The 143,527-nt window shown below is 30.5% G+C and overlaps 17 protein-coding genes, 1 long non-coding RNA gene and 3 other non-coding genes across 22 annotated transcripts; 6 read left to right on the top strand and 15 right to left on the bottom strand.

Moving 5' to 3' along the window:
• The first annotated feature begins 8,601 nt into the window (after window positions 1-8,601).
• Window positions 8,602-13,082, top strand: LOC114166007 (BAG family molecular chaperone regulator 6). The gene is made up of 3 exons (XM_028050664.1): window positions 8,602-8,815; window positions 9,090-11,070; window positions 11,516-13,082. The coding sequence occupies exons 2-3, from the start codon at window positions 9,166-9,168 to the stop codon at window positions 12,857-12,859; spliced, it is 3,249 nt and encodes a 1,082-aa protein (XP_027906465.1). The 5' UTR covers window positions 8,602-8,815; window positions 9,090-9,165; the 3' UTR covers window positions 12,860-13,082.
• Window positions 13,083-36,742: 23,660 nt separating this feature from the next.
• On the bottom strand, window positions 36,743-43,082 carry LOC114166716. Its single transcript, XM_028051495.1, has 14 exons — window positions 42,187-43,082; window positions 41,866-41,952; window positions 41,322-41,431; window positions 41,067-41,117; window positions 40,775-40,946; window positions 40,371-40,691; window positions 40,094-40,297; window positions 39,360-39,845; window positions 38,897-39,106; window positions 38,444-38,632; window positions 38,074-38,237; window positions 37,791-37,943; window positions 37,619-37,697; window positions 36,743-37,524 (listed from the first exon to the last, which is right to left on the bottom strand). Exons 1-14 carry the CDS (start codon window positions 42,622-42,624, stop codon window positions 37,081-37,083), a joined length of 3,108 nt encoding a protein of 1,035 aa, XP_027907296.1. The 5' UTR covers window positions 42,625-43,082; the 3' UTR covers window positions 36,743-37,080.
• Window positions 43,083-52,150: 9,068 nt separating this feature from the next.
• On the top strand, window positions 52,151-52,222 carry TRNAG-UCC. Its single transcript has one exon. It is a non-coding gene; the product is annotated as a tRNA-Gly (tRNA).
• A 1,038-nt stretch (window positions 52,223-53,260) lies between these two features.
• Window positions 53,261-58,856, bottom strand: LOC114165103 (protein ABIL1). The gene is made up of 9 exons (XM_028049759.1): window positions 58,518-58,856; window positions 56,549-56,631; window positions 55,649-55,799; window positions 55,298-55,397; window positions 55,094-55,186; window positions 54,887-54,971; window positions 54,734-54,786; window positions 54,512-54,618; window positions 53,261-53,782 (listed from the first exon to the last, which is right to left on the bottom strand). Exons 1-9 carry the CDS (start codon window positions 58,614-58,616, stop codon window positions 53,624-53,626), a joined length of 930 nt encoding a protein of 309 aa, XP_027905560.1. The 5' UTR covers window positions 58,617-58,856; the 3' UTR covers window positions 53,261-53,623.
• A 2,466-nt stretch (window positions 58,857-61,322) lies between these two features.
• On the bottom strand, window positions 61,323-69,088 carry LOC114165621. Its single transcript, XM_028050201.1, has 13 exons — window positions 69,008-69,088; window positions 68,495-68,860; window positions 68,134-68,374; window positions 67,239-67,331; window positions 67,081-67,137; window positions 66,390-66,446; window positions 66,125-66,301; window positions 65,979-66,035; window positions 65,462-65,900; window positions 64,444-65,372; window positions 63,643-64,354; window positions 63,054-63,559; window positions 61,323-62,983 (listed from the first exon to the last, which is right to left on the bottom strand). Exons 1-13 carry the CDS (start codon window positions 69,086-69,088, stop codon window positions 61,323-61,325), a joined length of 5,376 nt encoding a protein of 1,791 aa, XP_027906002.1.
• A 1,531-nt stretch (window positions 69,089-70,619) lies between these two features.
• Window positions 70,620-72,658, bottom strand: LOC114165619 (replication factor A protein 1-like; the record flags this gene model as incomplete). The annotated part of the gene is made up of 9 exons (XM_028050200.1): window positions 72,494-72,658; window positions 72,134-72,401; window positions 71,939-72,035; window positions 71,735-71,856; window positions 71,563-71,647; window positions 71,343-71,475; window positions 71,108-71,262; window positions 70,896-71,016; window positions 70,620-70,799 (listed from the first exon to the last, which is right to left on the bottom strand). Coding segments are annotated over exons 1-9 (1,326 nt in total), but the record flags the coding sequence as incomplete, so codon positions are not given.
• A 4,131-nt stretch (window positions 72,659-76,789) lies between these two features.
• On the bottom strand, window positions 76,790-77,676 carry LOC114165618. The gene is made up of 3 exons (XM_028050199.1): window positions 77,632-77,676; window positions 77,161-77,526; window positions 76,790-77,081 (listed from the first exon to the last, which is right to left on the bottom strand). The coding sequence occupies exons 1-3, from the start codon at window positions 77,674-77,676 to the stop codon at window positions 76,830-76,832; spliced, it is 663 nt and encodes a 220-aa protein (XP_027906000.1). The 3' UTR covers window positions 76,790-76,829.
• A 5,736-nt stretch (window positions 77,677-83,412) lies between these two features.
• LOC114167538 lies at window positions 83,413-86,262 on the top strand. The gene is made up of 2 exons (XM_028052641.1): window positions 83,413-83,991; window positions 85,556-86,262. The coding sequence occupies exons 1-2, from the start codon at window positions 83,630-83,632 to the stop codon at window positions 85,956-85,958; spliced, it is 765 nt and encodes a 254-aa protein (XP_027908442.1). The 5' UTR covers window positions 83,413-83,629; the 3' UTR covers window positions 85,959-86,262.
• A 740-nt stretch (window positions 86,263-87,002) lies between these two features.
• Window positions 87,003-88,578, top strand: LOC114165759 (sufE-like protein 1, chloroplastic/mitochondrial). Its single transcript, XM_028050329.1, has one exon. The coding sequence runs from the start codon at window positions 87,176-87,178 to the stop codon at window positions 88,244-88,246; it is 1,071 nt and encodes a 356-aa protein (XP_027906130.1). The 5' UTR covers window positions 87,003-87,175; the 3' UTR covers window positions 88,247-88,578.
• A 1,551-nt stretch (window positions 88,579-90,129) lies between these two features.
• LOC114167426 lies at window positions 90,130-90,810 on the bottom strand. The gene is made up of 2 exons (XR_003600224.1): window positions 90,594-90,810; window positions 90,130-90,351 (listed from the first exon to the last, which is right to left on the bottom strand). It is a non-coding gene; the product is annotated as an uncharacterized LOC114167426 (long non-coding RNA).
• On the bottom strand, window positions 90,193-90,343 carry LOC114168002. The gene has a single exon (XR_003600600.1). It is a non-coding gene; the product is annotated as a small nucleolar RNA snoR145 (small nucleolar RNA).
• Window positions 90,811-92,255: 1,445 nt separating the features above from the next.
• LOC114167146 (golgin candidate 3-like) lies at window positions 92,256-103,714 on the top strand. Of its 2 annotated transcripts, none has more exons than XM_028052122.1 (15): window positions 92,256-92,685; window positions 94,165-94,263; window positions 95,728-95,856; window positions 96,954-97,109; window positions 97,281-97,401; window positions 97,504-97,568; window positions 98,377-98,541; window positions 98,669-98,782; window positions 98,896-99,042; window positions 100,010-100,306; window positions 100,480-100,545; window positions 101,437-101,639; window positions 101,875-101,929; window positions 102,483-102,668; window positions 102,910-103,714. In XM_028052122.1, the coding sequence occupies exons 1-15, from the start codon at window positions 92,461-92,463 to the stop codon at window positions 103,333-103,335; spliced, it is 2,454 nt and encodes an 817-aa protein (XP_027907923.1). In that variant the 5' UTR covers window positions 92,256-92,460; the 3' UTR covers window positions 103,336-103,714. The 2 variants fall into 2 exon arrangements, with proteins under 2 accessions (XP_027907923.1, XP_027907924.1); XM_028052123.1 differs by lacking the exon at window positions 92,256-92,685 and adding an exon at window positions 93,777-93,929.
• A 1,526-nt stretch (window positions 103,715-105,240) lies between these two features.
• LOC114167606 (reticulon-like protein B1) lies at window positions 105,241-107,553 on the bottom strand. The gene is made up of 5 exons (XM_028052712.1): window positions 107,223-107,553; window positions 106,297-106,477; window positions 106,047-106,188; window positions 105,798-105,867; window positions 105,241-105,706 (listed from the first exon to the last, which is right to left on the bottom strand). The coding sequence occupies exons 1-5, from the start codon at window positions 107,449-107,451 to the stop codon at window positions 105,537-105,539; spliced, it is 792 nt and encodes a 263-aa protein (XP_027908513.1). The 5' UTR covers window positions 107,452-107,553; the 3' UTR covers window positions 105,241-105,536.
• A 7,942-nt stretch (window positions 107,554-115,495) lies between these two features.
• On the bottom strand, window positions 115,496-117,046 carry LOC114166839. The gene is made up of 2 exons (XM_028051702.1): window positions 116,964-117,046; window positions 115,496-116,871 (listed from the first exon to the last, which is right to left on the bottom strand). Exon 2 carries the CDS (start codon window positions 116,854-116,856, stop codon window positions 115,672-115,674), a length of 1,185 nt encoding a protein of 394 aa, XP_027907503.1. The 5' UTR covers window positions 116,857-116,871; window positions 116,964-117,046; the 3' UTR covers window positions 115,496-115,671.
• Window positions 117,047-117,144: 98 nt separating this feature from the next.
• LOC114166842 (RING-H2 finger protein ATL67) lies at window positions 117,145-119,196 on the bottom strand. The gene has a single exon (XM_028051704.1). It carries the CDS (start codon window positions 119,107-119,109, stop codon window positions 118,543-118,545), a length of 567 nt encoding a protein of 188 aa, XP_027907505.1. The 5' UTR covers window positions 119,110-119,196; the 3' UTR covers window positions 117,145-118,542.
• A 1,748-nt stretch (window positions 119,197-120,944) lies between these two features.
• LOC114166840 (late embryogenesis abundant protein At1g64065) lies at window positions 120,945-121,884 on the bottom strand. The gene has a single exon (XM_028051703.1). The coding sequence runs from the start codon at window positions 121,696-121,698 to the stop codon at window positions 121,039-121,041; it is 660 nt and encodes a 219-aa protein (XP_027907504.1). The 5' UTR covers window positions 121,699-121,884; the 3' UTR covers window positions 120,945-121,038.
• Window positions 121,885-125,375: 3,491 nt separating this feature from the next.
• LOC114166582 lies at window positions 125,376-127,572 on the top strand. Its single transcript, XM_028051330.1, has 5 exons — window positions 125,376-125,738; window positions 126,602-126,756; window positions 126,957-127,023; window positions 127,110-127,161; window positions 127,256-127,572. The coding sequence occupies exons 1-5, from the start codon at window positions 125,408-125,410 to the stop codon at window positions 127,377-127,379; spliced, it is 729 nt and encodes a 242-aa protein (XP_027907131.1). The 5' UTR covers window positions 125,376-125,407; the 3' UTR covers window positions 127,380-127,572.
• Window positions 127,573-128,325: 753 nt separating this feature from the next.
• Window positions 128,326-132,073, bottom strand: LOC114166123 (3-methyl-2-oxobutanoate hydroxymethyltransferase 1, mitochondrial-like). The gene is made up of 5 exons (XM_028050794.1): window positions 131,458-132,073; window positions 131,181-131,387; window positions 130,955-131,101; window positions 128,839-128,892; window positions 128,326-128,754 (listed from the first exon to the last, which is right to left on the bottom strand). The coding sequence occupies exons 1-5, from the start codon at window positions 131,860-131,862 to the stop codon at window positions 128,524-128,526; spliced, it is 1,044 nt and encodes a 347-aa protein (XP_027906595.1). The 5' UTR covers window positions 131,863-132,073; the 3' UTR covers window positions 128,326-128,523.
• A 237-nt stretch (window positions 132,074-132,310) lies between these two features.
• On the bottom strand, window positions 132,311-132,383 carry TRNAA-AGC. The gene has a single exon. It is a non-coding gene; the product is annotated as a tRNA-Ala (tRNA).
• A 118-nt stretch (window positions 132,384-132,501) lies between these two features.
• LOC114166634 (desiccation protectant protein Lea14 homolog) lies at window positions 132,502-134,555 on the bottom strand. The gene is made up of 2 exons (XM_028051387.1): window positions 134,297-134,555; window positions 132,502-132,881 (listed from the first exon to the last, which is right to left on the bottom strand). The coding sequence occupies exons 1-2, from the start codon at window positions 134,500-134,502 to the stop codon at window positions 132,629-132,631; spliced, it is 459 nt and encodes a 152-aa protein (XP_027907188.1). The 5' UTR covers window positions 134,503-134,555; the 3' UTR covers window positions 132,502-132,628.
• A 2,091-nt stretch (window positions 134,556-136,646) lies between these two features.
• Window positions 136,647-139,282, bottom strand: LOC114167397 (probable WRKY transcription factor 24). The gene is made up of 2 exons (XM_028052487.1): window positions 138,776-139,282; window positions 136,647-137,045 (listed from the first exon to the last, which is right to left on the bottom strand). The coding sequence occupies exons 1-2, from the start codon at window positions 139,183-139,185 to the stop codon at window positions 136,832-136,834; spliced, it is 624 nt and encodes a 207-aa protein (XP_027908288.1). The 5' UTR covers window positions 139,186-139,282; the 3' UTR covers window positions 136,647-136,831.
• Between the last annotated feature and the right edge of the window lie 4,245 nt (window positions 139,283-143,527).

Genomic DNA, 143,527 nt, shown 5'->3' with positions numbered 1-143,527 from the left:
ATTATTTAACTTTCTTATTTGTACTTTGATATTTCAATTCATAATTAAATTTCTAACAATTTTTCATACAAAATTAAGTATTATATTGAATAAAAATAAAAAGGTAAATATTAGATGAGAAAAAATATATATTTTATGTTTTTAAATTAAGGATAGATCATTTATATAAATTAAACTTATATCTTATTAATAAATTAATCTCAAAAGTCCTACCAGCAGGGCGACTTAATTAAATAATTGAAATATTAATAAATGATTATAATATTTGAAGGATAAAAAAAGAGAAACAGGGAGGGAAGGAGGAGGTGTTAACGTAAGGCGAAGGGTAGGGACGTAGGCTACCCTGTCTCTCTCTGAGACACACACCCCCACGGTGTTGCGTCACAGATGAAATCACCATGCATGTCCACGTGTCATCTTCTCATTCGCCTAAGACCTTGCTTTTAGATTTTCACATCATTTCAATCACATCCAATACACAATTTCACCGTTCCAGTTAAATCTCACACCACCATACCGTCAAATCACACTTCAATTTTTGTTCCCTATAATTTTACAATTAAGTAATAATAATTTTGAATCTGAACCTGTGGATGTGGTAGTTGGGTGGGAAGAAGAAGTAGGTACGTTTTTGACACTGTTTTAAAAACATATTAATTTTAATATAATATTGATATAATAAAAATGTCTTTAATATATTTTTAAAAATATTAAAAAAAATGAAAATTGGAAGAATAAATGTTGGCATTCCCGTAAAAGTGTGGGGCAAAATCCTTGTGCCCCTCAAAAGGTTACCAGTTTTGGTATTTGCGATTGTAGTGGAAGCCCAAATGGGTATGTTTGGGTTCCCACGAACCACACCATGCATGTTCTGTGGTATTCGAGCCATGGGTTATGACATGTGACCATCAACTACCATCAACTACGCATTCTGTCATCATCAAACAGGGTGAAGAGGTTGTTTTCCATGCAGTTTTCTTAATAGTAACATGATGTTATGTTACCATTCGATTACTACATATGCTTCTGTTGTGTTCTTGGTCTGGGTTCAAGTGTACAAAAATCTTTATTTCTAAAAGAGTTATTATTTTGGAGCAAGGTTTGAGGCAGAGGAACCTCGAATTCTTGCCTACTCTAAGGTTATGGCTGTGGGCTAAGGAAGATTTCATTGGGCCTTCACTTTCGCACTGTTATAAATAAATCCTGCTGTGAAAACCCGCTCGCAGCTTCGTAGAAACAACTTCTGACAAATAAATTCACTGGGAATCAAGATCCTTCCATAATAATTCAGTGGCTCAACGTTAGGTCAAGTACTAATGAATATTTTATATTATTTTCATAAACTTTATGTTAAAATATTTAGGGTGAATCAATTAGAAAAGTATAAAATATACCTTTTTTGATTGGTATTGGGAGGGTGTAGAAAAATGAAGGGAGGTGCATGAAAAACTTTCATTTCTGAAAGAAACAGGAATTAGAGTCCAAATGGTGTAACTGATAAGTCCAAACCTCCTACAAGGCTTGCATCTAGGCCCTTTTCAAATATAGAAAAAAAAAAGTAATTGAAGAAAAATATCAACACTAATATAAGGAGATTCTCTTTCTTTTTTTACACATTTATTTATTTATTTTTCTTTCGAATTTATATCAAAGAGATTTTGTCTACATTTTTTTAAACTTTATTCTTTCACAAATTGTTTTTTAATCAAAATAATTATTTGACCAATTTTATTCTTTAAGTGTTTTACTTTTAAATTTAGTACTTTTTTATTGAATATTTTTTAAAATTTAACCATTTTTATCTATGGTAATTAAGTTTCTCACAAAATAAATAATAAAAATTATTTATATTTATGTTTATAATTATAATAATAATTTTATTATTTTTTATATTATAAAAAAAATAAAGACACATATATGTAATATATATATATATATATAATTTTTTTTTCATTATTAGAAATGAATAACAAATGTTTTTCACAAAAAAGAAAGAGTGATATTAGAAATAATATATTGTAACCAAATATTTCAAAAAGTTTTCTACTTAATTTCCTTTCCAAACACTTCAACTTACTTGCATTTCATTCCACCAAATTTCTTACCTACCAACCACAAAGAAGCCAAATATAAATATTCCAAAAAAAGAAAAACACAAAGAAGATGAAAATATTTGGGCCATTATTTTTTAGTTATATAATTCTTGCATTAATTTTTTAAAACTCCTCTCATAAAAATAAAAACTAAAAAAAAAATAAAAAATAACAACTTTTAAATTTTTTCCTTCCATTATTTTAAAAAACGAAAACTAAAAAAAAAATTCCAGCTTAGAATTTGGTTCACATAGCTGATTTTCAGGCCAACTTAAATGTATTTGAAGGTAAAAATTTGGTTTTCAGGAAACTGAATTCTGACCTATTTTTAAAATCATACTAGTTTCGTATATAATATGAATAGTGTGCTATATGAGTAGTATTTGTTGGAATGTGTGTCATTGGTGACAAAAAATAGTTAGTCTGGTCCCCTAGTTCTGACACTAATTAAAATATTAATTACTGTCAAAGTTCTTTTCAAACAAGTAATCTCGCTTTACAACAGAGTGACCTCACTGTTCTTTTGTTGAAGAATACGAATGTGAAATTTAATATAATATTTTATTGAAATAGACAACTGTAAAAACCAATCACTTTGGAAATATGAGTTGTTTGTATAAGAGATTGTCTAACCTTTTAATGATATTATCTTATCATAATATTAAAGCATGTGATAAAACTTTATTAAAGGGGATAGTCTGGTCCCTAGATTTGACACTATTAATACATTAATTAATGTCAAAGTTCTTTTACAACATGTAACATGACTTTACAACAAGGTAACCTTACTATTCTTTCATTGAAAAATTCCAATGTGAGATTTAATATAAGGGTTAAATATGTTTTTGGTCCCTCAAGTTTGAGCGAAATTTGGGTTTAGTCCCTCATCAAAACTTTTGACCAATTTAGTCCTTCATCTTCCAAAATGCGTGAATTTAGTCATTTTAACCAAATTTTGTTAAGTTTATCTGACATTTCAAGCGCATTTCATGATAGTATTTAAATTATTTATACTGTTTGACACATTTTTGCTTCAATGTTAACTTAAATACTATCATGAAATGCACTCGAAACGTCAGATAAACTTAACAAAATTTGGTTAAAAGGACTAAATTCACGCATTTTGAAAGATGAAGGACTAAATTGGTCAAAAGTTTTGATGAGGGACTAATTCCAAATTTCGCTCAAACTTGAGGGACCAAAAACATATTTAACCCTTAATATAATTTTGTATTGAAATAGGCTGAAAAAAATCAATCACTTCTGAGATATGTTAACTTAAATACTATCATGAAATGCACTCGAAACGTCAGATAAACTTAACAAAATTTGGTTAAAAGGACTAAATTCACGCATTTTGAAAGATGAAGGACTAAATTGGTCAAAAGTTTTGATGAGGGACTAATTCCAATTTTCGCTCAAACTTGAGGGACCAAAAACATATTTAACCCTTAATATAATTTTGTATTGAAATAGGCTGAAAAAAATCAATCACTTCTGAGATATGAGTTGTTTGTATAAGAAATTATCTGATTTCTTTAATGATATTATAATATTATCTAATTACTGTTAAAGTTCCTTTACAACAAGTAAGCTCATTTTACAACCAGATAATCTCACTGTTCTTTTATTAAAAAATCTCATGTGAGATTTAGTATAATTTTTTATTGAAATAGATCATGTGAACTATAAATTCTAAACCATAAACCTAAGAAACTTAAAACTTATACCATGTTTGCTTATAAAGATTGAATGTAGAAGATGATGGATCAACATTGTTTGACTTAAGGGATTAGAGCTTATTTGTATAGATGAATTTCAGGAAGAATGAAATATTATTTTATCATTGAATGGAGAGATAAGAAGAAAATACAGCTCAACAACAATAATAATAATAATAATAATATAATAAAATAGTAATAATAATAATAATAATAATAATAATAATAATATAATAGTAATATTAAAACTAATAATATCAATAATAATAATAAAATTAATAATGATAATAATAATACTAAAACTAATAATAATAATACTATTTTATTTTATATTAATTTTAATGATGAGATAAAACTATATTTTAACAATTTTATCTATTAAAATATTATTTTATATTTATGATGGCATACATTAAATCATTTAAAATTTTTTATAAATCTTATTTTCAAATCTTTTCACTTTCACCTCTTTGTATTTCCTCAAATGAATTCTCTCATAAATCCATCTTTAAAAGCAAACTTATAATTTATAACAATAATAAAGGGGATTCCCTCATTTGTGTCTACATTTTTTAATTTCTATTCTACCCTTTCTAATATAATAAATTATTTATTATTTTAAAAATAATTTAACATACAACCGTTATTTTACCGTTTGTTTTTTCTCTGCAACAAAATCATTTCATTATTATTCCTTTCATGTGAAGTTGTCTTGCCTTGCTTGCTGATGCTATTTATCTTCATTGGATTAAACAAAAAGGTATTTTTTATTGTTCTTTTTCATTTATGATTATCCGGTGTGTATGCTTATTATTGAATAATGCCTAATTATTCAATTTATGATTACTCGATTTTTATGTTTTTTTATTGTTTCTTATGTTTCAAATTTTTGTTCATGTCAACGATGAAAAATGAAATTTAAATCTTTTATAATCTCACCATTAATTTTGTGTGCACATCTTCTTTACGATTGTTTTATGATAGATTTCGTTTAAGGAGGTGGAGAATTTTGTTGTGAGATGAGAGTTTTTTTATTGTTAGGATTTGCTTATTGTTAGGATATCGAAGATTAATGTGCAATTTGCACAGTGTTCACACAGTTTGGACGCAGCAGACGGTAGCAAGGAAAGTCACAGTACGCGAAAAGCAATAGAATTCAAAGAGAAAGAGTGTGTTCTTCTGTCTTTGCGATTTGATTATTTTAATCTTCAATATCTATATATACGCAAAGTTTAAATTTGTAATCTTTCACGTAATGGTTTCTAAATATCTTTCGCATATTGGTTTACGACATATTTATTTCACCAATGGCACGAACAAAGCAAACTGCAAGCAAATCCACCAGAGGGCTCCTAGGAAGCAACTGGCCACAAAGACTGCCATAAAATCTGTTCCAGCAACAGGCGGGATGAAGAAGTTTCATTATAAGTTTTTTTAATTTTTTATTCTTTTTTAAGTTTACAACATAAATAATTTTCATTATAAATATTTTTTATTTTTAATAACTTTATAAGTTTACTATTTATAATTTTTAATTATACATCGATGTTTATAATTTTTAATCATTTTATAAGTTTACTTGATAAGTATTTCTATTTTTTTAATAATATTAAAAGTTTATTACATAAATATTTTTTATTATAAATTTTTTAAATTTAACTTTACTTTTTAAGTTTACAGTGTAATATTTTTCATTAGTATTTGTAATTTTTAATCACTTTATAAATTTATAACATTAATATTTTTAATTTTTAATTATACATCAATATTTTTAATTTTTAATCATTTTTTAAGTTTACCCGATAAGTATTTCTAATTTCTAATTAATTTATAAATTTACAACATAAATATTTTTTATTATAAGTGTCTCAAATTTTTCATTATTTTTATAGGTTTACCTGATAAGTATTTTAAATTTTTAATAATTTTACAAGTTTACAACATAAATATATTTTAACATAAATATATTTTATTATAAGTGTTTCAAATTTCATTATTTTTTAAGTTTACAACATAAATATTTTTAATTTTTAATCACTTTATAAGTTTACGAGATTAATATTTATAACTTTTAATTATACATTAATGTTTTTAAGTTTAATCATTTTATAAGTTTACTTGATAAGTATTTCTATTTTTTTAAATATTTTTTATTATAAGTTTTTTAAATTTTACTTTAGTTTTTAAGTTTAAAGTGTAATATTTTTCATTATAAGTATTTGTAATTTTTAATCACTTTATAAATTTACAACATTAATATTTTTAATTTTTAATTATTTTATAAGTTTACCTGATAAGTATTTCTAATTTCTAATTTATTTATAAGTTTATAACATAAATATTTTTCACTGCAACTGTTTACAACTTTAAATTATTTAATAACTTTACAATAAAGATATTTTTTATTATAAGTTTCAAAGTTTATAACATGAATATTTTTCATTCATAATACTTTAAAATTTGTTTCTTAATTTACCAGTTTACATAAATTTTTTTCATAAATTTTTTTCATTATTACTATTTTTAATTTTTAAACACTTGATAAGTTTACAATTATACAACAATGTTTTTAATTTTTAATCATTTTACAAATTTATAACATTTATACACTACATCACTTTATTTTATCATTACAATTCAATGTTGTTTTTAGAACTTAGCAATTTTTTATTCAGTGTTTCTTTAGAACTTAGCAATTTTTTAACATGCTATATTATTTTAAAACTGACAAATTATTTTTTTTAATTACAAATCTTTTTTTTTTCTTCAATAACTTGCTAGCCAGCCTGTAGCCTATCATCATCTGTATTTGTTACTCTTCATTGTTACATCAAATCAAATTTTGTACTCTTTCTACTCACACATTTAGGTACTTCTTCCTATATCATTATCTTCTTTTAATTTTATTTGTTGTACATATTATGTACTACTTTCATTGTACTTCTTTTCATTCATTACTTTCTTCCAAGTAATACATTTTTAAATTTATATTAATTTTGGATTTATTATTTATTGTTTTTGGTTTAAATAGACAACATACCTAAATGGAAAATATTCCTTCTAACAAATCAACATCAGAACAACAAAGACAAAGATGGAGAATAAATGTTGCAAATAGAAGACGTAGAATGATCCCTCAACAAAAGACTTATTGAACAATCTAAAAGAAGGAAAAATAATCCTGAAAACACAACCAACATTGTCCAAATGCCAAACAGAGCTTCCCGATTGAGAATGACATATATTCGGCAAATGGCTCGATCAGTAACTATGCAGGTAACACCACATTTTTCCTCATCATTACTGTATGTCATTGGCCGAAAATGTCCTTTCGAGTATCCTCACATTCTTTTTTGTTATTTCCTGTAAACTATATATTTGATTTAAATAAAATTTAACTTATTTTTTAAATATTAGATTATGGTTTGGTCTCACAAAGATTTGCAGAACATAATGATAATAAAACAGGACCAAGTAATACATACATTACTGACACTCAACATGGTCAGTCAATTTTATTCATCAATATTTAATCCATGTTATTTACTTACCATTTTATGAAATATTTACATATTTTTATTTATTATGCTCCATGCTTTCACATAACAGGTTCTACTCATGCACCACAAAGGTTTGAAGAATATAATGTATATAAAGCATTGTCAAGTACTTCACCTATCAGTAACATAGATTATGGTCAGTACACTATATCCTTTGTATTATGTACAACAATAAAAAAACATACATAAACAATAATGTATTCTAACAATCTTAAAAATACTTCATAAATAATTACATTTACTTGCACTTAAACAAAAAACTTATATATAACTCTATACAAAAAAGTAGAATACAACTTCTTTGTTTAGGTTTAAACCCACCTCATAACTACTCTATGTCATTAGCCGAGAAAATCCTTCCGAGTATGGTTACATTCTTTTTAGTCCTTTCCTATAAAGTATATATTTGATTCAAATATAATTTATCTTATTTTTTAAATATTAGGTTATGGTTTTGCCCCACAAAGGTTTCCAGGACGTAATGACAATAAAGCATGACCAAGTAATACGCACGTTCATCAATAGTTAAATTGTCATCAATTATTCTTAACAACAAGCAATCTATGTATAATAGAAAATAATATAATAGAAATAAGTTACAAATTCCCTTTCTAAACGTCAGTTTCTGGTATATTTATGGAAAACTACCATTGACTTTATCACATATAGCTCATTAACCCAAAATTTTGATCAAATGTATTAAATATTATTTGATACACAATCTTACAAATTAGTAATTTACTGCTTTCTTTTTCAACCAATCTACATATATCCATCATAAATTGTCATAAATTATTCATAATATTATACATATAAATACATAAAAAAAGCGAATACACATGCGCGGCAGCCGCATGTGTTTTCACTAGTATTTATAATTTTTTTAATATTATTTAATTTTCTTATTTCTATTTAATTTGATATTTGACCGTTATTTTTGTGCAACACAGTTTCTTAACATATAAATGTCGTTTTGTTTATAAAAAAAAAATAGTGAATGATATTATTGTAAAATATCCAAAAAGTCCCCGAAGGTTCTGAGAGATAGAAGCGTGGCAGCTAATAATTGCATTTACACGTGGCTAGAATATGTGGGTCATACATTAACCGTTACGAAAAATCTAGAGAAGATTGTAGTTCGCAATAGACAACGCGCGAAACATCTCGAAGACAGAATTCTCAGTCTAAACACATCTATTCTAGACACGAGTGTCCTATAAGACCAACACTTTCTCTGGCACATTCCCATGAATTAACATTCTCACGGTAACACAACAATAACAGTAATCGCAACACACGCACTCAGAACAAAAAGAATCATTTTCCGCTTCAGGGTTGGTGGCTCGAATTTGTACTGATATCTCTCACTTGGATCGTGCGGAACCGTTTGGCTGCAACTTTATTACCTCTTTTCTTGTTTTGTTTTCCCAGGAAATTTAGTGTAAGTCATTCCTTGTCTCTTCTATATACTTTGTGGATATCACGACTTTCAACATGTTCATACTATGTTCATGTGGGTGTGGTAACTTTGTTGATAGATTTTAGTTGATGATCAAATCAAAAGTTGTTGAGTTAAAAGATTTTTTCTAGGAATGCCATGTTGTAGTTGTGTGATTTTCTGGTTTTCTTTGTTGGCATTTATTCTCCTGATAACTTTTTCCTTAAGTATACAAACGAAACCTGGTATTAATCCTGTACTGGATTGTGAAATGCAGAGTTTGCGCTTTAGAGTTACCAAGGACAGACACTTACCCATAAGAATCTTTGTTCTGTCTGGTAGCTTTACGAAACATGATTCCAATCAGAAGTATGGACTCATACCCATACCAGAGAAACCAAATGCCACTCCCTCATCATTATCATCCTGGCATTGAGGCTCTTCCCCCTCAAATGAAGTTTGATCCATCCAAACCACACCTTTCTTATGACCCACGTTGGCCCTATGCTGGAAATTATGGGCGCCCTATGCCCCCACATTTCTGCTGTGGCCACAACAACTTCCCTTGTAATTATGGTTACATGCCTTCATATCCTCATGCTCCTTCTCCTATGTATTATTCTGGTGGTTGTCCTGCGTACACCGACCCTTACTTTGTTCCTTATTCTCCACAACCACCTCAAACTATGGAGCTTCCTAGGTATGAATATGACAAATACATGCCCCGTGACCATCATTGTTGTGGTTGTCCTAATCATTCATGCAACCAAAAGGAGGGTAGAAGTGTGAAGATTGAAGAACATGAACCTGATGTTGGAAGGAAAGTCAATGATTCTTTGGTTCCTATTCAGCTCAAGAACTATCCGTACCCCTTTGTTTGGATTCCACAGGAGCACACAAGTAACAAACAGATGAATAATCCTGATACAATGGAGGTTGGTGAACAAAACAAGCCTTCTCGTATTGAGAATGCTAATGCTGTTGCACAGCCAGCACAAGAGCCTAGAGTATGGAATGGATGGTTACCCTTTGATGTAAAGGGTGTCCCTAGCATGATTCATGATGGAAATGGAATAAGAAACCAGAAACAGGATTCTGGGAACAACAGAGGGGAATCTGAAAATGGAGAAATGGGCCAGAAACGTCAAAGCGAACCGAAGAGGTCAGAATTCCCGTTCCCTATCTTCTGGTTGCCTTATTACAATAAGCTGGAGGAGAGTGGAGAGACTAACAACCAGGAGAACAACAATTCTTCACCAAAAATCGTTGAGGAGGTGCCTCATGCAGTCAAATCTGTCCCAGTGAAGTCTCATGTTGATGAAGGTGGTATGAACGGAACCAGATCAGATCAAGCTGCACGCACAGATACAAATGCTTCAGATGTTGCAGAGAAAGTGACTAATGCCAGAAGCATACCTGTGAAGCAGATAGGAAAAGATGTTTCTCTAGATCAAATGGAAGAGAATGTGACAAAAAAGGATTCCTCTGCTGATGACAAAAAGAGACAATCTGCATCTTTACCAAAAGCATCAAAGTTACCTCCTGTTTGTCTGAGAGTTGATCCACTACCAAGGAAGAAAAATGGCAATGGGAGTTCGAGATCGAGGTCCCTAAGTCCACCTTCCTCAAAAGGAAAGTCCCAAGTTACATCTGGTGAATCATTGAAGACTCCTGTGTCTGGCACAAGTGAGAAGACTCAGCCAAATTTGAATCATCAGAATGCTCCAAAGATCATTGAGAAAGTTGAACCAAAGGAGAAAACCATACAGGAGGAGTTTGAATGTAAAACTAATGAAAACAAGGGTGTTGACAAGACAGAAGAATGTCAGAGCGAGCTAAATGTAAACATTCCCAGTGAAGGTTCGAAAGGGACAAGAGATACATTCACAGATGGTGATGAATGCAAGATTGAAGATAAAGAGGCAGGGAAAGGAGCAGAAAATATGGAGGAAACTACTCAACTAAGGGAAGTGAAGGATTCAAGCACACCAACTGATGTTGGTAGTAAAGAGGGAAGGATCCTGTCAGATGCAGATGCTGCTGTTCTGATACAAGCTGCATATCGCGGTTATCAAGTTAGAAAATGGGAACCATTGAAGAAACTGAAGCAAATAGATGAAGTCAGAAAGGAGGTGACTAATGTCCAAGACCGTGTTCAAGCTTTTGAGAGATCTTCTGATCTTCAAAATGATGAGAAGCAAAAAATTGCAATTGGAGAGAACATAATGAGGCTCCTGCTGAAGTTGGATACTATACAGGTACATGTCGTTTACCCTATTTTGCTTACGAAGATTCACTAATGAATATTTTACATTCTTTGATTATTGACACTAAGCATTACATGGTACTTGTTTTGATTTCACACTTTGGAGTTAAACCTTCTCCCTTCGTATCTGTTACCTAATCTTAATTTCATTGAGATTTGTGGCTCCAGTAGTGTAGTTTTGGTATTTGCTAATCTTGGTTGGGATATAAATACCTTAATTCTATATTATTCTGAAGTTTCTTCGTTGATGAATGTGATAATGAATTTCGCATGCCTAATTACCTGTTATAGTGTGAGCGAAGATATTTTGATCTGCACATTTGAGTGTTGGTTGTGGTTTGCCTGAGCTATAGATGTTTATATAATTTATGATGTTTAGCATAGTTTTATTTCCTTGTTCTATGTTATGCTTACATATTTTTCAACATATATATCAGGGTTTGCATCCAAGTTTCAGGGAGATCAGAAAATCCTTGGCTAGAGAGCTCACAATCTTGCAAGAAAGGCTTGATTCTTTAATGGCTAATAAACCTCAGCAGCAGATGCAGGATATTCAACTTCAGAAAGACGTTGAAGTGACTCCAACGAACATGCAGAATGAAGAACATTTGCCAGGAGATTCATCCGAAGCCAACAGTGATGGTGGAAATGTATCTCAGTCACCAGTTGATCCTGTACCAAACGAGGGTACAGAGTCTGTTATTCTTCCAAATGGTTCGGGTAGTGAGGATACTATTCAAGTCGTTACAGCTGATACATTGAACTCTACAAGTGATGTTTCTGAGACTGCCAAAATGGCTGTGGAACCCGAAGACAAAGCAGAATCTAAAGACATTCCCATTGAGGTTGATGAATTGGATATGACTATTGAGAAAGAATTGCCAATGGGCGTTCTTGACGAAGATAGCAATGATGCTAGTATTGAGAAGGAAGAACACGATAATAGTGGTTCTGGAAGTGTATCAGCCATGGTGAATGATTCTGCAGGAGATGGACTAGATTCAGAGAACCATGCAATGATGGAACATCCAGTGGGACTACTTGATGAGGATGAAAGGGACAGTGAAATGAATATTTCTAGAGAAGAAACAAATGAGGAATTTATTGAGGAGCTGCCAGTGGGAATCCTTGATGAGAAAGAAGAAGAATCTGAAATAGAGAAGCATGATGAAGCAAAGCCTAAAGAGGTTCTACTAGCACAAGAAGGGGAATGTAATGCAGAAGAGAAAACAAGTTCTTCCACAGATGAGACTTCAAAGGAAACTCAATCAGAGCAACAGCAGCAGCCACTGGAAGATCAAAAAGATGAAATTGAGTTGCCACCTTTGACAACAAATGTCAATGATCATGAACAAGGAAATGAAGATGTAAACAACATCTCAGCCGAGCCAATGGAGTCTGTGCCTATGAATGACACACAGAAGGAAGAGGAACCAGAAGGAAAGATTGCAGTGAAGGAGACACAGAAGGATGGTGAAGTGATAGTGTGTGAAGCTTTGGCTGAAGAGAAAACAGAACCCTCTGCTGCATCATCTGCATCACAAGCTGACCATGATGGAGGGTTAAAGGGTGAGTGGAAGTTAGTGGAGGAAAATGAGAAGCTAAGAGAGATGATGAAGAAGTTGCTTGAGGCTGGTAATGAACAGTTGAATGTGATATCAGATTTAACTGGGAGAGTGAAGGAGTTGGAGAAGAGATTAGCCAAGAGCAGAAGCAAGAGAATGAAGACAAAAAAACGTTACAGACAAGCAAGTTCGAAAATTTCTGGCATGAATCCATGAATTTGATGTAATGCTTCTTTTGAATTTCCAGAAGTGTATGCATGCACTGTAGTTGAGGGGTGTGGCATGAGCTATGTTTCATTGTAAAAACTGTAACACCTGTACTTGTGTGCTATGAAAATACGAGGTTTAGTTGTTTTGTTTTCAGCGAATAAATCTTGCTTCTAAAATTTCAGTGGTTGGATATTGCAGTGAATTTTAGCAGTATCCAAGCTTTTTATGTTTACTCTGATTATCATACTTCTATCATACTTCTTTATTACTTTAATACACTATAAAGAAAGTTAAATTTTGTAGGGGTTTTTTTCTGGAGGTTAGAATAACCCTCGATAAGAGAAACACGTAAAGGGGGGTTTTACAAACCCCCGACAAGTGTCCATGGTTATTTAATGAATAAATTTTCTCATTACCACGTTTTCACTTTCTCTTTATTCTATTTTTCATATAATTTTCATTTTTACTCTTTTTTATTTATCATTCATTTCACTTTCCCTCTCTTCATATCTAAACCTAATAGCTTCACCTCTGAATCATAGAAAAATAATTTCACTCTTCGCTGAATCACAACTTCGAATTGGTAAAGAATTTCTTTCCTCCTTTTAGATTTCACAATTTCTCACATAAAAAATCTCTTATTTGTCTAATTTACTGCGACATGTTTGTTTTCAGGTGTGTTTTCTTCTATATATGTGGTGCGTTTTGGGGGTTCAATACCTGTGGTGTTTGTGTCGTGGATTCACGGTGGCTGCTTCGGTGGTTAGTGATTGCTTTACGTTTGCGGTTGCTTCGGAGCTTCGTGGTTGCTTTGGAGGTCAGCGACTACTTTGAGTATGTGTTTTCTACCTTTGTTTTAGTTTTGATAATTGTTGTGGTAAAATGGATTATTAGTTCTTAATTTATATGATTTAGATGAGTTATAGTTTTGTTGATTTAGATGATTAATGTTTTTTTTTCTCTGAACTCATATTAAACCTCACAATTACAGGCTCTCATCTCAACTTCCTTTAGAATGTTTCTCACCAAAGTGACCAAATAATACAGATTCGTAGCTTGAAATTATTCATAACAGTGAAACTTTTTGTATACTAGGCTCAAGGTTCACAGGAGGAAACTTCTATACATAGCTAAGCTGGAAAGAAATGTACAAACGTGTCTTCACAATGCAATATTCTACATGTTTGCAGAGTGACATTTTTTTTTAAAATGCAAGGAAATATTATGTAAGATAGTTTAAAGTTCTGATTTTGTTTCTTTTTATGTTCTCGTAGGCAGAAGGATCTGAAGTCTCAGCTGAGCTTGAGTTTCTTAATCAACATAATTTTATCCCGAGTATGGACAATAAATCAATCAAACAACGTTTAGAAAATATAGCACAAGAGCAGCTTATCAAATATTGTAAGTTTATATGATATGAACATTATACATTTTAAAGTAACACAAGTTTTTTATTTATTTTTTTAACTTGGAAATATCAATCTAAATAGTACGAATTTGGAGGAAGTTTTTTTATATATGCTTAAATGCCTCAACCGGTGAAATTTTTAAGGTAAAAGTATGAATTTTTAGTTTAAAGAATTGAAATCTTTTAACGTAAAAGGCTTAGTCAAATGAAAAATATTCTTAAATATCAATACGTAATGAATAAGATATTTTAAGTTTCCTATTAAATGTCCTTGGATTGAATACAAAATGCTAAATATTTTAAGATACTTTGGCCAAGGAGATGTCCTTGGATTGCCAGACACTGAAGGCCAGGTGTGAAAATCTCTTATTAAATGTTGAAACTAGAAAACAGTAATCAAAACTTTATTCTTGAATATTTGAATTAAATGCATCAATTATGGCAATTTTTTTCTTCTTGTGTAACATTACACTTTAACGCATAACTTTGATGAGCCTGGGGCTGTTCTTTTTCATGTAACAGATTCTTGATGTGAGGGCCTTAGAGGAGTAGCTACTCCATAAGATTGAGCTACAAGACCTTGATGTGAAGCCTTAGATTGTAGTGGTATGCCACTGAGTGCTAACAAATAACACAATAAAAACACTAAGCTTTAAAAGGCAAAAGCCATCACATTTAAAGGCTCTGAACTTATGTTCCATGCACAACTCTGAACTAAGCTAGTACATATTTTTTCCCAGTGATATGCAACTATTTTTCCATGACACTTTTTGTTTTGTTTATAGCTTGTACTATTTTCTATAATGGAAGCTTAACCTCTTTTTTTCCTTATGTTCAGGTTGCAATTGAAGTGTCATCCTTCTTAAAATTTGTTGGCTTCACAGGTGAAACTAGAGTACAATTTATATAATTAGATGAAATGTTCTATTATGTGAACTATTATCATTTTGTACTTATTTCTTGAACAAGGATTTGGGTGCTGGTGTTTTTGAACCAGGAGCTTATCAACTTTTGAAGTAGTGATGCTATGTTATAATGTTGATTTACTCATTGTAGATTTTAATAATGCTCTTCTAATAATGATCATTTTGACTCTGTTTACTACTTGGATCTCTTCTTTATAATACCATAATGTATTAAACTTACACGTGCTGCCACAAAATAACAGCCATCAAGCAATTTAGTTTTGATGGTATGATTGTACTAGTAGTGTTTTGCTTCGTGCAGGTACCATGTCACAAATTTTTGATAGACAAATCCCATGAACTAAGTGTTCTTGTACTGATGGATATTGTACACAGGTACTTATACATATTATTCTTTTCCTTATTTTGTCAATATCTTTATTTATTTCCTTTTAACATTATCCTCAATTATCATTACATCAATGATACTATTTTTAATGTTTTATTCCTACAACCTTATATCTGACTGTGAAAATAATATATTGTGAATGTAACATTTTCACTCATAAATTCAGTGGCTTAGTTATGATAATGTTTTCCATCATGACTCTTCTATACCTTTTGGACAATAGTAAGTGATTGACTTTAATTCTTATTATCAGGAATACTTGTTCAATATAACATATTCGTTTATCTCTACAGCACTTTATTTAAACTGAAACAATGATTGACTTTTTGGACTTCACTGTACACAACCACAATTTCAGCATCAGAATTCAAGTTTCTTACTTTTGGTACCAATAAATTGGATTCTGGTTACCCCAATATATTTTATATACACCTTTCGGCCTATTGATTATTTAAAAGGATCCTAAAGTCATTTTCTTAGCTTTCTAAGTTTACAATGTACTAATTGATTACAAGTTTATTGGAAATTCTACTAGATTGTTTATGCAAGTTATCTTGATAATTTGTTGCTAGCAGGGGCATGAACTATCTTCATGAATGCAAACCAGAATCGATTATTTACCATGATTTAAAGCTAAAGTAAGATCACTGTGCAATAGATCTTTATCCTGTAAGATCACTTGCAGAAGAGAGGTTAGAGACATTGGAACCAAATTAGATTAATTTGTATAAGTAATTTTGTTGTAATGTAAACAATTTATTTTTTTCTTGTTTTCCATTAGGGTTAAGTCTTCCCTCTTGATTGTAACATGTTTAATTTGTTGTTTTCCATTAGGGTTAAGTCTTCCCTCTTGATCGTAACATGTTTAATTTGTAACCGTAAGTGCTTTGATGGCATTGAAGTGTTTAGTACCCATTTTTAGAGAGTTATCTAATTATGTTTTAGTAATTTTTCTTTAAAAGTACTTTTTTTTTGTGATTGTTTCAACTTTTCAAAATAATTAAAAGCAGTAAGGATTACAAAATTAAAGTTATTGGTAATAACTTGTAAAATCAGCTTATTCTCTTAAAAGGGTTATTTGTATCACTAAAAACGTAAATTGTTTTTTTTTGTAAATAACTAGAAAATAACGGAGGTTTTCAAATCCCAGGTATTACTGAGGGTTTTTGAAACCTAAGCATTAGCGGGGGTTTTCCAAACCCCCGGTAAGTTGTGTTACTTCCAAAGGTTGTCTTGGTAATCTGTTAGTCCTTCTAGGAAAATGATAAACCCCTGGTAAAATTCTTAGTGGAGATTAAAATCTCTAGAAACGTCAAATATAATCCCACTAAAATAATTATTTTTGTAATGATATCGGGGTGAAATTTTACTTTTTGTTTTATTATACAAAATACATAAATAGTATGTTCTTTATTCACTTCATATAAATATTTCTCATATATTTAACTTCAGAGGAATTAATCTTAATTATTTAATGTGATAATTTTTCAATAATATTTTACTTTTCATTTTAAATAATCATTTAAGGATTAATATTGTAGTTCTAAAAAAATTGATCGTAGTAATATAATCTTTAGTCTGAGAGAAAATGTTTTCTATGACACTAAAATTTACTTTTATACATAACTAAAATGATGTTTGTATAAAAAATAGTTATTAAAATGGTTCTTTTATTATTGTTATAATGTTATAATTATATGAAAGGATATTTGTAATTTTTTATTATAGTATCTACCCACATAGTTAGTAATTTCTTATGTATCCTTAAATCAATAAATTAAACTAAATTAATAAGAGTGAAAATAGTCACAGAATATATACATGATGGGTAAAAAAGCACTCAACATTATTAATTGTTATAATAAATATAAAATGGTAAAAAATTAATTAAATAATTCACATTTCGAATTGTTACCTATGATAATAGACAAATACTCATATCTGTGTTACACAAAACGAAATACCTAGTACTTTCTCGTGAATGCTACTTAACAACAATTAACATAGTACTATTCCTGATGAGAATATGTATACAAACTGCAAGCTTTTCTCTAGTGAAAAAGCCCGCCCAACCTTTTCACGTTTTCAGGTACGTCCGGTCAATTCGGGTAGCACGATTTGTTTTGGTCTATTTTTGTCTGGCTCGTTTAAGTTGTCGATCTTGTCCATTCTATTTGGATTGTTGAGTCCATCAAAATTGTCTTGATTGTCGGGTCTGTTTAGACTATTTGGATCGTCGAGTTCGTCTGAATCATCAAGTCTCTCAGGTTCGTCTGGCCCACTTTGCATGTTTATGTCGTCGAATTAGGCAGGGTCGTATGTGTTGTTGGGCCTCCCTGCCCGTCCTGATTGTTGGGCTCGTCCGACTCGTTCAAGATGTTGGACCAGCCAGGTTGTCGGGTTGGGTAGTCCCATCTGGATGCTTGGCTTGTATGTGTCTTGGGCTTTGACCGGTCTATCTAGGTCGGTGGCCTAGGCTGACCCATTTGGGTTATTGGTTCATGTCCGACCCTCTGGGTCGTCGCGGTTGGTTGCGGGTCAGACTCGTATCGTGTCCGACTTTTGATCATGATTGATTCAATATGACTCAAGTTGATCTTTTACTCTGACTCAAAATATTATTTCTAGAGGAACTTTAGCCTTAACTCTAACCCACTTGAGAGGATGTTTGGAGAAAGACTTTCATTTGACCTTCTCATTTGGGAGCCTCCTAAAAAAGGACTTAATGAAGCATGATCAGGGATGACTCATGGACTAGAGACCAAATTGATACCTATGATTTTTTAACACTTTTTTTTCCTGCTTTTCAATTTCATATTCAGGTGTCCGTATCTGGTTTTTCCTTTCTACTAAAACCTGTTCAAACTCCTCAAGTTCTTTCATACACACTTAGGATCACCTTATCTAGACAATATTGTTTGCAAGAGTTACGAGGGGAAAACATCTTCAACGGAAAGAGTTTTAAGTTAATAAGTTGTAGCAAGGAAACACACAGAACAAGAGAGATGAAAATTGAAAAGAGCAAGATTTATTTTTGTATCTTGAATAATTGATTTACAAGGATAGGTCTTATTTTTTTAATAAAATTTTTTTGAATTTTTTTTTATAAAACACATGCGACAACACCTCAACGGATGAAAAACGAAAGTAAAAACTCCGTATGAAGGAGACACTGCATAAAGATAAAATGGAAAACTTAAAATTTAAGTTAAAATCTTGATAACTTTTTAAAAAATTATTTTAGTTATTAATAATTTTTAATTTATAAGTTGATATATTTGATCACTAAAGTAATTAATTATTTTTTAATTTTAAATTGATAGTTTCTTATAAAGGATGTCACGTGATGAGTAAATCAACAGATATTTTCCATGTTATTTACAACAGCCTAAATAGAAGAAGTATGATTGGAAACGTCTGACCAGAGATAAATCTTGAAATATTCCTTCTAGTAACAAAAACTTAATTATGCCTTGTGTAATTGATATATAGTAACTAAAAATTGTCTTTTCATACCACTTATAGAAATATTTTGGAAGTTATAAAAAATTAACTTTTATATACTTATAAAATAAAAGAGATTAAAGAGTAAAATAATATTATAAAGTTTGCGTTAAAATTTGTTGAATGTCAAAATAGTAGTGTCCATATATTAACTAATGTAAATTTGGACGACAAACTTAAACAACTCAGGGATCCTCCTTCTTTCTGGTGATTTTATAGTAAAATTTCATTTAACTTATTATTCCAATGCTGTCCACATAAAAAAAACAACTTCACGCATTTCCAACACTGACTAATACAAGACCAAGTGATAAAGAAATTAATTAAAAAGAAAATAATTTTTTAACAATTAAATCTTCACAACTTTCTTATAATTAAGAAGTGATATTTTTTAAGTAATTTTTTATTTTTATATTTTTTCATGTATTTATATTTCAAAATTACTTAAAAAGTATTACCTCATATTATAAAGGTTTTTAGAAAAACTGTTACAATTTAGTTATAAAAATATTATTATCTTAATTAAATTTCAGTAAAGTGATCAGTAAAACTGGACGCGCCACCCTCCTCATATTTTGACGCTGCACTCTTGTTTCCATGATGAAGTGGGTTTTGGTAGCATGGAACACATGGATGATGAACCATAGAATGCAAATAACGAAACCGAACCATTTCCAAGTGTCGTGTAGCAACAGCACCACCGAGCAAAGCAATGAGAGCAGTTGACGGATTTTGACATATAATATATGAGTGTCAGATTTTTTATTTTTGTTGAATTACTCTTTTAATTAATTTTTTTTTTTAAAAGTGTGAAGTTGGTTATCTAATTTTTTCAGTCTTAATTTAGTTTTTATTTTTAAAAATCGATGCAAGTTGATTCTTTTGATTAAATTTTTTGAAACGTTACAAATATTTTTTTTTATCAAAATTGACAATAAGATTATGTTAATTACATCAATAAAGCAAACAAACGTTATTTACAATTCAATTTTAATGAAAAAATCTTGATCTGATAAATAAATTTAACGAAAAAAAATCAAATTGCATAATTTTTGAAAAGAATCGGGATCAAATTGAGACTACAAAAATTAAGCGACCAACTTAATATCTTTGAACTAGATAATAAAAGAGTAATATCCAAATTTTTAATATACACGAGTAAAATCATTATATTTTCTTTTTTATAATTATAATTTTCTTTTTTTATAATAATAAAAAATAAAAATAAAAATTATAATTATTGTTATTGTTATTATTATATTTATAAAATTAAATAAAAATAGTTTTTCATTTTTATTTTTTAAGTTACACCCAAAAGCTCGATCCGCCATCAAGAAATAGAGAGATTAATATTGATATTGAGATGAGAGAGTGTCTATGAGGATCAAAGTTATGTTTGTTTTTATAAGTTTAGGGCTATTACTTTTAAAATCATTGTAATGTTGTGTATGATATACTAAAAAATTAGTACTAAATTTGAATATAGAAATGAGTGAAAGAGTGAATGAACATAAAATATTGGATTCATTATATATCAGTTCAAGATTAACTAAACAGTTGAGATTCTAAGGAACCGACCTTTTGGGGATTTGAGGAATCGCAGCACACATACAGAACGCAGACCAAAGACAAGCTTTGTTCTTTACCCATTTTCTGGTTCCCTTTGGTCAATATAATCTCCGGAAAAATATATTTTAAAGGAAAAATGTAGTTTGATTCGTTTGACTCCGTCTTTTATTCATAAAATATTATGTTTCAGGGGTAGGGTCAAAAATCTACTTTCAACATTTAAATTATTCTCAAAGTCTTTTTTTTTCTCACGCTCTTCTCAGCTAACTCGTTCAATTCTCGTCTGTTCAATCTTTTTCTTTTTCTCGCTCGATTGATCGGACGATCCGAGTACCAGTCTAAAAGGTTCCGATACTTAAGTCAGTTCAAGTCTGATCGGAAGATAACAATAAATGATGTAATAAATACGAGTCAAAAGTCCTTATCAACTTAACTTGAGCCTCCATTTATAGTTTTCGGTATGAGCTTAATTATGACGCAATTGTTTTTTAAACTTGATTGTTGACTTATATTATCTTAATTCACTTTTGACACTAATCTAGGTTCTGGTGTGGCCGCCGGATCGAAGGACCGTGCGTCTGGAGACAAAGTTCAACTGAAAATGAACGCAAGGGGTACTTGTCACGAGCCCCCTTAAAATACTCCGGAGAGATTACAATATCAACGTCCCAAAGGAAGGTCATCTTGTAGCAGGCGGCCTGCGACCGTTTGTCCTTGATTCACCCGACCGATGGTCTGACGGTGGACCATACAGTACATATTACATTTAATGTATAAAAATAAATATAAATGAAATTTTGAAATAAAATGATAATATTTATGAGTCTCAAATGATAGCATATTATTTATGAGGTTTACATATCTCGAAAAGTCACTAAATTTGGAGAGAGGTTAGTGTTTGTTAGATTCAATGAAGTCAAGGATGCTAGTGTTCTGGAAACCATCAGTATAATTTAGAAGAGTTTGTTGAAAACATCAGTATAATTTAAAAAAAATGTACAGTAATTTTATTATATATGGTTCCTAATATTTTTATGAATTATATATATATATATATATATGTAAAAAATTTGATGAAAACCTTTTTTTTAAATTATTTGTGTTATGGTCAATACATAGTTTTATTTGGTGTTGGGGGTTGATTCTGAATCTGAGGAGATTGGAAAGAAAGAAATGAATTGATGAATTAGTTAGGCAATAAAATGTGTGATAAAAAGAAATAGATTAAGGTTCGGAGCTAGGAACATGCAGAGCAGAAGCAAGGAAAACAACTTTTGTTTTATACATCCAAACGGCGTTTGCGTTAAACTATCTTCTGTGTTTTTTGGTTTATGCGATGTGAACACCACAATAAAACATTCCTACAACTTCCAACACTTTTTCCGACTGAAACTGACATCTCTTATTGCCCTCAACCTCTTGTCTTGTTTCCCAAGGTAAAATGCCTTTGAAACATTATAGTTTTGTTTTTGTTGTCGTAACTGAGTGAAACAATTAATTATAATTATAATTTTACCTCAGAAAAATATATAACTTACAAGTATCTTTTGTCATCACCACATCATCATCGTCATTGTAAGGCCCCATTTTATTCCTGCCCTAAAGTTAGTGGGCTGCCCCTAAGTGGGCCTAAGGGTTGGCCCAGTGTATATAAACCCTGCTACGTTGCCCTGATGGGAGGTCTGTGTTTTCCCTTTCTGAACCAGCCGTCGCTCCGCCCCTTCGTACCGCTAGAGCTCTGCTAGGGTTGCCCTGAGGTCCTCCTCGAGCTAGCTCAAAGCTCAAGTCCTACTTCCTGCACGACGTAAGTGACCCTAAAACATACCGTCTTCGCCTCCCTTCTTCGTATTCCACTGTTTAATGTTGGTTGATGACTCTGTTCTTCCTTTTGTGCCACTGTTCCACCAGTTCCTGATCCGTCTCCCGAACTGCTGTGCTTCGGGACCCAATGTCGAGGTCTGTGCGAACCCTTTTCCAGGTACGGGAAGTTAGGGTTCCAGTATTTTAGGTGTTGTCTTGGCTATTCTTGAGTGAGTTAATGATTTCATGAATGAATCCTTCGTTTTGGTGTGATTAAATGCTTGTTATGCCTGGTTGATTGGATATGCATGACTGTTACAGTGAAGAACAGTGACGAGACCTGTAAATCTCGCCCAAGCGAGTCAATCTCGTCTAGGCGAGATGAAACAGGGAGCTCGCCTAAGTTTTTGCGCGAAACGTCGCCCGGGCGGCTCGCTCAACTTTTGAGCGAGCAGGCAACTCGCCCAAGCGAGAGGGATCTCGCTTAAGCGAGATCCCGTGTTGCCCATGCCCTTGTTTTTGGCGCTCTCGCCTAGGCGAGGGGGAGGGTCGCCTGAGCGAGCACGTCTCGCCTGAGCGAGACCCCTCAGCCTGAGCGAGATGCTGGGCGAGACTGTGCTATAATTTGGACGTTTGATGTTTCCCGAGTGATCTGTTTTGATTGGGTATGATTGTGTGATGATGGACGTGTATATAATGGAGTATGAGATATATTTCTGGCATGATTCATGAATTGTGAATGAATGGGTTGGTATGAGACTTAACGTGTGAAATGAATGAATGCGTTGGAACTAAAGGGATACATGATTAATATGAGATGAGACCCCAGACTCATTGGGGTGGTGATGATCAGAGGTATGGACTTGAGAGGTGATGCATATGAGGATGTTAATTCCAAGGGTGGATATGGGATTGAAAAACATGATTTAATATTCTCTTATCGATGAATTATGAATGTTGGTCCGTGTCAGCGTGTAATTCCTTGGGGGTCTCTAGGTGAGACCTCCGGGGTCGCGCTTCAGTGGTCGGGACGTAATTCCATGGCCCCTGCTAGTAGGTGTTCATGGTGGTGCCCCATCTGTATAATTAGGTAAGGATTCAAGGTAAGGTTGCATCCTGACGCTCCGAGGAGTCAGTTAGTCTCACTTAGAGCGGACTGACTCTTGTGGTGGGAGTAGCAGGAGGCCTGAAACTCACTAAGGGCTAACCTTGTGGTGGGAGAGATTTGTTTCATTGCAACACTGGTAATACATGGCTCAGGATCGAGCAGCTCAGGTTCGAGCAGGGGTACCCACACAAGTGCAAGCATCCGCTGAATCCGACCAAGTTATACGTATCCGGATGAGTCGAGTCGAGTCGTAGTGTATTGAATGAAGAGTCATAACCTGTTTGGTTGCTATGTGGATGAGATAGTAAAAATACATTTGATTGCATGTTGAATATGTTGATTGGCTCTAGCTTACCCGTTTTGTTGCATGTTTGTGATGTATGTGGCTGTTCTTCTTGCGATGATCATCAACTTGGTTGATGGGAGCAGATGGGCGAGGTCCTCGTGGTCAGCAAGGGAGTGGTGATCCAGTAGCTTAGCCATCCGGGCTAGAATTCGAACGTCTTTCTTTCATGTTTCTTTAGGGCTATGGCCCCTGTATTTGTTGTTATCGGATTTGTAAACTCTTAGTCAAACTGTTTATCCTGCTTTTGTTGGCATCGTGGTGTGCCTGGTTTTGTAGGGGTGACGTTATGAACCCCAGGACTGCATTGTCGATTTATCTATGTGTGACGTGTCCTTTAATTTTACGTATTAAATTAAATGGGACGTTACAGTCATTTTAGTACTTTCTTTATAATGTAAATTTTTTTACTTAAACTTATATGCTTTCTTGTAGATTTTGATAAGAATAATCGAAAAAGAAAAAAGAAACAACATAAAAGTAATTAGTAAAGTTATATATATGATATAAAAAATATTAAAGTAGTTGAATAATATAACAAATTATAAAATATATTTGATTTAATTTTAATATAAATAGGTGTAATTTTATAAAATAATAAAATTATTTTTTTATTTCTATTTCTATCATAAACTATCTAATTAATTTATTATTGTTAAAACAATTAATGAAAAAATAAAAGTGTTTTTCATAATTAATTTTTAATATTTTAATTTCACTTTTGCAAATAATAATAATAATTTTTATGTTCACATACAAGAACATAACAATATTATATTATTTTTATTTTAATATAACAAATCATTATAAGATACAAAGTTTTGAAAGTGTTTTGAGTATATAGGTTAAATAGTCACACGTAACTTAATAATCATGCATTGGTTAAAAATCAAAATTAAGAATAATTAAAGTGCTTCACCGGTTTTGAATGTGTTTAATAAATATGAACATGATCATAAACAAGTAACTGTGTCTCCAATAACGTGTTTTGTTTTAAAAATTAAATTTGTAATTCAATCTTAATTTTGAGTTGATTATTATGCTTTGTGAGGTATCTAGAGAAGTGAGTTTTTAGTTTTGCTTTGAGATCCAGGAACTGCATGAACTGAGAAAGTTGGCGTAAAAACTATGCTTCCAACACCTATGATAAAGCCGCGTTAGCACGAACAAGATCGAGGATAATAAAATATTAATAATTTCTTCTCACCTCTGTAACTAATTTGTACTAAATAAAAATGAATTAACTTTACATAACTAATGACAGTGTAAATTTGGATGAGAAATTTATACAAACCGAGGGATAATTCTCCTTCTGTCATGTGATTTTACAGTAAAATTTTATGTAAATTACTATCCCTAAACCACACACATAAAAAAGAAGTAACAGCAAGCATTTCCAACACTCAAACAAAGCGAGACCAAGTGATGAAACAGTTAATTAAAATAAATCCATTGAAGTGATTGGTAACACTGGACGCACCACACTCATATTTTGACGTTGCACCCTTGTTTCCATGGAGTGTGTTCTGATAGCAGGGAGCACACAAGTGATGAACCATAAAACGTAAATAACGAAACCTAACCCTTCCCAAGAGTCTGGTAGCAACAGCACCACCAAGCAAAGCAATGAGAGTGAACCGAACACGTGCATGAGGGTTTCAAAATGATGAACCCTAGTACCAAACTTGAGGTTACCCAAGAAGGCGAAGCAGTAGAGAAGAAAGCTAAGAATGGAAATCCAAGTGGTGTTTGGATGAAGGTGAAATGGGGTAGGGTTTTCTGGATATCTGAGTTGGAGAAAAGCGAGAAGCACGAAGAAGATGAACGCAAGAAGAGCATGAACAGGATTGGTTTCTATTGCCATGTTACGTATTTGGATATTGCCGATGTTATAAGTTACTCGAGCTTCTCTCATTCCAAAAGCTCGATCACCCATCAAGAACTTCAAACGTGATTTTGAGGAAAGCTGAAAGAACACAGAGATTAAAGACTGAGATGAAGTATCTGTGAGGATCAAAGCTATGAGTTGTTTTATAAGAGCTCATCGTATTTCCGGCCATGATTTTTAATATCATGGTGACGTTGATGTTCATGATATAGTAAAAGATTACTATAAGGGATTTGATAGGTAAAACTTGAGAAGGAATTGAACATGTGTTTAGAAAAAAAAATGTAAGTTTCAAAATTATGCATAAAAAAGGAGAATATATCTAAATTATGAATTAATAAGCATTTAATAAATGGAGAGGATCGGGAACCAATGAAATTGATAAGGAATTCTAGCATAAATGGGTAGGTTCGGGTACATAAATGTGAAATGGGGAGTTATTTATTATTTATTTTTACTTTTTAAATGAGACTTGTTAAGGACTACATTGTTATATTATAAATAATATATTTGTAACACAAAACACTTCTGCAACAAGTATCCAAGTAAATGACAAAAAGAAATCATTTATTTTGATATATATATCTTCGATCCTTTTTCCTTGTTCTTCATCCTTTCACCATTAGATTTTCTTTATTTCTTTATTTATATTTCATGTTAAAATTCGTATTGCATAAAACTTTAAAGAAAATTAAGTTAGATTTGTTAAATATTCAAATAAATGGAAAATTAATTGATTTTTGTTAACATTAAAATAGTCATTATTTACATAAACTCAAATATTTATGTTTTGAAATTTATGTTTCAAAAATGTTAGACTATGTTATTATAATTAATAGTGAGTTAAAAACAAAATAAATTCTTGCTGGTCATTATCAAATAAACATCAATTTCAATATTTAAAAATGATGTCTCCATCATAATATAGTAGAAATCAAAAGTCTGTCGCAGATGTAACAATGAATCAAGAGAAGAAAAAAAAAAGAATATTTTTAATTAACACACAGAAACCGCGTTTCATTCCACGATTTTTGGGGACCTAGAGCTTCTCTTTGACTGATGGCCAGTAAATATTTTTTTTCTCTCTTCGGAATCACTTTTCATGTATGAGTTTACTTGAGACGTTGAACAAAAAAAAGTAATTTCAAATTATTGTTTTTGTATTTTTCAAAATGATAATAATAATATTTATTTATTATATATAATGTTTTAGTTTTTAGCTATAACGATAACATTAAATTACAACTCAAATTTCTGACTATAAAATTGATTGAAATTTAAACAAAATAAGAATTAAATTTGTTTAACTCTCTTTCCAACTTTTAATCTAAGGGTAGCAAATAACATTAAGTTTGGATTGGACATAAACTTTGAAAATAAAGAATTCTTACTAAGAATATAGAACTCTAACAAGAAGCCAGAGGAACATATATAACTTTTTTTAAACATGTTTTTATTCTTTAATTTTTAGTAAATTTTGAAATTAGTCAATTTCGAAATTTTGGACAAATTTAGTCTCTCATCTTTTAAAATATGTGGATTTAGTCATTCTCGTTAAATTTTGTTAGGTTTATTTGTTAGTCTATTTCGGGCCGGGTTGGGTTGAAATTTTTTTTACAAATTTCAATACAGGTTGATTTTCGACCCGACTCATCTAGAATCTGGCTCATGCGGGTTGGCTCACCAACCTGCAGATAAAAGGATCACACAAGTATTTTTTATTAAATCGAGCTTTACATTTTCGTCATGTTAGTTTTTTTTTAGCCAACACATAAATAATTTGTATTTTTTTTATTTTGGTTTGTAATTGGATTGTATTAAAATTTATTTAGATTTTAATTAGAAATATAATTTACTTTTGACTGAAAAGAAATGAAAAAATTATATTTTTTTAATTAAGTGAACCCGTGAGCCAACACATTTAACCCATCAATCCATGGTGGGCCGGACCGGGTTCAAATTTTTTTGGCTCGCTAAAAAGTGAGCCGGGTTGGGTTGGCTCACTAAATAATCAACTCGTGGTGGATTGAGCTGGGTCGGGCCGAATTACCCGTTTTGGCAGCTATATTAAAATGTCATATAAACTTAACAAAATTTTATTAAAAGGACTACAGACTACATTTATGTATTTCAAAAGATGAAGGACAAAATTGATCCAAAATTTCGAAATGGACTAATTCCAAAATTCTCTGAAAGTTAAGAAAAAAAACATATTTAACCCCTCAAATAAAAATGAAATTTTCTACATTAAAAATTGATAATCATACAAATGTTAGAGAAATCATTGACAAGGTTGTAGTTATGATAGGTGATATATGCATAGGTGATATATGCATAGTATTTCCTGAAAAGTTAAATGATGCTATGAATGTGGTGGCAGCTATTCCGGAAGGGTTGCCCCTGACTGTTACTTTGGCTTATTATAAGAAGAAAATGATGAGGGAAGATACCAAGGTTTGGAGAATAAAATTGGTTCTCTTACAATGAATGAGATGTAATGAAAGGTGTGAGAGGAAGGTTGATTCATATACACAAATATGTTTTGTTGGAGGAAATGTGAGATCAAGTTTTGTCCTCAGCTTCTTACAAAACGCATCTATATTTTATTTTATGTATAGAGTTACTTATAGTTGGACATACTCCTAATATAATATACACAAATATTTATTGATAAAAAAATGACCGAGGTGAAGGTGATATATGAAGAAGAAAATAAAGGTAATTACGTAAGGTAATTTCTCTTCAACTCACTATTTAAATTAAGATAATATGTTAACAATTGTTTATATAGTAATATTAAAACAATTTAATTTATATATAAAAACATTACAAGAAATCATTAAATAACAATTAATTTTAGAGATTAAAAATAATTAATATTTTTGTGTATAATTTAAATGCCAATTTATAAACAAAAAAATTGTTGAGATTAAAAATAATTTTATTATAAATAAAAAATTATATTTAATCTATGAATTAAAATTTAAATTGATCTGTAACATTATCATGCTTTTTTTAGCTATCAAGGATTAGTCTCTAAATCAGATCAAGAAAGATTAATTTAAACACTAATTCTTTAGTCATTAAAATATTAGTAGCTAATGTTAGTGATCAATTTAATTATCAAATTAATTTAAACACAATTAATTATAATTTAGTATTTATGATAGAGAATATTTTAATACCAATAAATTTTAGATAATTTAAATTGGTATCTAAATTAATTACCATAGTACTACGAGTTCTCTTTTAATCGCTATATAATAATGATTTTTTTTAGATAACTTTTATTAAAATTATTTTCTCGTAAACAAATATAGTACGGGAAATGTGGACAAAAGGTAGTGGATTATTAGTAAAACTCATGTTACCTTGTTTTTTATATGAAGTTAAGAGTTACACGTATCTCATCTAAAAAAGAATATTAGTACAACTCAATTTATTATATTTTCAATTTTCTATTGTTAGGATTTCTCTCAATATTAACTTTTTTTATTTTGTTCTAAATAGGGATGGCAACGGGGCGGGGCGGGGATGGGTTTCACTATCCCATACCCATCCCCGTAAAAAAAGTTCATCCCCATCCCCATCCCCAAACCCAACGGGTATCAAACTTTTATCCCATCTCCATCCCCACCGGGTAACGGGTATAATCTTGTACCCGTTTTCTTACTACTTTAATATTAATTTTAATTAATTTTTATAAAATAATAAAAAATTACTGTAAAAGAAACATAATATTATCAAATATTCAATATTAGGAGTATGTTTATTTTTTCGATATCAAATACTTTGAAATAAATTATAATTGTTTACATTTTATATTAGAATACCAAATAAAATTTAATGAGAACCAAAACATTTATTAAATTTGCAAACATTAATGAAACCTAGTTGATAAATTTTAAAAATATTTTTAAAAAAATATAAAAGGAAAAAAAATTCTTAAAAAAATATAAAAGGAAAAAATATTTAAATTAAAATATATTATAAATGTTTGTTTACTTCAGTTTTTTAAATTATAATGAATCTATTTTTTATACACTAATAAAAGTTATAATACATCACTTGATTAAAATAACGCAAAGAACAAATAATAAATATAATAATAAAATTTTAACATAAACCTTGTATCTTTTAAAACACATGTGGATGGTGGTAAAAAAATATTCATGGCAATTACATTAAATTTTTATATTGTAGTAAATAAAAATTATTTATACAATTATAGTGAAAAAAATTAAAGTATGATTGTAATGAGTTAGAAAATAAAAAATAATTAGATAAAATTTATCGACATAATATTCTATATGATGAAAATAAACAAAAAATAAAAATATAAAAAAAATTAACAAATGTGTGTCTTATAAATAATTTGGAGACTATTGGAAGGAATCACACAAATGAAAACAAATATATAATTAAAGGTATGATAAGATGAAAAATATCTTAGAGATCTAAGAAAACTTTTCAAATATCAACATATATACTCAATGTTTGATAAAAAAAATGATGCAAAGAACAAATAATAAACATAATAAAATTTTATCATAGATCGGGTATCTTTTAAACTCCAATATATGTTGGATGGTGATAAAAAAATATTCATGACAATTACATTAAATTTTTGTATTGTAGTAAATAAAAATTATTTATACAATTATATTGAAAATATTAATGTATGATTGTACTGAGTTAGAAAATAAAAAATAATTAGATAAAATTTATCGAAATAGTATTCTATATGATAAAAATAAACAAAAATAAAAATATTAAAAAAATTAACAAATGTGTGTCTTATAAATAATTTGGAGATTATTGGAAGGAATTGCACAAAGAAAAACAAATGTATAATTAAGGGTATGATAAGACGAAAAACATCTTAGAGATCTAAGAAAACTTTTCAAATATCAACATATATACTCAATGGTTGAGAAATAACAAAAATTGTTTTAGCGAAATAAAAGAGTTCTTCAAATGAAACAAAAATTAATAATAATAAGTAAATAATTTTTTTTTTATATTACCTAGTAAATGAAATGTTTATGCTATTAAACACTTAAATTGAGAGTATTAAATATTCTCATATGAAAGGAAAATATACAATAAAAAAAATATTAAAAAATAATAGAAATATTCAAATGTTAGACATAATTTTTTTTAATTGACATACATCATTTTAACATAATTACATAAATGTTGTGATAAAATAAAAAATATATTGGAGATGCGAAATGAGTTTCATGACAAACCAAATATTTAGAAGAAATAAAAAATAAAAATCATCCTCATTTAAATTATTAAAATATTTACAATTAATTAAGTGACCCTATATATATATATATATATATATATATATGGTTACTTAATTAATTATAAATATTTTAATAATTTAAATGAGGATGATGATATGGCGGGGACGGGTATTATGGCGGGGATATATTCATCCTCATCCCCATCCCCATACCCAATTGAAAAGATCGGGGATTCCCCATACCCATACCTATACCCAGTCAATGCGGGGATTCCCCGTCAAAACGGGGACGGGTTCGGATAATACTCACGGAGACGAGTTTGTTTGCCATCTCTAGTTCTAAATGACATCCAACTTCAATGTTCCATTATTCTGTTACCACTTTAATTTTAATATATCGAAAGACATTTTTTGAGTTCAACTTTGATTTAAAGATCGACTAACACCAAAATAGTATTCATATCATCAAATTTATTTTTGACTTGAAAATAACACACAAAAAAATGTGCAATGACATTTTTATAAATAAATAAACAATATTTATGTCTGACCTACATCAGTCATAAGTTAAAAAAGTTGGTTAAATTATTCTTTTGGTTCCTTTATTTGTCAAGTAATATCAGTTTGGTCTTCAAATTTTTTGTTGTCTCAATTTGGTCCTCATTTTCTTAAAAATGATTTAATTTAGTCCTTACCGTTAGTTTTACCCGACAGTGTTAACGTCAACGTCACGTGTCAATTTCTGGTTTTTTGAATTTTTTGAATTTTTTACACATATCACTTCATAGTTGTGTCACGTATCAAAATGATTCAATTTGGTTCCTATATTTATTTTTAGTTTCAATTTAGTCCCATTTTTTGTAAAAAATGTCTCTTCTTAAATTGACATTCAATTTACTCAGTGACGGATCTTGATTAAAAGTGTCGGAGGGGTCAAAGTAATATAATTTTGAGATCATTAATTTCGATCATTAGTATAATGCTTCAAAAAATGACTTCTCTAACCGAACATTTTTTATCATTAGTATAATGCTTTAAAATATGTGAAGAGGTAGAATCTATCTTGTTTTAGTCAATAATTTTATTTTCATCACTCTTAAAGGATTAATTTATTCTTTCATTCTTTATCAACATATACTTTTTTTAAAATAATACTAAAAAATAATTGATTATAATCTAATAAAAAATTGAGACATGTAATTATTAAAAGAAAAATATACTCATTATTCTTAATACATAATACACTATTATTTTTTCTATATTCATAAAAAAAATATACAAAAAGCTCATTAGATAAAAAAATTAATGTTTTCATTATAAAATAAGACAAAAGACATGAAAGGAAGAGGATAAATGAGAAATATAATGAGTTTATGTCTAACTTTTTTCTTCTTTAAAAACAAAAAGAAGACATATGAGAGTGGGAGATTATTACAATTTGTGAAAAACTAAAAAGACAATGAAAAGGAAAATAAAAATTAGGTTAATAAATATTTGGTTTAATTATTCTTTTGATTCATGCTTTCGTTTTAAAATATTAAGTTGGTTCTCCAATTTTTTTTTTAGTCTCAATTTGGTCCCAATTTTTGAAAAACTGATCGTCTTGTATGATAAATTTCGTTAAATTCCTTGAAACATATGAATGATCTTTCCATTAAAATTGAAACTGTTAATATGGATGATTTGCTTTGTTGATAAAAATTAACCTAATCCTACTGTTAATTTTTAAATAAAATTAGGGGTAAAAAGAATAATTAAACCTATATATTTTTATTTTTTATTATATTTAATTTTATGTTTTATTATGTATTTACATTAAATGTTATGTTTAAATAAAAGAAATAAAAAAATTTATTTTTATTAATTTCTAATATATATTGTCTATAATTTTAAAAAATTAATATATTTTAAATATATTTTTTAATTATATATATATATATATATGTAAAAAAAATAAAAAATAAAAATCTTGGGGTCGGGGCTCCTCCCTGTTCCCAAATAGCTTCGCCACTGAATTTATTTTTGTATGAATCTTATAGTGATATTCTTACTAAAATTAATGTTTTTATTAAATATTTTTATAAATATTTAAAGAAGTAATAGAAATAATAATTCTAGACATAAAAAAAGATATTATATATATATATATATATATTAAAAATTCAATAAATAAATATATTATAAAGGGTATAATAAAAATAATAATTGTGAACATAAAAGAGATATCACCTTTATATATAATCTTTGAAAAATCAATAAATAAATATATTATAAAGAGTATTATATGGACAGACATGTAGTTATAGATAATACTTTGCTTTTAAAACTTAAATGTATACAAACAAAATCATTTAAATTATTCCTTATTATCTATACAATCTAATACAATGTTCAAACACAGTTCAATTTAATATTCAATGATTGAAAATTAATTTCAAATATAGTATTTTGCAACTATACATATCCAAAAATCTGTACATATATCAAGTGTGATCATTGTATCTATTCTTTTATCAACAAAATGTATTATATCTATACTAGACTCCTTAAAATTAAACTTGAATGTATATATATATATATATACCAACAAATAAAAAGACACAAATACGTCCAAAGTAACAATACCACGTTTAGTTTAGCAGAAGTGCTTCGCATATTTCTTTTATAACTCCAATTTAGTACGAAAAGATATGATCTATAACACAAATAGAAAAAACTCAACATCTTGCAAAAGAAATCTAAATTTTGTTTTATTTTCTTATTAATATAGTATACGTATGCTGAAGCAGTTAATTCAAATTCATTGAAGTGATTGGCAACAGTGGATGTGTCACTCTGCGTTGACGTTGCAGCCATGTCTCTCTGAAGCGGCTTCCTCTGAACATGATGATGAAGACATGAATGATGAAGCACAATGTGTACAGAGCAAAACCTAGTGATTCCCAAGTGTGAGTGTGAGGTAGCAGGAGCAGAAGCATGGAAATCAAAGAGAGTGAACCAAAGACGTGCATGAGAGTGTGAAAGTGATGAACCCTAATGCCGAACTTGAGGGTTCCCAAGAAAGCCAAGCAATAAAGAAGAAAGGTAACAATGCAAAGCCAAATGGTCTTTGGATGAAGCTGAAAAGGGTTGGGATTTTGTGCGTATCTGATCTGGAGAAAACCAAGAAGTACAACGAAGATGAAAGCAACAAGTGCATGAACAGGATTGGTTTCTAGTGCAATGTTAAATACTGGGATGTATGCTATATTAAAGGTCACTTTAGTACATCTGAAAACAGGGGTAGAAGGAGCCATGAAAAAACTTCTGGTGTTGTTCAAGACACTCCAAAGAACCAAGCAATTTCAGACAGAAGAATTAAGGATATACACATTGAAAACATTGGAATATAATATATAAAGACAATTTCTGCATGTAAGTCAACAATGCACATGTTCTATCTTCATTTCCTTGAAAGTTCGTATTTTTTTATTTATTTAGGGATATTCAGGACTAAACTGTTATGTGTGGAATCAGCCGACTTGACCAACTCGCGGACTTGACCTACTCATGTAAGCAATAATGATATAAAAGTCTATATTTTTTAAAAGATAAAAATAAAAAACGATAATAAAACTAAGAGAAATAACAACAAAAGTTATAGAAAAAAATACAACATATAAAATACTTACACCAAAACAACCTCTATATATATATATATATGATTCCTATTTTTAGGGTTTATATTTTTCACTTTTATCTTCTAAATAATTATTTTATAAATTTGGCCATTTGAGTAATTTTTGAAAATTTAATTATTTTTTATTTTATATTTATTAATTTTAACATTTTTAAACAAAAATATTTATTTAAATAAATTTATAAAAAAATTATATTTATTTTATTATTACAATATAATAAATATTTACTGGTATATATAATTATAAAAAAATATTTACTTAACAGGTTTTTAATATACATATTCATGCCAAAATAGCATACCTCTTACACATTTCTCATCTCATCTCCCAACAGACATATAAAGTGAGAATTAAGAAAAATCTGATGATGAATTATAAGATACTAAAATCTAAATTTTAGGATAAAATTTAAATAACTTTGATTACATATTTAAATAATATATTTTGGTTTAATTCATTATATATTATAAGTTAATTTTAAATTTAGTCAGTGGATAAAAAACCTATACTGCAAATCTCATAAATTGAAATTATTTTATTTTATAAAAAGTAATGAATGTGAAATTACCAAATATTCTCAACTTTTAAAGTCAAATATTGTGATGGTCACATGTGTGTGAGGACTAGTTGGGAGTCGGCAAATGATGGTGAACTTGACAACAACAATACGACCCTATTATTTACTTGTTTACTCACTAGAGGCTTTTGAGATCAATTGATTATTAAAAAAAGTAATTTGTTTATTGAACATTATAATAAGATCGAAAGTTATATAAATAACTAATTCCAGCATGTTTTTAAAACAATAAATTTCTAACTAGTAATTCTGAGAATCTAATATATGCGTAAATGGAATCAAAATTCTTATATAAAATGAAGCAGTGATGTTTTAACACTGATAAATTTTTACAATAATTTATTATGTACTATTGTGCTTTTTATTTTTTTTATAACTATACAAGCTTTTTTTTTAATGGAAACGTTATCCATAAAAAGAGACATTACTAGAGAAAAAAAAGAAAAACGAGTCACTGTTAGGGTTGGGAGAGTCGCAATTAAAAGGTGGTAATTTGAAAAAAAAAAACAACAAACAAATAACTGTCGCAGAAACAACGTCTAACGCCCCCTTATCTAACCTGTTTAATATATTGAGGATTATAAAATTAAAGACAGCGACACCATTATCATTAACTTCTAATTTTTTTAGATAAATAAAAGAAAGATCTGTTTACACTACGTATTATCATTAACTTTTAATTTTTCATTAAATAAAAGAATCTATTTAACAGCGTGATGATTATTCTAACCTTTTTGTCAACCATTTATCTAATAGGAATCTTGTATTTGTTTATGGTGGTGTGTAGACTCAATAACAATTATTTTTATTTAATATACAAAAATAAACTTTATTAAATTTCCTCTCACATTGTACCCACCAAGTAAGAGTTCAGCTCTTCCCTCCTTACTCAATTTCCTCTCACGTGATTACTGTATACATGTTTCGCCCATAGGAGAAAAAATTACATTTTCTTAAATATGAAGTTCAATTTTGTTTTTTTTTTTAGTTATTTAGTTTAGAGTGTTTTCTGTTTCTGCATTTGTGGCTTTCTCTAGGTATACATTGGCTTAAATAAAGCCCTTTCATGTCTTTTTTATTCTTTGAGTTAATCAATATACATTTTTTAATTCTTCATTCTCTCTCTTAATTCATTCTTTTTCTGATCTAATACCTCTGTTTTTATTTATTGATTAAATGTTAACCAATTCCTTAAAAAATCTAATCCAAATTAAAGAACAAATAGTTATGGGATGTTTGTTTTAAAATAAAATTCAATTACCAATAATTCCAACTGGTAAAAATGTTAAAAATAATCATTTTAAAATCAACCAACCTACTTTACGTTATATGATATGTTAGTGTATATTATTTAGAGTTGAAACTAATTCAATTCTGTTTAGTTCTATTTCTGCAGAGCTAGGATGCAGCTACTCTTGCCCTCAGTGCATGGAAAAAAGTGAAGTAAGAACACTGAAGTTAATTATTCATTTAGATTGAAAGAGCCACCAACATTACAATTTTGCCACACCTCTCTAAAAGAATTTATCATCATGAAAGAATTACAGAATAAGTCAAAAAAACAAAAGATACTTACTTTACACATTAGCTATTTATAAGCAGGAATGAGCAGAAGGATGCATACTCTCACGTACCCTCAACATCCTTAACAGAAATATGCATCCTTTCTGAACCAAAACCACAATTATGTTAACCAAAATCAAATAAATATTACAAAAAGAACAAAAAAAAATGATCTTTTTACGAGGAACACTGCTCAAAACAATGGTTTCAAAATCATCATCATGCTGTTGCTGCAAGCATGGATGAATTGGAGCTTTCCTCATCTGGTGGGGGTTTGATATATTTCCCTATCACTTGTTGGCGATGACGTTTCCTCATTCTGATCTGTTTTTCTATACTCTTTTGCTTCTTCTTTTCCTTCTCTCTGTGCCTTAAACTTCTCTCTCTCTCGTATACACCTTGCCAGAACACTTCACCCGTTGAAGGCCACAACCAATGCCTCTTAGGATCCTCAGAATCTGATAGTTCTGCCAAGTCCTCATCCATGCTCTTAAGGGTGTTGTATGAGAACCATTTGATCCACATCTTACCCCTGCGGTTCTTGAACTTGTGTTGTTCCTGCATTACACCACTCTCAGGATCCACATACACCATTCTCCTTGCACTGTGGTATGTCCACACGTTCACAAGAAGCTCCAGAACCCGTGAATAACAATGCTTATCCTGCAATTTTGTTTCATCCATGTTTTTACACAACTGGGGGCAAAAATAAGTAGCAACGATATAATATACTTGATCCTTTGAGGAAGAAAATTACTTTTGACAAACTCAAAGGACAGTGTCCTGTTGAATGGTGTTCATCATACATCTGTGCATCCATTGCATCCACAAACATTCTGCACAAATGGTGGTTTACGTCAGTTATTTAACTCTTAAACAAGTTACAAGAGAACAAATTTCTTTTTCAGCGACATGAACTTAGTTTATACCTGGAGAACATTACAAACTCCAAAAAGGATCTGGTAGGTAGAGCCCAACTTTGCATGACAGACCATGTATCACCATCTAAAGGCATTGGTGGCAAAGAATGCACATCATCTTTCAACCCATACATTCTCCTCATGGCTTTTGAGAAAGCAAACCTTCACTCAAACACAATGTAGAGAAAATCAGACAATGTCTTTGAAAATGTACAAGAAAATGAAAGCAAGGGTCAAAGACTCGAGCTTTCATGTACTCAAGATAAAACAGAATGGATTTAAGAGATCATACTTGCAATTTCCTGCATTAATGGCGTCACAAAATGACCAAAAGTCCTTTTGCAAAGGGTTGCGTGAATCCATATCCATGCGAACCCAAAAGTATAGTGCATCCCCGTACCTTTTGGATTGGATGGCATTCAATAATGAATTTTCAGCAGTTTCAGACAAGGATGCCTGTTAAAACCCCACACTAGATGTCAGAAGAAGCAAGAACAAGGGACAGATTTGAGAAATCCAATTTATCATTTCCATTCAAGTCACCTTTCTATTTTTCAGACTTACATACATTCCTCTAAATAAATAAATACATTGACAGATGGAAAAGGACATCAAGAGGCATATGTCCAAAGAAATGAGACATGGAAAACAATCATTTATACCTTCTTTGCTGTTGCTCTCCAAGACTGAAATCCAATCCAAGCATTTCTGTGTAATCTGTCGATCCTGTTTGCAATTGCAAAGAAGGCTCCGTGTTCACCAAGTAAATCGCGATAGTAACCATTATTAAGCAATGGAAGACGAGAAGGAGCATCAACATCATCTTTCCCTGGTCTACGTCCTTTACCGGACTGCAAACATCCAACACATTCATTGCATCAGATTGAAATAAGAAACCAATCACTATATTTTCTGAAGAGAAAGCACTACTATTGCAGAATATTTGGGGCATCATTATTATTGCATATGAGCACAAGGGGTATCGAATGATCCCTCTTAAGGTCTCTTCCAATAAAGCCTTTTTCCATACACAAGACCAGAAAATGAAGTGTTACAATCACTGGTAAAAGGGACTAATATGAGAACACGATATAATACGAAAACACCCGACTTACCAGGCCAACTCCTCGATAAAGAGTTTTCTTATGTAGAAAAGGCCAGGATCCTTCCCCAAAATAGGGTTCATAAATGCATAGTGGTTGTCCTGTACGCTCAAGCTCTCCATCATCTCTTTCGTGTAAATCATTCTTTGCTCTATCAGCCCTCTTAGCATTTTTATATACATCCTCCCATGTTCCATGAAACTGCTCTGTTCTATCCTTCAACTGCATTAAAACTCAACTAAAGTTAAAAGCTTTACTCACAGAAATGGAAATTATCAAAGATCTAATACCCTAACTTCAGAAAACTTCAGAAAGAATAATCCTAAATTCTCCTAATCATTCTTTCAGATAATCCTCCTTGAGAAATTTGAACACTTGGTGTTTCATTAATAACTAGAGTACTAGGAAAGTTATTTGATGTTCTAGAAAGAAATAGCCTTTCTCTTCTATAAATTAGAGAATTCTTTGATCTCACCTCTTCATCCTCCCTCCTTTTTTTGGTAAGAGCCAGATGAGTATATCTTTCGTCTTCCCATATGCTATATACAAATATATCATTTGCTGCAACTGTCGTAGTGGATCTATTTTTATGAGAATGATTCCACTGGCCCTCATATTTATCCAAAAACATGCTACTTCTTAATGTCCTATTACTATATGTCATATTTGGAACAGCTTCAAATAAATGCCATTGCCACTGTTCTTTAATCTTGGGGGGAATATCTGAAACAGCCTTGGGTGGAGTAACCTCTGATGGAAGCCTGAGAATATTCTGAAGTAAAGATGCATATCCATCAATTGCTTCTGAAACCATAAGATTCTTTGCAGTGTTTCTCCCGATAGAGGCAATGTTACGAGCCAAGGGTGAGATTTTCCCATTTGAGATCACTTCTAATAAAATTTGTCTCAGAGCTCTAATATTATCCCTTGGGAAAAGATAGCCATTCACCCTGTCATCAACCTAGTCAATGTCAACAAGATAGTCAGCACTCTCCTCAGAAATACATGATATGAGAAACTTTAACTCTTCATATTATAAATAAAATGTAATAATTGACATTTTAGATGCAGGGAAGTTATTATAAAAGCCAAAAACAAAATTAGTCTGGATTATTGCAGGAGGCTTCAAATTAAAGACTTATAAAAGCAACAAACAGTAATCTAGACCCATGATATGGCTAACGTAAATAGATTAGAGCTCAAACTTACGTATTTTCTGATCATGGGAACATCTGGAGCAATAATTGGTTTCTCAAAGGACATAGCCTTGATCAAAATCTCTGGAAAAGAATGTTCTTCAAGAAAGGATCCATATACCACTACATCTGCTGTGCCAAGAACGGAATCGGCATTCAGATCTCCAGCTATGTGCTCTATAATACCTCTTGGGTATTTCAAGCTATGCGCCATGGTCTAATGTAACAGAGTAAAAGATTAGAAACTTCAAATTATTTAGCCAAAAATCAAAGAGAAGGTGGGTACATACCTCAAGAGCTACACTGTAGTTATTTGTTAATTCTCCACTATGAACAATGATTCTTAGTCGAGCACCGGCATTATCTTTGTTTACAGGGAAATCTGCCACAAGTGGTTCTAAAGCCCTTAAAACAATGGCATGCCCCAACCACATGCCCTTGTACAGAAATTGACTGCCCACAATTGCAATAATTACATCATCGGAGCCATAGCCCATATTGACGCGCAAATTATCTTTATGTAAGGTCATAAATGCTTCTGCTTCTAATGCTTCAGCAGGGGAACCAGGAATAACGAAAAAATTTCCAGCATCAAATGTGGAGTAAATCATCTGTGGAATTACAAAATAATCATATGTCACAGGTATGATAGTGTATCAAACATTATATAAATAATTTGGCCCGTACATATTACCGGCAAAGCATAGTTTGGAAAGACAACAACTGTTGAACGATTGAAAAGTCTTCCCCAATCGTTCAAAAATTCTATCTGCCCATTAGTGGTATATTGTCTCGATCGATAAGCAAGAGTGTTTTCATGAACAATCCATATAAGAGGGATGGACTTGAAAGGTTCCAGCAAAAAGCTGTACAAAATAAAATCATTCGTGTTACATGAATAAGGATACTCGTGGCAAAAACCTCAAACAAAATTCATGGGTGCAAAAGCTGTAAGGGATTCAGGAAACAACAATCAAGTATCATACCATGAAAAGGCACCTTTGGCTTCCAGAGAGCTCACAATTATACCATCATAGCTGAGAGGAAAACAGACATTAGCTTCAATGTAGACAAGATATACAAAACACCAAAAAGCTTAAAGAAACAGTTACTTTATCAGTCTAAGTTGCTATTTGATTCGGATTTCTACACATTTCAATTATTAAAACTATACAAAATTCTTTTTTTTTATCAGCATACAAATGCTTAGTCCAGAAGTAAAATTAGAAGAACAATCATACTTTAGCCAGTCCACAGTGTTGTTTCGCTTATCACAAGTTCTGACGATAGTGATGGGAACTCCTAACTTTCTCCACACACTATGCCCTGGTCCATCTTCAAGTGAAAAGACCTGCAAAACATAGAGAATACCTGGGCTAAAATAAACATAAAATTGATTGAAAATGTATGTTGAAAATCATGTCGGCAAAACATCTTAATTTTAGCCTCACTTTGACGAGTCACAATTCTCTTAAGGACGTCAATCTACATTTCTAAATCCGTAATCCTGCTTCAATTTTCAAATACGTGTTTGCCAAGATTCTGAGGCATTTGAAAGTTGAAGCCAATAGTAAAGCAAACACAGATACAAGAAACTAACATTTTTCCTATAATTCGACATCTATATACTCTCCGACTCTTCCGGAGATAAAGCACCACATTCACCCGACACTAGTGCAGACAGAGATATATTGATGATTTAGCTGGCTCCCCACTCATTGTCTTTTCCCTAAACTCACCAATTTTCCTGTATAAAACACCGAAAACAAACTGTAAATGGAGTACCTGGATTTCATAGCCAATCTCTTGCAAAGCAGTTGCAACTGTTACCATAAGTAATTGGTGAGAATCAACCAACAGTTCTCCAAACACCTTCAAAAGAAACCAAAATCACATCAAGAGAGAAATAAACTTTAATAGATCAACCATAACAAGGAAAAACTCATACAGCACTAAAAATTACTTAACAACAAATTTGACTCTAACTTCAAGAGTTCCAAATTGACGTCAACCTACCCCCATTAATAAAAACCATGTAGAAGTGAACCACATGCACAACCTAAAAACACCAATGGATAAAAATTATTTGAAAATGGTAAAACTAACCAATGCAAGCTGAGGCTTCCTGTATCCAAAATGTTGCGCTGTGTGGTTAAGCAAACCCGCATCCATGCCCTCACCACCACCTCTCCTAAATTTCTCCAAAATCATTGGCAAAAAAAGGGCATCCTCCCCAATGTCCAACACAGCCTTGTGAATTTCTCCATAATGGAACAATTTATCAGACCGCATTCTCACAGCTGTCAAGGATTCGTCATCGGAGTTTTCCACAACCGACCCCGGCAGAAACATTTGGAACACAACGACCAAGCACAGAAACACCACCACCGTACAAATCCATTGCACGTAATCGAGCTTCTTAAAGAGCAACCTCGAAAAGCTCGATCTGAACCTGTGAGAAAAAGGGTTCTTCTCTTTTCTAGTGAACTGAGTACCAAACAAGCTCCCCTTCTTCAATGGGATCCCAGATTCCAAGGAACCCATTAGAGTCCCATCAATTGGGTCGCAGCAGAATGGGGAAAAGCTTCAAACTTGGGCGAAAACTCGCATGCAGACTAACACCCAGATGCCAGCCCTTCAATGAGGATTCAAAGAGAGCTGAAAAAGACCCAAACTTTGTGCTTGAATTCAAGAAAAAGACCAAGAAAGATTCTGGGTGTGAGAAAACGGGGTTCTGATGTGGATTTGGGTGATTTGATGTGGGAACTGTTCAGTGAATTTTACTTAAGACGAAAGAAAGAAGGAAGAAGAAGAAGAAGATTTGACGAGTAGGAACTGGATGCACACGGTAGAGACAATGCCCAGTGAGCTGAAGACTCGGGAACGAAACGAATCTAATCTGGAAAAATAAAATTAAAAAGGAAAAACAAAACCAAAATTAAATGGTTCAATATTTTTGCTGTCTGAAAGGGTAACAATCGTGCTCTTTTTATTTATTTATTTATTTGGCAAAATGAAAGTGTTCTATATCTGTGTTAAATAAACTTCAACAAATCTTGTCCTGCTACCAATTTGGTAATGAAATGCCAATATCTTGTCACGCGCATTGGGTGAAAAGCGTAGCGTCACGCGTGCAGAGAAAAAGTTGTATAGAAAAAAAATAAATTTAAATGTGGCTAGGTATGAAGTATGGAAACCCTTTGATGTGATTGATTATTTAGCTTTTTTTTCCATATAGGTAGAGTCTCAACATTATAGCAGAAACTAAATTTGCATAGAGACTTTACGAAATTTTTAATAAAGTCAATTTGATAATTTATTCAAGGTGAATGCTATGCTGAACTTGTTATGTGAACCGTTATTTTAGCTTTTAGATGAATCAAAAGCATAAGCTTTTATTCTTCTGCTTTCAATTTATTTAGTATGTATTATTGCTTTACACATGGTGTTCTTGTTGATGGTAATTCATTTTTTTAGTTCACTTTTTCTTATCTTCCTTTGCCAGTGTCTTGATGTCACAATTCTAATGTTTGAGGTTATAGTTATTTTTTCTATTGAGTATATAAATGTGTGAAAAAAAAACTTTAGAAACAAGGATAAGGGTTAAATACGTTTTTGGTCCCTTAACTTTAAGTGAATTTTAAAATTAGTTTATTTTGAAATTTTAGATTAATTTAGTCATTTATCTTTAAAATACATAAATTTAGTTACTTTAATATGAAGTCAAATATTATTATGAAATATACTTAAAATGTCAAATAAATTTAATAAAATTCGATTAAAACAACTAAATTCACGTATTTTAAAAAATAAAAGATTAAATTAATTTAAAATTTTAAAATAAATTAATTTTAAGGAAAAAAAGTATTTAAACGAAAAATAATGATGATTGATGGGTGTTATCGGGAAAAAGTGGTAATGAAAAATAAATCAGCACAGAAAATATTATTAAGGGGGTGGTGGAAGTGGCATAGGAGAAAATAACAATGTCATCAAAAATAACCTGAATTACTATTAGTGGGGTCAGAAAATTTTGAGAGAAAGTTAAAATAATTTATAATGAGATACAAAGGAGATTTCTCTTTCTGTCCATTTTTTATTTTCCAATTTTAATCTTAATTTTTATTTTAAAAATTAATTATTTTATAATTATTTTTTTAACTGTTTTTTTAAATTATTTTATTTTAACTGTTATTTTAAAAAAAATTAAAAAGTTATTTTATTTAAAAATTATTTTAAAATTTATTATATATATTTTAAAAATAAATATTATTGATCTTATAAAAATTAAAAAATGCGGATACACAGACATGATAGCGCCTGTGTGTTCACTAGTAATATATAAATGAGATTTTTTTTGTCCACTTTTCATTTTCCAAATTTATCCTTAATTATTATTTTAAAAATTAATTATCTTATAATTAGTTTATTTTTAATATTTTTTTAAATCTTTTTATTTTGACCGTTATTCTAAATTTTTTTTAACAGTTACTTTATTTAACAACTATTTTAAAATTTATTACATATATTTTTTAAAAATAAATATATATATATATATATATATATATATACTCCTTTTAATTTTTTTATATTTATTTAAAACCTAAAAATCTAATATATTTAATTTTCTATTTAATTCTTCTTAAACTGTTTTATATTTAAAAGTGGAAATATAATTTTATTAACTTTAATGTTCATGTATCGTTACTCTAATAGTTATATATTACTTATATAGGAAGATATTGTTTTTAGCAACATATATTTTTACCATGTGTGTTATATTTCTCTTCTAAAAGACATTATTTGACTGATAAAACATATGTTTTAATTTATTTTTTTAATCATTGATGAGATTAGTTTATCTTTAAGAATATATCATTTTCAGTTTATTTTTTAAATATCTACGTTTCAGTTAATCTTTAAAAGTGGTTGTTTAGCTTTTAAATAATAGTAATAATAATAATAATTTTTACGTTATTTTTTAATATAATAATTAAAAATTCAAATAAAAGGCATAAAAAGTACATACTTTTCAGAAATCGTTATGTTCTTGTTATGCAAAAATCGTTATGTTCTTGTTATGAAAAAATGTTTAACATGTATTACTTTCCATACCACATTTAATATTGATAGGCTAAAATATACATTTGTTTTTTACGTTTGAAATTTGTTCTATTTAGATATTATTATGTTCCGAAAAAAAATTATAATTATCATTAATGTTTTCAAATAGAGTTACATTTTGTACTTGTACTAACAGAATTAACTTTATGAACCAAAAATACTAATGGCATTGTTGTACATATATGTATACAGTATATACAATGTGTTTATGGTTTTTTTTATTTTTAGGTTATATTCATATAGTCTTATAAGACCACAATTTATCTTATATATTTTGACGTTACTGTTTTCCAATTTTGATCTTAGATTCCAATAGGTTATGTGATGGGAAAGGCAAATGTAAAATGTATTCTACCATTCAAGTCGGTGTTTAGTTTTGTGAATTTTGGATAAGCATATAATGGGATATTAAAAAAACTTACATTTATTATTACTATACAGTGACGGAACTTTATCAAAATTTTTTGAAAAGTGGAAATAATATACTTAAAATTTATATATTTAACATTATTATTATTCATTCAATGAAAATGAATAATATTTTAGTATAGTTATAACTATAAAATAAACTATATTATCTAACGGATTTAACTGATTGTCCATCGTATGCGATGAGTAACCATATTGTCATATTTTGATCTTTACTCCTTTTTCATCAATTTTAAAAAATAAATTTATGCTTTTGTTTTTCATTAATATACATATTTAAAAAATAAGTTTAAGACTAAAAAATAATTTATCATAATATAATTAATAATTGAGAGACATAATTACTAAAATTATGATAAACAAGTCACAATTAAAAATTGTCTATAAGAAAAATATATACAAAAGAGTCATGAGATAAAAAGATAGTGTTAAATATTAAATGTATTTCACTATCAAGTGAGACTGGAGAAAATTTCTTTTCTTCTTTTTTAAGAATGGAAGGAGAAGATATAAAAGATGAGAACAGAGATATTAAGTTTTTGTTTAACTTTTTTTTTTCTTGGTAACATAACAAAATGAAATCAGGTAAGGGTAAAAGATAAATACAACATCTGAAAAACTAAAAAGACAATTAGAATAGAAAATAAAATTATCTTAATAATTTATTTTCTTTATTATATTTGATTTTATATTTTACAATTTATTAACATTAATGTTATACTTTATAATAGAAATAAAAAATACCTAATTTTTTTTATTAACTTTTCAATATACTATTATCTAATTTATATATATATATATATATATATATATATTTAAAAAGTTTTAAAAATAAATAGTTTAACAAATTTTAAACACATTATTTTTAAAAAATATTAAAAAATTAAAAAGATGAAAAAGTTTGGGGTCGTGGCCCCGTCTGCTTCAACTATGCTCTGCCACTGTTACTACATATATTTATAGGATTGGTGAAAGGATATGATACTATTCACTAATCTCGACCTAAGCATGCTTTAACCATATTTATCATAATTGTCTTGTAATGATTGTGTTTGATGTTCTTACACTGCTTTGGCATTACTTCCCAAGCAAATTCTTGTGATCAGTTGAAAACTGAGACCTTTTTTATTTGATAATATCTCAACTTAATGTAAATTTTGTTTCGACTTGGTACGTTCGAGAACCAAATAATTCAAGTTGTATAGTAGTGTTGAGGTCAAGCTCGCCCAATAACCGCTCAGGCTTAAGCGAGTTTGAACTGTCTAGTAGGGTCAAGTGTGTGGGTGTTAATACTGAGAGGCTATTTTTTACTGAGTATGTGGATTTTTATGGTTTTTGAAAGAAAATTTCATTTTGACTTCTTGTCTTCTCAGCTACATGTAATCCACTGGCCCCCTAGGCTTGAGGTATGCGGAGCCGATGAATAGCCTATAATGGTGTACGAAGACTGGGGATGTGCGCTCGTCAAAGGTAATGTGAATCGTCATTTACATGTAACCATTGGATGTGAAGTGATCTAATTGTTAGGAAGTCAATGTGTTTGACTTCCTCTCTTCATCTATAAATAGGGGAGCCTTTCGTGGGTTCCACACCATCTCTCATGTTAAGCTTCCTTGTCTTTCACTCAAAGAATGAGAACTTGAAGTGCTCTCAGTCTTTCTTGTTGAGGTAAAAATAACTTTTTTCTCCGTATTCTTTTCCTATGTCCAATAGTTTCCCTAGGATTCATGCCAATAATTTGGAATTAATAAGTTGTGACATGCCACTATCTTAGATGGTTGCTGAGTCATCACAAAGTAGTCGGGTGGTGGGAGAACTGTTGATGGTGAAGTCACAAATCTGTCGAATGTTGAGGAGGGTAATAAAAGACGAGTATGATTGGGTAAAGGGTAGTGTGCAGAGCATTCTTTCTAAATTTAGGATTAACTCCTACTTGAGTTCTTTCATGACTAACACCAATTTAGTAGAGGATGACGCCCCAATACCAACATATTTTTACGATGATGCTCTCCTTCTGACGTGGTATGTGTAGGCCAGGAGGGGTTAAGGAAGAATTTACCTACTTCTATTTGAATTATACAACATGCATGCATGTTCGTTTTCCTTTAGATGATGTTACGGTAGGGATCTTTCGATTGTGAATCTGTCTCTGATCCAGCTACATCCTAATAGTTGTGCAATCTTTAAATGTTCCGTATATTGTGCTTAGATATAAAGCTATAGTTCTTGGCTCTCGTTTTTTCTTAGCTTCCACAGCACTTGACCGAGCAACCCGGTTAGATGGTTGTTCTTAATAAACAAGTCAAATGTTTGTTTGTTTCTTCCCTTTACCTCTTAATATGGTTTAACTAACATTCTAAATTGTTCTTGGTGCTTAGGAATGATGTTAAAAATGGTTTTTATGTCTCCTACCATATACAAACAAAGTCAATAATTTAAATACATTTATTGGTTATCCCTTAATTAAGTTAAATATGTTTCACAAAAATATCTAACATCTCATTTTCATGTCATTTTCAAACAAACTTTAAGATCAAATTTGTTCCACGAACAAGTGGTCTGTTACATCTAGCATAAAAACAATCATTCAAATGTAGGCATTATTTATATATATATATATATATATATATATATATATATATATATATATATATATGAATTATAAAACAAAAGATATACATTAATTTATATTTTCATGTAAAGAAAATAAGTAGGCGTTATTCACATTTAAAAGTTGTAGGTTCAACAATAGCACAAGCTAATCCATAAATACTACAAAACAAAAATATATACAAATAAGTGACTAGTAACGATTAAAGATAAAAAATTGCCAAAATTGTTGAAAAGTTTTATATGTTTTTTTTTCCTCCATAATGATAATAGCTTTTGTTTTTCAATCATGTTTCTCTAATAGGTTTTACATGTCCTACATCCTCAAAATAGTTATATTTGATTCATTATTTTTTTTTCTTGATCTTTCAATTTATCCTTTGGATAAGAAAAATTCAATCAACAATTGAAAAAATACAACTTCCATCTCAACCTACAAGAAATAAATCAAATCTCAAGGAGAAAATTTGAAAAAAAAAAGTTTAATAATCTATTTTACTCTTTCACAAAATGTTCACTTCTTTATATGTATTGTGATAAAAGTCACTCACTAAATTATTTCCAATCAAATTTAAAAAAAAAAAAATTTTATTTGAACCAAATTTTATTATTCTTACACAACTTTTTCTCCTTATGCAAAGCAAATATTAGATCTTGAAATATTATGAAACAGTATATAACGTGGCACATAAATAATGGTAGAAAAAGTATATGCATTTTTCTAAAGAACACATAAATGAAGTGATGGAAGTGATTCAAATCACAGTATAAAACAAAGGACATGTTCTTTTTATAACTATAACCGACATACAATTTTTTTTTTATTACATAATTGTTACTGTTCTAATTTTCTTTCTCGATTATAACTAGAATTGATATAAAAATATTTTCTATAATATTATATAAGAGTCATTGTATCAACTTTTTATATCAATTATAGTGATAATTAACATAAAAAAATCTCTTTGTCACCACGTCATTTATTATGTTAGATAAATTGTAATCTACACGATAATAGAAAGTTATTTTCGCCCTAGTATTTCGTACTTTTTTCAGTTTTATCCTTTGAACAAGAAAAATTCAATCAACAATTAAAAAAATACATCTTTCATCTGAAAAAAAAAACTCAAAACACGAAGAAAAAATTTGAAGAAAAAAAAATGTTTAATAGGTTATTTTACTCTTTCAGCTTAATCATTTAGCGAAATTTACACTTTTTTTATATGTATTAGGATAAAAGTCATTCGTTAGATGATTTCCAATCAAATTTGAAAAAGAAAATATTATTCAACCAAATTTTTTTTATTCTTACACAACTTGTTTGTCCTTATACAAAGCAAAGATTAGATCTTGAAATCTTATGAAACGATATATGCAGAACACGAATATCTAATCTAAATATTTCCGGTGACACATAAACATGGTAGGGAAGTTATATGCATTTTTTTTAAAGACCACACGTAAGCAATGAAAGTGATACAAATGAGATTGTGAATCAGTGGGTGTGTTATTATTCTCTCAAAATAAACAAATTAAATACACTAACCATTATTTTTATAAGTATAATCTTCCAATCTTGCTCGTGTTGTTAATGCTTGTGTATTTAATCACTTGGTTGATTACCATAATAGGGCATTAATCAATCATTATCAATCATAATCACAATTACTCTCTATCATCCATATAATTAATATTGTCCTTGTCTTTGGCTCACCAGAGAGAGTGACCCTTCACCACAATTCATATACTCCACCTATTTTTTATTTTATTTTTTTAATTCCACTTAGTTTTGGTCAAAATTTATATGTGCACATTAAGAATTAATGTTTACAATTTCTTACTATATCAAAGAGTAAGAATAGAAGTGTGTCTGAGAAGAAATGTAATGAAAAAGCTATAAAGCAATAGAGTTTCATTTCTTTGTATACTCTCGTGTTGTTAGTAATAAAATAATATTAATATTGTTTAGAAATGATAAAATGACATCATTTCACGTAAACTCGTAGATATTTTGTTACAGTATTAGATCGACAAAATGTGCAAAAATTGAAAATAACGATAATAAATGGGAAAACAAAATTAAATAATAAAAACATCAAAATAAAATATATATATGAACAAGTTAATATTTTCTTTTAAATGAAACTCATGTTTAGCTAACGAGTATGAATAATCTGTTTATCTTTTCCTTCCAAAAAAAATGTTATTTATTTTTCAGTCAACTATATTTTTTTCTCAAATAAGTCAACTTTTTTCTACCTACTCCTTTATCTATTTTTTTAATACTTTCACAGAGTTATAAAAAAAAAAGGTGAAATAAAAAATTGTTAGAATATATATATATATATATATAGAGAGAGAGAGAGAGAGAGAAATAAATGTAGTTATTAATATGGTACTGCCATGGCTGTCGGTTTCGCAGGTCCTGTTATGTGTACATATGAAACTGTCACGTGGGGTTGGTTGGTTTTATTGCTGTTCTTCTTCTACAGATACAGATTCAGGAAACAAATCCAAGTTCTGTGTACAATGTTTTACGACAAGAAAAAAAATAAACAAATAAAAAAGATTAAACAGTAAAAAAAAAAAAGTAAAAATAAAGCTTATTGAATTGCAGAAAAAAAACACAAGTTTCTTTTAGGAAAAAAGAAAAAGTAACTTTGATGTTATCTATATATACTTTTTCGTACATACATTTTTTTTTCCAAAGTATCTACTATTTTAAACTAAAATAATTCTATTTTTATTTTTATCTTTAAAATAATTGTTAATTTAAATTTATTTATTTTAAATTAAAATAATTATTTTCTTTTTTTATTATTTTAAATTATTATTTATTTTTTAACTAAATTTATTATCTATAATAAGAAAGAGAATACGCATACGTGTAGTATATATGTTTCTACCAATTTTATTAAAAATCTTATTTTTAGTATTAGTATTTTATTGTTGATATTTATTATTATAACTAGTATAATATATTATACTATTTTTGTCTTTGCGAAAAATAATGTGAGAAACAAGAACTGTGGTAATAGATAGAAGAAGTATGCTACCAAAAAAGAAGCAGAATGTAAAAAGAAGAATAATGAAGTAATAACCAAAAACAATTTCTACACAGATTCTTCCTTCTTGTAATGGAAAGTTAATAATGTAAGTCTTACTATTTTATTTACTTATTTCGTTATACTTCTATATTTTATATCACTTATGTTATTTTCGTTTTTTCTTTATTATTTAACGCGTACTTAACGAAACATATTAAAAAATGTGATTAAGAAATGTTTAAAACTAAACGATCCAAAAAAAAAAAAAATGAGAATCGAATAAAATTTAATTTTTGCATTTATCTCGAGAATTGTTGTTGGTATGTTGTTTTGTTGATTTTATTGTTAGCTCCTGGTGATATCACCATAATTCAAAAACAATAAAGTGGAAATACTATAAAAAAATTAGCAACTTTAATATGTGCAATTTTGACAATTATGTCTCTTCTATTTTTTTTTTCAAATTAGACTACATCAAATAGTATTTATTATCTAATATACTCATTTAAGATACCAAAAAAATGTTTAATTAATTAATCATAAAAAACCTTTGAAAAATTTATTATAAGAAAAAGTCGCTAATTTTCTAAATGGAAGGACTAAAATTTTTTTAGAAAAATACGGATAAAAATTAAAGAACAACTAAAATTGTAGTTTACCAATTACTATATTTTATCTTTTTCTAACACCTAAAATATACAGGGATAAAGTTGTCCATCAATATTAGTACGTTGAAGTTTTACTCCGCTCAGACCAAATAAATTTGTGGTACATCCACACAGATCAATATATCATGTGACCAAATCACTCCAATTTAGAAATCTTTCAATATAAAAGTACTCACCTACCTTTCAACAACAGCGTTTGTAGTCCAACGGTTAGGATAATTGCCTTCCAAGCAATAGACCCGGGTTCGACTCCCGGCAAACGCAATTTTTTGATATTCTTTGTTGTTTTAATTTGATTTTAGATTAAAATCCTACCGTTGGTTTTTGTGTTAAACCCTGACCTGAGGAGCCAGCTGTTGAATGCTCAATTAAGGAAACAAGCCAGCTCAAAAGGTTGATCCTCTAACCTAAAAGTTTTCCCATAAATTCCCAAACTCTCCTAACCACAAAAATTGTTTCATCTTATCCTCGTTTTCTTCTCTATAAGTCACAATTTGACTTCTTTAACGCTTTTGACGAAATATTAAACATATTTCAATTTTCTCTCAATTATTAACGCATTATACAGTTAATTTTCGTATATATATTTTTTAAACTTTTCGACTCTAATTGAACTCGTCGTGTATGAAAACTTATCAGATTAGTAACAATTTTCAAGGAAATTACTCTATATCCAATTAAATGAAGAAAATATAACAGTGAAAAAAAGTTAAAATAAAAAACATTGCAAGATTTAAATTTTTAAAAAATTGAACTACATCGTTTTGTAAAAACAATGTAGTCAAATGAAACTGTTTTTAGAATTGATTCAATCTAATTTTTATATATGTAATACTAATATAAAGCTCAATTTTTTCAAAGAACCAAATTCATCACTTGGTAAAAATTTCAACTAAACCAGTTTTATGAAATAATTTACATCAATTAATATTCTAAAATGAGTCAAGTCAATTAATTTCTCTTAAAGAACCAATTTATATGATTAAATTCGTTAACCAAGATGTCAATGATTTGAGTAATTCTAAACTAAACCCCCTTTTACAACATTTCGAGTCTAAATCTTATAAATGAAAAATAAAGTATAGTCAATTGGAAGAATTTTACCAAAACTAGTCACATATAAGTTAATTATTCACACAACCGGTGTATACATACATATACATATATACATATACATATATACATATATATATATATATATATATATATATATATATATATATATATATATATATATATATATATATATATATATATATATATATATATATATATATCAATGATATTATAAAAAAAATTAGATTCCGCAAGATTTAAGAACGGCTTTTGATTAAAAGAATTTGAACACCCTTACTGATAGTCTGATTAGTATAGTCTTAGTCTTACTAGTAAAGAGTATAATACATCGGAATAAGACCCTATCTTGGAAATTTGATGATACATCAAAACTTGAAGAACAAAATTAATGAAACTTTTTTTTGCATAGCATGCCACAAATATACATTTTAGAGAAGCCTGAACACTATAGATGACAATTGACAAGAGTAAGATAGAGCGAGCGAGTAGAAGACCAAGATCCCGGGCCTTTATCATTGCAAGGGAAGCGGCTACTGACAGGATCATTATTCAAAGTTTGAATCAGAGACTAATTAATTCTGGGTGTACTCATAAGAAAGAACCGGCCTTCAACTTTGGCGTTTTCTGCTTAGCAAAGAAAGCTGATAGCACACTCTTGCTTCGAGTAGGGACTTGGACAACCTCGCGCCGATTTGGGTTGTCAAATGACCTGAATGCTGTCAACGGTTTGGAACCCTCCAATGCATCCTGCAGATAACTCATGAGTGACAATTTTATAGAAAATTCACAAACCCGTCAAGAGTGAATATTAGTATATGCTAATCTAGAAAACTAAACAAAAGCTTATCCAAATCCTTAACATTGTGACTTGGTAAAACTTCATTCCGTCGAATAAATCTCAAATAGAAGTTTAGTTTAGTTATTATATGTAACCTGTGTTTTCTGATCACATTCTTTACGTAGTTAAACTATATTATATCAGAAACACATATTCATCAACAGTTAACAAATATCAAGTACTTAATGTGGACGGTCCAAGCTTTACAAGCTCTCAAGTCATATCTATCCTCAATGTGAGAGTAAACCCCTATCCTTAGGCTGCAATTAAGAGGCATTACGAGTGATAGTGATTAAGGTGGCTTTCCAACACGCAGATATTGAACATTAATTCTTTGACCTATCCCAGAAATGTAAACTTATACTACACAAGTGTTCATATTCATATAGCTACCGAAATGAGTCGTTGTACAAATCGAGGTTACTGAAAAATTCACCAGCATATTATTTGGTGCATCCATAACAATTTAACACCTTTGTTCATTTTCTCAAGTGCTAGACGAACAATTTCACTTAAAGATTAACAAACAGGTTTTATAACACTTGCAACTATTTGAAAAAGCACAGGTACATAAAGCACAAGTTGACAATCAAGTATGGCTTCATCGGGCATTTGCAATTTTGATGAATATAAATTACCTTGCGCGTACCACCTAAAGTATGAATAGGTGTACTAGATGGAGGAACTCCATTTGAAAAGTGAATTTGTGCAGGTGAGGATTTCATCCAGGTGTTCTCTTCATTATCTACAGGCACATAACAGTGAAGTATAAGTATCTATGACTTCTACATTAAGAAACCACCATTTTTTAATTGAACTGAATTATTAGATAATAAAAGGGATACAATTATATCACAAACCTAAAAGATGGAAGACTCCAGAAGCCTTGGCAGAAAACTTTGGGTTCTCAATGCTGCAAAAGTAGGAGCGATATGATAATGCCATCTACGGAGTGTAGAAAACACAAAAAGCAGCAGTTTGGTAGTCTAATACTATTAAATTCCAAAACTTACTTTGGGGAGGCATGAGAAGACCCTTTTAAGGTAGACTTTGTCTCTGATGCTAAATGCCATGAAAGAGTTTTCGCTGCAGGGGTACCTAGATATAGAACTATATGTGTTAGGATTAATGATATAAACTTATCTTCCAGAAAAAAAACAGAACATTTAAAAAATAACGGTAAAAATTCTAGAAGGGACAACATTTTCAACAGAACACACCTGAAGATTGTAAACGGGTTCTGGTTTGAAATAGATTCTGTCTTGCATCAATCTGTATGTGTGGACTGAAATGCACCTTTTTATTGACAGAATCTAGCTTGCAAGGTTAAACGAACATATAGAACCATTAGTAAAAGCTAAAGCTAGTGTTCTTTAGTTTCAATAATTACACTTCCAGATGATCATAAAAGCAGTGAGGCATACTTGGCAAAATGTAGTGCTTATGATGTCTGGGAATGAAAGCCAACAATTGCTGCTGCCGTAGACCTTCTTTATCAGTGTAGATTTGGCAGGTAAGAAGTTTCTGCTAGTAAGCAAATATGTTATTTCAATTCCAATTGATTTGTCTGTTATAACATTGGGTATTGCTCAATTTACTTTTTTAAATGCTTTCAAGCACTCATAAAGGAAGCATTAAAGAATTTCTGCGTTTTCTTTGAAATATATGTTTTTTTCCTAACTAAATACTGAAATACTTTGTTTCCTTAACGAATGTTCCAAGGGCACTGGTTTCCTTTTCTCTAAAGCACAGCATATAAAAAAAAATGTAATTACCTGATTTATGGTAGCCACCTTCAAATCCATGGTTGAGACATCCAATGATTGCTGCTCAAGAAGGTCAGTTAACTTGTATGCAACCGTTCCTAGATGATCAACAGCATTCACAAGGGCTCTTACAGCATAATCTTTCAGGTTGTCAAGAACCCTAACGCATAAATATTAATAACATAAGGAAAATTCCATGCAGCCCAAACATAATAACATGGGCACAGGAAAGGAAATGATGACAGTGACATTCATTTGTATCAGAGAGAAAATATGGATGGAGCTTAATGTTAAAAGAACCCTCCCCATTGAAGCTCCTAAAAACAGTTAAATTAACAACTCAGAAAATTATTTTAAGGACATAAAATCTAAAATCCTTTTCCAGGATAACTATAACATCCATTCCTCCCAATTTCATAGTTGAAACATGACCATGCGTTTTAGAATCCATATAATAAATGATTCTGCATGCACATCCGCACACATATAATGATGGGAATACTTTTAAAACAGTCAGGTTTAGAGACCCAATAAAATGATTAAAAAATTAGTTAATGTTCTTTATGTTCCACTTTCCAGACCATCCAAAGTTTGTAATTACAAATCATTATATTGAAATGAAAAGAAACAAGTCCAAATCCATTCATTCTCTTTATCCAAGTTTCTTTTCAATTACCCTGCCTACAACAAAATACATGTAACATTTGATGGGATACATATGTGATAGACAAAAATTAAAACACCCAAGCAGAATACAAAGAAATGAATTCATAACATTTGTATTTCTGGAACGAATCAATTAGAACAAAAGTCCACCACTACACATAGAAAACCTGCTAAAGAGAAATGTGGTAAGGAGGCTAACACGAACAATTGAATAAAAAAACTCATTCACAAAAGAATCCTTACATTTGTTTCTGTTCACTATGGAGATAAGATTTTTCACAGTATTCTGCAGCAGAGTACAGTTGAGGCCTGAGGTTCTTAAGTTCCTGAAATTATCACAATATGAAGATTAAATCAGTATTTATGCATGTTAAAACAATAACCACAACAACTGAAGAGAAACTAATCAAGCATTCTACTAGAAGATCCTCAGCTATGTTAATCTAAAAAAGTGATAAGTATTATCCAGACCCAAGCTTAATTAACCGCATAAAGTGGTACCATTCAGATCTACAACTAACCACCTCTAGACTTGACCCATTGGCTTTAGTTCAAGCCATCTCTTTTGTTCAACATTTAAAGTAAAACGCTTAAGAATATCATAGCTTCTGCAAATCTGTAATTGGAAGAAACTAAATCTCTTACATTTTTAATTGCTACAATTAAATCCTTCCATCAGCTTTCCCTCTTCCTGGAACTCAATTTCTCGTTTTCTTTCTTCACCATGAACCAAACTGATTAAATTATTTTAAACTCTCTTCCTACAAAATCATTATTTTTTTCATCAAAAGTCTACATCTGAAAAATTTTAAATTATTTCTTATCTTAAACTGTCCCAAACCATCAAGTCTATGAGTAGAAAATAAGGATATGAGGTTTTTTTTGAAAGGTAAACTGACGGGAAAACTTAATTCTAATAATTAAAAAAATTGAGGAGTAAATTATTGGGTAACAAAAATTTCAGTCATTGACTCGTTGTACAAGGACAAGAAAAAAAAGAAGATAAATATATATATATATATATATATATATATATATATAAGAATTTTTTAATGAGTCGTCATAGATCATCCCACAATATCTTCTCTCTACCTCCTTTGTATGGTAAGTATTAAATGCCTTTTGTAGTTTCATCACATGAAATAATATTCATTACAGAAGTCACGTTAACTTATGATGCCTTAATTTAATTCACATGGATTTTAATGTGTCACATCTTTAATTTAAGACTTCTATTTTTAGTTTTTACTTGAATGCAATGGTCTTGTAAGATTCACACTCTAACTAATATTTATTTAGTTGTTAGTATAAATATATATTTTTAAGATAGAAAAAAAAAAGTTTTCATTTTTATAGTCCAAAATCACGAGTCTTCAATTTTATGTTATGAGCATATATATATATATATATATATATATATATATATATATATATAAATCGTGCAACGGAGATACTAAGGAAATCAGAGGCTAATTAAGAGGATAATCCCTTCAATCCTTTTTATCTGATTTTAAGATTGTTTTCTAAATACCGAGAAATACATTAATTTTTTTATTTTAATAAAATAGTGGAGTTTCCTATTTTACTCCTCACTCTTTCCATCTTAAAATAAATTCTTGAGTAAATTGATTAAAAACTAAAAAACAGAAGGGCATAATTGGTAAAAGAGTAATTAATTGTAGGACTGTAAATAAAAACAAAAAATTATCTAAAAACCGGACAATTTAAAAATCAGATGGAGATGGAGTACAGCATTACTCTGTTTTTAATGGAATAATAAGTCCTTCCTTAACAGTGTTCTATCTATCTGGCCAGCCAAATTAAAAACCATCTAGCTCCGCCATTGGCCCCGGTAGCTTTACTTTTAACTTAAAAGCTTAAACAAATTTCAAGCCGACATAATATCTTTTCCCTGCAACAGCATCTTAATTTTTTTATTAATAGTTCCATCCCCTAGTTGTCACACAACACAAAAGAATCCTTATTCTTGTGTCATTGTCAAGCATAACTGACTCGATACACGCTAATTCCCAACGAGTTTTGGTAACTACTCAATTAGCAATTAACACTCACGGTCACCAATTTTTCCTGCATTAGCTAAACCAGAATCGCAAAAGGAAACCTAATCGAGAAGGAAACCGGAAGCCGGAAACAAAGTCAACCAAACAGACATAGATCTGAAATTAGGACAAGCACGGCAGAGAGAGGAAACCTGTAAGGCGTTGACGAAACTCTTGCTGCGCTCCATGGAGGCCTCGTCGTAGGTCATGGCGGAGTTGAGCGGTGCGGCGGTTGCGCGCTCAAACTCCATTGCTGCAACGGAACGGAACAAACGCACGCTGAAAAGAAACGCGTGACGAATGAAATTGCGGAGAGGAAAGAGAGAAACTAGGAATGCAGCCGAAACGCCATTGGTGAACGGTGCTCTGATTATTGCATAATGAATACGAATTGGGAAGCGTAGAGAGAGAAAGGAAAACTCGGAGAAAGAGAGAGAGAGGGAAATGGGTTGTTGTGAGGTGGTGTGTGATGTGTGAGTGGGAGCTTTTTGGAGTTAAGTGAAAGGGATATTTAATGCAGTGCCACGTGGCAGGGTTGTTAGTTGACGCCAACTTCCACTTCACTCCATTAATCTTTCAACGTGAAAAGACACCACTACCCTCGCTTCCCCGGTTGACCTTTAGACCCGCTAGCCTCATGGGTCTTAAAGTAATTGACCGTCTAATGAATTAATTTCTTTTTATTTTTTCTTAACCTTTTTGTTAATTCATTAATTTAATTTAAAATATTTTTAAAACTTAAACAGATTTTATATTTAAACATATGAGTAATTTCATTGAGTAAATCATAATTTTTTTGTTATTTCAATAATGAACATTGGTTGTTGCAACTTGCTAGTTGCATCCACCACCTAACAAATTATCAAGGTTTTGACTTCATCTTCGTCTGAAATTGAAATTGAAATTAAAATTGTAATTAAAAATGTTGTTTTATTTTAAATGAGCCAATTCAGGAAAATAAAATAGATTGGTAATAGGCACACATTTTTCTTTTATCGACATTTATTAAACATCGTAAAATCACAAGTGGAACAATTTATTAAAAAGAAATTTACAATTTGTTATGTTTTTAAGAAATTGTAGCTAATAAACAAAAATGTTTCTTGTGATTTTAAAATAGAGTTCTACCACAATAATAAACATAATATAAGCCACCCAAAAAGAAAGAAGTGTGTTGGTAGGAAGATATAACATAGAAAGTGTGTCGAGGAATAATGTAAAGGGAAAAGAAATAATTTGAAAAGTTCTCACTTTTATCATCAAAAGGCAAAGAGAAGTCATCGTAAGTCCCAGTGGAAACTTCTCTTTATCTAAATTCTTGTAGTTCAAATGGTAACAGTTTACTTGCCATTGAATGTTTAGTTTGATAATAAAGACAGATAATTTATGTATAACTGGAAATTAATTCGAGTAATTTCCATTTTTTGGTTACTGAATTAATATTCACGTAATTTGTAACTAAATAATAAAAATAACATAATTTTTGTGTGTATAGTGTGTATAGAAGGTAGAGGAAATAAGAGAAGGATTTGTTACCAACCAAATTAGGTCATCTTTCTTTTTCATTTGTTAGGGACGCATAGTTACCTAACTCATCATCACCACGCAACCAAATCCAAAAGAACCCGATATAGTGCACTGAAACAAAACCACGTTTCAAAGTTTGAAGCTCTTCGTGTAAGAATGTTTGTTGAGATACTAAAATAAAAAAAGCTTCCAACTGAAGAATGGTGAGTATCCTAATAATATATCACGTTTTTATAATTTTGGGTTAAAAAATTGTTGTTCCTCAAATTTCAATAAAATTTGGAATCAGTCACTTTTTAAAAAAATTTACTAATTTAGTCATTTATTTTTAAAAATGTGTGAATTTAGTCTTTTTAATCAAATTTTATTAAGTTTATATGACGTTTCAAACATATTTCATGATAATATTTGAATTGTTTACATCGTTTAACACATTTTTACTTCAATGTTAACTCAAATATTATCATAAAATGTGTTTAAAATGTCAAATAAACTTAACAAAATTTGATAAAAATGACTAAATTTACGCATTTGACAAAATTTGTATAAAGTTTCGAAGAGTGACTAATTCCAAAATTCACTGAAACTTGAGGGACAAAAACATATTTAACCCTATAATTTTCTTTCTCTATTATTTTTCGGTCATACTTTTTCATTTTCTTATTTTACATATATGGTAAAACTTGAAGTCGTGTGGATATTACATATTTGTGAGATTAGAAGAAAAATTGTGAGTATCAATATAATCTAGATTTTTATTCTTTCTAATTTAAATTGAAATAGTGTAGAGTTAATACGATTTTAATAGGATTGGTTGTTTGATAGTGTGGAGCACAATCCATTTTATTTTTTCTCTGTGTAAACAATATGACACACGTGTTTTTCTTAAATTGTTCATTACATGGTCTCAACATGGAATTATTAAAAAAATTGTGTGTGAATTACAACATCTTTATTAACACTTGCTCATTTTTATATACGGGTCGAGGAACTCCAAATATCTTTTATATATATATATATATATATATATATATATATATATATATACTAGTCTTTCTATCCGTGCAACGCACGGGTTTTTTTAAATGTAATATTTTTGATAGTAGGAATTGATTTTGTAATATTTATTAACTTCTAAGGTTATAATATAATTTCTTTAAAAAAATGACAATAAAAGAAGACTAAATTACATACCTATAATTTGTTTTTGGTTAATCAACTTGATAACTTCCTTTGGTACACAAATTTGATTACTTCTTAAATCAGCATGATGTTCATTGTAAGCCTTGGACTTTACGCAATACATCCTGCATTGAACAACAAAATTATAACAAATATTTTAATTACAACAATAGATCATGCATCTATATTTATACAAACTTTCAAATTAAAAGAAAATCAGAAATGACATACCTATAATGTGTTCATTGTCAAAGAGTTTCAAAAATTTCTTTGTAGACAACATTTTTAGTTGTGTTTGTGATATTTCCATTTTCATCCAATATAAGTATTTTCAATCCTCTCTTGGTTTTCACTCTAGAAATAGCAACATATAGTTGGCCATGTGTGAATACAGGTTGTGGAAGATAAAGTCCCACTCTAGAAAGTGTTTGTCCTTGACTTTTGTTAATTGTCATTGCAAAGCATAATGAAATTGGGAACTGTATTCTTTGGAATTTGAAAGGCAATCCTGAATCAGATGGCACTAAATCCATTCTTGGAATAAAAATTTTGTCACCAATGTTTTTTCCAGTAATTACAGTTGCAGAGATTACATTTTTACCCAAATGGTTGACTTGCAATCTTGTGCCATTGCAAAGACCTTTTGCTTGATCAATATTTCTCAAGAGCATAATTGGCACACCTGTTTTGAGCTTGAGTTTATGATTTGGTATCCCTGAACATTTGATATCATTTAAAAATTCAGATGTAAACCATTCAGATTGAACTTCATCTTGTTCATCAGATTGGCAAGGTGTATCTGAACTTAAATAAGTCACCTCTTCACCACCTAATAAAGACAACATGAAATCATTGACTTGCTCTACAGAATCATTAGTTGGGCACAAGATTGCTCCATCATCAAAATAATTTGGATTCATCATGTTAACCACAAATTGAGGATAAACAAATTCAACCAATGACAATAAAGGTACATCTGTATTTATAATAAGCAGCTCTTCTGGAATTTCTACCATGCACTCACCATTCTCATTTACATCCATTTGGCCATCTCCAATTTTCAATATCCAATCAGCAAATTCTTTGATATCATTGGCTGTTTGATTGTTTGTTGTAGTACTTAATCTCATGTTCTTGGACAGTTTGAGCACTTTACAACAATTCCATAACTCTGAATAGTTGATGGCTGATTTGATGATATCAAACCTAGATCCTTTCTTTATAACGGGTAGAATTTGTCTGAAGTCACCTCCCAAGACAACTTCTTTGCCACCAAATGGTTTGTCATTATTGGCATCATCAACATTTCGCATAATATCTCTTAGTGTTCTATCAAATGCCTCAAAGCACATTCTATTCATCATTGGTGCTTCATCCCAGATAATTAAATTGGTTGCCATCAGAAGTTTAGCACGGAGAGTACCTTGCGCTATGTTGCAAGTTGATTCATCATTAATTAACAGTGGGATGCAGAAGGTAGAGTGTGCTGTTTTTCCACCAGGAAGTAGTAAAGAAGCAATTCCACTTGATGCTACGTTCAAAACAATCATGCCCTTACTTCTTAGAGCAGCTGACAATGTCTTCCACATAAACGTTTTACCTGTACCACCATAGCCATATAAAAAGAAGAATCCTCCCTTGTTTGAAACAACTGCTGTCATGATATCCTGATATACATGCATTTGTTCATCATTCAGTGCTTTAAGCAAAATATCATGTTCTTTTGCCATGTCTTCTTTATTGTATTGCAGCTCATCAACAATAAATCTGTTATTGAATGTATGTACATCTGAAATATCAAGTTGAGGTAATGAAGGATAATCTTTCAAACATCTACCATTTGACATTAGCATTTCTTGTATTTCCATGAGACATATTTTTTGTAATTCAGCAGTCTCAATTTGAAGAGCTGCATGAACAAAATAATGCAATTAAAAGATATATTTTTATTGAATTACAAAAATAACAGTATAAAATACCTGGTAATCTCATTTCCTTTCTCTTTTGGTACAAAATTCCATCACACAAGATAGTCCATGTAGAATTCCAAACTATATCTGGTTTAGAAATTGTATTCATGGACAACAAAGTAACAAATAATCTTCTAAGTTCATACCCCGAAGCAAATTCACTTGCTTCTTTGATTGCATCAATATATTCTTTATCGTCTGCCAACAATCCCAAAGCATAGCAAGCATCTTGGTATGTTTCATAAAATTTCCCATCAATGGTCTTTATGCTTTCATAATCAATACAACCTTTTTGAATTGTCAGTAATATCCTCAAATAATAAAGTTCTCTAGAGCCTGGAGGAATATAAGTAAGTCTACCAATGTTGTAGCCTTTCTTCCTTGGTTTCCATTCTTTTTCTTTAGCAAACCACACAAATTTGCTTGGAAATTCAGAATAAGTCAATTCTTTTCCTTCTGTATAAACTTTGTTAGCCTCAAACCAAGCTAGAAACATTGTGTTAGCATTTTCGTACCTGTTGCAAATCACATTAATATCATGATATAAACTTTGTTAGCCTCAAACCAAGCTAGAAACATTGTGTTAGCATTTTCGTACCTGTTGCAGATCACATTAATATCATCATTATCTTTAAACAAAGTTGATTGTTGTCCAGGAAGATGGAATGTCAATCTCTGAACAGGAGGCCATCTGTGATGGATGTCAAAAGCAAATATTCGCCAAGCTGCTTCACATGGTGATAGATACCTACAATCATAATACCTCTTGATCTCATCAATAATGGTTTCTTTGTCACGTTGTGCAGAGTTGTTGCTTATTTTAAGAGTAGCTCTGTCAGGACCCTTGTTGACATATTTGAACAAATATTTTATTGAATTGGTCTTGTTGCAATACTCTGTATTCACGTGAGCTTGATACCTCATTAGAAGTGGTGGATTGTAAGGAACAACACTTCTGTTGTCCAGCTTAATTCCATTCTTCTCAACAAATCTACCATTATCAAGTCTTCTATAGCATGGATATCCATCTTCATCAATAGAAGTTGAAGATGTGAATATTTTAGGATAAAATTTGGACCATCTTCCTTCTTTCATGCATGGTGAAGTATATCTCGCAGGTCCGCATGGTCCATGAATCATGTAACTTGCTACAACTTTTTCCAATTTTGGATACAAATCCGCATTGGGCAATTCAGCTGATATTACTTTATCAATATCAGTTGAATTTTTCAATTTGCTTTCTCCATCCAACCATAAAAGTATATGTGCATGAGGTAAACCTCTCTTTTGAAATTCTACTGTGTACATTCATGCATATATAACAGAACAAATTAAATAGTTGAAAAAATGAAATTTCAAAAATATTCAAAAAGTCTATACTAATGCTTATGGAACATACCTGCAGTGGTTTTTCCAAAGAAGTCCTTTTTTCTGAAATCTGTCATCATTTCATCCAGCTTCATTTTGAATACTCTACATACAATATCAGGTCTATCTGATGGTGACAACCCTTTTGGTAAAACAAAGTCTCTTATTTCGCTCCAATTGACATTGCATGTTATAGTAATGAACAAATCAGGATAGCCAAACTTTTTACAAATAGCCATAGCATCTTGACAATTGTTGAACATGTATCTTGTACCACCAGTGAATGAAGCAGGCAGTACAATACGTCTTCCAATTAAAGAAGGATCTGTCTCTCCTCTATTAACATCCTCTTGTAATCCATTAAGAATATCACAACGAATTAACTTTTGATTAGCTCTAATGAACGACAGTCGTTGTGCTTCTACCATTGTATAACAATCAACCAAAAACTGTTGGAATAATCTACATGCATTCACAATATTTCCAGGTTCTATAGATCTTTGTTGTATTCTAAATGCAATAAATTCTCGCAACGAAATTCTAATTCTAACCTTGGATTGACTTCTTGAATGAGACTCTCTGATTGGAATATCTTCTTGATAACCATCTTCTCCATATGGAAACATTAGAGGATACTGAAGTGGAATGAAAGCTGTGTGAGTTTCATGCAGTCTTGTTAATTCACCAGAAAATTTCTTGACAATGATATCTCTGCCTACATCCAGATTGCCAAAATCACCAACTATTAGAGCAGCTATTTCATCACATGAAGGTGTGTTGTATACTCTAGGGTCTTTGTTTCTGCCTCTAAATAGTCTTAGTGTGAAATCTGATTCCATATGTTGCAGTGACAATTCTCTTACTCTTCTGAAAGATTTCGCAAGAACATTGTGAGTGTCAATCATTTGAATCAAATCAGCAACCAATGATTGATCTAGATCAGATTCCTTGCTGTTAGACCTAAAACATAATAAAGAAAAGAAATAACTTAATAAACAGATGTATTTCAGCAAATAACTTGAGCATATATGTTACTCATTTCAACTAACCTGAAATGCTTTAGTCTGTTACTCAATTCATTTTCGGTGTCATATATGTAAAGTTGTGCAAACTTTGGCTTTGATCCACGTTCTGGCAATAAACTTCCAATACGATGATAGTTCTGACCATTAAGAATAAATTGTGGTGGAGCAGAACCATTGTTCATTAAAGTATCTATCTTACCACCAATTGAAGTAAATGAAAACATGCTATTGTAGAGTCTTATATTCTGTAAAAATGATTTGCTTCTACGATCTACACCATTTAACAAACCTTCAAGAAGATCAGGTGGTTTTTTTAGTAGTGGAATTTGTACTTTTCCCTTTTGGCAACATAATGAAAATTGAACTTCCTTTGATGTGTTACTTTTTTCTGCTCTTTCTTCATACCACAGTTGAGCTTGACAGTATTGGCATTCCAAGCAAGGATCTCCAATATTGAGTAGTTCTAAACAAAAACATAAAGCATTAGCACCTCAAGTAATATTTTATGTATGAAATTCTGTACAATTTTGTGTGACTTTACCTTGTAACTCTCCTTTGCAATACAATTCGTTTGTAATTGTAGTACTTGTACTATCTCCTACAATATTAACAAAATGAAAAGTAATTACTAATTTAAAAAAGAAATTTATTGGAATCAATAAGTTAGCAATTCAAGATCTGAATTACCTTCATATGTTGTTCTTGTTGAATCATCATTTCTTGTGTCTGAACAATGTTGTTCTGTTGTTGTTTCATCATGAAGATTGAATCTGTTTTGAAGTGATTGTATGACTTGAAAAGGATATTTGACAACTTTATTGTTAGAGACAGAATATGAATGATTTTGAACTCCAGATGTGGCACCTATGGAAAATAATTATTAAAACAATTATGTTATATTCAAAGTCATTATCAGTATGAACTTTTGTATATATGAGTCAAACCTACTTACTTGCACTGCAATTGTAATTATTTTGTACATAACTTCTGTGAATGCTATTGCTGAGAACTGAAATCATTAAAAAAAATGAACAGAATGATTAGAAATCATTAAAGATCAATGTAGAAATACAGCTAAATGTAGAAATTTACCACAAGGAGTATTGTATGTTATAGTAGTAGCTGAGGATTGTGAAGTCATTAAGTTTATTTGAATTGGATCTTCAACTAAAGTAGTTGAAGAATTTGATATATTGTTTCCAGAAACTGCATTAAAATAAACAATTGTTTATAATTTGTTAAAGTGATATTGCAATAGTAATCTTAAAAAAACAAACAAATATAACTTACCAATTATTGACTGAAATCTTGATTTAATACTGTGAAAATTGTTGTTGTTTTCCAAATCTGAAAAATGTTTATTGTAGCAGCATTTTATGTCCAACAATACAAAACCATACATATGGCATTCATGTAACAACACTGTAACAACACGGTTTAAAGAAAGAGGTAAGAAGAAGAATACTTACTAAGATGCAACTCTTGTAATGGCTTCCTTTGGATACTGTTATGTAATTTATCAGATTCACTTCTTCTATCTATTATTAAAACAGCAAAGATATTTGATTATCAATCTATGTTGTGAAGTTCAAATCAAAATATATTTATTCAAATAGAGAAAAAATGAACTGATATTTTTATACTTTGAGAACAATGGTTGGCGATTTTTGTTTTTTTCCTTGCATTCTGTTCTTTGTAATCTGCAAAGAAGATATAAACATAGAAATACAGAATTTCTAAATAAATGTTTCATGAAGAGATTGTGCAGTCAAATGATTCAAGGTATATGTTAGAAGATTACCTGCATTAAACCTTTGTTGTAGCACCAACTTCCTCCTCAGCCTTGCATTTTTACAATCGTTTTCCTCCATTTCAGCAGAAAACATATGGAATACTTTCAAAGGTGTCAATGGAATAAACAAAAAGAAAGATAAGTTGACTCAATGGATGAAAAAGTGTTCTCTGTTTTATTACTATATTGGTGAATGATTTTTATAAACTTTTTTTTTGCAGATTGTACCTCTAATCACAATTCTGGAAACAAAAATATTTGTAATTGTAATAGGAAGCAATTGTAAGACTACCAAAAGTATTTAGCAGTAGACTAAGATTATAAATAGTAAGAGCATGCAGTGGTGACTGGTAATAGATCAGAAACATTCATATATATAGTAATTCTTTGATATTTGATTTGTTCTTACAGGGAACAAAAAATCTGCTTTTTATGTAGGTACTACAACACGTATTTTTTATGCAGTACTATATATAGTAGAACAAAAAGTACAGTTTCATACCAAGTATGTGCCATTCTTTTTTCATGATGTCTGCAAAATTATAACATGTATCCATACATGTATGTTTAGTTATGACATAGTAAACCAAGATATATCCATACATGTAATATTTAATTATGTTTAATTATAACTCATTTCAATATGTTAAATTAGATTCTAGTATGTATGAATTAGAGTTGATGAATTAAAGATTAAGAATAAACTTTTGATTGGAATTCATAGAATTTGAGACAATGTGCAAAGAAATTTCATTAATAACAAAATAGAACAATACATATGCATTGCTGAATATATATGAACTTGTAGCTTGAAAACTACCCAAGTAGCAGACATGAAAACAAAACTAATTATAGTTAAAAGTTTCAAATAACACCATAAAAGAAACTGTAAATTAAAGATTACAATATGTAAGCACTTTGACATTCTGATTGCTTTTCATCTGATCAATTTCAAACACCAAGTCAATAGGTTGATCAAATCCATGAGCAGTACAAAATTCCTTCCACCCACTTCCTATTTTGTTAGACTTCTTTGGATGATTTCTCAAGAGTAGTTTGCACTTGACTATTTCGCGAGGTCCATGAAGAAGAATGTATTTAAATCTTCCTTGACGAAGATAATTGCCAAAATCAGAAGGCAAATCCTAACACATAGAATGTAATTAAAGAAATCAATAAAAATTATTTATCCATTTAAGATATCGATTAAATTTTTTAAAAAAATTAAAATACATTAATATAAATATAAATGAAATGAATCTCACCAGATGGCTAGCATGGCATTGGTTTGGATTCAGAAATATGCAAAAATGCAACTTCGGTCCATTGAAAAGTGGTTCATCTGCTTGAAGTCTTTTAAGAAAACGTCCAATAGATAAAGGTTTGCATTTACTTGGAAAAACAGTGATGTGGAAGCAAGAATGACCAACATATCCAAAATAAATACTGTGGTTATCGTGTAGTTCATAAAATTCCCTTAAATCATTCCATCCTCCTATTACCATTGGTTTCTGTAAATTCTTGTTATAAGTGACGACATGTCTATTGCCTTCTTCATCTGTTAAAGTCCATTGACATTGAAGATCGTGATCATAAAGAATGGCGAATGCACGATCCACAAACCCAACAACCTCCAAGGATATAATTTATTTGAACAACGACATAGATTAGTTGAAGAAAAAATGATAATATAATTTCAAATCCGTGAAAAAAAATAAGAAGAGTAGAAGAGTTTTTTTAAAACCAAAACTGTATATAAAAATATACCAAAGACGTACCTCATCCTCAAGGTGGATAATACAGAACTGGTACCTACTCATTGTATTAACAACTTGTTCTTGGTTGAAGTTGTTCTCCATTTGGTAGGACTTTCAGAATGGAAGTAGAAATAGAGTAGTAAAAATGGAGAATATGACGGAACTTATGTTCAAGTGTGGTTGTGATGGTAGAATGAAGATCAACATTTATAGAGGAAAAATCCCCCATGAAAAGACGGGACGATTACAAATACATTTCAAAACAGTAATGTAATTATTACTTTGGAAAACGGGAAGACCATTAAAAGAACAATATAAAATATTACGTTATAAATTATTTTAAAAATATAAGAATATCATAATATAATATAATATATAATAAAATAAAGAGTTATTTTTACAATAAAGTAACAACCAAAATCCATATATATATATATAACATATAAAGATAAATATTAATATATATATATCTATATATTATATTATATTAACACAAATGGAATCGAAATTGACGTAGTAGGTTAAAATATAATAATTGGTTGTAAATTTATGATATATTAAATTTTTGTTTTTTAGATATATGAGAATGAAAATGGAATTTATTTAATAAACTTGGTAACCATAACAAAGAAAAATGATTCAAATATGTGTATGACAGCCAATTGTGTTGCCATAACTTAAAATGTGACAACATTTAATTAGTTTGCCAAATATATATTATTTATGAAAACCAATGTAAATAAGAATTTCTAAATTCGGTTGTTTAAGAAAAATATATGATGCATTTATGAAAATAAATATAACTAATAAATTTGAATTTCTAAATAAGTTTTTGATAAAAGTTATTTTTTATTATAAGAAATAATTGATAAATAATTGATGGTAAAACATAATATCACTTTTAAAACGTTTTGATGTAGCTGGCAGTCAAGTTTGTTGACAATAATTGAAAAATGTCAACAATATTTTACAAACCAGCGGATGGAAGAAATAAAATTATACAATTTGTAACAAATAAAACCATAATAAAAGCATAATATAGTTATAATCAAATTAAACATCAAAGTTATAGTTTAAAGGAAATTGAAGACATAACCATGCGTACACATATTACAATCCCAAATTGTCAGACATAAAAGAAATTGTCTTCAAATATTAAAACTAAAATCATCTATTGTTTGACTATTTTTTCCTTCTTAATATTTCTTTTTAGCAGCTTCAGTGGAACAATGTCTTCTTCGATGGATTCAAGTGATAAGGTCTTCTTTGCAGATTCTCTCTTAAGTGAAGTGTTACCATGCTCATTCGTAGCAGTATCTTTGATTAAGTCAGCAGATTGGGATGCACAGTCAATTGTTTCTTTGGTAAATCTGACTAATAAATCCTATAGTACAGTTTAAAAACAAATAGAATTAATAAAATCATACGTCATTAACAAAAAATGAAATTTATTAAATTTGTATACCTCGGCAATATCAACAGTAGACTCATTGACTACACGCTGTTTTTCTCTGCTAAACTCACCATTGCCAGCATAAACATCCTTTAAGAAGGTTAAGAAAAATAAATGATTAAGAAGTTAAATATATGTAAATTGTAAAATGTAAACTGTATATTTAAAGTTATATATTACCACAGATTTCAACGAAGAATCATTGAACTTCTCAATTATATCATCATCAAGACATATTTTCTTCACTCTGAAAGATTGTTCAAGTTTGAAAGTTTGATCGTTCCTACTTTCAACTTTAAACAGCAGACTTTTATTAACTAATTCTTCAAACTCCTTAGGAAAATTCCCACAACCATTCATCTACGATAACAAAGTAATTTAAAATCATATTCAGAGAGATATATCGCACTGTCCTTATTACTGTATATATATAAGTTGATATATTCAAGAGTATACCTTATCATGAGACTCTAACATATCAGCACAGGTTTTTTTGAAAAGGGTGGTTGCATCCCTATCAAACAGAACAAATGTGATGGAATCGGATGAGTCAATAACTCGAACCTTAATCCTATATCTGTAAAATATATAAAAGTATTAATTCCCAAAAGTGAAAATTATAATCATATATGTAAATTGGCATTAAGTTTAATAAAGTTAAAGTTAACCTTGGAAAGACTTTTATAACATGCTTGTTACACTTCTCGCAAAAGAACATCTTTGAATCTGGATAAACAACTTTGTTGCAAACACAAGCCGTATACCACCAGTCATCCTCATCCAAGATATGGTTAATGGTTCCAAACAATATGAAAGTTGCAACCTTTGAATATATAAAAGATTAATGTAAAAAGGTATTGACAACAACAAACTGACATGAAATAATTTAGAAGTCATTCTAACCTCTTTACAATCTTTAAGACCTTGAATAGTCGTCCTAGGTGTAACAGTTAAAAAGTCTTCTTCCACAGTATTTTTGGAAGTCTGAGACAGCTGCGTTAATCCTTGAGAGGGAGATTCATTGTTCTCAATCATCCTGGGCAATACAAATTAAAGTTAAAAAAATGGATTAACTAAAAAATTAGAAAGTATTGCAATAAATGAATAACAATTTGAACATTACCTTGATTTAAGTTCAGATGCCTCCTTGAAGTTAACATTGTACTTAATCCTAGTGCAGAACTTGCAATTTTGAAGTTGAACCTTATCTAAATTTAAAAACATAGTGCATGTGAAAGTACCATGGTAATACAAATTGTAATATAACAAAAGTAAAAGAAGTCACAGAAGTTTACCTTGAAAAGTTTTGACTTTCGCAAATTCTATACTTATAGCACAATTTTGTACTTCTCCACTTGAAAGAAATACATTCAGTTCATCGACATAAATACCAAACAAAGTACATTCTATTCGAAACCTAAACATTGAATAAATGTTATGTCAAATCATTATTTAAACAAAAATAAAAAGGTATGTAGTATATCATAGAAATAAAATACCCATCAGCTTCTATTGCAATGACATTTAATTTTGTTGTCTTTCCATCAACTTGCAATTCTCTTTCAGTACCCACTCCGACCAGTAATCCCAATACATCTAAAGAAAAAATAATAGAAGTCATAACATAAAATGACGAAATAATTGTTCATAACTAAAATATATGAATGGTAGAAAAACAAAAAATATTAAGTTACCAACTAAATAATCAGTATCGAATCTAGTGGTTGTCAATAATGACAAAGGTGTGTATTGTGGTTTCACATCAGGAACCAAGTTACCATCAAGCAAACTAACTTTGGTACCAAACTGGAAATTAATCTTATAAGGGTGGTGCGTAGTTCTGTAAATTCCAGAATTTGGAGCAACACTGAAATTTTGTATGGCATAAACATCACCTTCAGAAATTTTAGTCTGGAATTTGTAAATTAGAGTACGTCTGATGGAAGCATGTATTTTAGAACCCTGAAATACATCAATATAATAAAGATAAAGATGTTTAACATACAGATATTTTGTTGATAACAATGATGGTAAATAATTAGACGAATAATAACCTCTTTGTCTTGAATAACCAACTCCATGGAAAAAGGACACCTCTGTTTAGTGAAATCTGGAACGAACCATGAACGTATCACCCTAACAATGATATTCCAGTTCTCCTTTTCTGGAGTAACTTGGCTTACATTTTGAGTTTGCTTTTGAAGTTCAGAGAGAGACATGTTGATCTCAACACAAAGATATTCAACAAATGGAAGTAAAAAAGTAAGTACTACATTGGTTACATATTTAAACTCACATAAAAAAGATAATAATGAATTATAAAATATTTTAGTAAGGAAATTAAAAAAAATAATAAAAGATTCAAAGCAGCTATAGAGTAATATATATCTGTTTGGTCAAGGATAGTAAGAAAAAGATAACATGGATTTGGCAAATTTTGAAAAAGTAAAGGTTCATACGTGATTGGATTGTAAAATTTGAAATGGTTAAAGAAACCAAGAGGTACAAAAGCATTAAGTAATCTGCAAACATGGAGTAATAGACATGACATGTTAATAGAAAAAAAAAATTGACCTAGGTTTACAGAAATCATACTATCATTTTCTTGTGAAAACTGCGAAAAACAGCTATTGATGTCAGAAACCAGTAATGTGTTGCAATGGTTTTTTTGACAGGTTTCATATAAAAGGAAAATAAAGGAAAAAAAGCTTTCTGATGAAGATGAACCATTAAAAGCTTACTTTGAAATGAAAACATTACCTCTTGGCGTGATGTATTGAGCAGTGAACCATTAATTGAATCACTAATATGGAAACAATGAAGATCTGCAAAAAAGTATGGCTGCATAAAGAAATAATTTTAAGAAAAAAGCAATGTACGAAGATGTTTTTTCAGAATTTGTTAACAAATGAACAAAATGTACAACTGTACAAAAGAACATATGAACTGCTACGCTTCATGTCGAACTATATTTGTTATCAAAAAGGACATACCTTTGGTGGAATATGGTTTGTATGAATCCAGACTTGGCAGAGAAAAGAGAACAGTTATTTGGATGAATAATAATTAAATAAAGTTTAGAAAAAGAGAACAAAACAATGTTATACACAATATACAATAGTGCTAGAAACTTGCTGGAGAAGACAAAACGGTTGGATAAATTAAAATAATAATATATAAATAACAAATATTCAAAAAAACTAAATTCGTATAAAGAATTAATAAAGTTATAAATATCAGAGATTGGTACGGAATACAAAGATGTGGAAAGAATTAAGAAATTTCTCGAGCAGTGCAAAAGTTATATCAATCTACTTTTTTAAAATCATATTATTTTTTAGTTATAATATTTAAAAATGAGATGTATCTGAAATAAACCATGGTCATATGTTGTCAAATGTAAAATTTAATTGAAAAAGCTTTAATGAATGATATGACATTTGGGGTTCTGACATGAATTTAATGACAAAGATATTCGAGATTATATCAGATTTGTAGATATGGAAGAAGATATGTAGCAGTTAAAATTATATCAGATTTAAACAGTTGTATTTACCAATATATATATATATATATATATATGTAATGTAAAAAAAGTCTATAATAATTGCTACAAAATATTACATTGGCCATACAAAAAAAGTAATACGTTAAAATAATATTGTTCAGGGATGATTTCAGAGGCCATGATAATAGTCAAATATATTAAGAAGCACATTGACATGGCTGCTTGGTTCTTCACCGTCAACCTCAAGAAGTAATATATCTCCTTCCTGTAGTCCATGTAGTTCACAAAAGTTTTTCCATCCACTGCCAATCTTCACCGATCTTGCTCTAATTAACAATTTGCATTGAACCTTTGCTTTTGGACCATAAAGCACAATTTCTGAGAAATTACTATTGCGAAAATACTTACATAGGTCTGAATTCAAATCCTGCGGAGACCAAAAAAATATTATTACAAAACAAAATTATATATAAATTAAAACGAAGATTAGAAACAAACAAAATTAATGGTAAACAGATTACAAAAAAAAAGGTAAGAAAGATCACCAGAGAGCTTGATTTCCAGTTGTATTTAGAAAGGCGAAACTCAAAGTGAATTAATTTTGACGTTGTGAGTGGAAGATTTGATCGAACATGACTTTGAAATTTTTGCAAAGTAGTTTCTGAACACTGATCATAAAGGTGTATTTCAAAAACAGAATTTCCAGTATGCCTTAAGTAACATACTCTGGGTGGTTTTATATCATAGAATTTTCTTATATCACACCACCCATGAGTAATCCTCGGATTATAAATATCCATGTTGAAGGTAACATGGTGCATATTACCATTGTTATCAGAAATTGTCCAAACTGGACCCAATTCACGGCCTAATGTAATGACAAACTTACGGTTCACGTCACCAAAATCCTTCAGAAAAAAGAGTTCATGAAAAATATATTATTTAAATTCAACAGAGAATAATAATGATGAATAATTTATAAGTGATGAATTAAAAAAAAACCTGTTCTTCGATGAACATAGTGAAGAATCCACCCTTCCACTTAGTTGCAAGTATGGATTGATCACCCAATATGCACTGTTTCGTCGTCATCTAAGAAGATGGTATAAAATATTTAAAAAAACATTGAAAAACAGAAAACATCATCATCTGAGAAGTGTAGCTCATAAAAAGGTAAAACTTTAACATGGTTATGATGAAAAACAGAAAATCACGAAACAAATTTTTTGATGTGGACTGTCAAGAGAAGTGTAGTTCATAAAAAAGTTAAAAGTTTAACATGAATACGTTAAAAAAATTTGTAGAAGTGGTTGATGATCAAAAAGAGAATATGACAAATAAAGAAAATGATGATGATGATGGAACAAAGAAAATGATGAAACATTGAAGATGATGAAACATCAAAGTTGCTGAAACAGAAAAGATGATGAAACATAAAAGACGATCATGTACAACTTGTCGTTCATAAAAATATAAAAGTTAAACATGCATACCTTTGTGTAATGGAAAGCGCTTTGGTATCAGAAAGATTAGCCCAGATGAGTATGAGAAAAAGAAGATAAGTTGTAAATTGTAGAGGAAGGTGCGGTTTTTGACTGTGAAGAGAGGTCTTAGTAATCAAATGTGTTTGTGATATGGAAAAGAAGATGGTGAGGATAGAGCAGTTTAAAAATGTTTGTGCAATAGAAAAGAAAATGGTGATGATGAAACGGAGAAGATGATAAAGAAAAAACATGATGAACAGAAGCCTAGGTAATAAAAGTGTAATAATTATGCATACATACCTTCCGTGTAATGGAGAAGCACTTCTGAAAATCTGATTTAAACAGATGAACACAGATGCGTATACTTGAAAGAAGAGTTCTTTGAATGTGAAGAGATGCACCGATAATCAAAGAGTTTTAGTGTTTATTGCGCAGTGCAATCATGATTTTCGTCTTGAAAAGTGTTTGAATGTGAAGAGATGCAACGATAATCAAAGAGTCTTAGTGTTTATTGCGCAGTGCAATCATGATTTTCGTGTTGAAAAGTGTTTCAATGTGAAGAGATGTAGCTGATTGCGTAGTCCAGTCATGATTTTCGTCTTCAGAAGTGTTTGAAGGTGAAGAGATGTAGCGGTAATCAAAGAGTTTTAGTGTTGATTACATAGAGCAGTCATTATTAGCGTCTTGAAAATTGTTTGAATGTGAAGAGATGTAGCGGTAATCAAAGCGTTTTAGTCTTGATTACATAGACCAGTCATTATTAGCGTCTTGAAAATCGTTTGAATGTGAAGAGATGAAGCGGTAATCAAAACGTTTTAGTGTTGATTACGGTAATGTGGTCAGTGCATTTAATTTGATCTTGAGAAATAAAAAGAAATTTAAAAAAATGAAACGTTTGTTGGCTTCTGATTTATTATTTAATAAATATAACGTGTAGCAGAGGAGATCCAGAGTTTAGTAATCATTATCTCGAGCAGTGCGATATTTAATGGATTTGAAAACTGATTGACAGGTTGATTTGAAGACAATTAAAACCACTTTTTGAAGGCGGTGGAATACAAAAAGCTTTCTAAACAGTCATTTCAAATTTCTATTTCAATTAATATTAAAAAATGGTTAAACAGATTATAATTCATTTATAACTTAAAAGATTCTAATAATAATAATAATTAATCATAGTTCATTTTGTGTTATGGTCATTATTGTTAAGTAAAAATGAAATTAAGAATAAATTAGAATTACTAAAATGAAGACGAACCAAAAATAATACAAAATAATAAAATACATATAATAAAAGAGAACAAAATTTAACTTATATATTGAGATATATAATAACTGAATACAAAGTAAGAGTGCAATATAAAAAGTTCAAACTAAATAAAATAAAAAATTACAACTTTAAAACCAAAAAAGTGGATAAAGAACTTTGATATCTCTGCTTGTTCTTTGACTTTCAACTTCAAAAAATAATTCAGGGTGATCCTGTACAGAGAGTTGATGAAGAGCACAAAAGTCTTTCCAGCCAGATCCTATCTTAACAGACCTACGTCTTATTATCAATTTACACTCGACCTTGCCCCGGGGTCCATGTAAAACAACAGAAGAAAGTCCACTGTTTTGAAAATAAGTAGCAAATTCTTTCTTCAAATACTGAAAAAAGAATGTCAAGAGATATTAATTATTATAAAGCAATGGAAATTTAAAATAATATTAAAAATTCAAAACTAACCAGGTCGCTTGCTTGACAGTAGTATGTGGATAGTTCAACAGTAAAATGGATTAAGTTCGACATAAAGAGAGGACGACGTATGGCAACATTGTTGAGGAACTTGGTCTTGATTCCTGTGTTTGCAGAACGTTTAGAGACGTGGATTACGAAAGATGAATTTCCCACGTATTTGAACACAACCAACTTGTCTGACTGATCTCCATAGAAAGATCTTAGTTGGTTCCAGCCTTGAGTAATCATTGGAGTGTGAATATCCATGTTGTAAGTAACATGGTGAACATTACTTTGGTAATCCACAACAGTCCATTTAGCACCAAGGTCCTTCCAATAGCGTATGATGAAGACTCGGTCGACGTGTCCACAGTCCTTAAAAGATCAATAAGTTAAGAACAAATAAATAAAAGTATTTATTTAACATTGAATAAAAAAATATACCTGGTCTATCAAAAACATAGAAATGAATCCGCCAACCAGATCTGAAGAAAGTATGGATTGTGGTGTGGGCATGGGTTCCATTGAAGCAGAATAGGTTGGTGATGAAGTAAAATTGTAAGAGAAGAAAATGGTTCACAGTAGAGAAATCAAATGTCTGACTTTGAATTGGTAAACACAGGGAATATATATAAAAGAAATAGGAGAAGTCAGACCTGTTGGAAGTATCCGTACAAAGTGAATAGTCTTAAGTGGTAAAAGTAGAGGTTAACAAATACCAATTCAAAAATTAAACGTGAAATAAAAATAAAAATTATGAAACGTCGTAAAAGTATAAGTACAATTTTTTAATGTAATTTTGTAATGTTGCTTTTTTTGAGGATGGTGTATATTTAATATTGGAATATAATAAACTTTAATAATTATAACGTGTGGCAGGTGATGGATCAGTTTATTCATCATTATCTCGTGCAGTGGAAAATTTAATGCTCTTCAATACTGATTGACAGGTTGATTTGGAGATTTATAAAAGCAGTATTTGAAGCGGTCAAGGGTGATTTGAAAAATGTGCAAATGAAAACGTGTGGCAGGTGATGGATCAGTTTATTCATCATTATCTCGAGCAGTGCGAAATTTAATGCTTTTGAATACTGATTGACAGGTTAATTTGGAGATTTATAAAAGCAGTATTTGAAGCGGTCAAGGGTGATTTGAAAAATGTGCAAATGAAAACGAATATTGGGTTAAAATTTGTAGATTTGGTGATAGAATGAATTATTAAAAAAAAACAATAACGAAAAAAAATGAAAAAGTTTAAGAAAGAAAAATAAAGAACATGAAGGGTTTGTATATTTACACTATATTTTGCCAAAATATAGTGTAAGTTGTTAACAATAAATAGATCTGCTGATTAAATGATGAACAAAAAACATGAACGAAAAAAAAAATGAAAAAGACATTTGAAGGTAAAAAAGTAAAGAAGATGAACGGTCTCAAAAGTTAAAAAATACAGATAAGCAACAGTTAGATATACATAAACAGAAGAAAAAGTTAGATCAAAATTTTATTTCAAACCTGATGTTAAATCTGCGGCAGTGAACCATATTAGAAATGTAGCAAACCTAGAAAATACAATGATGCAATAAAATTGTTAGCTATGACAAAATAAAAGAATAATGAGTTGTTCGCTGGAGAAAAGTAGAAATAAAAACGAAATCTGGGTAATAAAAAAAGCATGAAGGTAATCCACAAAGATAGATGAATACGACTTCTGGGTTTAGAAGTCTAAAATAACGATTGAAAAACCTAGATCTCACAAAAAAGAAGAAGAAATGAGTGTTTCGGTTGAGAAAACTATAAAAAAAATCGCTTTGAAGGTAACAATAAAGAGATGTGCTGATTAAATGCTGTATTAAAAAATACCATGAACGAAAAAAAAACTGAAAAAGAGATTTGAAGGTAGAAAAGTAAAGAAGATGAAGGGTCTGAAAAGTGAAAAAATACAGATAAGCAACAGTTAGATATACATAAACAGAAAAAAAAGTTTGATCAAAAGTTTATTTCAAACCTGATGTTAAATCTGCGGCAGTGAACCATATTACAAATGTAGCAAACCTAGAAAATACAATGATGCAATACAATTGTTAGGTATGACAAAATAAAAGAATAATGAGTTGTTCGCTGGAGAAAAGTAGAAATAACCACGAAATCTGGGTAATAAAAGATAGATCTCACAAAAAAGAAGAAGAAATGAGTGTTTGGGTTGAGAAAACTCTAAAAAAAATCGACTTCTCCGTTTAAACCTGTAGAAAAAGGGATGAAGAAGTTAAATCTGACAAAATATAAGCAGAAAATTAGTTGTTCACTTAACAAAACTGAAAACAAAAAATACTTCTCCGTTTAAACCTGTAAAAAAAGTGATGAAGAACTTAGATCTGACAAAATATAAGCAGAAAATGAGTTGTTCGCTTAAGAAAACTCAAAAAAAAAAATATTTCTCCGTTTAAACCTGTAAAAAAAGGGATGAAGAAGTTACATCTGACAAAATATAAGCCCAAAATGAGTTGTTGGCTGAAAACTCAAAACAAATTATATTTCTCCGTATAAACCTGTAAAAAAAGTGATGAAGAAGTTAGATCTCACAATATATAAGCAGAAAATGAGTTGTGGGCTAAGAAAACTTAAAACAAAAAATATTTCTCCGTTTAAACCTGTAAAAAAAGTGATGAAGAAGTTAGATCTGACAAAATATACGCAGAAAATGAGTTGTTGGCTAAAGAACACTTAAAAAACAAAAATTCTCCGTTTAAACCTGTAAAAACCACAGGAAGAGCTGGAAAGAGGAAGATGAAGAGTTGTTGAATGTGGTGAGAAAACCAGAGAAAAGAGGAAGGTTGAGAAGAAGATGAAGAGTGTGGACTGCGAAAGAGAGCAGAAGAAAAGAGAGACAGAGAGAGAAAGAGAGAGAGAAACGTTTTGACTGCGAAAGAGAGGAGAAGAAAAGAGAGACAGAGAGAGAAAGAGAGAGAGAAACGTTTTGAATGCTGATAATAAATGCATTTTGAATTTTTTTTAAAACGCTGAAAATCGTAGTTGATTGACACGTTAGCTTTTTTTCCTTTTGTAGAATGAAAATTTTGAAATGAAGTGGGTCAGATATATTAATTTATAGAGAAACTTGCCATTTGTTAGTTTAGAATTGTATATAGTATTATATATATATATATATATATATATTATTTTTTATTGATAAAAGTAATTTTAATGTAATTTTATTTGAATTAAAGTAATGCACGTAATGTTAATTTAAATTAGATTATATTATATTTGTATTCATTCTTGGGATTAAAACTTAAAATTAATTAAAGTCGTGTTTAAAAATTTAAAGTTGTGATGTATGTATACAACTTCTTCAAATAAAATAATTATGCAAACACAACTTCTTTATACTCATAAAATTTTAAAATTTATATGTAAAATTGTATTACTATAAATTATGGTTTTAAAATTTTATTCTACCAACAACCTTAATTATGAGTTAAATTAGTGATATTAATGTTAGTAAGATATGTTAACGAATGTTTTTCCTCATGTATTTTGCCTACTACACATAATGGAATTATTCAGGAAGCCTTCAAATTAATGGTAGGTGTTGTAAAAGTTTGTCAAAAACACCATCAACATCCTTAATTAAGAGTGAAAATTATGACATCTTATGACTTTTACACCCTAATTATAAGTGTTATTAACATTATAAAAATATCATAACCAATATTTTCTAAAATATTTTTTTCCACTTAACGCGATAGAATAACTTTGGAAGCCATCAAAATAAAGTTTGTTATTGTAAAAGTTTGTCAAAAACACCATCAACGTCCTTAATTAAGAGTGAAAATTATAACATGACTTTGACTTTCACACCTTAATTCTGCATAATTCATAAATATGGTGTTATCTACTATAAACGTAAGATAACAATGTATAATTGAAATCCAAAATAAACCTTTTTAATTGGTCGACACTTGTTAGTTTTAATGTTTTTTATGTCATTTTCCTCTTCCTACTTTGATCCTTCTCAGTTGTTTTTGAATCCATTTCCTTGCCTATGTGCTCTTGTCACCATTCTGTAATGAAAAGTAACACAACCTTCATAAATCTCTCGTATTTAGGATTATGAACAACTTTTGCTTATTTTCTCATAACCATCTCAAATCTTCCTTCTCCCTTTACCCTTCTTCTTATTCTCTACAACCATCTGAAACTTAAAAGCTTGAAGAACATGAATTCAGGCTCCATATTATGTAGTGAAATGCTACGGTAATGTCTTTCTATTTTACCAACCACTTGAAACAGTTGATTTGTTATTCTACAGTATGATTTACTCTATAGAAAATATTTTAATTTTATGGACTATTGGAAATCAACACATTGTATTACTTTCTCAAGTGGTTATGGTGTAAGAGTTTTACTATCTTTTGCACCATTGGAAATCAACACATGATAACAACTCTTATTGATTTGGGAGCTAGTATTAATTTGATGTTACTTAGGATTGATGGACTTGATGTCAAGACAACAAGGATGATGTTGCAGTTAGCAGAGTGATCCATTAAATACCCTTATGGAGTTTTCGAAGATGTACTTGTAAAGGTGGACAAATTCACTTTTCCAATGGTTTTGTCATTCTTGATATAGAGGAAGATACTAATATTCCTCTCATCCTTGGACGATCATTTATGAAAACAACTAAAGTTGTCATCGATGTTTATGGGGAAAGATGAAAGTAGGAAGGTCAAGATGGAAAGGTGACATTCAATGTGTTTGAAGTTGAGAAAATTGCTCAGGATTTCTCTTCACGTTTAACAATAAGAAGAAAGAGACATCAGTGTGAGCAATGATCAACAAGGTACATTAAGTTAATATAATCACTCAACTAAATGAGAAGGGTGATAGAAAGGATCATCGTGGTACTATAAATGAAGACAATAAATTTAGACCAAGCAAACTCGTGAAGTTTTATGATCCCAAGTGGAAGATTATTCCCGAAAAATGGAGATTTAAATGGTCAAACATATGAGTTGTTAAAGAGGTCAAAATTGATAGGGGTGGAAATTGAAGATCCTTATTATAAAAGGATGAAATTGGTGATCGGTAAAACGTTGAAACTTTATAGGTGTGATGAAGGGAAGAAGCACACCAGAATAACTAATCACGAACAATGAATTACAAATGTCAAGCTAAAAAACGTTAAACAGACGCTTGCTGGGAGATAACCCAATATTTTATTTTCTAAGCTTTTTATTTTCCAGTGAAAAAAAGTCACTATTTCACAACTTGCTTGGCTATTATGTTCGCCTAACAAATTAATGGCCATGTTGGTCTACTTGCTAGGCCACTAAACTCACCTAGCGAAATTTTACTTATGTTTTAGCATTTGAAAATTTGATTTTTCTCTTGTGGGGTGCCGGGAATTAAGGCAACTTGCTTAGCAAGAGGTATCACTCGCTCAACAATTCATTAACCTTTTCTTTCTTTGTTTGTGTTGTTAATCTACATGTACTCGTTCACCTTTTTTATTAACATTCTAATATTTTGTGATGACAATGTACCAAAGGATGAAGATCAAAATTAATATATTAGTGGAGCTATTAATCATGAGTGCTTCAAAATGTGTTCTTTATCATTAATATTATTTGTATTATGTTTTGTAGTATTTTAATTTGTATTTAAACTCGCTTAATTATTAAATTTCATCTGAACTAATTCTAGTCACAATCTACATGAAGTAAATATTTGAATGATCAACGTGTTAAAAATATGCTTGAACACATATTTCTTATGTCATAATTGTGCATAAATGTTTTCTACCAAAATTGGTTGAAAGGCAAGGATGAATTACTATTCACATTCAACAAAATTTCTCAAATTATTATTAATGGAAAGCTTTAAATTATAGACGTAAAAAACACAGGAATTAAATTAGGATCGCGTAAAAAATTAGAAAAATATAATACATATAAAATTAACAATATTTAATCCAAAATTAACTCATGGGTTGTCTTTTTTTTTAAGATATATTTTTAATCTAAAAATTATTAGGAAAAAAGTTGAAAAAGAAAACAAAAAGATAAGGAATATGCCGTGGATTAAAGTCAAGGTCCCCAAAAACCAATGATCATAAATATTTTCTCCCTAATTATTGTGATATTTCATTGTCATCACTCCTCATTTCTTTTTCTTCGTTTTGTTTTTCTCTTCATCTTTATCCTTTTTATATAGTTTTCTTTCTCCAAAACTTGTGTTATATGGAAAAAAAAAAGAAAACAGAAAATCCAGCCAATCGCTACTTTTTTCCCTTTAATAACTCAATAACACAAATTATCCACATCATATTCTCCTTTTCTCTCCGTGATTTTTCCATGCACAGATTTTCCCGGAAAATGAAATTTTCTCTTTAGATTTTCCCGAAGAATGAAATTTTCTCTTTAGATTTCCCGAATTCGAAGTTCCGCGGGACAAAAAAAAATCTAAAATTTTCATGGCCCTTCTAATCCACTCCCCGGAAATATCTGTTGCTCTCCAAATTGCCCCAAACCCTAACCCTAGGCTGAGCAAAGTCCACAGCTTCAAACCCCACACAAAGACCACAAGGATTGGGTCAGCGCGCGGAGTGAGAATTTCTTGCAAAGTGAAAGATTGTCCAGTTCTGGATTTGGGTTTGGATGAAAACGTGAATTCATACGGTCAATTTTCGGCTCCTGTGAAGCCAGAGTCGAAGCAGAGCAAAGAGGAAGAAGAAGAGAAGCAGAATTACCATGTTAATGTGGGATATGCTATTCGAACTTTGAGGGAGGATTTCCCTGATCTCTTCTACAGGGAACTTAGCTTTGACATCTACAGGTTCGGGTTTTGTTGCCTTTGTTTTTGGGTTTTCCATGATGGTTGTTGAGTATAGATGAGCATAGAAGGACAGTGTGTAAAATTAGTGATGCTTTTTGTGATGGTTTTTGTAGAAGGTTCATATACATACTAGTTGAAATTTACTTTAGAGTTATAAATTAATTAGAATGCACTAACTTTATATGAATCATAAAATTATGGACTTCTTATATAATAGCTTAAAGAATATTATCCATCTAATCACATATTGACATAAAGTTTGTTGGTTTTTGTATTTTTTTTTTTTTTGAAAGTCATTCTTTGGATGATCTATGATTTGCTTATAGGGTAACTATTTGTATAAAAATTAACCTCTCACTTTAAAAGTCATATTTAGGGTGACTTCTATTTGGTTAATATTATAATTTTTTTTACAGAACTTTCTTTAGTTTATGTGGTTTGACTTTATGAAGTCAGAGCACATTGTCTTTATAAAGTTTAAGTTTTATGACACTTCTAAATTGTCCTGTGATGTTCATCATTAACGTAAGATTGGATGATTAAGATTTACTGCCCTCATTTATCTCAATAAGTTGGTGCTCTTTCACGGTATGCCTTAGACTTCTCTATCTTAGTCTTTAAGGTCAGATATCGTAGAGGCTTGGGGGACTGATTGCGTGCTTTTATCATGATAACTTATTTATTAGTAAACCTAAAGGAGGTACTGAAGTGGGTGTAAAGGACAGAAGATTGGGCCAATGAAGCATGTTATGATTTTGGTATTTTTGAACTTCAGATAACTACAATTTCTCTAACAATAAAATGTAGTGATACATGCCCTTTAATTATTGTTGTACTTCTGCTCTTGATCATAAAAAATGAATGCTGCTAAAGTGTCTTATTTTTGGTATATTTAGCTTGGTGTTTGGTTAAGTATGTTGGAGTTGTAATCGGTTATACTACCAACTACAAATGACTTATGTCACTTTATGTTATTGCAAAGGTAGTTGCACTTGTTTAAACAACTCTCAATTGAAGTCCTTAGCTTTATTAAAGTAATCAAGAAGAACAGTAAGGACACATAATCTTTTATTGAATTAATAAGCTAGAGAGAAACTTCCATTGTGATCCCCTTTTTTCTACTTTACATTGTACAAGGGTTGACTACTTCATACGATACATCAGTAGAATTATGAGGGGGTTATTCTCAATTTCTCATCCATGAATAGTACCTATTATACGTGTTCAATATTTTTGCATAGACATTTGAACACAAACAGAATCAGTAAGTTGTTGTAACTTGCTTGGTGTCCTTTCATAGCATTCTATATTTGGAAGGTTGAAGTAGAGGTAAAAGGTTCTTCTCGAGGCTCTTTGTCTTTGTTTTGGCCACTTTTTTTTTCCTAACAATCCTTGAACATGTTAAGCCTTAAACCTCTTTCCACACCTCCTGCATTTTATATGAAATCAAGTGTGCTTTTTCAGTAATGTGAATTTCAGAGGGTCCTGTATGAGAAATCCACACAAATTTATTATTTGTTCTGTTATGCTAAATATGCAGACTAAAATGTCCCCTTTTTTTCAGGGATGATATTGTGTTTAAGGATCCAATGAACACGTTCATTGGTATTGAGAATTACAAATCCATATTCTGGGCACTACGATTCCATGGCAAGATATTTTTCAAAGCTTTGTGGGTTGACATAAGTAGTGTATGGCAGCCTGTGGAGAACGTCATCATGGTTCGCTGGACTGTTCATGGGATCCCACGAGTTCTATGGGAAAGCCGTGGTAGGTTTGATGGAACTTCTGAGTATAAACTTGACAAGCAGGGCAAGATTTTCGAACACAGGGTTGACAACATTGCTACCAATTCACCTCATCGGTTCAAAGTGTTGAGTGTAGCAGAGTTAATTCAATCTATTGGCTGCCCCTCAACAGCAAGACCTACCTATTTTGAAACTTCTTCACATCCCGAGAGAACGTAATGTTGCTCAGGTTCTTCAAAAAGTTTTGATGTAAATTGTGTATATTATGTGGTAAACAAAACATGGAGTTAGATATTATTATCTTGCTTGTCACATAAAGCTGTGAGAAAAAGGTCCTTTGCCATTGATTTGGTCTCATGGTGCTCGATACTGGTGATAACAGTTATAGGGTCATTGTTATCTATTGTAACAAGTTGAGTTTCAAAATCCCTGTATATAATGCATTTGCTACTTATGTCTAATGGCTTACTTCATCTGTAGATCCACATAAGCAATTTATGTACTGATGCTGTATTCATATTCATTTTCATCCTTGTTTCTCACATCTTTTTCCGCATAAACTGAATTAGATATCAGAAATTGAACTTAAGCTCTTGTTCTTAACTTGTACATGGCAAATGCCCAAATGGCGATGAACCTGGCACAAATTCACAGGCTTGGGATCTCTTTTGGGACATTGCTATTGACATCTGAAATACTATTCAACTTTCCAAATTCTGGCTTTCAATTTTTATTTACAAAAGAACAATCAACAGCAACTGAGTGAACTCAAAATACATTGTAAAATAAAATAAAAATTGAAAAAAATGTAGCACGATGCTAATTTATTTTGAAAAGTTAACATACCAAACAAATTGTTGTTGCTGTGTTATTTTTAAATACCTAAAGTATGTTTTAGGTCGATGGTACTATTTACTAAATATCAGAAGGTAAATGCTACTTCTGTTTGTCCTTAATTTAAGACAAATATTATTTGAGTTAATCAGATCCATATACCAATGAAAATAACTAATTTACTTGGACTTCAAAAAAAATATTACCAAAATATTGAATTAACCTTTATTATTAATGACGTCTAAAATTTACTTTTCATTATTTAATACAGACACCAATACTTATAACATTTAATATGATAAATAAGAAAAATAAATATAAAATTGTATGGAAACTATAAAATGCCTTATAAATGCCAATAATCGTCTTAATATATATTTTTATGATTTTTATTAAATTTATAAATTTATAAATTTTCTTTAAGGGACTAACTAGCAAGACTGATCTAACTTCTCACATTGGTTGGGAGTTTCAAATAGTAACTTAGGGGGTGGTAATAGCATGACTGTATTCTTAAGCAAGGAAAAGCCTACACCAAAGAATGAATGAATGTCTCTGTCTCTCAGTTACATTCTGAATAGCTGCTACAATCTTCTTCAACCATGGCTTCCCATACGATTTCCTCATCCTCCTTTCGATTTGTCACAACCAGAATCCCTCTCTCCCTCTTCCGCAGAACCCCAACTCTGCTTCCTCCTCTAACAAAACCCCTCTTCTCTAAATCCATCACCTTCCAGAGACTTCCATCATTATCTCCACCGTCATCATCATCATCATCATCATCATCATCATCATCATCACCGTCACCGTCTTCCACATCCCTCCAACCCATCGAAGACCTCCCTCCGAAGCTCCAAGAAATCGTTCACCTTTTCCAATCCGTCCCCGAACCCAAGGCCAAATACGAACAACTCCTCTTCTATGGCAAAAACCTCAAACCCCTCGAACCCCACTTCAAAACCAACGAGAACAAGGTCCAAGGTTGCGTCTCGCAGGTCTGGGTCCGAGCCTACCTCGACCCCAACGGCCATGTCGTCTACGAAGCCGACTCCGACTCCGTCCTCACCAAAGGCCTCGCCGCGTTGCTCGTTCAGGGCCTCTCGGGTCGACCCGTCAGTGAAATCATTCGGGTCACACCCGATTTCGTCACGCTTTTAGGGTTGCAGCAGAGCCTAACCCCCTCGAGGAACAACGGCTTCTTGAACATGCTTAAATTGATGCAGAGAAAGGCGCTTATGCTGTTCGTGGAAGCTGAAAAGGGTGGCGAGTCCACTGAATTGAAGCCACCCGAGTCGAATTCTGATAGCATTGTTGAGAATTCTTCGAGGGGTGGAGAAAGTTCTGAACTTGGTGAGGGTGATGTTGGGTTGGATTCTGGGGGTGGTGTGGAATTGGGGGGGAGGGGGAAGAGGATAAGGGAGAAGTTGCAGAAGGAGCTTGAGCCTGTTGAGTTGGAGATTGAGGATGTGTCTTATCAGCATGCGGGGCATGCTGGGGTTAGAGGGAGTGATGGAGAAACGCATTTCAATGTTAAAGTTGTGTCTAAGGAGTTTGAAGGGAAGAGTTTGGTTAAGAGGCATAGGCTTATCTATGGCCTTCTGCAAGAGGAGTTGCAGACTGGACTCCATGCCTTGTCGATCGAGGCCAAGACACCAGCTGAAGTTGAAGGATGAGAGTTCATTAATCTGCAAGAAAGGTCAAGGTATGAGTTTTGTGTGATGAACCAGAACGGTGCTTTGCATTTGTTAGAAGGGTAGTTTCTGTTTGTTGAAAAGATGCCCTGATGAATGAAATTGTATGGATTTAGATTTGTTGAAGCTGAGGCTTTTATTCCAATAATGTAACAATTGTCATTTGAAAACAGATGAATGACAATGTGGCTTCTTGGCACAATTTGGATAATTGCTGTGTTGTATTCTCACCATTTTGTTTTCTGACCAAAGGCTGATATTGTATCATTATGAGCAGCAGTTCTCATTCTAGAATAGAGGACAATGTTTTCCCATTATGCTGTTATCAGTTGCAAATTTATAATTGGAAACAAAAATGAAATCATCACATCACTATTTCGAGGCATTTAGACCCTTTATGTGTATTTGCATGAATCATGATATAGTAAGACTTCATAAATTTCTGTTGATAAAAATATAATTTTTTCCATCATGTTCAGGGCAGAACTATAATTCTAGTAGTTTGAAGCTCTTAATTTTATGCTCTTTATATCCCCATTCCATGAATGGATAGTATGTGTATTTTAGTCTCGGTTAGTTCTTTTTTAACATTTGGAAATACATTTTTCTTTTATTTTAGAATAAGGTGCTTAACTCTGGCTGATCAATATTGTTTCTATCTTGTGCTAGTGAGAAAAATAAAATTAGATTGTGATGCTATTTGTAACTTGACATATATGGTGTATCATGAACAATGTACTGGCAATTGAACTCGATATTTGTAATGTATTCCATAATCGCTGGAATAATTTCTGGTATTTATAGAAATTGATTCAGAAAACTCTTCCTTGGGATGGTAAGAATTCACTGCAACTCTAAAAAGAGGAAACAATGATTCATAGGATAGGAACACAGTTATAAACGTTGTTCTGACCCACAAAAACTTGTTTAATGGTCCACATTTTTTTTAATATGTGTGTTTTTTTTCTTTACTCAGCAAATATCCGAAGTTTTATTCTTGAAATTTCATAAATAATTCAATTTGTATAAAAACAATATTTAATTTTAGCTCGAAAGATTTATAATATTCATTCATTTATTTCTTTTTTTAATGAATCAATATTATAAATTAAGTTTTTCTTGATTCAGAGCTTTTAATTTATTTACATTACAATATATAATATATATACAAGGCTTTATGAACTTAATTACAGAGTAGTATTATTTTATTTTTGTTTATGGATTTATTTTTAACTTAGTTATTTTACCAATAATGATATTTCAGAATTTGAACTATAGAACTTTATCTGTTTTTTCAAATTTTAGTGCACTTTAGGTCAGTCAATGATCCAACGGTCTTATTAAGTTACTGGATCATTTAAGACATTAAGGTTAAGTTACTGGATCATTTAAGACATTAAGGTTTCAATTTGTACAATTTGTACAAGTTTACCTGCTTAAAAAATTGATCAAAATGTCTGTGTTTTGAAATAAAGAGTAGAGTAAGTCTCATTTGCTGCATTATCATGATATCTTGGTTCATCTTCTATATCTGCAGAAGTTTTTCACGAATTTAGTTTCATCCTACTCTGAATTGCATAAGGCTTTCAAATCAATAATTGTGTCTATCGTACAGACTCTATCTGTATTTAGAGTCCTATGAATGCCAAGTCTTTATTCGAAATCTTTTTCTTTCTGTAAGAAAATTTTACATAAAAAGTTTAATATGGACAATCTACTTACTTTTTCTCCTCAACTCTTATACGTTGTTATCTGTCATAGACATAGACATGTTTCACGTAGAGTTTAACCTGAGGATTTCGGTTAAACTTTTGATAGATTTGCTGTGATATAAAAGGTAATATACTTCCTCTTGTAGAAAAAAATGAAAAAAATAATGGAGTGAATTATTTTTATGCAAAACACACGATTTATTTTAAAGAAAAATATAAGATATAGCCGAAGGTTCAAGACGCACCAAAATTGAAGAAAATTTGGGCATCCTACGATTCGGCGAATAGCTATGCGAAGGAAATCGAATTTGATTGTTAGAGAGGCCTCAACAACAAGAGTAATCGCCCCCTGCTGGGACCTTCGCATTCCTAATACTAGCAAAAACAATAATAATGTAAGAAAATCATCACCAGAAGTGAATCCAATCGAAATGCCGGAACACTTTCAGAGTTGAGATGAGATCTGGATTCAATCTCCGAAGGCAAACTTGAAAAAAAACGCACCGACTTAAAGCGTTTCCTCCATAGGAACCTTCGATTCCGTTCTCAATGCAAATATACGAATTCTTTAATAAAGGAAAAAAAAAAGCGCGATATGATGCTCAGTGAATACGAACCATAAGGGCGAAACGTATCATGTTGCGGAGCGAGCCACAATCGATGATTATTTCCCTGTTTCTCTTCATTGCATCGTATTTTCTAAGCGAAACGAATTGAAAAGATGACAAATTAACCAAAAACCAAAATTCCAGAGAAGATAGATGATGAATAGATTGCGGCGCCTGCAACCCTAAATTTTGCTCCGAATTACCGCCACAGCTGCATTGTAGCTCATTTTATAGAGAGAGTTTTGGTCTGAAACCCAAACCCACAGTGCCATACTTTTCAATATTTTAATTTTTTATTCCGAAAAATATATTGGGCTGGTTTTGCTTGGCCCAGGAAGGGTTCTGTTCTGCTTCACGTAGCAGTGGTGAGTGAGAATTTAGGTCATAACTCGATTATTTCAAACCCTTGAATTTTCTCAAATGATATTTACTCTCGTGTATTTTTCAATATTATTGGTAGGGGTGTAAGTATAATACTTTTAAAACTTAAGATATGCTTATGATAATGTAATGTCTCCAAAATAAATGAAAAATTTGAAATTCCTAAACCTTAAAATACGTTAATCTAATTTACTTGTTAATTATTATTACTTTTGTTATTTTCCTTACTTTACATAAAATAAATAAATAAGAAATTTAATAAATTATGAAAGTATTATTTAATTAATTTTAATTAACATTTATTTTAAAAATATTCTTAACATTATGTTATCTATGTGAATATCGTTCTCTATAAATCAACATCAAACCTTTTCTCTCTATTTATAAATTAAAGTTATCGCAAATTTATAGAATTGTAAAGATTTATAAGATTATACGGATATAAATATAAGTATATAATTTATTATTGAAGGGTTTTAAAAATAAATCAGGTTAAAAAAAAAAACATACGTGAAAAATGGAAAAATTAAGAGAAATATTCACTAAATAATGTACGGTATTTTATAACTCATCATTTCAAATACACTTTAATGACTATTGAAAACAATTTATTCAAAATAATTCGATAAAAGGTTTCTTTGATATTTTTGTAGTTTGTAATAGTTTAAATTTAATTACATTCTGTATTGTTGATTTTTTTTTAGACAAATTCTTCTATTATTTAAATTTTTGTATATGGACAACGAAATACTAAATGCAATTTATTCTTTCATGACAATTCTTTAATTTCTCATCAAATCTATTAAAGTGATTCAGTATTTATACTATTATATAAAGTATTATATAATTTTTTTTTGTGTTTATATTTATTGTCAATTTTACGTTTGAAGTTTATATTGTACTATAAAAATAATCTATCACATCAAACTATCAATTTAAAGATTATGAATTCTTATTTAATAAATAAAAATAAATTTAATCAACTTTCTATGACTAATTTTTTTTAAAATTGTTAGAAATAATATTTTGTTTAATAAATAGAATATCTATCCATAAAAAATTCTTTATATTGAATTTTTATTAATTGAATCAAACTTTGTATCCAATTTAATATAATTCTAAATAAAATCTATTGGAACTGGATACCAGAGAGAAGGTAAGAGTAAAACATGTACATTAATAGTGATTGTAACAGCTCTACACGTATAGCAGAACGTGACGTAAAACAAAACGTGACCTAAAATAAAATATTACAATAAATAACTCTTCCTACAAAAAAATAAAAATAAAAAATTATGAGAATTAGGAGTTCTTCTTCCCCCATCTGAGATCTACCAGCAATTGTACATTGCGGTGCCTACTTTCACAGATTCAGTCTCTCTCTCATTTCCCCCAAATCCATAAATGAAGAACTAGAAAAATTCAATTGCATCTTTATAAATTCATTTTCATTCGTCACTGCAATTTTCGGGGGATACGTTTGGGATTTTGAATCATGTGGGGCACCATTGCCAATTTCAAGGAAAACCTCAACAAGATCGCGCTCGATGTTCATGACGACGACGACGACGAAATTCTCCGTGAGTACGGTACCGGCATCAGTGCCAACGGCGACAACTCCGCCGTCTCCGGTCGCCGGAGTTCGTACGGTTCCGCCAGTTCCAAATCGGGAATTGGGTCGCCGCTCGCCAACGGCATCGATCATGCCTCTCTTCCTGAGGTCATTCTTTATCTCTGTTTCTCTCTTAAAGATGCGTTGCGTTGTGAATCTTTAAGCTTCTTGAGAATTTAATAAGCGCGTATCTGGTTCTGCAATGAAGTAGGTTTTGGGTTTTAGTTTTGGACAAAAGTTAGATGAACTTTCTTAGAAGTTTGAGTTGTTCTTTAATCGGAAGTGAAGTTTAACCTAGGTAATTGCGTAAACTTTTATAATGCAAACTTTTGTTACAAATATTATCAATGCGAAATTCCAATTGTCTGAGAACGAGATAATTAACATCTAAAGAACTGTATACCAGATTAGTTCATATAATGTTATTTTATAGGAAAAATAAAAGAAAAAAAATTAAGCAAGTTGGATATGGGAAATTATTGTGTTGTTCAAGATTACCACTGTCCTAGTTGATTTCCGCTCAACAAATAGCAGCTGAGTTTAATTAATTCTCTCTCGGAAATTTAAAAATTCAAGTACATGTCACAGGAATATTGGTCGGAATCATCTACTCATGGTGGTTCCGTACTATACATCTCATTGGCTATATTTGTTCCTGATCAGGAAAATTAGTCTTTGGGTACTTGGATATTAATTTCTTCAGTAATCAACCATTTTATATGAATATTTTGGGACTAATTTGATGACTAAAAGCAAAATCAAGAACTGTGAATGTAATTTCATCCTCTAAGAAATAAGAACTAACATAATGGACACTGTATTTTCAAGGAATGATTTTGACTATTCAGTCATCAAATGTTTCAAAATAGCATGTCTGTATTTGCGTTGAAATTGCAGCGGCGTGCTTTTAAATATCCCTTCTCCACATAAGTAACATAGGGGATACTTTTGCAAATGTATGTTTGAGGCAACTGAATGGTAATGCAAAAGTGCATTATGAAACTAACTTGAGTTTACATAATGCTTTTTTATCTAGTTTCGTGTACCTCAAAGATATAAAGATTCCCTTAGTTTACTATATTTTTAAAAAATATTCTTTTTTGTTTTTCCAACTTATAGGAAGTTACTGAGATTTTTCTATTTCTTCATAACATCAATACTTGCCATTATTTCACACAGGCATTAGTAGGTCAGGAATGGGTTTGACTCTCCCACTCTTGCTATGACTAGGGCGGGGGAGAAACTTGAAGTCAATCAAATCGGGTTATACATCAAAGTTGTGTTGGATGTTAGAAAAGTGGGGAAACCCGAATCCAATCAAAACAGGATTTTGTCATCAAAGTCGGGTTGTGGTTAGAACCTACTGGTTAAGATTTAATTGTTATGCTTACTTTTCACGAAATTTAGTAGGTTAATTAGTGAAAATGTGCTTTCAATGCTTGAAATTGTAGTGGCTAAATATGTGAATGTTTATAACTTCTTTTGCCCCTTGAATCCAGTTACTTTAGAAGTGGATGGTTGAATAAGATGCCATTTTATAATCTGAAAGGAAAGATGTAATTTTATTATTTGCTGTACTATTTGTAGATAGAACAGTACAAAGCAGAAATCAAGAAGCTTCAAGCATCTGAGGCAGAGATTAAAGCATTATCAGTTAATTATGCTGCTCTGTTAAAAGAAAAAGAGGTACGATAATTACTTTCTGGAATATATGTAATTAATTTACATTTAATCTGTAGATTTTTGTTTTCATTAGTTCACTTGAAGCTACATAATTGTGCACTCGGGCTCTGTTGAGTTGAGACAATTTTTTAATACTGGAACTTTTTGGGTTTATTCTGTTTAACTGGGGTATCTTCCATACGTTTTGAAGAACTATTGTTGGTTTTATGCAACTTAGGGTGTTTTAAATTGATCGGTTATTAAATGATTAATGTGGTCTCACCCAAACGATTAAACTTTTGGGCCATGAGACCTAGGTACATAATATGATATGGATACAAGGAATTTTTAAAAATTAAAAACATGATATGGTCTAGATAAATTAGCAAAACGGTTATATATGTATATGTCATGAATAGCATATTCTTTGAGCAACATTCATATTACCAATTGCTCATTAATAGATAAATATATCAATAGTCAATAAATGATTACATTTTGCCAAAAAAGATACTCGTGGTCCTGACAAATAAGCATAGTTACATACATTTCCTTCACCCATATTATCATAATATATTTCTTTTACTATGTGTCAGCAAAAATATACGATTTCCCTACCCAAGTTAGAGTGTCATTGATCCAAAAGAAGTTTTGGCTCTATAGAATAAATACATAGTGATTAGGAAGATAGATAACAAGCTCTTTTCATTTGGAAGAGAAATGCTCCTTTAGAACAATAAATATTATTGGCTGCCTTATAAGAATAAAAACCACATTTTTTACAGAGCTGAGTGCCTAGTTGTATCTTATCTAGGCAGTAAGGGAGCCATATCTGAGAGTTTATTTAAAAATAAATAAAAATTAATGGATACTTTATGGATAGTATGTGGATATATGTGATATATCAAACGCATATCAGTATTGTATATGTTTCAGACATTGATATTTTTTTATGTTTGGAGTATCAGGGCTTCATAGATTTTTAGATAGATGGTTTATGACATAGTATTAGATCTTCCATAACCATGTGATCTAGAGTTCAATTCTTGCTGCACTATTCTTGTATACAAAAGTTAATTTTTTTCCGGGGTGGGCTTGTGCATTTTTCATGCCTCAAGATCATAGGTGAGAAGGTGTGCTATATATGAAATCATGCATATCTATTCATTCAATTGCTTAAGCTTTTGGAATACTTGATTCATAACCCAAATCTTTAAACTGTTCTTATCTCGGGTCATTTGAAAATACACACACACACATATTCTTGATTTTGTCCTTTTAAAGTAAAGCTTTGATCCTTTCCCCCTTCCCCCAAAAGAAGAGGACTTTCTAATTTTCTTGATTACATAATAGAATGTAACTGCATTACATGGAATCTTACATAAAAGTTTCATCAATATAATCACCTATCAATTTATCTACTATTAATTCATTGTTTGCACCTGTGGCCTTTGTTAAAATTAACCATCCCCATGATTTCCTTTTCAGGATCACATTGTTAAATTGAATAAAGAAAATGGCTCATTAAAGCAGAATTTGGAGGCTACAAATACTGCTCTGCGTGTCTCCAGAATTGAAGGTTCTGGAGTATCTTCAAATGGAACTTATACAGTCAAGGTATGTCAACCTGTTCTGGAGGTCCTTCATTAAATTTGGTTTTTGGCATCTGTTCTTGTGAAACTTAATTAGCAATGAGGATGTTTTACTTGCAGTGCCATTTGCATTCTCATATTGCAGTTAAGTTTGGTTTTTGGGCCTTGAATCTAAGTAAGCCTATTAAAATGCTGCAAACCTATTGTGAACATACTTTTTTTAATGACTAGTTGTGGATAGAACTATGAGTGGGCAACCGGGTATATGTCATTACCATATGAAAATGCTTGTGTCGACCAAAAGAAGTTATTTTTGTTTGTTTTATAGGTTTTCACACACCAGCCTTAATTTTATATTTGAGATAAGGTCTTTCGTTTACTATTTAATGGGGACCAAGCTTAGCTGAAAGCCTTGCAACTGCTTTTTTCTTAGGTTGTTTACAGCACATTTTGGTAGGGAAAGATGGGAAAATGACTATGTTTTCTTTTTGTGCCTCAGTTTAAAGTTTGGATTTCCATCAAGGATTTACCCTTATAAGAATCAGATAGGATTTTCTTAGGGAATTTTTTTTCCTTTTTCCTTAAATACAGAAAACAAGGTATTAGAAAGCTCTTTTGTAGTTATGGGTTCTCTGTATTTTTTAAGCTGTTTTATATAAGTCGGTGCATTTGTTAATAGCCATTCAAAAAGTAATTTTAAGTGTTAAAAATACTTTTGGAGAGGGACTAATGAAAATACAAATATTCTATTATGAAAGTACTTTTAGAACAGGACTAATGAAAATACAAATATTCTATTATTTGTCAACTTATAGGATTAGATCAATGCAAGTAATGAGTGATTTGAAATAAATACCTGGTCAAACATTTATCATTCATTTGGAAGAATACAAATTTCTTTGTTTTTTATACTTTTCTTGTTTTAGGTTATCTAGTGTGGGTTGGTGGGACTCGTAGACCTATCTGGTGTTCTAGATGGTGATCATTAAGCTTGTGATATGTGCTTTGTTCCATCCTAAGTATGGGAATACTGTTATGTTGTAATGTGGCTAATAGTATTTGGTTATGTGGCTTTGATCTTAATAGATAACTAAGGATTCATGTTGACTACTTTTTGTGCAGGGAAGTAGAGATCAATCACCCAATCGACAGAACAAGTTGAACTTGCAACGTAAAAGTCGTAATGCCATAAACAATGGAACTGTGTCTACTTTGAAATCTGATGCTATTCAAAGTGAGATGGAATTCAGACATTCAAATTTACAAGGAAATTCTAAGGTAATGATATGTTTAATTTCGGGTTATTCTTAGTCTATAATTTGGTTTCTCTGTCTTTATAATACAAACACCCATATTTTTCGTGATAGTTTTGATGTATAAGATTTGATAGCTTTGTATTTTACTTTAGTGATGAGTGAATTTGACAACAGATGTATGAATGCCTTCTAGGAGCTTGCGGTTGATGGAAATACCACAGTAGCTGTACAACATTCCCCAGATATCCAGAGGTTGAAGTTAGAACTAGAGCAAGAACGTGATCAATCGGCAAAGATTCAGCTCAAATTTCAAGGTATTTTTGTTATGCTTTTGGAATGTCTAAATTGTATCTGGGCATATAAGTAGAAGTGGCATAAGTTCCTAACATACATTCTTATTCTTTCTTTAATGTCAGAGGAACAGAGATTAAGCAAGTCTTTTCAAGAGGAGCTTAAAATGTTAAAGTTGGAAAGGGACAAAGTGAGTTATATTAAGTAGATATATGAATTTTCATGATCTTGGCTGCATCATATTTACCTGGTCACACTTAAGAGAGAACCATCTATGTCAGAAGTTTGTTGGGATAACAAACTGATTATGTTTAATATAATTTGATGGAATTGATTTCAAACTTTACAACAGATTTGGGAGATGAAGCAAATGATGTATGCATGAAATGACTGTTACATTTCATTATTGTATATCTTGGGGCACTTTTTGTGATTGATATTTTTGTCATTGTGTTGTTGCTATCAATTTTTTCCTTTCACTTACTAGACATGCTCTGAAGTTAAGTTAGAGAACTCAAATTTAAAAGCACCTCAATAAATTGTTTTAGCCTTTTAGAAATGCCTTTGCAAATTGGGCTTTCATATTGTTATACTGTTAAAAGATCCAGTGAACTAACTCACCAATTATTGGTCTATATATGTTTTAAAAGAAATCTCCAGTATTTAAATCGGCTTTTGATCAACACAAATTGAGATTTAATAGCAAACTATCAATAGAAGGACCAAAGGCATAAATAAATCTTCTTTCTACCACAAAAGATAATAAATGGTCGTGCTGTTATTAATTCAGATGACAACCCAAATTGAAAGTTTCTGTCTTTCTCTTTGAATAGAAAATAAAATTGGGATAAACTAAAAGAGAACAGGATAGCTTTTACCAATTTTTCAAAATCTTTTTATTATTTCTTTCGTTGAATCATTGATAAACTTTTGCATTGTCGTGGGCTAGGTTATAAAGCTTTTGGTTATCTAACTAGTAATATGTTATTGCTTTGAAGAAATCAATGGAGGTGAACAAAATACACAACGAGTTGAATGAAAAAGTATCAGAAATAAAGCATCTACAATTAGAGTTGACAAAACGAGAAAATGAAGCAGGGGTGGCTGTGGATAGCTTAAAAAGACTTATCGAAACTTTAGAGAAGGAAAACACTACTCTTAAGGTTTGTATATTTATGCTTTACCATATTTGACTGCACGCAGGTTGCTACTATTTTTTTGCTCAAAAATTGATAATGATGATTTTTGTACTGAAACACACCAATATGATCCTATTCCCCTTGTTATTAGATGGAAAAAAATGAAATTGAGGCTGCTCTTGAAAATAGCAGGAAGTCTTTCACAGATAAAATGATGCGTGATGCTTCACATACTGAGGAAAAAGATTCAAGCAGTGCCAGTGATGTGAGCCAAAACTTCATAGCAATATGCATTTTACATGTTATGCATTCATATCCTTACTAATCTAATCATTTTCTTTTCATTTTGGGGATTGGGCAATTGGTTTTTGGTAATAGATACCAGATCACTCCAAAAGTTTTCCCGAAAAGGAAGAAATGGAAAGATCATTACACAAGCTAAGCAAAGATTTGAATGAAGCACAGCGGGACAGGGACAAAGCAGTACACGAATTGAACCGTCTCAAACAACATTTACTGGAAAAGGTTTCGTTCTTTTTTACTTTAATCTCTTTCTTCATTTATATTTTCAATCGTGGAACCAATGACAAGTAAGCATGACATTCAAGAGTCAAATAATGGTTCTTTTGCATATCTTATTAATTATATTATATATTTGTAAGATATATTTTTCCTGTGTTAAATTTGACCTAGCTTGTACCATTGCCAACTGACCAAACACCTTTGACTATATAGTTTACTTCAGTGTTAGAAACTGAATCAAAAACACTCCTAGGTGGCGTATTGTCCCCTCAGTGACAGTGTACGATAAAGACTGAGACTATAAATTATAATATTCAGTGTGTGAGAGACTTGGTATTCTCCAGCACTTCTACTTTTCCTGCATCTATGTTCCGCCTGTTTCCTTTCTTATATCCATACATGTCAGCTTTCCCTCCTGACTCCCCTCGGTTGCCTTACTGGAAATGTTGCAAAAATCACTCAATCTCCATTTCTTCTCATGCAATCTATTAAGTTAATTTGTCATTCAATTCTCCCAATTACTCCTCTTCACTCTTTTTAATGGCGAACCTTAAGAGTATGGTGTTTCTTCAACATACATCGAATGAGACACATTTATTGTATCTATATTGACCCATGTTAATTGGTGATGTCTGATTGATCTTTCAACATTTCTTTTCAGTAATAATATGCAGTACGAAATATATTTTAAGTGGTCCTATAGACAACTAAACCATGCAAACATATGCATTTGCAATGATACTTGTTTAACTACATTTTCCTAATAAAATGAGCTTTGGTCATGAGTAGTTGCTTTCATTGTGTACTTTAGTTTGATTTGTTGGCCTACTATTTTGCTATCTACTGAACTATTACCTTTTTTTCTCCATAACCTGAGCATTAATGATATAATCTTACATTTTTCCTGGACAGATTTACTATATCCATATTTCTCTGACATCAATGTTGTTCTCCTTACTGATTTATCTAGGCAGCTGAGGAATCAGACAAAATGGATGAAGACAGCAAAATCATCGAAGAGCTACGTGATAGCAATACTTATTTAGCAGCTCAAGTATCACATCTTGAGAGAACTCTAAAGCAAGCACTTGCAAGTCAAGAGGAACTGAAGATGGCTAACAATAGTGAAATTCTCAAGTCTAGAGAAGCCATTAATGACCTGAACAAGAAGCTTACAAACTGTATGAGCACTATAGATGCTAAAAATATTGAACTTTTAAATCTTCAGACAGCTCTAGGGCAGTACTATGCTGAAATTGAAGCCAAGGTACAAAACACATCAGTGCATCTTTTTTTATTGTTCATAAATTGCAGACATTAGTTGGGTTGAAAAAACTTGCTCACTTTCATTTTCTTGGTACAGTTCCTTATATTTTAAATTTATGTGCTTGTGTCTACAGTTTTGACTTACCTTTCATGAACTATATTCTTATTCCTTAGGAGCATTTAGAAAGGGAGTTGGTTCATGCAAGAGAGGAAATAGCCAAGCTTTCTCAACTTTTGAAAGTAAGACTCTTTCTGTCTCTAAATATCTGAATGTGCTCTTGTTACTACTTTGGGAAACAAACTGTATAGAACTATTTGAGGGAAAAGAAAATTGGCTTATATGATTTAGTAGTTTGAACTGCAACTAACCTAACTACATTGCCTACTCAGCATAACTGACTCTGGTATCCGTTTCAGTTTATAGGTTACCGGTGCACACTTTTAATAAATAATATTTAGTGCATACTCCAATTAGTATCATTAGAAAACATATAATCAACATATTTAGAAGAGAACTATTACATAATATTAATTCATTGCAAAATAAATCAAGAAAGACATAAAATTATATCAAGTATAACCTGAAGTGTAAAATGTTAAGTTTATAATTGTATGACTTAAGTTTGTGTCATTTACTTTTAAGAGTTCTTAGATACACTTTTTAAAGTTTAGTATTCACGAGTTACTTTAGTTATTTTAGTATGTCAATTGATTTTCTGAAAGATATAGGATGTTACAAAGTTGTTTTAGAAAAAAACATGTTTCCGTTTTCAGTCTGTTTTTTAGTTTTTAAATTCTTTGTTTGATTAATAATCATTCCAAATTAATCATCTAAGTGGTTAGATTAATTCAATTTTCTGTGTTATTGTCATCATCATATGTAGCAACATCCCTTAGGGGTGTTGTGGAAGTCATTATTACGAAAAACATTATTAATCTACTAAATAAAAGTTTTGGAAAGCAAAAAAGTATAAAAAAAAAAATTTCTTCACTCTATTTATGCATTTGATCTTATCTTGCATTGTTCCCAAAAAATTTACTCGAGTATATTTGTCTTGTTAGATAATAAATTAACTTGTTGGCTTTCCTGATTTAATAAGTTGTAGATCTAATGGTTACTGTTGTTACCAGGAAGCCGATCACAGAGCAGAAGTTTCAAGGAATGAAAGAGAAGAAATTTTAGCCAAGCTTTCACAATCTGAGAAGGGGCAAACTGAATGGAGAAGTAGAGTAAGCAAGCTTGAGGATGATAATGCCAAATTGAGGAAAGTTCTTGAGCAGAGTATGACACAGTTGAATAGAATGTCAGTAGATTCGGATTATCTTGTTGACAGGTTAGCCTGTTTGTGTTCTTAGTATGTTTTTCTTCCATCATTTGCTCGACCATGTGATTTCTTTGTAAATTGATGAATATCCTGGAAAGTGCATTTATCTACTCTCTTTATTTCCTTATAAGGTTATTTTTGGAATCTTCTAAGTAAGGATTTTGGCTGAATTTAGACTTGGAATAATTTTTTTATTATGCGTGATAGTGAACTTTCATACTAATCTAAATTAAATTTGTTGCAGGCGCATTGTGATAAAATTACTTGTAACTTATTTTCAGAGAAATCACAGCAGAGAGGTATGAAAATGTTATTGTTTTTGTTTTTTTAAATGCGTTGTGCAGGACTGGGTCTGAAACGAAACCCAACAATATCCTTTATCATACAAAAAATTGTTATAATTCATGTTGCATGTGTATGGTTGCCATTTGGGGGCGGCAGAGAGCACAAATACTTGTACTCAGATTTAGTACAGCAAATTTCTGATATATGGCTAGCATTTTAAAACTCCCATGACTTGGTTTAACTGAAATCAGGGGAAATAATAACATTTTTTCTTATAGAGGAGTTGAAAAAAGCTTTTTTCCCTTGGAATAAACTAAACCAAACATGCACAAGAAATACACGAGGTGGTATGTGAGAAAAATGATTAGCCACATGAATGAATGCAACATTGGTTCATGTTTTAACCTGGGTATGAAAGGGAAATGGTATGGTATTATATTCTTCACATGCATTTGTTTACTTGCAGCTTATGTTTGCTTTCCGTAACTTGTACTGCTGATGTTGGCTGTGTTATTTTATCTGATCTGTGGGATGTCTTGTGCTTACTGTTTGATACATTGGGAACAGGTTTTGGATCTTATGGTTCGCATGCTAGGATTTTCTGAAGAGGATAAACAAAGGATTGGTGGTGCTCAACAAGGTGCGGGTAAAGGTGTTGTTCGCGGAGTTCTAGGGCTGCCTGGCCGCCTGGTTGGAGGCATCCTGGGAGGAAATTCGACTGAATCAGCAGCTAATGCGGGATCTGATAACCAGGTGATTTCTTCTTATCTCTTATAACTTCTTCTCCAATGTTACATTTGGCTGTTTTTCAATAGAACAGATAACCACTGATGAGAAAATTGAGGAAATAGATTTATGTAATTCTAGTTGAGTTGATCAGTATGGTACTTTATAAAATTAACCAATGAATTTTTCCCGACTGAACCATGTTTAATCAACCTTGTGCATTAGAAAATTGAGTTGAATTTAAGTCCTATTATGTTTTCTCGTGCAGTCATTTGCAGATCTGTGGGTTGATTTTCTTCTCAAGGAAACGGAAGAAAGAGAAAAGAGAGAATCTTCAGGAAATTCAGGTAAATCCACGGAAGATCCTTCCAATAAAAGTCCAAATACTATGTCTGCCACTCCACCATTTTCCAACAAAACCCCAAATACTATTTCTGCCACTTCACCATTTTCCAATAAAAGTCCAAATACTGTTTCTGCTACTCCACTCTTTTCGAATCGGACGTTTGATGCTGGAAAAACATCACCTTTTCAAACTACTCCAATTAATAAAAATGTCAGTCCTCCTCCCCCTCGTGTTTATTTTCAGCGCTCTGAACATTTTGATTCTGAGTTCTCAACAGTTCCTCTTACGTCATCCGATGCTACAACTTCTACTTCTACTTCTAGTTCTAATCTGCTTCCAAGATACTAAGTATACATTGGAGTCCGTCATTAAACAAAGGTATATATCATTGTTTGTTAAATTATAGGCATGCGATATTGTTCAATTAATTCTTTCACATTTAAAATGAGTGTCTCTTTTTCAATTAAGAGGGTACGGGGAACTTCTAAGTATTTTTACTTTCTATTGCCAATTTTGGAAGATGTAGATGTCATGTAATATCGGTCCCATTTGTTTAATGTATATAAAACACAGTTCTATACTTGAAACCAGTGCGCAGCTATAATGTATTTTCTATTTTGTGATCCATACTTAAATGTTCTATTATGTGATATTTTGTAGTCATCATAATGTTATAACTTTTTGTTACGAAAATAGTGTAGTGAGCTTGAATATTTTATACACTCTTCATTGACGAAAATTATTGTGGCCTTATTTGGTATCAAATGCTGTGGTTGGGAAAAGCAATGGCGGGATATGCTGTATTGAAAATGGTTTCAATATAGCCACATAAATTTTCCATTCGTCTGCTATACTCAATTCTCTAGTCTCTAGACATTAGTTTCACTTCTTTGTTATCATGAAATCATTCCAAAGAATTCAGAATTGATGAGATTTTAGTTATTACTTACACTGACTTTTTACACAATCATATATTCCACTAATTTTTCGTACATTTAAGTTAACACTTCACAGTAATTTTCCATATATACATTGTTTATCTATTAAGATAATTTATTGCCTTAATTATTTGAAAGAATGGCCTTTTAAAATGTGATTATAAAGAAATGTATTTAGTTATCTATATTAATGAATAAAAACGAACACAATAAAATAAGAGCAATTAAATATTTGGCAGCTTTCTATTTAAAATTTAATAAGTTTATTTACTATTTTTTTTCATTTTAATATATTTTCCCCAATGACGTAAAGGTTTTTTAGCTGTCCCACTGTAAATTTCTGTTTGCAAGCTTTTTCCTTTATCGACTACACAATCGTAATTTAATTGTATGTAGCAGAAACAATTTAGCTTACAACATTTATAAAATAAAAATAAAATGTAATCAAGTATTACATGAAATCATTGCTAAATTGTAAATAACTTTAAAATTACGTTAATATGTATGCTAATTTGTGATATTGAAATGATTTATAAAACTATATGCAAAAATTTGCTATTTTTTTAGATGATGGAAAATTTGAAAATATTCATAATTTTATCAAACAAAATTGTAAAACATCTAGGACAAAATAAAAACTTTGTTTTAAAAGGATTGCAATTTTATTTTTAACAAGAATTATAAATTAATTAATGTTTATAGTTTTCAATTAAATGTTACCTAAATTGTTTTAAATTTCTTCCAGATAAATTACATCAATATTTATATTTTAATAAATAAAATAACATTTTTATTGAGATGAGAAACATTTTAATTAATGACTGTCATTATTAACTTATACACCAACTAAATAAACATGATAGTTGATTCTCTATAAAAGATGGTTAATGTAAAAATAAAATACATGGCACTTTGTTAATTCATAATTGAATAACAACGTAAATATTTTTACTTTATCAATATATACAACAAATACTCTTTATATTTATTTATATATTCGAGTAAATACAACCTTATTTGGCATTGATTATATAGATGGCAATTCCTCGTAATAATGCAGACTTCAGACTATTTTTACTATATTAAAAAAAGTTACAGGCAAACTGCAATATTGTTTTAAATAAAAAAAAATAACATGAATCTCACTGTCCAACTTCTCCACAAAGTTTACACTAAGATAATTAAAATAAAATCATTTTTCTACAAAATAATTTATAAATAAGCTATTTGTAGAAATTGAGCTAATTTATCTAAGATTTTATGTAAGCTACTCCTAATTTTAACTTCTAAAATAAGTAAATTGAATCATCAAACAGAAACACCAAACACGAGAAATCTTAATCAAAGAAAAACGTCGACAATTAACATAAATATTTTTTGCTTACAATAATGATTACTGATTGAACAACTACATGGTCCAACAAAAGTTGTAATCAGCAAAATCGACATGCTTGTAGCAAAACTGAAAAGCTACATGATCTTGAATACCGCACCCGCCAAAAAGCAAGTCCAAAAACAAGGCTTGGCATATTTTTTCAAAGAAACGAGGCTCTTAAATAAAAAACACTCAAGTGGAGCCTCTTCGTCTTCAGAGAGCCAAATACTTAAACACTAAGCTAACTTCTTGCCTTTCAATGGACCTTTCGGGATCTTACTCAACACCTTCTCGTCAAACACAGCATACTGTTTTTTGAACTCGATCAATGCCTTCTCCGCCAGAGGGTCTATCTTGTCTTCATACTTGTCATAAAAGACAGGAACCGTATGCAACAAAACAAAAACTGCAAACGAAGATCAAGGAAATCAGTGAAATTCCAGAAATCATTTTCATGGCTTCAAACAAAATATAAAGTAAAAATAAGCTATTCTTACCAATGTAGAACAAGGTCAAGAAATTGACCCAGCTTCCCACAATTGATAGAATCCATGTGCCAACAATAACCTATCATATCAACAACGGAATGCTCAGTTATTCAAACTAAAACTAACACTAAATTAAGAATCATAGGTACAGCATTTTGCAGTTCAAACCATGATAAAATCCCATAATTCATAATAATTACACGTTAAAAAGAATATTTGATGTATATAAATGAAATTAGAAATGAGTTTAATGCATACAGCGAGGAATGTCTTCAAATCTCTTCCAGAACCAATAGCATGCAAGGCAGCAAATCCGCGATTGAGTTCAATTGTCAATGCAGATGCAAATTGAAGAAAAGGCTCTTCAGGAAGATGAACAACTGGGATGCGAGGTGGTGCCCTGCAACAACATTATTTGATTATTACATGCTAAATAGAAATAAATGATAGCTACTACACAGGATGACTTGGTTCAATAATAATAGATTATCAACTTCCGAATTCTTACTTGTGAATAAATGTATGGGCATTGGACCACAAAAACAAAACCGCAAGCAACAGAATCAAAATGTGACCGACTAGAGTAAGCAGATGATATTCAAGCAACTCAAAAAAGATCCAAACAGCCGTTGCTACAGAAAGTACACTAGCAGATATCTTCTTGTTCCTCCACAATAGCACATCAGCAGCTGCAATTGAATGTTAGAACAATTAGTCACACGGATTAAAAAATAAATAAATCCCATGTCAAATAATTTAGCTTCTGATTATAATAATTTAGCGATTATTTTATGGAGCATAAAAAAGAACAAAAAGATTATTGTAGCATATTTGTTTGCAATTATAAAAAAAGCAAAAAGTGACTAATTTTCTCTAATAACTTCTGATCCTGATAAAATTTAAATTATTTTTGATATTTTAGAAAACTGAAAGACACACGAAAAAAAAATAAACAAATGATTCTTTCACGGAAAAATCAGGTATTTCGAAGAAGTCTTCGATCTACATGATAAATCAACGAGTTGTTTGACGGCAGTCAAACAACAATAACCAACGCGTAAATGATCACAAATCTAAAACCCAATTAGAGAACTATACAACATGTTGCTTTGTACGAAGATACAAAAACGCTCATTAAATTCAATATCAGTGAAAATCGAACACAAAAAGATTCAAAATTGAGTATCAGACTCAAGTGAACTCGAATTCCACTTCCAAATAGTAATGTAAGATTCAAGCACCTTAACTCCACTTCCTAATAAATAAATAACTTTTATATATTTATTTCCAACATTTTCAATTCAACAAAACGTAGCATCATTCAAAATCTACTCAACATAGATCAACGAATCACTTCACATCACAGATCTAACGAAACCACAGCCAAACAGTGTCAATTAAGAGAAGTAAAAAATGCTAGAGAGAGATTCATACGCTTTCCACCGCCGAGGACGGAGTGGACGGGCTTCTCCCTCCCGAAGAGACGGAAAACCTTATCCTTGATCGAGGAAGTATCCTTGATCGAGGAGGATTCCTTTTTGCCGGAATCGGAATCAGAATCGGAAGAAGAGGAAGAGTCATGGCCATGGAGCTTGTCGGCGATCTTGTCGAGCAACGATTCCCCAGTTGCCGGCGCCGCTGTGTGCTCCGATTCATCCGCCATTGTCTTAGAAAAACCCTAAATCTTCGCGGAACCGCTCTTACAGGGATCGAAAGCTTTTCAGTTTAGGCTCGTGCTGATGACATGTAACGTGCGAGGCGCTTGGTGTCCCTTCTTATAGTGTTGTGCATAACGAGGTTCAGCGCCGAACCTCAGGTTCGGTACACATTTGAATCTGGCTACAGTAATAGGGAGAGGGAAACCGTTGCAATTGACGGCGTTTTCTGTTCAAAATCACTAGAGTGTTACTTTTTTTCCCTAATAATCAGAATTTACTAATAACAGTCTAAAATACATTGATTAAAAATAAAATTCTAGAACAGATTTTCTTATTATGTAACAGTAGCATTGATTAGCAAGTAAATTTATATTTTAGTATATTTTATTAAAATGAAATTTTTATTTCTGAAATACATATGGTTAATGTTGATATTATCACTTGTAACACTGATTGTTTAAGTAAAAAATATATATACTAATTTTAATTAAAAACTTTCCTTAAACTACATCAATTAATATGTTAAACTTTGTATGATAAAAACAGTTATTTTCTGTATCTTACTTTATCTGTCATTTAACCTAATATATACATTTATGAAAATAATTAATCATAATCATTTTTAATATTTAAATTTAAAAGAAATCTAAAAATTAGACTGTTTTTTATCTAACGACTTATTGTTCATGGAGATTATTGTGGGAAGCTGAAAGTGGCTGTTTTTGTTTGGATGAATTGGTGGTGATTTGATAGAATGAAAAGAATGTGGAGTCTGAGATTATTATTCCTTTTTCATAAAGAGAAAAAAAAATAGTTAAATTATTATTTTTTAAAGTAAGTTTCAAATTCCATTAAAATTTATATACAAATACATAATCAATTACTTATGCTATAAATTTAGACTGAAAGAACAAAGACTATGAAGAAAGCAAAGAATTTGTGCTGTAAAATTATTTAGTGTCTCTAGTTTAGTATGAAAGGATATTTGGTCCGCAGTTTTAATTACTCATTTTTTTGTTCATGTATTTAAAATTAAAAAAAAATTGATTCATAATTTAAATTGCTGAACTTTGATATGCACATTTAAAAAATAATAATTTAAAGAAATTATAATAGCATTTAAAATGATTGAAATTGAGAAAATTTATTATCCGACTGTGAATTTTTCATAGAAAATAAGTAAGTGGTTGTGTAAGAAAAAGATGAGGTGTATGGCGGTGATACTTTAGAAAAGTAGTGACCGACAATATCAAAAGTTGTGGGACAGGTGTCCCTTATCGATTGGAACTCATGACTCTGTGTCATGGACGGTTCCTCCTTTACGCAAGACACACATACTAACAAGCAAACACCTACACTTTTTATCATTTATATATACTCATTTTCGTACGTGCTTTATTATTTAAAAAAAATTGATTTTAATAAATTCTAATAGAGGATAATATGAATTCATTAAATAGTTAATTGTTAATCCTTTCTTTACCAAAAATTCAAAACGATAATTTAATTTAAGATAAACGTTTGGTTCCAATAAGAAGTTTTTACTCAATCCACTCGGCAAAATGTTAAATTCAAATTTTATAAATGAAAAAATAATATTAAAATAAAATTTTCAACAATTAATTAAGTTTCACCCGCTTCATATTATTATTATTATTGTGACTATCTAGAAATAATATACACAAATATCATGGTCACAAAAGTTAATATTCTAACAAATCTAAATGAAAGAATACTTGTGTGTGTTGTACAAGATACTTTTAACTAAATCCTACTTCTATTATAGAACTATTATAGAACAATGCTTAACCAATACAAATAGAGAAAAAAGTGTAAGTGTTTGTGTTTATAAAAACTATCCCTTAAACTAAAACTTATACAAGTTTGGTGAGATGCTTAAATATAATATGACACAAGAGTCCTATGTAAAGCAATAGGAACTCAAATATAATATTTATAACAACCAACCAACCATCCTTAGACATAATCTGAAGTAATATTATAATCACCATAAACAAAAATAAATTTCTCAACCTTTATAAATAAACTTTTGGACTTAAATTATGATATTTAATTCCTTTGAAAGTAAATAGTTTTAATTTTAATCCTCGTATATTTTTTATCCTATAAAATTCAGAGTCACTTTTTTAATTTTAGTAAAATATGTAAATTTTAGTTTTAATTCCTATAAAATAATTTTCTTAAAAACTGTCTATAAATTTTTGAATTAATATTTTTAGTTCTTATGTATTTAAACTATTTTTAGAACTCACACAGGTCGATATCATATTATAACACTATATACAAAAAAAAAAAAAAAAAAAAAACTACGGAAACCAAAATCAAAAATGATCTAGTTTAAATGAACTATGTAAATTTATTTGTATAAATAATACATAATATTGTCTTACTATATAATAAAATTATTCTTGAAATATATATATATTTATCTTCGTAAAGCTACTCTAAGATGTCCAATGTAACAGAAAAAAAGGTTGGTTTCAGCAACTACCATTCAGAATAAGCTTAACACTCACATCTTGAAGTCAAGTTGGAGGAATGAACAATAGTTACAACATATTTTGCTAAAGTGCAAAGACATATAATAAAGTCTATGTTTCCCAAATCAAGCGTTGCACGTAAGCCACCAAACATCAGGAGTTATCATCCTGCTTTACCTTCATTGGTAAGAAGAAATCCAAAACTTATGAGACCTTAATTTTTCTACAACCTTATTTAGAATCACTTCTAGAAGTAAAACCTAAGAGATATGTGAGATGATAATTTTCTAATTTTTTTTTAATAATTTTCTAGCTTTCTAACTTTATTATTAAGTAGATAGTTAACATTTAACTATAATTACTTTTATTTTCTCGGGCATGGAGATAGTATAAGTTCACATTGAGCTTAATACTCTACCACCATATGGTTTAACCTATTCTTACAAGAAATGATTGTTCCTCTATTAGGATACAAAATGTGAGAATTTTAGAAATTAAATATATCATTAAATATGAATAAATAATGATATATATATATATATATATATATATATATATATATATATATATATATATATATATATATATATATATATATATAATTATCATTTGCTTATCCGAGTCATTTGGATGTTAAATAGATCGATAAAAAGCATAAAACAAACGTAAGCCAAGACCATAAAGAGGAATAATAAGAAAAAAGTGTAATGCGAGAATTTGAATATACGATTAAGAAGTATAAAAATGAATGCAAGAAACGTAGTGAGAATAAGATCTCTTGGAGAAGTAGTTTGATTTATTTGGTTATGGCGTGATGAGGAAAAGAGAAAGACGAAGCTTATGAAAAAAGGTTAAGGATGAAAAGGGAAAGCATGTGAGTGGGGACAGAAAAAGAGAGAAGCTGAAGACATTGAGTTTGGTTTGTAGGAGATGGAGTATCTCCAAAATGTAAAAAAAAGAATGAATCGTGGAGATGAATGAAAAAAAAAAAAAGGACTGGAATATTTAAAACTAAAAGTGGAGAAGGACATAGAAACAATGTCGAATGAAGTGCTTCATTTACATTTCAGGTATGAAAATTACTGTTGGATTAAATGGCAATGTAGAAAGGTGAATAAGAGAACACAACTTTTGTTTGTCTATAAAAGTTTTACAACAAATTTAATTTACTCGTAATGTAATTATAATTAAAAAAAATTATTTGCGTAAGCGAAGTTAAAAATAAATATATGAACAATAATTTTGTAACAGTTGATGTGAGATATTAGGATATACTGTTTTAAAATGAGGCCTAATTTTTTAATAATAAAACGTTTAATTATAAATAAAAATTTAATGAAGGGATTTTATTATTTAAAAATATTTTATCTTTAGGAATGTCTTTTTTAAAACTCTTTTTTTTCTCTTTAAGCTATCTAATTATGTGATCATCTCTTCGAAGATTGAAGACCACTTATGTGATCTTTACGGTGAGGTCTTCAAGTCCATTTGATCAATATTTGTATTTAAGTAAGTTGATTTTCAATTCCACCTTTGTGTAATTTTGATAATTTTTGCGTGCGTTTTTCTTTGAGATCACATGTGCTCTTTTAGTCTGTTGTTTAGTTCTTTGTTGATCAATAGTCACGATAATATGATCTGATTATCCTTGTGGTATTTCTATTGTGTAGATAGAATACCTTATGTCATGGGGAAGGTTTTCGAGTTGTTAGGGTCAGTCGAGATTTTCTCTAAGTAAGGGAAGCTAATTTTTCTTGTGATATTAGCACATTTATGATTGATTGAGTTTGGAAATTATCAATTTTGTATGGATGATTTCAGTATGTGAACTACTTAATGAATTCTGTTTCATTGGATGCGAGGTAATTGGAGAATGTAGGATTTGAGTCATCGAGCAAATTGATACGAATTCCTATGATTTAAAGACTATTTAGACTAATACCTAAAGGATGAATACCAATTTGAGCTATGAAACAAGACCTGATTTTCCAAAAACCTTAAATTAAATTTGTTAATATTTGATGCAGCGCTAAGCCTCACATGGCAACGCTGAGCGCTAGCTTTTACGAGCTGATAAGCATTGAGCACTAGCCAGGTGGCGCTGAACACTAAAGATATGTACATGTTTGGAAACATTTTAGCTCCCTAAAGTTGAGCGCTAATATGTTGGTATTGAGCGTCCACTTTTACGAGGCAACTGACATTGAGCACTGGCGTTGAGCGTTAAATGCCCTGTTTTTCATTGTTTGATTGCTTTTGAGTATTATGTGGTTGATCTAAGGCATGCTTATGATTTTTATTGTGATGACTTGATTAGAAGTTGTTGTAGCAAGCATGTATGATGAAGATTGAAGGATTTCAAGGGAAATTCTTAGTGGGATAATTTAATGTATGCCTTGATATAAGAGATGTATGGAAGGAGTTATCTTGAACTCTAAATAGAGTATAATGAGTTATGTGGTGAGAGTAGTAGGAGATATTAGCTTTTGGATTTGTTCCTTGGTCCTTGGCGTGAAAGGGATTAACTTTGTGTGGTTGGGTGATGAACTCTTGTGGTTTTGTACTCTATGGAGTCTAGAAACCATCACAAAAATTTAAGTTGTAGTCTTTAGTGCCCCTCCCTAGAGTGACTTTGGCATGGTGGAATGACAAATCATACTCCTTATCATATCCTAAAGAGTTTGATTACGTCTTCAACCACACCATTCATGCTAGATGAACTTGGCATGGTGTACTATGGGACGATTCCTTGTCCCTCTTGGTACTTGGTAAAAGGTCCTGGACGTTGTTCACCTGATATGTCATATCTACACAATCAGACTTGATATTCTTAATGTTTTTGTTGAGTTGATTCTCAACTTCAACATGAAATGATTTGAATACGTTAAGAGATTGAGATTTTTCATGTATGAGATATAGGTATACAAATAAGGGCCACCTGTTTGGTCAGAGTTCAAAACATTTGAGAATTTAGGGTTCGAAAACCACCTGAATGAACATACTAGATTGGGATTTATCAATTTTCAGGAAAACTTTCAAAATAGAAACTCTAAATTTCACAATTAGGTTTCTGATAACATTTGCGAAAAAACTCATATAAGAGTTCATGCAAATAATGGACTTAATCATAAACTAACATGCTTTGATACCATTTGTTTGATTATGAATCATAAAAGAATAATAAACCCTTATAGTTAGTTGAGTAGTTCCCAATATTGAAGAAACATAATGCAAAAGCATACTTGAATTGATTATTGGGAACAAAAATATATATTTTGTATGTGTTCACAAATGCAGGTCATAACCCCTTTGTGTAACCCGTATCAATTACTTGTTCTAAAAGTCAATATTCATAATTTGACTCTTCATCAAAATATAATATTACATGTATCTACACAGTTAATATTTTAATGACATATGTATATTTTTAACCATAAATCTAGTTGACTAATAAAATATAATAATCCTAACACATTTAATTATTTATTATATATATATAAAATCCAAATGGCTAACATCATCTATTTATATTTTCTTTAATATTGATCCGATTTCATTTTGTAAGAATTTTTTTCTTCCAATTTGCTATTCAGTGTTTTATGTATGAGAACCAATTAACTGTTTAAAAATTATACACTTATAACTTAATTTAACGATTTCTATAAAATTTATCTCGTCGTTAACTGTTTTTAACTGAATACTTTAACATGTAATCATGTTCTAAGTGTATCTTCGTCGTTAAACTATTAGAATGCGTAAATTGATTAAATGAGAAAGAAAAAGAAAAGATTGGAAAGTTCATGGTACAGTTCGCACATGTCTTGTCACCGAAATGTGTATACCAAGTTTCAGATTTTGGATTCTTTCTTTAATAATCCAAAATGAAATCGTGTGAGGAAGGATTTTAAACTTCTGCCACCACCGTCCAATGTCACATTACATTTAACATCCATAGTAAAAGGGGTTCCATCATAAACACATTATTAATAATATATATTTAGACAAATTATATTATTTAATAATATAATTTGGCAGTTAGATGAGATGCTTTTTTTTTCAACCATACTCCTACTATTACATATAATTTTTTTTTGTCCGCAACTTTTTTTCAGTTTTACTTCTTGAGTGACATTTTTTAATTTAATCACTATTTCTAAATTTTAACTATTTATTTTTTCAAATTGAATAAAAAAATAAAATTTATCTATAAAATAAATATTTATTTTTTGTTATCATAAGTGAATACACATGTACATATTTATGTCTGTCAATATATAGAGATGATTTCTTTTTTGATGTTTACATTTGTTTTGTAATTTTACTCTTTAAATAGATATTTTTTTTGATTAAAATTATATTTGATGCATAACTTAACATTTAAGTAATTTTAAATAACATTATTCTTTCTTAATACTCCCACTTAGAAGCTAAGATTAAGATTAAGAAGAATCCATATACATTTTTTTTCTTATTTTTGTTATATTTTAAAAATATTATGCAATAATGTTGCTTAAGACAATTATGCAATATAATTAATAGTAAAAAGTAATAAATATTTTTATTTATATATATATTTAATACTCTCACGATGCTAAAAAAATTAAAATCGAGAGCTTAGACACATGTTTATTTTCTGTCTCAAATTTCTTACATGTTTTTTTAAGAATAAAATAATAATAAATCCGTCAGAGTTAAGCAAAAAGTAATTTTTAATTATGAGATGGAGTGCTGAAACACCATTCCCTTAATGCATTCCTATTTGTTGAGATAGAGAGAACAGAAATTGCTTTTAGAGTTTTTTTTTTTTTTTTTTTAGTTGTTAGTACTATGTTGTGACAGATAAATTTGTTCCATTCCATTTTTATAAGCCAACAGGCAACTAGATCAAAATAGATTAAGCTAATTCGTTTTGTCGATCTCTGATCTTAAATCTCTAATATTAAAGAAAGAAGTTAGGTATGAATAAAATTATAATAGTGTTATATTATTCCTATAAAGCTTAAAATAATAAAAATGAAATATAACAACGAATAAGATGAAATGTAAACTTTATATTAAAAGAAAATTAACATTTTGAAAGTAATGAATCATTGAATATGATTTTTTATTTTAGCATTATGACATTCTTATCATAATATAAAATTATAAAAGGTAACTAAAGCATTCAAAATATCTGTGAAGTGCCCAATATAAATTCTATCTACATTGAGAATCACACACATATAGTTACTATTTTGAATTGCTCATCCTTCTTAGTTTGAATGACTTGTATGAATTATGGCACTTACCAGAAACTTCATTGAAAATCTTGTAGCATTATGGAGTTTGAGTATCAATCAAAGCAAATAAATGAATTGCTTTCTCTGATAGGGTGAATTATAGTAACAGAACTTATCCTAAAAACATTAGAGATACTCGATATCTATTTTTTCTGTCACAGTTTCATCCAGAAATGATTATCACAAAACACAGTAAAAATATACAACAGAATAATAGAAAAATCAATGATGTAAAGTTAGAGCAAATTTTCCACTAACAGGAATGAGAGTATATTCAACTATGAAGCTTCTTATTGACATATATGATTTAAACAGTCATGTCTAGAAGTTTATGAACACAAAAACACAAGACAACTGTGCAACATTCAGAAGTAACGAGCCTCAAATATGAACCTAAAAAATGGTGGGAACTGCATAGATAAGAAGATAACACTATAATGGAAGATCACCTGAATGGCCTAGGAGGCTTCTCTAAAACAGCAGAGAAGAACATTTCTTGATCATCTTTATCAAGCTTTGGAACAACCACCCATTTGAGTTTCTTATATCTCAGCATTTTGAAGGCCTTCAAGTAATCATACAAATCTTCCTTCAAGCAGAAAAAACTGTCAATCCAAAGCAACCCCCCAGGCCTCAGAACTCTATCCCAGTCATACAGTATGAACTCAAGCAGCACAAAATCAATCCATCCATCAAGAAACCTAGTTGTGTGAATCACATCCAGGGTGTTGTCAAAAAATGGAAGCCTCTGATTAATAGTCAAGTAGAGAGGAACAAGTCCTCTGAGAGCTATCATTTCACTGAAGGGTGCACCAAAATTGATTGTAGCAGAAACTATTGTCACATTGAATTCCCTCATTCTAGCAGCAAAAGTCCCAGTTCCAACACTGAAATCCAATCCCATTCGGATCTCTCCAGGCTTAATTGCAAGAACATCTGATATAAGGAATTCAGCTGTCTGGTTTGAATCAGATTCCAGGCTCATCCATCTAGGCTTCTCATGGCTGGTGAGGTTGAAGCAATGTGCACACTTGAAGAATCCCTTACCAGTGGTGTTGCCAGCGAGACAAGCAAAGTTCTTGCACCTATATTGACTCCATCTCACATTTCTATCATCAGGGAGTTTCCACAATGATTCTGTGATGGGAAAGGGTTGGTTGTATAGCTTAGGGGCCCTTGAGAAGCACCTTCTCCTTGGTAAAGGATCACAGCCATGAACCATGAGCTTTTGAGCTAGTTTCCAGTCATCATTGCAGATCTCTCCAACATCATAATCCATGTATTCTTCTAGCTCCTCCTTCATGGCAAAGCATGCATGTCCTATGCTGGTGAAGCTTGCATTAGCACCCATAAAATTTTGTTTTCCTAATCTGTTTGGCTTGATCCTGACATACTTGCGAATCTCTTCTCGCAGAAAGTACTCAGCTGGTTCATCTGATCGTTTCTTTTTTCTCACCAGAGGATGAGTGGTGAAGCTACCATTTTGCTGATTATTCCCTTCGTTGTGTTGATGAGGTGTTGCTGCTGACTCAAGAAGTCCTAATATATCAGCAAGAAATGAAGCTTGCTGGAATGCAAATGAGGATGATGATGATGATGGATCTTGTTTTGTTTCTCTCAGTTTCTCCATTTGCTGTTCAATTTTCTGAATCACAATTTCAACAGTTATCATCATCACTTTATTTTCATTCCCATATGGGTCCTCAAGATTCAGATTTGAGTATGAAGATTCAGTACCGAGAAATGACTTGAAAGAGAGGAACTTGGACATGGCCGCAACAGAGAGGAGAAGAGCAAGAGCACCCGGTATAAAGATGAAATAGTAAACACTTCTGCACTTTTTTAACTTAGTATTAACATTCTGTTTTGTCATTCCCTTATCTTCAGGACTGTGAATATTCAAAGATTTCATGCGTTCTTACAGAACAGAAAAGTACCAGACACACACTGAAGTTGATATATGCAGCTTCAGATTAACACATAACTGAACATTTGCAGCTCAAACACAAGATATTCATACAGCCTTAGCATCAAAACCGAAGTTGAAATAAGAACAGAAAAACTGATCATGAAATTAATTACCTTGAAGTTGATTACTTTGAAGCTGAGAGTATCGAGAGTGATATTCTTATAATTTATAGAAACAACATGGTATATCAGAATGAACAACTGATTCAAAGGATACTGAGATAGATTATTCCATATTCTACGTACACTAATAAATAGAGTTTGGCACTTCTCTGGTGCATTATCCTAGCACTTTTCTAGTGATTGCTTAACAAGTACTTAATTTCAATAAGCCAAAAGTGATTGTCAACACACAAACCTATCTTGCATTTCAGGTAATCACAACTTGCTGAAAATAATATTAACAATGTGTGGTGATTATTCAACTCTAGCACTGATATAGAGGAATGCCAATAGCAAGAAACTAGAAAATACAACTGAGGATACACAGCCATAGTTAATGCCACAGCTTCAAGAACAAGCTGGCGCCACATGCAACACCACGTTTAGATCATTTAATGTTCTCAAATGTGTAATGTGTAGCTTAAGTAAGGCTGAAATACAATTCACTACCGAAAGCTGGTTTGCACAAAACTAGATAAACATCTCACGATTGGAATACGACAACGTAAATATTGGCCCAAAACAAAAAAGAATGAGCACGAAATGCTAGCTGTCTACTAATGACGACAACCCCATATGGGTCCATATCATTTGAAAACCCGGAAAACATAAAATGTACCACAAGTTCACAACCAATTTCTTAGCCAAATTAGAGAAAGTTAATAAATAAATAAATTAAAACCCCACAAAAAGTGAAAGAAAAAGTATAATATTCTCACCAAGAGATTCCACACTAGGTCAAAGAAACAAACCTAGAACAAAAACTAGTACCCATTATCCAATGTCAAATCGTTACCAAATCATGGTACTAACAAAACGCGATCGCGGATAATTTTCCCTAAAAAAGTAACATTTGGTACAAAGTTGGTCCTTTACCAATAATTCTACACATGTTCCCACCCCACCTCTTCATCTTTCATCTCAAATTTTCTTTTTTGAATAAAAACCCACCATCTCCCTTTTACAGGGAAGATTTACATTCTGCATAAAGTTTTTGATACAATTTTTCTTAAACAATTTCGGTGACCCTGTCTAATAAAAATTGTAGTTTTATCTCGTCGAGGCTTAAAAAACCAAACTTTTTTTTTTATTACATCCAAGATAAAACTGCAATTTTGAAAAGAAAACATTACTCGGTGTTTTTCATCTAACCTTCCCACAGAACCCAAAACCCTATAAGAAAATTTCACCTCCTCCCCCTAGCATCGGCGGCGTACTGCGAGAGTGGCACCACCTCCTGCAGCGGCGTGGACAGCGGCGTGGGCATGGGGGAGTTCCGGCACACGGGGCAGGAGCCGTTGAGCTTGAGCCAGGGGTCGAGACAGCAGAGGTGAAAGTAGTGTCGACACTCGGGCATCATTCTCAGCATCTCCGAATCCTTGTACTCGCAGAGACAGATGGAGCACGTGGTGTCGTAGCCGCCGTCTTTCACGAAGGGGAACTTGGGGTAGGAGTTTATGACTGCCTGTTCGAGCCCGGAGACGGCGTCGTTCTGTCGGGCGCCGTCGTCGTCGTCCTCGGCGACGAAAATAACGCGAGGGAGGACGATGCCATCAGGGGCGTGGGGGTTGTGGCGGCGGCGGCGGTGGTTGTTGTTGCGGTGGCGGAGGGTGCGGCAGCAGAGGTAGGAGGAGAGGATGAGGGTGGAGATGAGGAAGAGGACTCCGAGGGCGATGGCGATGGAGTAGCCGAAGCCGAGGTTGGTGAAGTAAGGGGTGGGGGGTGGAGGGGAGAAGGAGTTCAAGGAGGACATTGAAGAGAAGAAGATGAAAAAGAAGAAGAAATAAAAGAAGAAGAAGAACAAGAAGAAGCAGAAGAAGGGTGAGTTGGGAAATTCTCCATTTGTGAAAGGAGAGGGGAGGGAATAGTGTTAAGTGTATTATGTGTTTGTTGTGAGGGCCAAAGGAGGTGGGTGGGGGTATTAGCTGCTGCATTTAATACTCTCTATTATGCTTTCAGGAGCCACTCTACTTCCACACCCCATTTAATTCCTGCGCTGGATTCACCATAACGTGGATCAAACACAAGCACCACACTCTCTTTTATCTCTGTCAACCAAGTCTTTTTCATTCTTCAACTTTCCACTAGTTTTAATTTCATTATCAGTGTTTAGTACATTGTTATATTAAAACTAAGGTATGGAACTTTGTTACTTGCAGTTACTAAGAGACAGTTTGGTTTGGATGGCCTTTTGTTGATGGGGGAGGTGAAAGTTTTGAACTTGGGCGTGGCTCGGATGAAAAGGATGTGTGCTGGAGCGAAAGGGAGTGTTTGACAAATCATACAACACTTCCGAGGTAACTGGAGCTGCATGTGTACACGCAATCTATTCTACGGATTGTTTGTTTTGTTGCAATTAACATTGGTTGGACTTCTCAACATAGGTTTTAAACTCACTCGCTACGCTAACGTTGGTTGGGTTGGGTTGGAGCAAGGTGTATTATCCTCAACTTTGTTACTGAGTTGATAACAAATTATTAGACCATGATTTAAAATAACTGTCCTTTAAGTTATTACAGACTTAACACATAAGAAAAGAAAGAAAAGTCATACCAAACGGTTAGAAATTTGAGGAGGTTTCAAACTAAGTTCTGATATCTGTAATTTCTTTTGTTCCGTTTGTATTTATTACATAGGAGTTGGTAACCTCTTATCCTTTATCTTCAAGCGTTATGCCATTACTTAATTTCCACCCTGGTGCAGGACTGAAGGCATTGTTCCATTCCCTCCTTGGTACCCTTATTCATGTGAACACTTTATCATTTGTAACATTGTCAATCAATACCTTCATATTAAGGACAAGTTCTTTCTCAACCTTATTACTGAAAGTCTTATAGTGTGTGTACCTTTTCTAGTCACAGTTGGCTATATTGGGAAGAAAACATGTATATATATCAGGTTCAAGGCTTAAAGCCATGTTTTTTATGTTTGGTCAATTCAAAAACAAATTTTATATGGCAAGAAATTCTTACTGCGACAACTGTATATAAAATAATATCCGTAATTTCTGTCAAATTCTAATAGTCCTTTTTTCTTTTCTTTTTCTGTCAAGGAGGAGAATGGTTTTGCTGACAAGTAGCTTTGCAGTATTATCCTGGTTAGTGACTTGTAACGAAATCAGATAGTGATTTTCACGTCCTTGAGAGAAACCTATTAAATACTAATTGCTTCAACAGTCAAGCAATCACACACAGACACACAATTGTTTAAAGTTCGTAGAAATATTCTTTGAATAATACAGCTCAACTGATTCATAAATTCTCTCATTTTCTATTCCATTCCCTTTGCTAGAGTTGGAGCAGAGACTTGCTCAAAATAACATTGATCCTTTCCACACACAAACTATGTTCAGTATAATAAGAAGTTTTCACTCTTCAAACAGTTAATTAGGAGCACCAAAATGAAGAGGAAATCATCAAAATTATATAATCTTGACTTTTACTGATGTTAAAACACTCACCTGGCTATTAATTACTTCTATATTTAAGTCCTTATGCTTACCCAGAAGTTCCAAAACACCAATACTATTTTGAATGAGGAAAGAGAGAAAAACAAACATCCCCACAATTTGAAACCGAACACCAGAACAACATAGAAAACATCTCATTATTTTTGCTACAATAGTTACACAAATATATTCGAGGAAACAAAACTAAACTAAACTAAATCAACACATGGACCACTAAAGTTTAACCTTCCGTATACACCTCTGCTCCAATATAGCCTGTGATGAAATATTAAAAGTGGTGGAACAGTTCATTTTCACAACAACATGTCTCTTGATCAAGTTCAAGATCTTCACCTGCCCCGGAACTCTAGAGAAGCTACTCATAGTCATCAACCCGGAACCCAGATCCATTGTAAAACCCGGGGTAGAAACGACCCGATCCGTGATAACATCAATCGTTACATTCATCCTCATTGTTCTTCTAGCCTTTGCCCTCCCAGGTGGTCCTCTTGCCTCCCCCACCATGACACCATGATAGAACAAACTGGTGGTGGTGTTGCTGTACCTAAACGATGCAACGTTGGGGTTTTTCACAGACACATCTGCCACCAGGGACATGTTGGACCTGGTTCGAAGGGCCATGGTGTTGGAAAGTTCGAGCTTTGTGATTGTGACCCCGTTCATGGTGATCACAGGGTCCTTCACACGAAATACTGTGAAGATCAAAACTATGATCACTATTGCTAGGAGAAGCAGAAAGATTAGTGGGCAAGCACATCGTTTGATGAGTTTTTTGTGAGCTTGTTTTTTGGTGTGAAGAGAGGTTTCGTCTTCTTCACTGCTTGGTCTTTCTATTGCTGGGGCCAAGGGTCTTGCTTGCTCCCTATCTACCATGGCTGGCTTAATGGAGAATGGAGTTTTGGTTATTGTCGGAAAACAAAAACTGTGTTTTTTGTGTTGTTTGTGGTGTTGTGTTGTGGTTTGAGTGATGGTTTATTTATGATGTTTTAAAGACTTAATGTGTGACCGTGTAGGTAGTAGTGTGGGTGGGGCCCATGTTTCATAAAGTTGGTTGACTTTTTTAGCGATGAGTCCACGAATTCGTTTCTGGTTGTGCAGAAATTCCACCGCTTTGACTAATAAGTTTCCCCCAACCTCTCCTTAAGTACCGTAAGGGTTAGATGATTTATTTTACCTATTTTTAATAGCTTTTAATCAGTAATAAAAATATATTTAAAAGAGTGTTATTAGTGTTTTTTATTATTGTAAAATTACGAGTATAGAGCTGAATTTAAGAAATAAGACTTGTAAATTTTTGCAATTTTTATACGTTTTCGTTAGAAATTAATAACGAATGTTGAAAATGAAGATATAACAAAAACGTTTCTTAACATTTTTCTATATTTGTACATTTTTGTTTTTCGTGTGACTAATCCTCATATCAGGAAGAAAAATCTGAGCCCACCAATCTTGTTTTTTAGTTTATTAATTACTTACAAAGAATGTATTTAAGCCTTTTTCTTTATATTACAATTCTAGGTGTAATTTTATTTCATAGTTTTTTTTTTCTAATTTAGTATACAATTAAGGTTTATCTTTAATATAGTATTAAAAGTTAAAAACATTTATCTTTGTGTGATTAATTAGGTCTATCTATTATATTATTGGTTTTTCTTTCTCTTTATATTATAGCTTAATCACTTGAAATCCCCAATATTATAAAATATGAATAGATTTTAACGAATCCAAGAAGTAATGATGTTTTAATATAAAAGAGTTCATTTCTATCAAAATGAAAATTACATTATTAAAAGATTGTCATATATTAAAATGACGTGTCATTTGATCAAATTGAAGCATTTTCGAACATCATAGCCAAATCGAAGTATTTCTTTTGCCTCAAAATAATTGTAACTTAAGATTTATTTTATAAAATTAAGATTAATAAATAAACTATTTGTTAAAAACAGTTTTATTAAAATAATATTAATTTTCAATAAGATCGTTATTTTTATTCTCTTTAAAAAAATATTTATCAATAAATTAGAGAAAAAAAATTATTGAAATTATAATAATATCAAATCATGTTTTTGTTAAAACGAAAAGTTGTGTGAAGTAGGTTTCCCATTTGTTATACTACAAGTTAGGTGAAGTGTGTAATATGCACCAAAAAATAATTGTAATTGCTTACCTTGTGGTGGGGGAAAGCGAAGACAACTTTTAATTTGGTTTTACCATCTTCTTCTTAAATGACGTATACACACTATTTTCTCCTCATAAGAAAATCATATATTTCAGAACCAGGAAAATTTAATGATTAAAAACCAATAAACAATATTTTTCATCGTAATTACAATAAAAATTAAATAATTGTATATTTAATATTTAAGTATTATTTGAGGAATAGTTATTAGTATGACCGACTTGTAAGTTGTTTGGGGGACATAATGCTTGACCTAACCAGTTTTTACAACACTATCTATCTAGAATGGTCAAACTCATTCAACCTTACACATTGGTTGTGTGTTTAAGCTAAAAAGAACAATTTGTTTTATCTTAACATAAAAGGAAGGAAATATAATGTAAATATTTTTATTAAAAATAGATTTAATTATATATATATATATATATATATATATATTAGATTACAAAAAAATTAAACAAAAATAAAATATTAATAACATTAAATATTTTAATGTGATAATTATAGCAAGAGTAACTTGATTTAGTATTTAGGAAAAAAAGTATAAACAATATCTAATTTAGTTTAAATTCTTTTAACTTATACACTTTTTTATTTAAATCAAATTGATTTCATTGAGTAATCAATTAAAAGAAGAAGAGAGATAAACATTATATTAATTGAAAAATTAATAAGTAACATTATAATCACAAAAGACAAACTTTGATTTTTTTTTTCTTTTCAATAGCATTTGAATTGTAAATTGATATTCAATCTTTTTTTTTAATTATAATTAAGAAGCACTCATAGTCATTTCTTTAATTTATAAAAAATTCAGATATGACAATCTAAAAATTAAGATAAACTTTATTACAATGGTAAAATTAATAATTTCTCCTTATAAAATGACGAAATTAATAATTAATACTTTTTAAAGTTAAAATCACTGTGTGGACTAATATGTTTTTAAATCTTTAGTTTTCTTCTATTAAATTTGAAACCAATCCAATAAAATAAAAGAGGAATATTTTTTTTTTACCTTTTAGATTCAATAACTTCTCTTTATTTTATTTCATATCTTAGAATTTCTTAGACGACAAAATTAGTAACATATCACTATTAATAGACTGAAGTGACATTTATTTTTCTTTCTATTTTCATAATTCTTTTCAAATTTCTTTCATTCTTTGGTATCATAGATTAACACTTAGTTGCTTGCAATTGAAAATAAAATATTATATTCAATTTTCATATTTATGCAATGAGCTCGAGACACACAAAAATAAAGAATTGTCCTCCTAAAATTAAATTTAGAATTATCATTTAATAAGCTAAAAGACTTATTTAAGGTTTGATAATTTAATTATATTTACAAAGAGATTAACGTAGTGATTAAATAATATTAAAAACGTAACATTATAATTTTATGATGTAAAAGATAAAAAAATAGAATTCAAGAAAAAAAATCATTTCATGTTTCAAAGAGTAAAAACATAATTAATATTTAAAACACCATAAAGTTTTGTATGATATTTTCACATAACATTTTTTTAAATTAAATTTTAATATTTAATAATTAACAATAGTTAAAAATAATATTAAATATAAATATAAATCATTTAAAAAAACTATAATTTATACGATGGAAAATGTCTATCTACTGTAAATTTACTTCTATAATATTTTATATGTTTAAGACAGTCTATTTATTTTTAATTCAAAATATACGAAAAAAATCTTTATTTCTCGTTGCACAGACTAAAACAAAACCAATTAAGATAAAATTTAATTATTTTTTATTCTATTTAATTTAATCTCACTATTAACAAATTATTCAATCAAATTTAACAATTTTGAAAAATGTAATCGCTTTTTACTTAATTAATAATAAAATTTTAACGAAAGAAATGTTAATTATTTTAATGTGTAAGGTATTTTTTCATACAAATATTGTCTCTTAGGTATCACTATTTATTTTAATATATCTAAGGTATTTAATTAATAATATTTTTTTTTGTGTAAAGTAATTTTTGTAAGGTACTTTATAACCAATATAATGATATTTTATAAAATTAACGACTTTAATTTTAAGATATAAAAAGAGACATAAGCTACATGTTAAAAAGTTGAAGGAAAACGGTTATTATATTGTAACATTTATGAAATCAAACAACTTGAACATAAGAGATTAAATAAAATAAATAAATAAATTTATTAATTAAAAAGGTACTCGGGTTAACATAACCAAAAACTAACATAGAACTTGGAACTATGCTTAAGTGGTGATCCCAGAATCAGAAAAAAAAAAGAGAACAATTTTCTTGGTATGTGTTTTTTTTTTTTTTGTGGCTATCATTATTTTGAAGCGTAGATATTTAAACAGAGCGCAGGCAGAAACTAGCAACTGTCGTGTGTAGTGCCATGGCATTAACTGTGTTAACTTCAATCAACACAACTCATCATAGCACTTTCATGTTTCTTCCGAAACAACAAAATCAGAACCTTAGAATTCACAGGTTGCGATGCAGTGGAACTAACCCCAATGAAGAGTCACAACAACAACAACAACCACAGAACAATGCCCTCCTCAAACTTGCATGGTATAGTTCTGAGCTTCTTGGTATTGCAGCCTCTGTTTTCCGTTCACCAACTACTGAGGAACCTCCTCCTCAGCGGCTTCTTCAGACCATTCATCGTGCTGCACTTGTGGACACCATTAAAGAAGACTTCCAAAGATCCTATTTTGTCACAGGTTTTCCCACACCCATTTTGCTTAATTTCTCTGGGTCATTTCCAATTTCTTTCCTTTCATTCATTTGGAGATGAAATTGATGGACCATGTATGATTTCCTCTCTCACAACTCTGCATCACATTTGAGTTCCCAACTTGTTTGATTGACAAATCTTCTAACTGAAGTCTTAAGACAGTGTGATAAGCACAATTTTTGTTAAGATTGTAAATGATTATTGCACATTTAATCTGATTAATCTCCCTCTGGTAGTGGTTGATTGGTTGATAAGCTGTATCAAACTGGCACAGTACCTCATTTTCTTGAATGTAAATTGTTTGTTTGGAGTCCCAAGTTAAATAGAATGAACAATTTGATGTGATACTTAGCTTTGAGTTGAACTTTCCTCTTTTGTTTAAGTTTTAACATTGTCCAAGCCCTCCTAATAAAACTTAAACTCTTCTGTGTAACCTTGTCTTCTATTAATCAATGAAGGGAAAAACATCCCGAGTTCCTAATGCATCTTCAGGGTTTGATGGCTAAGATATTTTATTGCTAGCTTCACTGAAGCAACTATTTAGTTACAGGCAAAGACAATCTCATTACTAGTATATTTAGAACTTCTCCATAAGCGATTCTAGGACAGCATAATAAAGAAAAAAGAAATGAAATGAGGTTTAACTTTGATAAATTCTTATTCTTTTAGTTTGTGTATAAACTAATTTTAGCTTAGAGAATGTTCTGTCATCCATAATAACCTCCAAATCACTGCTTTTTTCATACAATGACCACTTGACAAGCATAAAACCAAACTGATGTTACTAGCCAGTAATTTGACTGTATATCAGACAGTTCACATGGTGAATCTGCTCTTCTCAACCATCAGGAGATCTTACACTAAATGCTTATGAAGAGGATTGCGAATTTGCGGATCCAGCAGGGTCATTTAAAGGGCTTCAGCGTTTCAAAAGGAACTGCACTAATTTTGGATCTCTTCTGGAGATGTCAAACATGAAGCTTATGAAGTGGGAAGATTTTGAAGTGAGAACAATTTTTCATTCATTTTCCTACATTGTTAGTTTTAGAAGTATTGTTCCTAGTCAAGAGCATATTATTGTGTTCATTGCATTTTCTTTCTACTACAGATGGATTTAGAAACTCAATTAAAACATGTTTCTTATTACCTGTTTACCATTTCTTCAAATGCTGATACTGCATTTATACACATGTTTCCATGACAGGATAAGGGAATTGGTCACTGGCGATTCAGCTGTATATTGTCCTTTCCTTGGAGGCCTATTCTTTCTGGTACATATCGAGCTCTATCAGCGTACACTATCATAATAATTCATACTAAATGCAATGAAATTTGATCATGTTGATATATGCTGCAGCAACTGGATACACAGAATACTATTTTGATGCACAATCTGGAAAAGTGTGCAGGTGATAGAAACTGTCATTTGTGAAGGCACATGTTTCTTCTACCTTTCAGTCTTATCATTTGATCAATCATCTAAATATGTATGAAAAATTTCAGGCATGTGGAGCACTGGAATGTTCCCAAAAAGGCATTGTTCAAGCAAATTCTAAAGCCTAGCCGTGGATTTGGCTTAAAAGATTATGTGAATAGGTGGCTAAAAATGGTGCAGATGAAGCTTTAAATTACAATAGTTCTGTATATTGCTGTGAAATATTGGATTCTTTATGTAACCTCATGAAGGTCTCTAGCTGCAAATACTTAGAAGAATTAAGGATAAATTTGGATAGAAACGATAAACAAATAGAACAGACGTAACTTACAACATTTTTCCTTTTATATTTTTGTCCATACATAATAATACCTTTAATACCGTATGTATTTTTAGTTATGCTTACTGCAATAACTGAGTATTAGCCTATAAAAGTTAGAAAACAACTCTGTTAAACTCTATAATAATAACAAATAAATGAAGTATGGGAAAGAGAAAAAAAAAATCATTCCTAGAATTTACAATAAGATTGTAAAATGTTTATTTAAAATTAAATTTTATTTTGATTTTGAAATAAGTTGGTTGCGTTGATGAGAAATCAATTATCGTTCCTATAATTTATTATAAACAACTGAATTTTGATGTAGTTTATTTCCTTAAATTTGTTGTGTAATAGCAGTGGAAAAGGAATGGAGGTTTCAATAATGGAAAATGCAGTGTTTTGAGATTAAGAACACTTTAAATACACCTCACTTTCATCTCACACACCTTTTCACGGCAAAATCGTAACCAAATTCTCAAAGCGAACAACACTGTAAATTAACCAAAATAGTGTTATTATAAAGGACATTAGCACTCAAATTTTGGTACACCCATTAAAATATTAGCTCAACTACCTTGAGTTCGGAACATGAACAAATAGAGATGATTGAAACTACTTTAGGTTCCCTCAATGGCAATGCAAGCTCAACGGTGCCATGAGAATGAATTCGTGTATGCATAAGGTTTCTGAATGTAACGTAAGTATAGAGATTAAAAGAAAAACTAACATTTAACACGTGACTCCAGAAACACTGCCGTTTTTACCACATTCCAAGCAGTGGATGTTCATATGTTGAACCCACTAAAGCAATATAGATTAAAAAAAAAAATCTAGTTTCCCATGGTTTGCTCTATTAAACTGCTTCAAAATAGGGGTGCATTGTAGAAATTCCATATGATATTGGACAACAAAAAATAACGTTTATGAAATATCAAGACATTTTGCATTGACCTTGATCAACAAAAGGATAAAAAGAAAAAAAAAAAGTAATTTAAGTGATTTTAATTATGTCATTTAAGCCGTATCCATCTTCTGAACTGCTTCAGATGCTGCAGATGCTGCCTTGTCCAAACCTAACCTCTGCAACTCACTTGAAAAAACATCTGCATCTTTCTTACTTATTTTGTACGGGCTATGGAGAGCATCAGGAAACGAACCATTTGTAACATCTTCCTTATACTCCAGTAAGGCTTTATTGATGACGTCTCCTACACGTGCATACTGCTTACAGAATTTTGGAGTAACCTAAAAAAAGTCATCATCTCAAAATTAGCAATGAATCCAATAATGTTTTGAAAGGAAAACAAGGTTACAAGATGCTAGAAATACCTTTGCATGGTGGGGGTGTTGTAGCATACCAAGCAGATCGTGGTAAACCAGCACCTGCGTGAACAATGAAACAAAATTATAAATACCCAGTTTTCACTTTACCACGAAATGTTTCTTTTTTTTCTTCCCAAGAAAAAAAATATAAAATTGAAACTCAAACAATGCTCTGTTCAATTATCTGAAAATGACTAAGGGATAATCAAACTTCTAGCCAAGAACTTATAACACTCGCTAAACTAAAACATTTAATATTAGTGTCTTGTTTCTCTGAGGTCTCTAAGGTGTTGGTCTTCTTCATTTATAGAGAGATTTCCCCTCTAAGGTCACAATTAGGTCTCTATGATTAGGAGTCCGTCACTCCTAACTTCCGCATTATTCCCTTAATTCTATTGTTATGTTTTTGTTACTAGATCACATACCCTTAGTTGTAGGTATAAAATACAATTTTTCCTCTACCTTCATCAGTGATTGATCGATTGGTAGGCATAACCTACTATATACAATCCCTCAAGTTCCAGTCTAACAAGCCAAACATATCGATTTGATGAAAACCTATTAGCACACAGCCCCTAATTTAAAGTCTAAAAGGCTAAACATATTGATAAAATGATAGTCTATTGGCACATAAACTCGAGTGCAAGAATAGAGTCTAAAAGCAAGGTCAATGTTAACAAACAAATTGTTGATGAGTACCTATATTTTCAGTTGTTTGATTGTTTGTCGCCTATTGCATTATTTGTATATGCATAAAAGTGCATATTGTGTGGCTAATCTAACAGAGTAGGCTTATTAATCACCAAGTATATATCAGCAAAACTTATTCAGAATTTAAATCTATTGTTCGTGTTTTCTTTCAGTTATCAATTTATGTAAGTATCGCTCCTTGCTTTTTTTATTTCGCTTTATGAATTATCTATTACCTAATATTGTTCTATTTCCAAGTTGAAGAGTTGATATTTTTAATAGGTGAGTTCAATTAACACTATATCATTCTCTAAGTCAATTTTTCAACAGGTGAGTTCAATTTTTTGATAAGTGAACTCAGTTAAACACCATACCATCCCTCCAAGTCCTGAGCTCAGTTAACATCATATCATCCATCCGAGTCAATATTTTAATGGGTGAACTCAGTTAACAATATATAATTTTAGTCAATTTTTTGATAGATGAACTTAGTTAAAACCATATTATCCCATGACTCCATTTCTAGACAAATGAACCCAGTTTATACAATATTATCTCAGTCAATTTTTTTCATAGCTAAGCACAGTTAACACCATATTGTTTTAGTCAATTTTTTTTATAGGTAAGCTCAATTCACACCATATTGTTTTAGTCAATTTTTTTTAGTTAAACTTAGTTATCATGCTATCATCCGAGTCAATTTAACCATTGAAATTGATTAAGAAAGACAACCTTAGGTATTAACACAAAATGATGTCACAAGAATGAATCACACATCACCGCCTATCAAAATTCTATCATTTTTATTGACTATTATTTTGTTTAAAATATATATTAATAGAAAATTATTTAAATTTTAATAGTATAATTTTTTAAAATAAATAAATAAACATCATAATTTTTCTTGGTCGTAATAAAATAATTAAAAGATTTTTATTTTAAATTGTTTAATTATTTTTTATAATAAAATACATATTTAAACAAACTAAATATTAGATGAAGAGGACAAACATAAATGACAAAAAAGAATAAACCGTGTTGATTTGTTTAAGAAAGATAGTCAAAACAGAAACAAAAATCTACCCATAACAAAAGGTGTAGTTGCATACTTTTCTTATATACTTGAAAAAGTGTACTTGCATATTTGATGAATAGTAGTGTAGTTTGAAGACAATAATTTTTAATTAAAGGAAGATAACAACCCAAATTACGCTAATCTCATCTGTAGTTATAGACGGTGAAGATACTCAAAACCAATTTAAACATATTAAAGTCCAACACAGCAACATGACGAAACAGTAAACGCCTTGAAATAAAGCAAAGATCTCAAGTCTTGCTAGGAGAATCTAAGCATCTTTCACTCAAAGAAAAATAGAAAGAACATCTCAATAACAGAACACGATAAAAAAGAAGGGAAATCAATCCAACTGACCTGTCCACTACAAAAGGGTCCAGCACCAATTCCAATTGTAGGAATTTGAAGGGCTGCCGTTGCTGCGGCGGCAACAGGTGGAGGCACACATTCCAGAACAACAGAAAAACACCCTGCTTCTTGCAGAGCCAATGCAGTCTCTACAACCTACACAAACACATTCCTTTCAGTTTCAGAACGACAATAGAATCAACTAATTCCCAAGTAGATAGACGAAGAGAGAGACCTTGACAGCACTGCTAACATTTCTTCCTTGAGGTCTAAACCCTCCTAAAACACTAATGGCCTGAGGAGTAAGACCCACATGGCCCATCACAGCAATTCCAGCCTCAACAATAGCCTTCGCTGCAACAATTCTTGAAGGAGACCCTCCTTCAAGTTTTATTGCATCCATTCCCCCCTCCTTCAGAATCCTAACCGCTGTATCCACCGCCTGCAACGCTCAAAAACATTCAACCATGACTGAAACAATTAAACAAACATCACATGCGCACAAACAGCACCTGATTGGGATCGGACTCGTAGGTCCCGAAAGGCAAATCCCCGACGAGGAGCGGCGTCCTGGCGCCACGTGCCACGGCGCGGCAGTGGACAAGCATCTCGTCGAGCGTGATGGGGAGCGTGGTGTCATGGCCGTGGACCACCATGGCGGCGGAGTCGCCAACGAGACAGATGTCGACGGCGGCGGTGTCGAGGTGGACGGCGGCAGGGTAATCGTAGGCAGTGACCATGGTGATAGGTTGGGATGATCGGTGCTTCTCGCTCAAATGCCTGAGCGTGACTCGCTTGTTCGGGGTCTGCGCCGTGGGACCCGAATAGACGGTGTTCTCGGGAACGTTGCTGAAGCTCCGCAGAAGACTAGCCATAGTGCCTCGAGAGGCGTTTCTCGCTCGCAACAAAGACGCCATGGTGCAGTGAAGAGTGGAGGTAATTGAAGGGAAGGAGAAGCACAAATTGGATTCACCAACTACTTTCAAATCTCGTGATCATAACTATTGTGTGTTGACTGTGGAAATCATAAAAGGTGTCTGTGTTTCTGCTATTGTTCAGGTTTGATCACTCTTTTGTTTTTTTAAATAATCAAAGTTTAATTCTATTCATAGTATGATGATACTACATGAATTATATAAAATTACATAAATTTGAAAAAAAATACGTAAATTATATAAGATTGTAATGTTTTAACTGTTTAATTAGAAAAGTAGCAAAGCAAGGAAGAAGAAATAGGAAAACTAAGAAAAATGCCAAAATAAGAAAAGTAGCAAAGCAAGGAAGAAGAAATAGAAAAACTAAGAAAAATGCCAAAATAAGAAAAGTAGCAAAGCAAGGAAGAAGAAATAGAAAATCTAAGAAAAATGGAGATGCGGGGTATCGATCCCCGTACCTCTCGCATGCTAAGCGAGCGCTCTACCATCTGAGCTACATCCCCATTTAATTTTTCATTATAATTTAAACATAATTATTAGATACTTCATGGTAAAATTTGTTTATGTAATCCCATACAAAAATCATACAACTAATACTTAGTAACATAAAAGAAGATGAAGTTCACAACCAAATATATATGAAGAGTGGTTTTATTATAAGAGCATGTACATATATAGTATGAGAAGATGCAGAAAGGTTGAAAGATACATATAAAAGGGAAAAGAAACGATGGTGATGGAAGAAGGCTTAGGCAAACATGGTAGAGAGGGTTGGAAGCTTGATCTCTCCGTTGTGAGAGAGAGGAATGGTGAAGTTGCCAATGACAGGAAGGTCGATAACGAGACGAAGATCCAGTTGGTAATCGATGTCCCAGTCAGCACCAATGTCCCTTGCTAAGGACATTAATATGCTGTAAGGAACCTTAACTGGCACATCCACCATGGTCGTGTCCTTTGCCTTCAAAGATCCTGGGTCTGGAATTGTTCCTGATGCTATCTCCCTTTACCACACAACACAGAAACATAAATAAACCTTGTTTACAAGCAACTTACATGCATTTCTATTTTCACTCTTTGTACTTCGTAAATCGTAAATCCAATGCTGTTGAATTTTTCAATTGTGTTTTTGTTGTTCTTTATTAAATATTCAAAATTTTGTATTTTCTTAATTAAATACCTATTTTTTGTAATTATTATTTTGAATATTTTTTATTATTTTTATTAAAAAAGTATTATCGTTTTAAAATATTTAAGTTTTAAAGATATTTTAAAAGTAGTTTTTTAATAAATCATATTTTTTAATTTTAATATATGTAAAGTTAAGCCGACAGGTTTTCTTTTCTCATTTATACATTCGGAATTTTGTGGTTATAATAAACTTTTTTTTTTTTTACAAATCTTCTTTAGTTTACGTAGTTTTACTCAATTAATTCAGAATTGTTGATTTTTTTTTTAATTGGGTGAACTTTTATGGTTTAAGGTCTAGGAATTTTGACAATTTAATTGGATAAATAATAGGTTTAGTACAATAATAATATTTATATTTTGTTTTTAGTAAAATAAAAAAATACAGTATACAAATTTTAATTTTTTTCAATTTTTTAATTTTATTTAAATGAAAAATATTTGGACTTTAAACATGTTATTATGTTAATTTATTAAAAAAAATCTGCTAATTAATGGTTATTAGAAAAATCTGTTAATTAAGGTAGTTTCTACAATAATTGGACTTTAGTAAAATTAAGTAATTATGCTTGAAGGGTGTCTTCATAAAACTATGAAATTATTATTGAATGATATCTTTGTAAAATTATGAAACTATTATTGAGGAAATTAAAGAAATTATGTTATCTTGTATAATTAAATATTAAAATTATTTTTTCATTTAATTAAAAATTTTAATTTATCTTTCAAAGTTAATTAAATAATAAAATTAATTTTTCCTCTAATATTGAAAAGGTGACAATTAGGAAAGATCAAATACATCCATAATTGTGTGATTAAAAGTGTTCAAACTAAAGTTGATATATTAAAATTACAATGGATATTAAAAATTGAAATAAAATTAAAATTAAAAATTTATTATTAAAATAATTATTTTATTAAAATTAATTTTTATTATTATAATCATAAATTTCAAAAAAAAGTTAATAAAATTAAAATTATTATATTCAAATTATAGTTCTTTATTATTATCTTACAAAATTGATATCATAATTGTACTAACTATTTATCCATTTCATTTTGATTTGTATAAATTTACAATTTATTTTGACTATTTTCTAATGAAGTTTATAATTTATTTAATCTTTTTAGTCCATTCTGCAGAAAGTAAATTTCTTTTTGTCATATATACTTTTTAGTCTATTTTGCAGAAAGTAATTACTTTCAGTGTTGTAACAGTGAGAAAGGGTACCTGGACGCGCTTTTGAAAGAGTAGCTGATCTCACATATGGGTATGGGAGTTGAATAAGGGTTACGAACAGCGACCTTCACCAAATACTCCATACTATCTTTGCTCACGCGCTTGAAGTCCACGTCGTTCACACTCGCCTCCGGCTTCGCCATCTCGTTTACCTTCTCCGACACGAAGTTCTTCGCTTTATTCAACAACTGCGACATTTTTTACTTTTCAACGATGCTCTTTAACACTGGAACTCTGTGAAGAACGTAACAGATACATAACCAATTTATATAAGAAGAGCTGAGTGAAAACCCTGTCCTTGTATGCCAGTACGAGGATCTGCTACTGACACGTGTGTTCATTACCAGACACCTCAACAATCATGATACGTGTCGCACGTGTCCCATTTTGGCAAGGATCATCATAAGGTGTCGAAAATACCAGAAATAAGAAGAGTATTTCATGGTATTTTTAATTATGAATAACGAACTAATATTTAAATTATGCACATGGTATAAATAACATAATTTATACTTATGATAAAATAATAAATGGCAATTTAGTATAAAATATATTATAATTACTGTTCATATTAAATAATACTTTTGAGTGTAAAGTTTATATTTCAATTTAAAATTCATAATGTAAAAATTTATGGTATGAAATTATTTTTAACTATCTAAAATTTTTGAAAATGTATTAAATCATAAAATATAAATAATTTAAAAGATCAAATGTACACTACTACTATTTTTTTTTCATATTTATGTGATTTTTAATTTGTAAGACATAAACATTTTTATATTATTTTTTTTCAGAATTTTAATTGACTGATAATTCTTCATGTGAGTGTTAATAGATGTTTTATATAATAGATCTAAAGACATACCTTATGAAAGAAGCGAGAAAGAATATATGATTGTGCAAGTGAATGACATCTTAAGATGAACATATGAATCATTAGAAGGTCTGATATATAAATCATTAAAGGGTATCAAATTCGTTAGAAGTCGACTATTTATCTTGATTAGGTGATTGAAGTAAGTTATTTATCCATTGTTAGAACGTTGATCGAGAAATGATCATTGAAGAAAATGGTCGAAGTAATAAGAAGAATAAAACGACAATTGTTATGGGGATTTAGTGGATACTAACTCCTTCAAACGTATGAACTCCAAAACTGCCAAAGATAATTTTTAGGACATATTTTATTTGTTTTTATTTCAAAATCAAAATCAAAATCTTGTAACTGCAAGAAGGATTAGAAAATATAAATATGTTTATTTTATATTTTACAAGAATAAAAAATTGTTGAACAATACATATATTATGAGAATTGACTCAAACAAAACAACACAAATGGCTAGTCCATTATTGGTTATTGTAATTATAGTCACCGCTCTCATTGATTTATGTTACACATTTCTTTATTTACCTTGGTAATCTATTTATTGTAATTTACTTTGGTGTTCTTTTCATTTCATTGTCATTTGTGTAATCCTCATATCACCACGCACAATTTTTTTATTTTACCATTTTTACATTGCACTTCCTCGATTATTATTGTATTCTCATCTCTATTATTATTGAAAAATAAAAAGGAAACAAAAATACAAACTACGCTATGCATGAAATTCTCATTAAAATCTAAGTAAAAAGGATTGAATTCATCAAGCGTGAGGGTGAGATATAGTTCATGAAATTAATAACTTTTGCATCACATTGATTTTACTCGTAAATACTTAAAAAGCAAGACACTTTAATTAGATTAAAAAAATAAGTGTTTGCCAGCATGTAACATTCTAATCTTGGACTAGATGAATACATTTTACTAACACTAGAAGAAAATTTTTAAGTAATGATCAATTTTAATGACAACAAATAATTAGGTATTATAGTGACAATTTTGAATACCAATTTATAAACTAAAAATTATTATTAACTAAAATAGATTTTATTATGAGTAAAAAATTATAATTGATCTCTAAATAGGTAACTAAAATAATTTCTATTATGAATGATTTCTAAATTGGTCATTAATATTAATTATGTACCAAGGTTTTGACTACAACGAAATTGGTATCTAATTAGTCATTTGGAAACCAATTTAAAGACTAATGTTTTTGATAAACAAAATCTTAGCTAATGTTAGTAACGAATTTAGAATAATAACTATTTTAATTACTTAGAGATTAATTATACATAATAAAAACCATTTTAGCTATCAAAAAGTTTTAGTTCATTATAATAATTAATTATTTTTTGTTATTAAAATTAGTCATAAGTTATTTTCTTGTAGTTTCATCACAATCTCATCGTAATAACTTGGTTATTATAGGAAATAAATATAGATCCACGAATAATTGGCAATATAAATCCATATATCATTCTTGGACAGTACATATTGTACATCCCAATTACAACAATTAATTAATTAGAAATAAAATTAAGATAGTAAATACAGGTAATGAAATTTGGGTTCTTGATAGATGAAGTTATTTTTTTATAGATGGAGTTACATTACATGTATATGTGTAAATGTTGTGGCTATAGCAGAGAAGCAGGAGAAGCGTTGTTATTGGAACCTAACCTAGAGAGAAACTGCATCTGCTTGAGAAGAGGTGTTAGGGTTTCCATGAGCTTTTCGCATGGATGATTGTGAATTCCCTCGTAAGTGGTCACCACGATGCTTGTGTCTTTAGACAACCTTTGCACCTGTTTCTTTACATTGCATGTATGATGCGTGCACCGGTAGTAGCTTCTTCATTGTCCAATGCACCATCAAACCCAACAATATCAGTGCTCTCAGCACAATAATTAAATGGTAACTTAATATCAAAATATAATTTATAATTTCATATTGTCCAATGATAGTTTACATAAATTGTAGATTAATAAGTTACAAAATCATAAGTGAAAAAAACCGCCCTTATATTTTGTTTGTACTATTCATATGACCATAATTATAATTTTTTAAGATTACTTTTAGGATAATAATATTTTGACTACTAAATTTTGACAACCTTCTTTTACAATATGAGGTGACATCTCTTAAGTGATTTTGGAATATTAAGAATGAGAAAAATGAAAAAAATAAAAAACTACTTAGAAAATGACATCTAAGATTATAAGAGAAAATTGTCAAAATTTAGTAATTAAGAAATCATTTTCCTTATTTTGATGCGTAAAATTATTTTCCCATACTAAATATTTTTACATTTATGTTTATCGTACACCTTAATTTTTACTATTGTTTCATCTCCGTATTTCTCCAAATCCAAGTATACATATATACTATAACTAAGGGTGATATTATTAAGGAAAAATGGTATTTTGACTACTAAATTTTGACAACTTTCTCTTACAACATGATGTGTAATTTTTGAAGTGGTTTTGGAATATTGAGAATGAGAAAAGAGAGGAATAGAGAACCATTTAAAAGATGTTATAAGAGAAAGTTGTCAAAATTTAGTAGTGAAATTTTTTTTTCCTTAATTAAGAGCCGTTTTTGTAATTTTGAAGTTTAAATTTTATTCTAAGATCGGTGTCGCAGCACATGCATGCAACTCAATATGCTTCGGAGAATTTACCGCCCAGGTATAGTTTTTCCTAGAAATGATCGAAATAGATAAATTGTTAAAAATTTATTTATAACATTGGATTAGTCTAATTTCAAAAACACAATTTTGTCTTGAATAAGTCGTATTCTATAAATACAATTTTAACCTTTATTTCTCACAACACGAAAAGTTTTGTTTCAGATACGCATATTTATTTCATATAAATTTTTATATTGATGTCATGTTTGATAAATATAAATTATATTTAATATGTATAATTTTACCAAAAAAATAAAAACAAAATTATACTTACCAAATACGATTTCAATAAAAAAATAAATTGCAATTCTAATAAAAGAGATTAAATATGTTTAGAAAACGCAATACAAAAAAGATGAAACAAAATTTGTGTATATTAAACATGATTTTTTATTATTAAAGAAAACGTTGAAGATATTTAAGGCTTCTTCAATTGGAAATCATTCCTATTTCAAGTAAATTTACCTAATTTTATGATTTTTTTACAATTTATCTATCTCAGTAATTTTTTCAAAAAATTACCATACTGGTTTAAGTGGAGCTTATTGGTACGTAGATAACTCTTAATATATTCACGATGTTAATTTTCATTTTTTCAGTATATAATATAAGGCTGTTATCACTTCACCAAGAAATTAATACCATTCTCTTGTTATAATGTTTGTTTTCCTCTTTTGAGGGTAAATCACATGATAATATTATTATTTTACATCTACTATTTTACCTTTTAATCGTTTTTTTTTTACAAATACATAAAATTTTTAATGATCGAAATAATCATAAAAGTGGGTTGTCAACTAGCAATAATGTAAAAAAAAAAACATTTTCCATTACATAATCATGGCCATGCATGATGCAAAGTGAAAGAAAGCTAATTTGGTTTATCACAAACCTGGGATGCATGTTGTTCTTCACAGCTTTCTGTCCATACTTCCTCCAACGATAACCATCATCCAGAATATCATCTGCACTTCTGGTCTGAAACGCAAACCTGGGTCGTGTCGTCTTCTTCACTCTCCCTCCTTTCCTTTTCTCTTTATCATTCTTGTCATCCATGTTAGCACCATTTTCTGCCATCAAAGCACACGACAAGGATGACGAAGACGACGACGATGAAGACGAAGAAGAAGCGTATTCCATCGTGGCCTTTGCATCCCCAAGGAAACTGTTTTGGCCAGAGAAAAGGTTAACCCAGTCTATGTCATCATGCAAGCCCTGAGGCTCCAAAGGGTTTTGCATCATTGACGTGGGAGTGAAAACGAAGGGAGAAGAGTTTTCTAGTGGAGGGTTTTGGTTTTCCATTGGTGAACAAAAAATGAGATTGTTTTGAGGTTGAAATTTATAAAGCAGAAAGATGGTGGAAGGTAGAAGAGGTTGGACAGCCACTCTCGTATACTCTCGTATGTGTATGAAGAAGAAACTGAGAACATCATTGGTGATAACGAATATGCATGTTGGCCACGTCTTCTGAATCTGTGTCACAGAATGCTATGTACTTGAGTTACAGAGCAGTTGAACAAAAGTAGTTGAAATTTAGTTGAGTTTAGCATTGTGTGTAACATAGGTCACTGAACTGAATTAACCAGAATAAGGGTTTTTGTTTCTATCTCATTGTTTTTACCAACCCCAGATTTGACCACTTTGGGTTCTCTTTTGACACTTTTGGATTCTTCATTTTAAAATACATCATGTTCTGATGTCATACGAGGAAAAACTAATATACATCTTAAATGTTCCACTACTTTCGGTAAAAACTCAAGAAAGGAAGTTTTAAACGTATATACACCGAGCAAACAAAGATTAAAAAAAAATGATAAATGTTGTAGAAAGAAAAAGATTAAAGATATACATAGATGTAAAATTATATAACAATGAAAACTAAAAGATACTATAATTGAAAAAGCTTGATGATGTGATGTGATTTATGTATTGTGAGTTCATTGACTTCAAGATTGGATTTACTGTGATTACAACTTCTTTAAAAATGAAAGATATTAACTTTTTCTGTTATAATTTTTTTTATTTGTATATAAATTATTTTTTTAAAGTTCTGTATATTAATTTTATAAAAACCGATTTTTGACTTATTAATAAACCAATTGAAGTTAAAATTAACTAAAATTGTTAAAAATGATTACTGAGAAAAGAAAATATTTATAAGAATTGTTTAACCTCAGGAAACTATATTTTCTTTTATTATTTAAGACTAGTAATAGTAGCTAAATATTCGGTATTAAAAGATTAAAAGTCTACTATTCTTTTTATCCCTAGAAAGGTAGCAATATCAGAATTTTTTTTTCAACCAACTGAATTAATCTGAGTAGTCCCCTTGGCAAATAAAACTCTAATATTCTTAAAATCAATAGATTCGAAAAAGTTTTACGCGCTTTTATTCGGTTCACAAATAATTTGTTAATCAACATTTTGCAGCTTCTATTTTCTGTAAAATGGCCATTTTCCTGTGATCGAGGCAAGTTTATGAGTGTATAGTATAGTACCGTATTTTAAACATAAAAATTGTGAACAAGTCAATGCTTTCAAGACCAAAGATACGACGAAGTTTCCTCTCAAGAAGAAAGAAAAGTGTTGATTTGCACTCCAAAACAATACGAGTAGGTGAACTAATAAGAATAAAAAGATGAATATTCAAACAGAAACTACAACAAAATCGGAAACATTCAAAATCGGAAATATTTATAACAGTCCAGCTGCAAGAAAAGATAAACAAAAATGAAAGGAAAAAAATGAAAGACTAATAATTTGCAATTAGTTATCTACAAATTTATATAAGAAATTAAAATATTTTTAACTCAAAATTTTACTACGATAAATGTGGGGTTGAATATTGGAATAATATATAGATGATCTCACTGCATTTTGTTTTATATAAAAAAAAAATTTTAAATTTGTCGGAAATATCGATTAAAAATAAAATAAATTTATAATATATTAATGGTATAAATCTTATTTTGTAAATGAATTTTATAAATTTAAATTAAATTTAAAATTTATTTCTTAAGATAATGTTATAATCATTCGAAGTCTATCTTGAATCTATTGTAACATCTATTATATAAAGTCATTAGATACCACCATCTCATCATGACATCGAGATGTATACCATGGTCATTGAATTTATGACTCTGAGGTAATTCAAAAGACTCAATCTATAACATAACCCATCTATAACATAACCCATCATTCAGGAATTTGGTTATAGCATCTCTTATGTAAAAGGTTACGATGTACAATTTCTTTTAAAAGAGTTAGAACATCTTGCAAAAAGACTTTACTGTAATTATTTAATTATTGTTTTTATAAAAATAAGTTATACCTTTTTAGTGAAAATTGTAGATGAAACAATTTTCAATTTTTGTAAAAATTGATCAGTATTTTAAATCTAACTCAAATTTTACCTTGTTTTCATAGTAGCGAAAGTTGTAATAAAAACGTAATTTGTAAAGAAAAATTATTAAAATAGATCTGTACATTTCTGAATAATTAATTATAGTTGGTGATTTCTAGCAACACTCTCAAAAAAATCCCAATTCTTGTTAATCCTTGGAAAAAGATAAATTTAATGTTGTTATTTTCGTTTACATGTGGTGATTTCCAAAAGAATGCAGCATGGGCAGACCTACAAGAGATAAGGCGTCTCTCACTGGATTTCCCTACTTTTGTTTCAATAATTTGGATGTGGATGAAATGAATGTGTCCCTATTTTACTACGTCTGATTGTGTTTTTAAAAAAAAATAATTGTGTTGTTCTGGTCCGTGACGAAATACATTATTATTTATAAGAGAATGATATTTTGATTACTAAACTTTGACAACTTTATCTTACAATATAAGGTGTCATCTCGTAAATGATTTTTGAATATTGAGAATGAAAAAAAGAAAAAATGGAAAACCATTTAAAATATAACACATAAGGTTGTGAGAAAAAGTTGTCAAAATTTAATAATAAAAATAATTTTTCTTAATTATATTATGTAATGTGTGAGATTAAAAGTGATGAACAGTCATGAATATTGAGTACAGGTGAGGAAGTGATGAACTGTGTCAGAAAATATGGAAGCTTATGAAAACTTTTAATATATGGACTGTATTAACTTTTAATCTATTTATGAAAACTAAATTAGCTTGAGTCTTGTTGGACGTTTGCTTATTTTTCATGAGATTAATTTGAATATGCTAGGAATGCAACCTAAATCATGAGTAATTTTCATCTAATATTTTCTGACCATTTTATATATTTCATACATGAATGTATTTGAGGGCTTAGGAATGTTTATATTTAGTTAAACTTTTTAAAAAGCTATACTTGAAGAGAAAAACGCTACAATAGTGTTTGTTTACTCTCGTGCAAAGCCACTCAAAGTAATGAAGTTGGTAAGAATATGTTGAAAATTAGAAATTCACATAATTTATTTTTTATTAATTTTTATTAAAATTTATTAAATAATAGTTTTTAAAATATAATATTTTTAACTAATTTAAAATCTATTTTATATAATTTTACTATAAAGGATATTTTAGTAAATTTTATTTATCATAGCTCTTTATTTAATATCACATCACTCAAATCATTCTCGAGTTCTCACAAAATTTATTTTTAAATCTATTCAATTTATCTTCTAAATTTACTCAAAAAATCATACATATCCATCCAATTAAATCTACACAAATTCAATTTCACCGTCTCCTCAAAATTCATCTTTTAAAAAAAAAACAGTGACTTTAATTTACAATCTATTTTCGCAAATGAATGGATTGGAATGATCCCCATATACGATCACGCCATAAAAATTTAAAATATTTAAATAAATATTATAGAAAATAAGCATGAGTGATAAAATGTTCTAAGCATGAGTTTAAGAGATTTTCAAATTACAATATTCAGTATTATAATGTGTTACTTTTTCTTATATCCTAAATCTCTATTTATAATTAATTATATCGTTTAAGGTTATAACTAATTAAAAGAAAAAAATTAATCATCATCATCATTGTTGGATTATAAAACTTTATAATCTTAAAAACAATGAAAAATTATTTTCTAAAATCTTTCTAACGTTTTGTACCAATTATATCTCTCACAATATCATGTAAGCCTCTCTCTATATAAGGATTAATTCACAAAATTTAAGTTGATTATTAGTTAGTTAAGTGCTTCTAAATTGTGATCGCATTGAAGAAACATGGTTGAAAACATTGTTGCAATTAGAGAATAAAATGCTAAGTGCAACTAAATTATTAAACTAAACTTCAAAATAGTTTGAACGAATTCAAATCCCTGAATTGTTTGAATAATGATAGATACTTTATTTTAAATATTATATATTTTCAATCATAAGTTAGATTCTAAATTAATTCAAATATTTTTATTTTAAAATAATTTAAATTTTAAAAACTAAACTAATATAATAACTCAAATCAATTTTCTTTTTAAATAGTTTGATATTTTGTATACGATTGGATTACCTTTTAAGATACACATTGTTCAATTGTTGCATCATTATTACTTTATGTATACACATAAAGAACCATCAAAATGGGTCACTGGTTCGATATAGTCACTTAGTGAATCAATCTAACCCGACATATTTATTAGTGAGCACAAAAAATTAAATCTGACCTGACC

The sequence above is a fragment of the Vigna unguiculata genome, chromosome 10 (genome assembly GCF_004118075.2).
Source record: "Vigna unguiculata cultivar IT97K-499-35 chromosome 10, ASM411807v1, whole genome shotgun sequence".
Lineage (NCBI taxonomy): Eukaryota > Viridiplantae > Streptophyta > Magnoliopsida > Fabales > Fabaceae > Vigna > Vigna unguiculata.
This window is presented reverse-complemented; position numbering and strand designations above follow the sequence as displayed.

Coding starts and splice junctions, on each gene's coding strand:
- LOC114166007 (XM_028050664.1), top strand. CDS start 9,166: ATGATTCCAATCAGAAGTATGGACTCATACCCATACCAGAGAAACCAA. Junction 11,071..11,515: donor TGAAGTTGGATACTATACAG/GTACATGTCGTT, acceptor CATATATATCAG/GGTTTGCATCCAAGTTTCAG.
- LOC114166716 (XM_028051495.1), bottom strand. CDS start 42,624: ATGGGTTCCTTGGAATCTGGGATCCCATTGAAGAAGGGGAGCTTGTTT. Junction 41,432..41,865: donor AGATTGGCTATGAAATCCAG/GTACTCCATTTA, acceptor TATGTTTTGCAG/GTCTTTTCACTTGAAGATGG. Junction 37,698..37,790: donor GAGTTTGTAATGTTCTCCAG/GTATAAACTAAG, acceptor CCATTTGTGCAG/AATGTTTGTGGATGCAATGG.
- LOC114165103 (XM_028049759.1), bottom strand. CDS start 58,616: ATGGAGTTTGAGCGCGCAACCGCCGCACCGCTCAACTCCGCCATGACC. Junction 54,619..54,733: donor TGGAGTCTTCCATCTTTTAG/GTTTGTGATATA, acceptor ATGTGCCTGTAG/ATAATGAAGAGAACACCTGG. Junction 53,783..54,511: donor CTTTAGGTGGTACGCGCAAG/GTAATTTATATT, acceptor AGTTATCTGCAG/GATGCATTGGAGGGTTCCAA.
- LOC114165621 (XM_028050201.1), bottom strand. CDS start 69,088: ATGGAGAACAACTTCAACCAAGAACAAGTTGTTAATACAATGAGTAGG. Junction 68,375..68,494: donor AATGCCATGCTAGCCATCTG/GTGAGATTCATT, acceptor TCTATGTGTTAG/GATTTGCCTTCTGATTTTGG. Junction 65,373..65,461: donor AACAGACTAAAGCATTTCAG/GTTAGTTGAAAT, acceptor ATTATGTTTTAG/GTCTAACAGCAAGGAATCTG.
- LOC114165618 (XM_028050199.1), bottom strand. CDS start 77,676: ATGGAACCCATGCCCACACCACAATCCATACTTTCTTCAGATCTG. Junction 77,527..77,631: donor CCATACTTTCTTCAGATCTG/GTTGGCGGATTC, acceptor TGATCTTTTAAG/GACTGTGGACACGTCGACCG. Junction 77,082..77,160: donor ACTGTCAAGCAAGCGACCTG/GTTAGTTTTGAA, acceptor TTCTTTTTTCAG/TATTTGAAGAAAGAATTTGC.
- LOC114167538 (XM_028052641.1), top strand. CDS start 83,630: ATGGCCCTTCTAATCCACTCCCCGGAAATATCTGTTGCTCTCCAAATT. Junction 83,992..85,555: donor CTTAGCTTTGACATCTACAG/GTTCGGGTTTTG, acceptor CCTTTTTTTCAG/GGATGATATTGTGTTTAAGG.
- LOC114165759 (XM_028050329.1), top strand. CDS start 87,176: ATGGCTTCCCATACGATTTCCTCATCCTCCTTTCGATTTGTCACAACC.
- LOC114167146 (XM_028052122.1), top strand. CDS start 92,461: ATGTGGGGCACCATTGCCAATTTCAAGGAAAACCTCAACAAGATCGCG. Junction 97,402..97,503: donor GATTCAGCTCAAATTTCAAG/GTATTTTTGTTA, acceptor CTTTAATGTCAG/AGGAACAGAGATTAAGCAAG. Junction 100,307..100,479: donor ATGCTGAAATTGAAGCCAAG/GTACAAAACACA, acceptor CTTATTCCTTAG/GAGCATTTAGAAAGGGAGTT.
- LOC114167606 (XM_028052712.1), bottom strand. CDS start 107,451: ATGGCGGATGAATCGGAGCACACAGCGGCGCCGGCAACTGGGGAATCG. Junction 106,189..106,296: donor GCCCATACATTTATTCACAA/GTAAGAATTCGG, acceptor ATGTTGTTGCAG/GGCACCACCTCGCATCCCAG. Junction 105,868..106,046: donor ATTTGAAGACATTCCTCGCT/GTATGCATTAAA, acceptor TTGATATGATAG/GTTATTGTTGGCACATGGAT.
- LOC114166839 (XM_028051702.1), bottom strand. CDS start 116,856: ATGGAGAAACTGAGAGAAACAAAACAAGATCCATCATCATCATCATCC.
- LOC114166842 (XM_028051704.1), bottom strand. CDS start 119,109: ATGTCCTCCTTGAACTCCTTCTCCCCTCCACCCCCCACCCCTTACTTC.
- LOC114166840 (XM_028051703.1), bottom strand. CDS start 121,698: ATGGTAGATAGGGAGCAAGCAAGACCCTTGGCCCCAGCAATAGAAAGA.
- LOC114166582 (XM_028051330.1), top strand. CDS start 125,408: ATGGCATTAACTGTGTTAACTTCAATCAACACAACTCATCATAGCACT. Junction 126,757..126,956: donor TGAAGTGGGAAGATTTTGAA/GTGAGAACAATT, acceptor TTTCCATGACAG/GATAAGGGAATTGGTCACTG. Junction 127,024..127,109: donor TTGGAGGCCTATTCTTTCTG/GTACATATCGAG, acceptor TATATGCTGCAG/CAACTGGATACACAGAATAC.
- LOC114166123 (XM_028050794.1), bottom strand. CDS start 131,862: ATGGCGTCTTTGTTGCGAGCGAGAAACGCCTCTCGAGGCACTATGGCT. Junction 131,388..131,457: donor ACGAGTCCGATCCCAATCAG/GTGCTGTTTGTG, acceptor TGAGCGTTGCAG/GCGGTGGATACAGCGGTTAG. Junction 128,755..128,838: donor AACACCCCCACCATGCAAAG/GTATTTCTAGCA, acceptor GACTTTTTTTAG/GTTACTCCAAAATTCTGTAA.
- LOC114166634 (XM_028051387.1), bottom strand. CDS start 134,502: ATGTCGCAGTTGTTGAATAAAGCGAAGAACTTCGTGTCGGAGAAGGTA. Junction 132,882..134,296: donor TCTTTCAAAAGCGCGTCCAG/GTACCCTTTCTC, acceptor TGTGTGGTAAAG/GGAGATAGCATCAGGAACAA.
- LOC114167397 (XM_028052487.1), bottom strand. CDS start 139,185: ATGGAAAACCAAAACCCTCCACTAGAAAACTCTTCTCCCTTCGTTTTC. Junction 137,046..138,775: donor AAGAACAACATGCATCCCAG/GTTTGTGATAAA, acceptor TGGACAATGAAG/AAGCTACTACCGGTGCACGC.